Below are 144179 nucleotides of genomic sequence, written 5' to 3' on the forward strand. Positions count from 1 at the left end.
TTCTATGTTGGAAAATAGGCTGATGTCCAAAAGCAGCTGTAGAGCTGTTTTGTTACACTTTTTTTTTTCTTTCAAACTTTCTCTGGACTAACAAGAACTTGTTTGGCTGTGCCTTATGCTGTGGTTATTTCGGCAATGGCACAGCTCTGACAAATACTGCATGCTGGTTGGAAGGAGTATTGTGGTATGGCAGTATATAAGAAGTGCACCTTTGGCAAGCCACAATATAAACCCCATATACACCATGAGAAGGACCATGAGCACCAAGCACAACTCTGTTTAAGCTTGTTTGCTCATGTACATGCAGTTGCCTGATGAAGTCCAACAGATTTCTGTCCTATAGATCATATTTTTCTCCAGTGTATCACTCAAAAATGAACATATTTACTCAGCCTTGTGTTGTTCCAAACCCAAATTTCCCATTGATTTCTGACTGTTTGAAGCTTTTACACTTCGTAAAGGATGCAAAAGCACCATGACAGCATTATAAAAGTCATCTACTGTATACGTCTTCTGAAGTCATGCAATAACTTTTTGTGAGGAATAGACCAAAATTTATGTTTCCTTCCATCGATCTATTCACTGTTGCAAACAGATTGTTGAGTTATTGAAGGTTCAAGAGCCGGAACAGATTCATACTGGTTTTGTGAACTGGATGACCTGATTCTATTAAAATCTGAATCAAGAGAATGATTCATTCAGAAATAAAACATATTTACTTTTTTTAAGTAAATGAGAGTAAATGGCCATTTTTATTTTGGATGATCTGTTTCCTAGATTCTAGTCTATCTAGACCCCTGCAAGTGCAATTCAAACACATGCTGCAGGTTTGAGATGAGACACTCTGTTTATTACTTTGTTGTTTTGGCCAGGATATGTCCTCATCTATGAGGGGGTGTACTGTGGTCTGGGCCCAGAAAGGGAAAGAGATTCTCATTCATGTGGCAGCGCACAGCACAGTCACAGTTTTCCACAGGGAATTCAATGGACACCATCTTCTACCCATCCTGCATCCTCTAAGACTATGTTTGCACTGGTCTAAACCCAATGGCAACCACAGTCTCAGGAAGTGATTCAGTGTGTACCCTTCCTGCAAGTGTAGGAGTACAGACTGCCGGTCAGCACAAATAACGTTTAAAAAAAGTTGAAAAAATACACCGCTGATGGTTGGATTTATGTAGAGGAAATTTTTAAGGCTGGCTTGTAGTTCACAAATCTCCAGTCATCTCTTTTTGGAAATGGCCCTCAAAAAATGTTGTTTTGATGGCGCACAAGCAGGTCAAACAGATTGATTCTGTCAGACATTATTCAATAGACATGAGCTTATGACCTTATGACCTTTTCATCTCATTCAACATGCCTTCCCAGCTAAAAATTGAATTCTCTAAGAATGTTGATCTTATATTCCCATTACGTTATGAAAATGTTATTTCAAATAGTTCTGAGAATGTTCAAAATGTTTTTGTAATGTTTCAGAAACATTTGAACGTTCTGAATAACATTCCATTGGGTTAAACAGGATGGCACAAAATTATATTCTAACAACAGTAAAACAAAATTATTAAATACTAGAACTAATGAAACACTGTAGACAGTAAAGCAAAGTCCCCTTCAACGTTAGTTCACTTGGCATATTTGCAACTCTATTTGTATCTACTTGAATGGGGAAATAATTCAAAAATCTCACAATCTGCTTTCCAAAATCACTTTTAATAACATTTTTCAAGTCAGCAACAAAGCATGAACTGTCACAAAAAATGGAGCTTCATGCGCTCAAATAACGTAAATAAATCATATATTTTCATCATCTGGTCCACCATTATTGTGCAATGGTAAATATTGCTTAATGATAAGTGTGTACCATGTAAGACCTTAGTAGACCCCCTCATCACAGGGCCTGTGGCAAAATTCTCTTGATGACGCCTTGACTCTGTCACACACACACCAATATCATTACATCTGATTTTAAAAGAGCTTCGTATATTACTCAAAATAAGAGCATCCGTTCATTAATCTTTTATTTATTAACTTGAATTTCAACATTGGACATCTGTAATCATTTTTTTTTTTTAAAGTAGGTTAAAGTACAGTTACATCATGCACTGCACTCTTGCTGATACCAGCATGCAGCTGTTTGAATGTAAACACACTAAGATATTTAAAGCATGTACATAAAACGTTTTTAAACAGTTGTAAAAATGTTCACTCATTTAACATGTTATGAGTGAGTGAGACACAATACATGCTGCATTCAGTCTACCAATGAATCATTGGGTGAAAAATTCATGACTCACCCCAAATGTCTGTTGTAGAGTCAAAAACACTGATCACTTCCAACAATAAAGGGGCATAAATAACAAAAACTGATGACGAGATACATTTTGTGTTCCCTCACAAGCATGCAGTTCTTTTTAAGCAACCTTCATATCTGTTTAACTTCTTAGGTTTTCATTGGCTATTGAAGTGAGTGAGTTTATTTCTCTACAGTCACGTGCATCGTTCATCTGAGACTCACCCAGAGAGGGTCCAGGCCACTGAGACTGCAGAGGGTGTCCATCCAGGTTCCTCTCTTCTTCACTTCCTGAAGTAAATCCCTGCTCCCTCAGCTCAGCAGTGTCCCACTCTCCTGTCTAAGTAGTCTCTGTTGGCTGAGTAAATGTGTTTGACAGTAATTGTGCCTGTGTGTTTCAGCCCCTTTTTTTGTAAGCCAGCCTCCTGTCTCCCGACTTGAGTCTCGTCAAAACTACAGTCTGAGACCAGGTTTGTGTAACTGTCCTGTTTATGAGCGCTGGCCTGCCAGGTGGGTGGAAGATTTAGACTCTGTAAAACTATCTTCCCTGCTCTCTTTCGTTGCTCTGGCCCACGTGTGCCGAGGCCACAGTACCACAAACACTCCCCTGCAGGAGAAGAGAGGGCTGCAGACGTGGCCACACCCCGCTCTCCTTCAGGTCTTGCCTCTGTAAACTCCCCCAACCCCACCCTTCCATCCAGGTTTTCGATAGAAAGGGAAATGTTTAATGGCAAGTGTGATTTGTATTTTTCAAGGAAGGTATGTGTGTATGTGCGTGTGTGTGTGCGTGTGTCTGTGTGTGTGTGTGTGTGTTTTAACATGTGGTGCTAATTACATTTTGTGTGGGGTTCAGTGGGGCTACAGGTTTCCCTGAAGGAAAATCTGGGTTCTCGCCTCACAGCAAGAAGGTCCACGGTTTGAGTCCCGGCTGAGCCAGCAGTCCTTTCTGTGCATGTGGAGTTTGCATGTTCTCCCTGTGTCAGCTTGGGTTTCGCCAACACAGTCCAAAGACATTTAAAAATGATTAAATGGAATTTCTTGCTTTTTAGCGATTTTGGAGACATTTTATTAAAGACTTTAAGGGAGTCTACAAATATTGTAGGGAGTCTTTTCAATATTGTTGGCTAAGATAAATTCTGGTTGTTGTTTTTTTATGTATGTGTAGTTTTTTGACTTATGAAGTTCTGTATAGTGAACTTGTGAATTATTTGATCTTGTCCAGCACAGAGTTGAAAATGGCTCAGATGAGGTGAGTGTGACTGGAGGGTTGTTGAAAAAAAGCCCATCCCTGCCTTGGTTTGCAGAAGCAACTTTAACTGGATGAAACTTATAAGGTTTTGGAACAACTGCATGAGGAATGCAACATCTTAGTGTGCTGTACGTGTAGTGTGTGTTTAAGTGTGTGAGTGTGTGCTGTTTTATGTGATTAATGTTAATGTTCTATGCTGACAGAAAATTTGCTATGGTTTTGTTTGGATTTATTTGAATATTTAGGGGTTTTATAGGTGTACAACATTAAACATGTAATAGTCTGAATACCATAAATAACATTTCCCAATCCCATTACCCTATTATTTCCTGTTTTTTCGTTTTGGCAAAAAAAGAAAAAGTATACATTTTTTTTTTAAATAAAATTAAAATAAGGCACAAAATAAGGCATTTTCCTTTCGAGAGACCTATGCTTTAATGAAGGAGCACAAACAACACACACACACACACACACACACACACACACACACACACACACACACACACACACACACACACACACACACACACACACACACACACACACACACACACACACACACACACACACACACACACACACACACACACACACACACACACACACACACACACACACACACACACACACACACACACACACACACACACACACACACACACACACACACACACACACACACACACACACACACACACACACACACACACTGTTCCCTTATTCCTAAACATATGGTGGAATTATGACATAAGCTTCTCTCTTTGTTTTTCATTCAACTCCGACTTGACTGTAGACAGTCATTAAAACAAACACAGGGATGTTAATGGTACGTTCCATGTATCATCCATTACAAATAAGAACAGCGCACTTTTGATTGGTAGTAACATATAATATTCGTCTTACAGTTTTTTTTATTCGCTTTGGTACTATTTTCACAACCAAGGTGTACATTTTCAAAACTCATAGTGCTAATATCACAACAGATCATCAAAAGTGGACTTTTTTCAAACATTTCAGCATATTTTCAAATGTGTTAATACAATACACAAAACCACAAAGTATCCTTTTCACTACACAAAATAAGTGTTTCCTCTTTATAAATGTTTCATTCACAGTAACTGCCTTTCATAAAGCTCTTACAATCAAACTTTTGATTTGCATCTCTTCTCGTTCACTTTAAAACATTTGTCTATTATTTAATCCAACTGATCTTAATGGTTAATCAATGAATCATTTGGTACACCTACAGATTTCTATAGATATTGATTATATAGACATAGTTTCTACTTTGTTTGCAATTTCGGATATGGATAACCATATGTAATGAATTCTTTTTACATTACAAGCGATTTATCTTAGATTATAACTACTTTGTCAAAGTGTGTGTGTGTGTGGGGGGGGCCTGGTAAACTCTACATTATGGGGACAAAATGTCCCCATAAAAATGGCAATATCCTAAATCCTTGTCCTTGCGGGGACATTTTTTTTGTCCCCATGGCCATGAGGAAACGTATAGATACAGAATGTTTTTTTTTTGTTGAAAATGTAAAAATGCAGAAAGTTTTGTGTGATGGGTAGGTTTAGGGGTTAGGGTTAGTGTTAGTGTAAGGGGAGAGAATATACAGTTTGTATAGCTTGTAACCATTATGCCTACGTATACCCAGACAGATTATAAGAGTATAAGGGAGAGGAAATAGTCAATGACGGTGTAACATCAGACTGATCAGAAATCAGAAGAAGGGCGACAGATGGCATCAAATATAACATTTTACATTACAGTATGTATGCCATGTGATACTGTAAACAGATTACCATGGTAGAGTCTGCCACAATACCGTAACTCACCTTTATAAAGCTCAACTTTAGATTCGAGTAATATGGTACAGTGAGAACATTTACTGTATTGGCAGCAAACTCTGTTATAGCACAGAGCATCATGGCTGTGTAATAACTTCATCACACCTTTTGATAACACTGAATAATGCTATTACAAACATTATGGATTCAATGACATAAGTTAGGTAATGTTAGTGTATTTTCTAATGAGGCAAATGTAGCCTCTGTTACAGTAGATAATTCAGCAACGAGGGAGATTTGAAACATGTATCTTATATTGTTTTCTGTTGGATGAACTGATTGTTAAAAGTACTAAACTGAAAGAAGATCACACTGTTGTGTTTCGGTGATTAAACCAAATGTTCTCATTATATATTATAATAATCTTGTGTTTGAAACAATGATTACATGGACTGAAAATATGTGCAACTGAATGAAAGCATGAGATCAGATTTTGAAAGAATGACTAGCTGTGTTACAAGTGTGATCAGTTTGGATTTTTGCACTAAGAGTTTTGAAAATGTACACCTTACTTGTGAAAATAGTACTAAAGCGAATAAAAAAAACTGTAACATGTTGATGTGGAGCAAATAACCACATAAACATTTCATTTTCAGTGGAACTTAAGTGGTTTTACAGTGAGACATTGCTCACTATTTCTGTATTCATTAATGGTTACTGTCCTAGTCTGTTTCCACAATTAATGAATGGTCATTTCAGATGACAGTGGAAATGGTCCTTTTTTGTAAAAAAGAGCTGCAATTATTTTCAGAAAGCAATAGATTTATAAGCTAAAAATAAAAAATGAGTGAATACATTTTTACAGAATGCCCCAAGAATATAAAGATTGTCATGTATATAAATAATACACATGACCAGTCAGTGCCCATTCATATACTGCGTTATGTTTATATTCTGGGATGCATACATTTATAGCCAGCATTCTCCAAAGCTCAAGGAGAGGATTGTGGCCCGCGCTTTTGGGATTGTCCACTGAAAATGAAGATCACAACAGTGACATTTAGCTGAAAAATTGCTCTGTCTTGAAGTAAACTGCAATTTCTCCTGCTAATTTTCATTTCATGGAGAGACTCTTTTACATGTTTACAGGGACAAAAGATTCAGGTCAATAGAGTCAACAACAGGTGAGTCTCTTTTGCTTTTGTCTGGTTTTTCCAGTTTTTCCAGTGCAAACCCTTACATCTGGAATAATTTACATGCATGCCTCTTGTAGCGCCTCTGTCTGATAATGTTGAGAATAGACTGATGCAATGTTGCACAACCTTATTTCTTACCATAAACAGGGCTGGAAAATGTTGTACGGTTGTCAGCTGAATGGCTTAACATGAAGTCTTAGGATACTTGCTTTAAATACCTCGGACATGCATGCCTGCAGGCCAAAGGGCAGTCACTTCACTCAAAGGTCCCGTTTTTCGTGTTTTTTTGAAGCTTTGATTGTGTTTACAGTGTGCAATATAACATGTGTTCATGTTTCATGTGTAAAAAAACAGCGTTTTTCACACATGTACTTATCTGTATACCGCTGTTTTCACTGTCCTCAAAACGGCCTGAGAATTTCCTCGTTCTATGAAGTCCCTCCTTCAGAAATACGTAACGAGTTCTGATTGTGCCAGCAGTTCCCGTGTTGTGATTCGACAGCAGCTTAGGGCACGTTGCCCGGGAAGGTCACGCCTCTAACCATAACGGGGAGATGAACGCGCTCAAACTACAGCCCCTGAAGGCCAAACAAAGGTGATTTGACTCCGGGATGAAAATAACAGCGTCTGAACGACATGGCGACAAACGCAACCGAACCGAACGCAACACTTCCTCTTCTCCACGAGGGAGCAACAAGACCACGCCCCCTTTCTCGCGTATTCTTGTGGGCGGAGGTTAGTCAACAAACTGTTCTACTGACGTAATTAAAGCAGGATATACAGGGATGTAGTCCAAACCGGCCGTTCGCTGTAGGCTTTGAAAGGGAACTTCTGTTAAATAAAATATCTCGCTTGGCATTGAACTTTGAGCTTTATAATTTTACAGGTATTATTTATGCTCTAACAGCAACATTACACACTAACTAAAGTTTGAAAAATGGGATCACGAAGAACAGGACCTTTAAAGCTTGAATATTTAATGCATTATAATTACTCCTCACGCTTTCATAATATCGTATAATGCACCCTAATCTCATTTGCATGTTCTTGTAAATAATAATGTCATGATAACTCTCGGGAGATTGGTAAGGTAATAGAGATTGGCATGGTAATGGATATGGCAATGTTAATGTATTTGGTCTTGGCGGAATAGATCTGCTACACTGCTGCTGTTGCAGGGCAAGTACCGAGACTTGCTACTGCCAATACATTCACAGACATTGCTGTGAGCATGTAAGACATGCTGCTGCACACATAACATGTATGAAAAACCCACATAGAAGATCTATACAGGTGGAGCTGGGGAGGGAGGGTTTCTGAAGGCGCGCTGCAGACTGCTAACAGCAACACTACCGGTATTTGTTTGAATGTTGAGCCGCTGCTCATTAGCCGCTGATGCAACAGCAACCAATCAGCTGTGATATGCAGATAACGATGTTATAGTTAAAGACCTATCAGACTGCGCCATAGAGTTTCATGCCAGAACTAGGTTATTATCGTAAATTATAATTGGCTTCTCCAGATAAATAACCATATGTGAGTAGTTACATCCCTTTTCTGGGATACTTGAACCTAAGTTTCTTAATTTTTGCATTCACTATGGAAAAAAGTAACTTAGATATTCTATAACACAAGTTTTGAATAACATGAATGTTAGTAAATAATCTTCATTCTGTCAGAATCTTTGTTTTCGGGTTGAACTACCTTTTAACACTTATAATGCTGAAGTCTTATTATTGTTATACTTTCCAAACTGTGTATTACTATTTTCACATTTATTCTGGATCATTGCCTTGCCTTTGTAAGTGCAATACTGTAAACATGAGTTTTGTGCATTTTTAGTAGCAACCGACAGCATGCTGTTAATATATAGAGCTTGAATCAGACATTTCTTAAAAAATAAGTTTATAAATGTAGGCCTACTATATATAATACAGGCTTGAAGTAAAGTGTAACTTAATTTGCCCCCACCAGAATGAGCTCCATGAACCTTGTTCTCTGAAGGAACTTAATGCTTGAGCACTTCCCAAACCAAAACAGAAGGATGGAGCAGACAGAGGAAGTGTCAGAAACATACAGACAGCTGCCTCAGAGGCCTCAAACGCGAGCTCCGCTGAGGATAACTTAAGCAGCCTGTTTGCATAAGATGTTGTGGGAGGTGTCTCACTGACCGTGGGGATGCATTGAGGAGATAGGCTGTTTGGATCCCTGCCATCTCCACACTCTCAATTACAGCATTTGGCTGGGCCACTTCTGGCTGGCCGCGAAAAAGCGGTCTCCGCCAGACGGGCTGGGAGCAGCAGCCATGCAGTGGTAAACCAGACGCAGATCACCTACACTTCCTCTGGCTTCTCGCGCAGCAGCAAACACAGTCTAGTCAAAATAATAGCGTACGGTTCTTTTTGAGTTCTCAGACAAAGTGTAAATATACTCACATCAGATGGAGACAGAGACAGAAAGACAAAAAAAGAATTCTTCTCGTGAACAGGAAACCTACTTATGTCAGAAAATATTTAGGTAATTTAGGCCTCCGTACACAGCTGTCATTCCTGATTAAGCAATATTGTACTGCTGTACTGAATGTTAGGCTGCAAGTATTCAGACAACATGTTGATATTCAGACCAACAGCACAATTGCTACAAGTGTGATTTTGATAGTTCATTAAACAAACAAATTGATATTGAGTAAATATCTGACAAAATTGGATCAGCTTGTATATTTTTCTCTGGCCCACTAATGAAAATAGTTTGTGGCCGTTCTCTGTTTTTGTTTTGTTTTGTTTTTTTCATTTATGTGCTGGATTTGTTTGACCATTGCACTGTTTCATTACCTTGCAAATGACACAGTGTTAAAACTTTTTTTTAAATGTGTCGGTAACACTTTACAATAACAGTACATGAATTATCATGTATTAATACATGAATTAATAGTTAATTCAACATGAACTCATGATTAGTGAAGATATGAACTAATCATGAACAAATGAGGAGCTATCATGACCTAAGACAGGAGTCATAAGGATTCATGCATGAATAACAGCAGCATTAATACATGTTAGTACATGTTTGATAATTAATGCATTAATTAACATGTATGGGTAAACTAAATCAAACAGGCTTTCTAAGAATGAATAACAAATATTTTGACTTTGAAATACATCTTAAAATGTATTATTGTCATAATTGAAACCATTTTTATCAGAAGCTTCCTCATAAATATTACTGAAAGCCACAGGAATAGTTTTTCATTACTTTCACTGATCACCCTTATCAAACATTAGAAAATACTAAATCTGCTATATTTTATCTCAAAAGGTCTCAGTCTGTTTTGTGATATTCTCTTTCCCATCAAACTAAACCTACTGTGACTTATAACAGTTCCTGAGAAATCAGTTACCAAAAAAAAAAACAGGAAACATGCAGTAAAGTCAGGAAGTGAGGGATCGTCTGCTGGGATCCGTATAGTTCCCTTTCGTTCAGTCACTACGACGTACGTTAGTGACTAACGAATGGGGGTTTCGCTTAGAAGCCAATCATCTTCATCGTATTCAACAGCGCCCAATGGCAGTGCCAATGCCATGGGCATGCGGAATTTGCATGCGTAACTCCGCCCCACCTCGTGGGTATATAAGGAAGTACGCTGCGAACATCGCATTATGTTTCTGCTTTGGAGCCAAGAGGATCTCTTCACTCCTACAAGCCTGATCTGAGTCATCGACAGCTTTCGAGACGAGCAGCTTTCCAGAGGCGTTGGTGTTACGGCGCGTTCCAGTGATCATCATACTGCCTGCCTGCTGATCTGCGCAGTGGTCCGCTAGACAGCTGGTGTGTGGTCCCTGGGCGCTTCGGCGTTCTCTGCGAGGCTTCCTCTCATAAAAGAGCTTACACGTGACGCGTCCTTTTCAGGATGTCTCGTCCGTGTACTTCTGGGTGTGGTCGGTTGCTTTCCTCTTCTGATGGGCACGAACACTGTCTGTTATGTTTGGGCTTTCAGCATGCTCAGACAGCGTTCGCGGATGAGTCATGTTCTCACTGCGGGAACATGACCATCGCAATGTTGCGGTCAAGACTCCATGACCTTCGTACTGAAGTGAGAGTCCCCTCTACCACACCCCGATCTACTGAGTCCCAGAGGCCCAGTACTTCGGCTGGTGGTCAGGGTGACTTGACGGTTACGGTGTGGAACAAAGCCCCGACGCTCATGCCTCGGGCCACACCCCCGTCTTGCACATTGCAACCCGCGAGTGTTCAGATGCAGATCGCGGGGCCGGCTCCGGCCCCCCCGCGCATCTCATTTGGCGCTCCAGAGGAGGATGCGATGTCGATCACCGCATCACAAGGTGGGCTCGAGTCCTCTGGAGATGACGACTCGGCTGTGCTGCCGCCCTCGGGCGTGCCAGCATTGCCCGAGTCAGATCCAGAGCTGACAGCCATGTTGTCTCGGGCAGCCGCGAGTTTAGGGATCGAGTGGAACCCTCCACCCTGTCCCGAACGCTCAAGGCTCGATGATTGGTTTTTGGGGGCTCGCGCTGACACCCGTCAGTCCTTGCCCTCAATACCTTTCTTTCCCGAGCTGCATGAGGAACTCACGCGGTCCTGGAAGTCCCCGTTGTCTTCCCGTGACCGTTCACTGACTTCCTCCGCCTTCTCCGTCCTCGATGGGGCGGCAGCTAAAGGGTACACTGGGGTCCCTCCAGTTGAACGTTCTGTTGCGATGCAACTGTGTCCTCAGAGCGCTTCAACCTGGCGTGGTGATCCTAAGCACCCCTCCAAAGCCTGTCGATTCACATCAACCTTGGTGTCGAAATCGCACAGAGCCGCGGGGCAGGCTGCCGCTTCGCTGCATGCCATGGCGATCCTCCAGGTCTACCAGGCCAGGATCCTCAAGGACATGCACGAGGGTGGAGTTGATCCGGGGCTCTTAAATGAGCTGCGTGCCGCCACCGACCTCGCTCTCCGGGCGACGAAGGTGACCGCACGCACCCTGGGTCAAGTGATGTCCACAAATGTGGTCCAGGAGCGTCACCTGTGGCTGAACCTGGCCGATATGCGGGACACCGAGCGAACCCGGTTCCTCGATGCCCCCATATCCCAGGCCGGCCTCTTCGGCGGGGCGGTTGAGGACTTCGCCCAACAGTTCTCAATCGCCCAGAAGCAGACTGAGGCTATTAAGCACGTACTGCCCCGGCGGCCAGCTGCTGCCTCCACCCCGCCGCCGGCGCAGTCAACTCAGTCTGCTCCACGCCGAGGACGCCCTCCTAAGGCTCCCGCCCCTCCCACCCGGTCCAAGCAGCAGCCTTCACCCGGGCCGGGTCGCGGAGGAAGCCGTAGGAAGGCGTCCAAGTCCCCTCAGGCCGCCCCGCGCCCCGCTAAACGCCAGGCCAAGCGGCGCTCCTGAGACGGACGGCTCAGGGATGGGAAATTCTTTCAAGGAGATGGTAGCAGGACCACTCCTTCCCCCGGTGGAGGGCCGGGGGAGAATCCTTTGTTCAGCTGCTGGCCCCCGGGTCAGCAGCACCCTATGTTGGTCAAAGAAAGAATTAACACTCCCATCCCTGAGCCCACAGAGTCCGGTGATGACGGTGCGCGCCACCCACGGGTCCCGCCACTCGCATCCCACTCTGTCGCCAGCCTCCTGGCAGAGCAGACCCCAGTGGAACGCTGGTCCTTCCCTGGTCTCCTCTGTCAGGACGCAGCTGTCAACCGTGCCCCCGCACCGGGACGCCCCACAGCCTCCCATGTCCGGGCCGGTGACGCTGCATCGCTGCAAGCCCACACCGGGTACGTCTGTACACCGTATGACCCCGCTGGTGCAGTTTCTGGATGTCTGGCTTCAGCTTCCAGGGCTGTCCCGCTGGGTCGAGCGGACCGTCAGGCGCGGCTATGCGATTCAGTTCGCACGGGTTCCTCCCTGCTTCCAGGGAGTCCGTTCCACCATGATCGGGGCCAACGCCCCCGTCATGCGAGCGGAGATTGCCACCCTACTGGCGAAGGGTGCGATCGAACCTGTCCCTCCAGCCGAGATGAATTGCGGGTTTTACAGCCCGTACTTCATTGTACCCAAAAAGACCGGTGGGCTACGGCCAATCCTGGACCTGCGCATCCTGAACCGTTACCTTCACCGGTTTCCGTTCAAGATGTTGACAGCGAAACGCCTTTTCGAATGCGTTCGTCCACACGATTGGTTTGCAGCGGTCGACCTGAAGGACGCCTACTTCCATGTCTCCATTTTGCCTCGACACAGACCGTTCCTACGGTTTGCTTTCGAGGGGCGGGCATATCAGTACGCAGTTCTACCATTCGGGCTATCTCTGTCCCCTCGCGTCTTTACGAAGATTGCCGAGGCAGCCCTTGCGCCCCTTCGGCAGCACGGGGTCCGCATCCTGAACTACCTCGACGACTGGCTCATACTGGGTCCCTCTCGAGAGCAGGTTTGCGGACACAGAGATCTGGTGCTCCATCACCTAGCCCGTCTGGGCCTTCGGGTCAACTGGGAGAAGAGCAAACTTTGCCCCGCGCAGAGGATCTCTTTTCTCGGTATGGATATCGACTCGGTCGCCATGTGCGCGCAGCTTTCGAGCGAGCGCGCGCAGTCTCTGCTGACTGCCCTTCGACAAGTCGAGGGCCAGAGTGCGGTTCCACTGAAACATTTTCAGAGGCTCCTGGGGCATATGGCATCTGCAGCCGCGGTAATGCCGCTCGGATTGCTTCATATGAGACCGCTTCAGCACTGGCTACGCGATCGAGTCCCGAGATGGGCATGGCGGTCTGGCACGCTCCGGGTACTAGTGACTCGGGCCTGCTTACAGACACTCACCCCGTGGTCGAACCTCAAGTTTCTACGGACCGGAGTGTCCTTAGAACGAGCTTCCAGGCATGTTGTTGTGACAACAGATGCATCATCCACGGGCTGGGGTGCCATGTGCAATGGACAAGCAGCCGCGGGCTCCTGGACAGGACCCCAGCGCCTTCTGCATGTCAATTGCCTCGAGTTACTGGCTGTACGGTTCGCCCTGCACCGCTTCCGAGCGTTGCTGAAGGGTCAACATGTGCTAGTCAGGACAGACAACACGGCCGTAGTAGCGTACATCAACCACCAGGGCGGTCTACGCTCCCACCGTATGTCTCAACTCGCCCGCCATCTCGTTTTGTGGAGTCAGAAGCGCCTGAGGTCCCTTCGTGCTGTCCACATCCCTGGAGACCTGAACTGTGCAGCCGACGAGCTGTCACGGTTTCAGCCTCTCCCCGGAGAGTGGAGACTCCACCCCCAGACGATCCAGCTGATATGGGAACGGTTCGGCGACGCACAGGTAGATCTGTTTGCCTCCCAGGACTCTTCCCATTGCTCCCTGTATTATTCCCTGACCGAGGGCACCCTCGGCACGGATGCACTGGCGCACAGCTGGCCGTCCGGGCTACGCAAGTATGCGTTTCCCCCAGTGAGCCTTCTTGCACGGGTACTGTGCAAGATCAGGGAGGACAAGGAGCAGGTCGTCTTGGTCGCCCCGCTTTGGCACGGCCAGACCTGGTTCCCAGAACTCTTACTCCTTGCGACAGCCCCTCCCTGGCCTATCCCTCTGAGACCAGACCTTCTGACTCAGAGACGGGGCACCTTTTGGCACCCGCGTCCAGCGTTCTGGAAGCTCCACGTGTGGCTTCTGGACGGGACACGGCAGGTTTGAGTAGCCTTCCACCTGCGGTGGTCGCTACCATCACTTCCGCTAGAGCTGAGTCTACACGACGTCTCTACGCGTTGAAGTGGAACCTCTTCGTCACATGGTGCTCTTCCCGCCAAGAAGACCCCTGGAAATGCCCGATCGGGTCCGTGCTATCGTTTCTCCAGGAGGGGGTGGAGCGAAGGCTGTCTCCCTCCACCCTGAAAGTGTACGTGGCCGCAATATCTGCCTACCACGATCTCCTGGGAGACAAAAAGGTAAGTCAGCACGACCTGGTCATCAGGTTCCTGAGGGGAGCGAGGAGACTGAATCCTCCTCGCTCTCCTCTCGTTCCCTCTTGGGACCTCTCAGTAGTCTTAAGTGCTCTGCAGAGGCCTCCCTTTGAGCCTTTGCGGTCGGCCGAGATTAAGTTCTTGTCTATGAAGACGGCTCTGCTGACCGCATTGGCCTCGCTTAAGAGGGTCGGGGACCTGCAAGCATTTTCGGTTGACGAAGCGTGCCTTGAGTTCGGGCCGGCTAACTCTCACATGATCCTGAGACCCCGGCCCGGATATGTGCCCAAGGTTCCTACCACTCCGTTCCGAGATCAGGTGGTGAACCTGCAAGCGCTGCCTTTGGAGGAGGCAGACCCAGCCTTGGCATTGCTCTGTCCAGTACGCGCTCTCCGCGCCTACGTAGACATGACGCAGTGTTTCAGGACCTCAGACCAGCTCTTTGTCTGTTATGGTGGAGAGCGGAAGGGAAGTGCTCTCTCAAAGCAGAGGTTGTCTCACTGGGTGGTGGACACCATTGTTTTGGCTTACCAGCAGCAAGGTCGACCATGTCCCCTTGGTGTGAGGGCACACTCCACCCGGAGTGTGGCCTCCTCTTGGGCTCTAGCGCATGGCGCCTCGCTAACAGACATCTGCAGAGCTGCAGGCTGGGCGACACCCAACACATTCGCCAGATTCTACAATCTCCGAGTGGAGCCAGTGTCCGACTTTGTACTCGCCCCCCCGAGGGGCCGGTAATGGACCACGCTCAGGTGTCTTCGCTTGCTCGCCATTCCACTCCCATGACTGGATACGTGCGATATTTTCCTCAGGTGAGCTCCCCGAGAGCCCTGAGCTCCTCCAGCACTGTCGACGCCGACATCAGTTCAGTCTGCCCTTTCGAGCCCAGACCCTCATGTCCGGCCAGGTGCTCCGTGTGCATGGTTCCCCTCTGGCGACCCCCACACGAGTATTCCCACCGTAAGCCTCCTCAGTGAGCAGGTGTCTTTCCCTTGGCAAGTCCCTGCCACCCCTAGGGTTAAAAATCCACCTTCGGCTGGTACCCTAGAGATCTTCCATATGCAACCCTCAGCGGGTCATATGTGTATTCTCTAAGTCCTCCCTACGGTAGGCACCTTGGCATTCCCTCACTGGGATATGCTTCCCAGTGTACCTTGGTAATCCTGTGATAAGTGGGAGTCCTAGGGCCTTAAGTGGCGGGATCTCACACTTACGCAGGGCACTGGATGACAGCTGAGTGGCGCTGTTTTACAGGTTCCCCCATTCGTTAGTCACTAACGTACGTCGTAGTGACTGAACGAAAGGGAACGTCCGGTTACGTATGTAACCCTCGTTCCCTGAGGAGGGAACGGAGACGTACGTTTCCTTAGCCACGTCAGCTGTGCTGCCTGGAACGCGAGGAGTTCAGTCTTGGCTCCTGCAGCAGTAACATAATGCGATGTTCGCAGCGTACTTCCTTATATACCCACGAGGTGGGGCGGAGTTACGCATGCAAATTCCGCATGCCCATGGCATTGGCACTGCCATTGGGCGCTGTTGAATACGATGAAGATGATTGGCTTCTAAGCGAAACCCCCATTCGTTAGTCACTAACGTACGTCTCCGTTCCCTCCTCAGGGAACGAGGGTTACATACGTAACCGGACGTTCTCTCTCCACCCAGACACAGGCCGTGATGATACTGTACCTCCATTCTCTTAACTGGGCTGAATACTAGTTACATGTGTATTTGATAGTAAGTTTATGATAAATCATGAGCTGAATTTGATAAGTAGTTAACAGTGAATTAATCATGATGTGCCCCCTCAAGTAAAGTCATGACACAATGATGCATTAACAAGCCATGAGTTGATGTTAGTGTATGGTTAGTTAATAATGAATTAATCATGATGTGCCCCCTCAAGTAAAGTCATGACATAGTCATACAGTAACAAGCCATTAGTTGATGTAGTGTATGGTAAGTGAACCATGAGATAGTAATGCCGTGCCCCTGAAGTAAAGTCATGACACAATGATGCACTAACAATTCATTCATTACAAAATGAATAAACATATACACTAAGAATCCTTATTCCTTTACACCCTTGGTACAAAAAAAAAAACAAAGATAAAAAGTATTTGTAGGCTAGTTCTTTTATTTATATTTATATAATTAAACATATATGGACTTAAAAGAAAGCCCAAACATACCTGTAAAGACCCACATATGGCATGTTTACATGTAAAACAGGGCGCATCCACCGGCTAATGCTAATCGAAGCATATAAGTTACATTTAAACAATGAAAAATACAGTTAATAAAGGTACACGCAAATCACAAAGCTGCAGATGGCAGATTATAATAGGCTATTACAGTTTAAATTATGACAGTATTAAATCACATGTTTAATTCAAAGTCAGAGTACTTCTTATTTATTCTTAAGGAGCCTGTTTGATTTAGTTTAACCATACATGTTAATTAATGCATTAATTATCAAACATGTACTAACATGTATTAATGCTGCTGTTATTCATGCATGAATCCTTATGACTCCTGTCTTAGTTCATGATAGCTCCTCATTTGTTCATGGTTAGTTCATATCTTCACTAATCATGAGTTCATGTTTAACAAACTATTAATTCATGTATTAATACATGATTATTCATGTACTGTTATTGTAAAGTGTTACCAATGTGTCTCTAGCCATTTCATGCATGAATTATGATAACCTTATTATTTTTTTTTCTATTGTGTTTTTATTGCTCTTAGGGCATGAAAAACAAGATTTGAAAAAGTATTTTTTTCCCCACAGATTTTTCCAAGAGATTTTCAGATGTCCACTAGAGTGGACAGCATGTGTTTATGGTTTAAACTGAAGATATACTGTATTAACCATAATACAGTAATAACATCGCAACAAACCAATCAATACAATTTTATAAAATCATGTGAAAACTACAAAATATATACAAAAAATATAGATATGATATATTGCAAATGCAATTGAACTTCATACAAGTTAAACTTTGCGTATCTTTGATATCAGAACATGAGGATGTGATTCCATCAAAGATCTCTACAACCTGTCAAAGTACAACTGAGGAAACCTCCAGTGTACCAGAGTATGTCGATTTACCCTTATTAGATATACAAAAGTTTGCCACTTGGTGGTAATGTATAAGATGATGCACAAGGCTCCACTGTAGAGGTTGATGAGCACCTATGCCATCAAAACCCACACATATGCAAGAAAATGCTTTTTGAATAGCTTTCCACTGTAGTGACCTGAAAGGGCCAAACCTTGCTTTCCTTTTTTTTTTTATTCCACTGCCCTGTGTCCACGTTTTCAAATGCAAAAATGCATTCTGTGTGAATGGCCTGATTGAGGACCAATACTAAAAGTCACATAATGTAGGACAAAGCACATGAGATGATGAAATGTAATGTTGCTCAACTTCATGAGTATATCATCATGAATTCAGTGTATTTTATTGTTCCCATTTGTGCTAGCTTACTGTAAGTATTCCAGAGTTCATTTCATTACTCATCCTGTGGTTTTCACTGATTTACCTGTCATGAAGAGGTTCAAAGTGGGGGGGATGTAAAAAAATAAAACAAAACGCTTCAAATGTAAGATGGACTAGAAGGATATTCTAATGTAGGCTACTTCAAAAGATGTACTCTTATATTCTTGGAAATCAGTAGATACGTTTAACTCCCTCAGAGTAGTGGTCGACTGGTATGTTTTTCAAATGTGGGTTCTTGAATTATTGCAATAGTTCCTCCTTAATTTTGTGTTTTGACATTAAATGCTTCTGTTTCACTGTTAGTAATCCAAATATTTCTGTCTCTAAATCTTTATATCATTGCAGTGACATTTTCTGCTTTCTGACAGATTGTTCCACTAACAAAATATGCCTTAAGAGTAAATGTCCCCAGTTCATGCATTTTAAATGAGCTCTGGACACTTAATGTGAACATTATTATCTGGCGAATTACCCCTTATGTAAGACAACCTCATGTTCTCAAAGAATACCAAAAGTGTCTTTCGTTTCCAGAAACTGGTGTGTACGCAGATGATTTACAGGAATTGTGAGCCCAAAGGCAAAAGACTTTAGTCATAATGAGCCCTTGTTCTTTTTAGAGGGTTTCAGAGGTTCTGACTAAATTTCCCTGAGGATTTTAAGACAGTACCAATAACTGACTGTACAACAAAGACAGCTAAGGGTAATATATTTATTTCATATATGCCTATATGCTTTTGGAATGGTGTTTTAACTAAACTTGTGTTTTATAACAGCTGAAATTGTGTTACTGGCGTAGGCCTGTATATGATAAGAGCAGTAGGCAGTTAGGCAGCAATAACAGTTAGCAACTTGCAGAAGAAAAAGAACAATACTTGTATACTGCGGCTAATTTTAGACTAATTTATGTTTATTTAGTAGCATTTTTTTCATCTAAACTTTTCATTCATATGAGCAGACCTTCGCCGTTTTGTGGTCGTAGCCTCTTCTGTTTGTTTTCTTATGCTCTCACGTCACAAGAGTGGGAAGACATATTGTGTAACACCGTGACAATCAACAAACAGTTCCTAGCATGCCATTGGTGAAAGACACACTATGTGGCATCTCTGACCACTGCTGCCATGTCTGAAACCACCACGCCATGGTCATTGTCCAAATGAAATACACTGGCTGACCTCAAACCAGACCACATTTCACACCAGCAGAGCCGACAGCACTCTTGGCCTCTCTATGGGTAATTGCCTGTATCAACAACCGTCTAGTTTGACACAGTGAAAAACACTGAACACTGATGGTCTTTAAGCACCTTGGTCTGGTCTGACATACAGTAGCCAACTTCAGCATTCTTCAGCTTTTTAGTGTCTGAACTCTGATTGTGCATTGCTGACAGACAGTGTAATCCGGTGCTGCAAATAGATTGCTCCTCCCCTTTTTCAATTAGTTATAAAGCCTAGAATTAATAAATATGGCTATAATTGGCTGCATACTTCTGTATGAAAAAAAACTAACAAATCCAATATAGAGCTATAACAAAACACTAAACTAAACAAACCAATTTCTAAAGTGCTGCTGCCATCTATTGGCACAATGGCTACATCCTAAGAATTAAAGAGCCACTCAAAAATCCCAATGATTTTCAATACAATCCTACAACCATATTTCAATTAAAACAACAACAACACTTAGTTCCATGTGTTTCACTAACCTTCATATCTATCAAACCATTTGATATGATGAATGTCATTTAGATATATTGAGGATAATGTTGATGATATATATTATTTACTGTTTTGTTATGTTTTACCTTACTTTAGTTGAATTAATTTGACACAACAACCCTTTTTTGACCTCATGTAGTCCAGTCCCAGGCTAGGGGTCAGCTGAGCCAGCCATGCAGAGGGGTAAGATGAACAATCAGCTCCTTGTTTTCCATATTTCTGTACAATAGAATGTTTCAAATTAAATGGGGATTGAAGATGGAATGGCACAATAAATTCATGCAAAACATTTGTAATACCCATGTTTTCTATTTGTACTTATCTTTACACAAGTTTGATGTGAGTTGGGTCAGCCCAGCAAACAACTGGTTGCTGCATCAGATATCAACAGCCACACAAATGTATGGAGTCACTGTTATATAACTGCAAATTTGGGATGAAGACGCAATGAAGACACACACGCACGCACGCACGCATGCACGCACGCACGCACGCATGCACACACACACACACACACATGTGATAAGTGTCAGGAAATGTATTTTTCAAGATATTGTATCAGTTGAGTTCAGTTTTTTAAGTCTGTTGTTTGATTAAGCAAGTTTCATCTTTTGTTGTAGGAGGTAAAAACGAATTTGCTCTTTAACTTCAGGTTTAAAGTAGAAGACCGGTTCTTAGAAAGCACCTTGGGTTGTTTAATGTTGTATAATCAATAATTCCTGCATCTTAAAGTGGAAAAAAACATGTTTTTGATACTCCATTTCATTGTGTAATATAGTAAGTTGCATTCTTAATGCAGATAATTCACTCTTAAAGATTCCAAAGTTGTTATTTTTCAACAAGTTGCTTAATATTGCCACTATTCCATGTGTTCCTCTTATGGCAAGTCATATAATACATTGAGAAAACAAAAAAATGGAAATATGATCATTTTAGATTCAGTTAAAGCTCAAACATCAAGATTCAACATCACAGTTACACAAAACATCAATATCTCTCCTGTGTCTTTGTCTTCATGTCTTCGTTGTATTTATTTCTCTTTTACAGTTATAGCAGGAGCATGTGCAGTATGCCATGTAAATATCTTGTATAAACAATGTCTTGTTTAAAGTAAATACTTGATCGGTTTCTGTGAACATGTTTCTGTGAATAATTAATATTTTTGATTCCATGTACACAACCAAAGTGATTGTTCAAAACATTGATTGCTTGCATGTATATAATGTATGCAGATTTAGGTGACATTGCAAAAAATACAACAGCACTGACAGCACAACCATGCCGGAGATTCATCACATTCCCTTCATATATTCCTCATAAACCTTTTTAAATTTCATTACATTTCAAATTCTTCTTCATTGTGTCTCTTAACTGCATGTTTTTTGAGTATAGTAGGACTATGCTTTAATTCTCTCTGATGCTCACTTTTTGTTGCATGTCTTGGTTCAAATCAATAGGCTATACAAAATTGTTGAGCTTTGAGTACTAGTTACAGTAAAATAGTATGAATGAACATTCTTAATATCTGTTGAGCTATGAAAGTTTTACAAAGAGCTCCCCAAATCGCGTATTAAAATAATGCATGGACTCCCCAGTTTACATAAGACCCTCAATAATAATAATAATAATAATAATAATACAAATCTGCTAATGCTAAACATACTCTTTTAAGATTGCCTTTCCTTGGTTGTGACCTTGTGCCTTTAATAACCAAGATTGTGAAACAGAAACAAAGAACAGCAGAACATTGCAGCAGTCTGAATGAAATTACTTATTCAAATGAACACTTTTGTCAAGATAACATTTGGACAGTCAGAACAGGATATTGGACATATTAACTTTTGTATTGGATTTGGATAACTCCAATTTATAGGCTGTGACTAAACCACTGGGTGGCAGTAATATCACATAGGCTAACATCTTTCTATGAATTCATTTTGGGAGACGTCTGTGTGAATGAGGAACGAACAAACAAGTTAGGCCTTATTGTCCATAGCCGGTAGGCTATATTCAACTTTTTATAGAAATGTTTATTTTAAGATTAATTCGAATTAAATTTATTTCAACAAACCATAGGCCTTCTGCATAATGTAAATCCCATATGTAAGGAATAAAACGGGTCTGTCAGAAGCTCGTGAGTAGTGCTGTAGCCTATACACTGTAACTGTAAGACCTTAATTGCACAAGTCGCTGGCGAGGGGAGGGTACAGATGTGAATCTGTGTTTTGGATCAGTGCCGGGGATCTGACAGTGAGATCTGGCAGTAATGAAGGCCTGAAGCATCTGGCCGGTTGTGAATGGCTGAATGCTTAAGATGTGAGGTGTGTCCTTTCCCCCGGGACTTGTGAGAGTGACGCCGGATTGGATGAGCTGATGGAGGAGGGCGTGGAGTATGCCTGATCTGAGCCGGAGGAGGACGAGGAGGAGAGCCGAAGAACGAGACAAAGGAGGAGGGTGATTACTCTCGTTCCCACCACACCCTGCCAAGCCGAGTCCCGACAAACACATAATATTTCACAGAAGAGTTTCACTGTGTGTTTCACAGTGGAATATAGTACATCTACCAAACATTGCAAACAGATAGCCTACTGCAGCACATCTTTTATTGCTATTGCGATTTTGTTTTTGGCTGGCCAGGCTTTTACAGCAGTGATTTCATCTTAAATCAGTTGTTTATGTTATGAACAAATACGACCTTGTATTTTTAATTGACTTTAATAGACTTCACTGGAACATGATGTAAGACTATAAACAGCAAACTCACTCATTCCAGCATTTTCCTCTCCAACATTAACCCTTCTGTCTCAAGTGTGAGGGGAATTTCGTGCTTGAATATTTGAGCTCTCTGTCACTGGTAACATGCATTTTCCATATGGAGGCACCTATAGGCTAGGCTATTATTAAAATGGAAAAATACAAAAAGGACACTTTTACTAAAATCACAATGATAGACTCCAGGTAAAACATGTGGTTTAATTATATAAAAACATTTTCAATCAAAGTAAAAGGTGAAGTTTAAAATTATTCACAGGCTCTTAAAGTGGTTTGGTACAGAACACATCTGTAGACATACATGACAGATATGAAAGCATAGATTTTGAACTTGCTGTCCATTACTGAAATAATTATAAAACACAAATCCCATTCATGTGGTCACATTGATATACTTAATTAGGCTATATTGCTAAGCAAATTACAATGGAGTTCTGTAACTGCATTTCCTAACCAGATTGTGAGTGCGAGTGTGAGGCAGAGTAAAATGAACATGGACAATGCATCCATTTTCTGACAACCCCTTCCCTCTCAAATGTTGTTTTTCTTCAGAGTATGTCATTAACTTATATAAATACACAGATATTCAATAAGCTGCCTGGTGAAATGGACGACTTCCATTCGGCTTTGTTTTGTCATGCATTCAGACTGACTCGTTTTTGCTTAATTTCTCAATAATTGTCACAATAAATTTAAAAAGTCATTCTTAATGACTTGCGTCAAAATAGAAATAAAATCACTAAGGCATTATGCTCAGAGCCAGCTAAACAGCTCTTGTCAACAAATTAACAACAACATCTACATTAAAACATGGGTTAAATATTTCATACAGTGCATAAAGTGGACACTCAAATCAGTTTGTGTTCCGTGTTGTGATGTTTTGTACACCTGGTTATGTGCAGTACACCTGATTGCTTCAAATGAACCTTTTTCCATTGCCATTTCACATTTCATTAGATTATGCATTTACATCCTGAAGGCAACAAAACCTATATGTGCAGTTTGGAGATGTGATTGTCATAACAATGCCTTGAATTATCTGAAATGCACATCAGCTGTAGGTTAATGATAAATATACTTTTTTAACCACCAATTATTTAACTGAAGTACAGTAACATTTTCCAGTCAGATGTCACCCCCAGGACAAATGCTCATCCTGCATTCTGGTTTGTTTCAACCTGGAGACGGCCAGGTGCACATTCACTGGGGAGGGCAAAATCTTCTTGCACCTGGGATCTTCTCTAGGACCTCCTGTCTCCATTTTTAGTCTTGAGAACAACTAGGACCACCATAGCAGGGATTAGGCATATGGGGGTCATGACAAGGGCAAGGACGATCTTGGGAGGGGGGTCCCTCAGTGCCTCAGTGGGGCATTCTTGAAAATAGGCGGTGTGGATATCCACAAATACGCTTTCAACAAAATTATTCGGCCAGGGAAGCAGCAGACATTCAGCAATAAACTCAGTACACACAGTGAAATTGTTGTATGCACTGCAGAGAGAGACAGACAAAAAGAAAGCCATCAAATACTATCAAGCACATACAGTATTAAATGGCATTTGATAATGAATCCTTAGAAAGTACCTTTTTACTCTCTCCAGAGAACACCAGTCAGTATTGTTTATAGACTCCATAGCCACATTAAAATGACCTGTACACAAGTCCAACACCAGGACTTCATAGCAGTCTTGAGCTGTCGAATTGTTCACACAAAATGAACAGTATGTGTCACAGATGCTATTGTTAGCACAGCCTGTAATGAAAATGAAAGGAAATAAATAATGATTGATTGGCAATGTGAATAATCCTGTCAAAAGTAGGCTAATGTAGTTTTTTTGTGCATAATGTAGGCAATTTTTTAGGTGTCATAATCAAGTTTTTATGAATAAACAGTAGGCTAATTATCTCTTAAGCTATTTTGGGAAGTAATGTAGGCTACAGTACATACCAAATGTTCTTCCATCTCCATGGCCAGGATCTAAAAAAATATAAGTAAAAAAAAAGTTCATCCTACATCATATTCATCTTATTAGACAATAGTTTGTGACATCTTCATCCTGAAAGCACAGTCTAATTTAGGGTAAATTAAAGCTGAAGTTGTATATTATCGACGCACACAAAACTTACCACAGAGAAAAGACAGAAAGACGCCAAAGAAGCTGAACGATACCCTCATATCAGAGCAAACGAGCGCTGGCGAGATGGTCTCAACCCGCCACTGAATGTGCCTGAACTTTTACACCAAAGAGCGCGAGGCATAACAGGAAACGCGACGGGTGAAAGCGTGATGCGCCGTCTCCACATGTGGAATCGGGGTTACCAGATGTTCAGAAGCTGCTGACCGAGAACGCTTTATTTTTCCCACGTAATAACGCTCCACCTCTCTCTCTCTCTCTCTCTCTCTCTCTCTCTCTCTCTCTCTCTCTCTCTCTCTCTCTCTCTCTCTCTCTCTCTCTCTCTCTCTCTCTCTTTTCACTGACTTTTAGAAGCGCCATAAATACAGTCAATTGGGTCTATTTTTTTTAAACAAAAATAGGTGAAAGAGATTTCATTAATTTTACTCAAATCTTTTTTTATCTTAATCCCGCCCTCCAGGTCATTTTTGACCCGAAGGTCCTGAGTGTGACCAATAAATGAAGAACCCCAGAGGGTTAAATGAACCAAGCTCACACTACAGGACTGTAAGACTACTTGAATTGCTGTGGTGCCCACAATACACAACAAGGTTAGAAATGTTCTTGTTCTGTTTGTTCCCAGAACATTTTCCTAAAAGGTATAACATTCTCTAAAAACATTGTGATAACATTGTTAAAACATTATCCCCTAAATATAAAGTGTTTATAGTGGTAAGTTTCCCAGCGGGCACTGGACGTGGACAACTCCACAAATAGCATTTACGAGTTCACACTTTCAAATAATCAGACAGTAAATAGTATGTGTAATAGTATGCGTATTTGGTGTACTGTGGACAGGTCTCCGAGCTCGGTATTTGGCCTGAACCCAGAGTACTCCCCCCGTATCTCTGGTTAGGAAAGTAGCCAGGTGAGTGTGAGGAAGACGGGGTGGTGGAGGGATGCTGAAAAACTGTCGAAAAACATTGGTGAGTTGACTCGGTAGATTGGGTAGACATGTTGATTACTGATTGCTGACAGCTGGTTGGAATGGCATGATGATTGGATAGATCATTTGAACGTGTTCCTCCCGAACTTTGTTAATAAAACATTAAAACACAAATCATTACGAGCTTCACTTATTACGAACCAGTTTGACTTTATTTCTGTCATACGTGCACAAAAGTTCTTATTGAGAATTAAGGTTTAGATGTTGATGTTTCATTGAAAATGATTGTTTGATTTACTTAATAGTTAGTCACCATTATTGTGATCAGTGTTTGCTTTGGTTGGGCAGTTTGATTCTTGACTTTTTAACATTTTAACATTAGGCCTAGTTGTTTTCTGATGTAACTGTGTTTGTTATCACTGGAACAGAAAGAGAAAATGTGATCAGATGATGTTGGCTTCTTCTTGGTGATAAAGCTATAATTATCATTTAGTGGTCGGATTCTCTGATCTCTTCCAGAAGCTAAGCTTTGATTATATAGATGTTATTAGTTTCACGTGATTGATTATAATAGACCTGCAACAGACGCCCAGCATGAGATCCAACAGTCCTTAACCAGATAATCTGAAAAATTAAAAATAAAACGCTGTGCATTCTAGTTGGGTTGTCATCTCGTTGTTTTGTCATATCAGCGCTCATACTACACAACGCAATGCTGACAAGGTGCACAAACTACAAGACATTTGGTCAAGAGGCAGTCCTTGCCAAGAGCGAAACATTTTTTTTAAACATAAATTTACGTGAGAAATTCTAGCAAGTGATTGCAAGATTTTTCAGTTTATACCATATGCACTGTGATTGGCTGGATTAATTCCACCTTGTCATTGTATAGAGTGGTGCAGGTATGACATCACTTTGTAGGCCAAAATGCAGAAGCGAGTTCCATTGTCCTGAAGTCAACAGGTTTTTTAATGCGGTTTTGGTTAAATGGCTAAAAAAATAAGGTCTTTTGTGAATACAAGCTCAAGACACTTTCACGTTTTATTCTACAACAAAATTCATCAGTTTTACCCCAGGGAAAATGCTTTGAGATAAAAACTGAAAGTCGGAGGCTTAGTGATGGTGACGTTGAAGCCTTGGGACTGTGCTGTAGTTTGTTTATACCCTACCTTTAGCTTTTTATTTCTGGCGACTGCATTTAGGCATCAAAAGTTGTGTTCATCTGTGAAAATTGACTTTATGGACAAAACATGTAAGTATCATAAACCTTTGTTGATCACAGAGCTTGTTTTTTGCAAATAATCCAAAAGCCTATGGAAAAATCCTATTGGGTTTTTTTCTGAGGTAACCAGTGCGTTGCTAACTGCTGATTGGCCTACAAAGTGACGTAATACCTGCACCCCTCTATGCAACAACAAGTTGGACCTAATCCAGCCAATCACAGTGCAGATGGTATAAACAGAAAAACCTTGCAATTAAATGTGTGAATTTCTCGTGTGAATTTATGTGAGAACATGTTTTTTTCCGCTGTGGGTCAGGACTGCCTCTTGACCAAATTTCTTGTAGTTAGAGGACCCTGTAAGTGTTGTGTTGTGTAGCTATGACAAGATGACAAGACAACAGATGACAAGAAACCTTGCTGTGTAGTGTGAGCACCACAGCAATCCAGGTAGTCTTGTCCTGTAGTCCAGCAATCCAGTTCTGTAGTGTGAGCTTGCTCTTAGTAGTTGTGGCGAGTAGTAGAGGAATTACAATGTCCGTTCGAGGTTAACTGAGCTTCAAGAATGTCCTTTCTTGTTTTAATGGAACTGTTTCTGCATAAGAAATGGTTCTCAGTTCTGGTCTCGACTCATGATATTGTAAAGCAGTGTTGTGTTTAAAGGATTGCTGTTTCCCCGAGGCGCGGATCTTTTCTGAGACGAGCACACCCAGACCAGATGCACATCTGCAAACGGGCCTCCCCCTTTAAAAAAAAACACTCCGTTTCTCTCAGGTTGATTCCTCGTCGGCTCAGTGGTTTTGATTTATTTGCATTTTTCGCATCTGTTTCCAAACAGGAAACATGAGTGAACATTTAGGGGCAGAGCAGGGCGGCTTGATGGAACGGACACTTTTAAGAATAACTGGGTCATATTAAACAGATCGAGTTCGGGAAACGATATAATCAGAGTTTGCCATCTGTGCTCGAAGGGCCGCACTTTTGGTTTGAGACCAGCTGTGATTGAAACAAACTCTCAGCTCACTCACTTCAAAGGAAGAGAAAGAGGCGAATCCAGGGCCGAGGGAGGGCTGGAACAGTTTTTATGTAACACTTCTGGGCTTGTGGATCTCATGTTGACCATGTGAGTTTGTCTTCAATTGGTACCAATAGTTTAATTCTAATGGAAACCATTTAGTGTAGTACTGATTTTTTTATAAAGGTTTGATCTTTCAGTTTTTTTTAGCAACCCTCTTACTTTCAAACTCTTGGACGATATATCACCAAAGCCCTATTCGGATAGGATTAGTTTTATATGGAGAGTTAAATTAATTATTACCAGAGTTTCTCAGTGATTTTAGTCCTGTCCAAATGTGCCATCTCAGTAATCATTACAAACAATGTCAGTAAAAATTACGGCAACTTTTACCTTTTGTAAAAAGTTTCAGAAAAATTACCTCAGGTAATGCTAACCCCGTGCGAAAAGACCAGCTGTAAATATGTTCGTAACATGCTGTCATTTCCTACTTAAAAGTAGTTTTCCGTGGTTTTTCAAGTATGGAGGCGATTGAAGTCTTCAGTTGCATTCTAGGCAAGCTCCACTCTAGATCCTATCTAGATCATGTTGTGTGTTTGGCACATGATTTCAGAAAACAACGTAATACACACATGAAGACAAGGAGGTGAAGGCAGCGCATAAATCGAGTTACCCCTCCCACTTCTTGTAGTTTTACTGAGATTTCTTATCCTGTACGAATTGGCCATTAATATTACAGACATCCTGTGGTAAAATGACATTACTCCATCTACCTTGTAAAAACTAATCTTGATTTTCAAAGATAGAAGCGTTTTAGAACTCCAAACGTCCTTTATACAATAACATAATGCCAATTGTCTCTTTTCTATATAGAATCTATTTTAAAAAATATTTTTGCAATAACCACTTGTATTTTTATTTTATATTAGAATTAAGGTCTTATAGTTGACAGGTTTGATTTGCAAGTTTTATTTTATTCATTTGTCAATCATAAAGCTATTCATTGGATAAATAGTTATTTCTAACAAAAGTTTTTCTCATCTTCAAATATTTTTTGTTTCAAACTAAAAGTACGTTAAGATTCACCTTGGATGGTTTGGTTTATATTTAACCTCTTTAGCTATGGGTCAATTTTGGGGGATTTCCACCTGGATTTGGCCTACCCAAATTGAAAAGCTTCCCATACCCACATACGGTGGTCTAGATACACAATTGTGGTGTCATTTTACAGGAAACCCTTTGAAGTTACATAAAACACTGCTATATGTTGAGGTATATGTTGTCTGAGCTGTAATACCCCCCCAAAAAAGAGGCACTTTTTGAAAGTGTATAACTCAGACCCTGTGTGCTCTAGCACCCTGCAGACAGTTTTGGCTGTTTCCACTAGATGGCAGCAAATACTGGAAAAAATTATTTTGTCTGTATCATGTTGTATGCAAGATTTAACCAAATGTACACACAGGGCCTGAGATATACACTTTCAAAAATGAATTTATAACCAAAAAAATCAAAAAGTGCCTATTTTTTTGGGTTCATTACAGCTCAGACAACATATACTTAAATGTTTATCACTTTTAGCAGTGTTTTATGCAACTTCAAAGGATGTCCTGTAAAATGACACCAAAATTGTGTATTTAGACCACTGTATGTGGTTATGCAAGCTTTTAAATTTTGGGTAGGCCAAATCCAGGCGGAAATGGTTCCATTTAGAGTAAATAAGTTACTTTGTGTAAAACAAATGCCAAAGTGATGCATATCTCCAGAAAGTAGACATTCTAATGGTACTACATACGAGGTCAGAGCTCCTCCACAGACATTTCAAATTTAAAATACATACTTGATGACGTCATTCCGGACCCTAATCAGTGTCCTTATTAGTTTAGGGGTTCTTTTTAGGGCTTAACATTTTAAAGTAGAATAAAATATTTATTTCAATAATATAAAAAAAGGTATGAAATTAGCTCTTTTTTTATTTAATGTACACAGATGTTTGGAAGTGAGGAGAAATAGAGGCTTCCCTGTGTTAACGAAAGCAAACAACACAGAAAGACAACATTTTTGGTGTGTGAATATGCTTTATAGTGCCGTATGTGTTGTTAAATGTCATATGCATGCGACACTCACAGAACAATACAGTCTTTGTCTCTGTTTTTGGATCCTAACAACAGGCCAAAAATCTCCCCTGTGCCCATGTGTTTATCCAAATATCAAACTGAAGCAGTTGGTTTATTCTTCGTTCCAGAGGCTCTCCCATGAATATAAATATTAGGGGAGAAAGTCTGATTGAAAGTGTCGACAAAATCTCTCACCGCAGTGTAGAATTGCGACACAATATTCTTTTTTCCATCTTTCTATTCTTTTTTATTATGCTGTTACCTTCCTAAGCACTGATTGTCTGCTATTCTTTGTTAGTGCTTATATAGTAATGCTACATTGCAGCACATCAGCTGCTCAATATGTACTCAATTGAATCAATACACCGAAAACAACCTCACAGTAGGGTTTATTTGGACATACAACTCAGAAAAACAAAAAGTTAGCCAGCATGTCTGTCATATTTATACAGCTGTACCACTCACCTTCTCTGGTGTAGGCAGTGGTTTGTCCTGCTGGCAGTGGGGTTGATGCAGTCTGCCTCTAGAGCACAGAAGAAAAATAAATGTTCATGAGGTCCAGAGCATGGTTTTACAGAAATTTTGTTTGATAGCAAATAGAATTGTTAAATAGAACTAAATATATTTATCAGGAAAAACTGTCAACACATCTCACCACAGCGTGATTCTTTTCATTTGGTACCAGGGTCTGCAGAGTTGAGACCATTAGACACAGACAGACTATCATGAAATAAAAACTTTGTATTACACACATGAATCACACTAAAATTCAGAAACACACTGGCATTTATTTGTCATTATAAGTGAATTCCAGCAGTAAGGAGAATATTGACAAGCATGGAAAAAGTTACAGGAAGGGAGGAGTTGAAGAGGGAGCACAAGTGCACATCCTCCCTTTGTCTCCAGCTGGATCATGACAGTCATTTCCTCAAAAGCGTTCTAATTCCTTATTTATCTATATCTACCAACTTAAAGCATAATTTTGAAGAGGTCAACAGTATAATTTACATGATATTCCTTTAATTTGTATTTATGGTCAGAAAGGCAAAAAGTTATATATATATTGAACTGTATAATAAAACATTTTGAACAATAATTCAGACGTGATCTCTAGTGGAATATATTTCTGCCATTGTCACTGACACACACACACACACACACACACACACACACACACACACACACACACACACACACACACACACACACACACACACACACACACACACACACACACACACACACACACACACACACACACACACACACACACACACACACACACACACACACACACACACACACACACACACACACACACACACACACACACACACACACACACACACACACACACATATATATTTTTTCCATATATATATATATATATATATATATATATATATATATATATATATATATATATATATATATCCCATTAGAAATCACAATTATTGTTCTACATTTTTAATTAAAAACAGTTAATGAAAGTTAATCCAAATAAAATTCTTAAAATATTTTGAAGATAACTACTTCTTCATTCAGTCTTTGCACATTTACAACCTTGGTTTTCTCTTGGAGAATTCCTCTGATTTTAAGTTTTAAGTTTAAGTAAAACAATCTTTTAATCTGAAGGTTCAGATCTTACCCCAAAACAGAAGAGTCCCTTGCGGTTTTGAAGTAGCTCTAGATATGTGCGCCATTATGCTTTATCCTGGGATTGTTCTGTATGTCTGTCCACCTCAGCTTGCACAAATGACATGTATGAACTCTTCAACAGGAAGACTCTATTAAAACAACAGGATGTGCTCATTTCCTTAAAGGGGTGGTGAATTCATACATGGAGAGACATTACAGACAGAGTGGGCTGTCTAATATATCCCAATGTAGCCATAATTTGTTTCTCTGAATTTCCATTGAACTCATATTCTTGTCACAGTCACATTCTCCTGATTTATGCTCAGGAGTTTGGGAAATTGTGTATGGAAATTGTATATTGTGCTTTGCATTGTGTACATGGAACTTTCTAATGATTTATGCCCACCATTTTAATAATTTTCCTTTTTGTGTTTTGATTATTCAAATCATTAATTTGTTTTCTATCTCTACCAAACATTTCTGGCACTGCCAAACATGTCAATTGATGTATATACTCAAGTATGTGGGGCTCATACTACAGATAGTGTGTTTGTCACTGCACACCCTTGTTTAACAGCACCTTTGGTGTTTGTGTACATTCATTTGAGGATGTTGTATATATATATATATATATATAAGTGTATGTATCTTATATTGATGCTTCTGCATGGACAACTACAGGCTACACATATTTATTACATTTTAATTAGGACATTTCTTTCAAATATTACACCAGAACTGGCTTCTGTGGTAGGTCTCACAGTGTTTATTATTGTAGAGTTGAGTAAGCAGCCAAACAGATTGTTTCTTTTAATGTTTCTGGCTGGGATTCGGTTAACCTCATCGGGCTTCACAGGGGGTCTTACCCCAGGTGCTTTGGTGAGTGAAATGTGCTTCAGTGAGGAGGGGAGAGATAAAGACCGATGACAAATCCACCCCCTGAGCATGGGCTCAGAGGAGTGTCTACAGGCGCTATTGACGTACACAGAGCTACAATACTGCCATTGACGCATGTACACTCTGACCACCACTGGCGTGAACTCGGTGCAGCTCAGGAGTGATGCAAGAGGAGAAAGTATCATTCCCTTAGAGTTTATGCACACGCACACACACACTCACAGCACAGATGTACAAGTCAACGTCATCTGGCGATCCTCCCTCTCTCACTCAGCTGGACTTGGTCTGGTGTCTTGTGAAGTTCTAAAGACCTAAATTACTTCCACATTTGATTCACATTAGTAAGGAGAGGCTTGTTTTCCACCCTTAATTGGTTTGCTCTGTTTATAAAGCAGATTAAGTTAGAGGGACAGAAAACATAGGGTTTATTTAACAGTTCAGGACACAAAATTGGAGCTCCAAAAGACAAAATCTGAAGATTCTTCCTGATGTATACTTTAATGAATTCTACTGTATTTTACACATAAGAATATAGCTGATATTAACCATGATCACATGGCACTGACCATGTCACACTGATATTCGAATTCACGCAAATAAAGTTTAAGTCAAAAAGTAAAATCAAAAGACATTTGAAACACATGAAAATTCTCCTCACTGCTCTCTATTGCTGTCTTGCAATGTGATAAGTCAGTTGTTTTAAAAATATGGGTCGCTACCCGTGTCGTCCGATCCATGAAACAAATGACTCTTATTAGTCTGTTATTTTAATGAATCGTTCAAAAAGACTCACAATCTCAGGAGTTTAGTTCCATGTCAGTGACTATGTTTTTAAAAAATGTTGTTGTTCTTAAATTAATGTAGTCTTTGTTTGAGTGTTATTTTCTTTGTTAAAAGTTTAGGTGGGACCTATAGCATGAATCCCTATGGGAACCTCGGTCTTATGTCACTGAAGAGAGAAAATAACTAGAGAAATTAAATGGTAGTAAATGCCACATTACTATAATTTAAAAAAGCTATTAATTTTGTATTCATATATCATTCTCATACAGAAAGCTTGTATGCACTTTTGCATTTACATGCTTCAAAGCCTCCGTATCTGAGTTGTTCAACACCATTTCAAATGTCACAAGCCCCATTATATTATATTTCATTTCATCCTCTAAACTCCGACCTCAGAGCAAAGAGCCCATCCCTCAGTACCTACACCGGCTGATACTAATCTTCATTTGATGAGCCAAAACCAACATCTAGGGTTTACACTGCACATAATTAAAAACTTTCCACAGATAAGACCTCCCTCTCATGTCTATCTTTCTGCCTGTGTTTGCTTCTGTTGTGAGGTCCAAGATAAACACTGGACTGGCCCTAAAAACCCCCGTTAGGATGGGCCCATTACTGGGATAAGAGTGTGAGGAAAAATTGTGTTACCACTCTATCTATCACATATTGAAGAGATGAGCAATTCCACCTCAACCCTACATCGACTGAAGAAGCTAAAACACCTGCATACTGCCAGTCTTTAGCCAAGCCTGCATAAGCCCAAACCGACACACACATCAGTATTAGAAAAAGTTTTAATTGTAAAAGAAAAACTAAATCGTAGAAAGTTGGATACTGTAAACAAAAAATCAGCATAAATAAAGCTAAATGTTCATTACAAATGTTTACACATTTCCGAATCTAGCCTTGTTACTTAAAGAGACAGTTCACCCCAAAACGGAAATGTAGGCTACTCAACTTTATGTAGTTCCAAACCTGTATGACGTTCTTTCTTCTGTTGAACACAAATTAAGTTATTCTAAAGAAACATTTTTGGCATTGACCTCAATTGTATGGATAAAAAACACTGAGACATTTTTCAAAATATCCAAAATTATGTTCCACAGAAGAAAGAATGTTTGGCATAACATAATGGTGAGTAAATGATGAGATAAATGTCTACATCTACACTATGCATTTTCTACATGTATGAGTGTTAAAGCATCATGTGCACTAAGCATGCAGCAAAAAGTGCATGCTTCACTACCGACAATTTAAAAAGACCTTCCCTAAGCTATTAATCTGTGAAACCAAACCAAATATCATATCAGCATGTTCCTGCAACTGGTAGCCTAATATAGGAAGGGAACTAAAACAGTCAATGGGATAGCCCTCGTGTTGTTCCAAACTTGACTTACTTCTGTGAAACACAGTGTGTTCACTTTCATTGCTTCTCCATACAATGAATGGTGAATGAGATCGTCCGACTAGCATCTCATTTTGTGTGTTTTACAAAAGAAAGAAAGCCAAACAGGTTTCGAACAACTTGAACTTGAGTAGCCTAAGACTTTTTATTTTTGGGTAGAGGAAATAGGACCGAGATTTAACAATAAATGGCTATATGGCGACATCTAGCGGAATTATAAACATCACAACATCTGTCGAAAGCAATCTATTCATTCTTTTTATGTAAAGCATTATTATTATAATTATTATTAGTTGCCATTGCTACGCTATCACTATACTATTATTTATTTATTTTTCTATTAAACTGCTTTACTATCTCTCGAGCGCGTCCATTCAAGCGCGTTCTCGTTGGAACACGTGTGATGTGCAGAGAAAGGCAGAGCCTTCTGCGTCGCGCAGCGGGCGGGCATCACGCTGTATGGCAGGCGGAATTGGCATTTAGCTACAACTGGTTTGACTATCCATAATATACTTTAGATAGTAACAATTGTATTTTGACGAGTCAAAATTATAATTAAAGATGTCTGCAATTATAATTGCACTATAGGATTTCTATTCGAGATATATGTAATGAGGTCATAAATATCTTCACTTGACACATCACAAATGCAATGGTAAATACTAGGGGTGGCACGGTTCACAAAACCCACGGTTCGGTTCGTATCACGGTTTTAGGGTCATGGTTTTCGGTTCTGTACGGTTGTTGTTGTTGTTGTTTTTTATCGTTTACACTCCAGAAATGTACTTTAGCATATGATATAGCTTTATCATCCACAATTTAGGATACAGTATTAAAAAAATTGTTATATCAAGCTGTTTCCTAACTGGCTGTCTACCGAGTCCGACACATTGGCGTAAAATTTTTCATGTTAATCATATCAATTTTGATCAGAACAATGCACTGTGGCTTTAATTCAGCTGACCTGATTAACAAATTTCACCATTAAGGTTTTCCGTGTGTTTCACAATCACCATATGACATCCAGCGCTGTAAAAAAATAAAAAAATACACGAAAACACAACACTGCCAGAAGTTTTTGCCCAAACTTCAAAGGCATGTTTAAATGATTAAAACTAGAAACATTATCACGTGAACTACTTATACAACATGTGCATGTGTGTATGAGACAGAGGGGAACACGGTCGCATTTGCAGCAGATACATGCTACCCATCATAAATCAAAGCACGAGACAGACAGGGGTCGGAGGAGAACACCGGAAAATGTGACAGAATGGACAATATTTGTCTGTATTTGCATTACACGAGCCGCGGTTCAGCTGTGCGAGACAAACACTGCCAGTGTGTGCTCTCCATACGCACTGCATCTGCCCTGCCTGCTTTACGTCGCTGGCGCATCCTCCAACTCCGGGCAGCCTTCCTTATCTCTCCCACTTGCATTTCTACACGTGTCGTGACCTGCAGCACTCCAATTTACTGTATGTCCACAAACACACACCTCTTATTTTGTGCGAAAAGGACACCCACTGTCTGAGGTAACATACGGGCATGAGGATACATTGCGCATGCCGTGCGACGCACACACTCCGAACCGAGACAAATTAATCGACCGGTTTGTTTTTTTTCCATGTACCGTGCCACCGCTAGTAAATACAGATAAGTATAGATTATTTTCGAATTATAGATAATTAGAAATTAATATTTCAGATATCAGAATTCTACCTGCTCCTAGTCGAATCTGCTGTTGTTTGATGCAAGGCTGAATTTACTCAGAATTACTTAATGGATTATTAAATAATATCTGAATGCATTCATATGGTAAAAGGTCTCCAGCATGCATAGCACTGTGATTTTAATTGAATCACGTTGCAAAACGGACCAACTGAAGTGCAATGTTCAATAAAGACTGATTTCATTTATTATACACTTTGAAAAGAAAAGAGTGAAGAACAATGGAGAGACACGGAAATCCCCCTGTAACTTTACCTGCTGGTGTCGCTGTTGGACAGTGTTCCTTTCACAATCGCGAAAGTTCATTATTTGCATGCGTTTTACAGCCTTGCCGGTGTCATGAGAAATCCTGTCCCCCTGTGAAATAGTGTCCGCTTAGGACCCCAGAGCGATTCTATTGGCTGAAAGAACTTTTATTGGGTAATCTGTCCAGAGCCTGATTACAAATTTTTGTAACGTCTTGCAAATCTAATGTTTCATGTACTAGTATATAACCGAAGCTATAAGTTGTGAAATCAAGAATATCTCGTTCTTAATGTTTTTTTAGTTAGCGTACGTTCTAGCATAGCATACAGCTACCTGATTAGCTTAGTTTATACACCACGGTTGCACTTACCTTACATCTTAAAAGCCCTAGCCCCGCTTTAATGTTTATACAATAAAAAAAATCCTGTTGTATTTATTTTGTGCACCTGTTCTGTATATTATTGTTTTTTTTTTTATTCTTTATTATTTACATTATAGGTACATTACTATGTTATGACTTTGTATTGGTATTATTACGTAGTTTATCAATTGAAATAATTTACAATATGTTAGGCTTGTTATTGCTATAACAGCTTTTGATCCGGCATTTAAAACAGCTACCAAGTTGGGTCCTAAGCGGACACTATTTCACAGGGGGACAGGATTTCTCATGACACCTGTCAAACATTTCATTCGCGTGCATGCACATGTGCTTTTCAGAGTGCACGCACTAAACGCCTGTCAAACACCTGATTACTGGACTAAGTAGTCTTACTGCGCCAATACTGTCAAATACACACAAGGTTAACATAAACACAGTCGGTTATGTCTAAAGTAAAAGTAAAATTGGCGTGTGTCTATATATTAGATGCACGCAGGTCTTACATTGACATCAGCAGCCTAGTGAACACGCTGTCCTTAAATTGACAGTTCACCTCTAAAATGATGTCATTATTTACTCACTCTAATATTGTTCCAAACCTGTATTCATTTCTCAAAGACAGATTTTTCATTTTTTAGCGAACTATCCCTTTAATGTTAATACAACAACAAAAGACAAAGAAAATCACTCACTGCTCTTGACTGAAAAACTAATACAGTAGCTTTAATAAGAATCAATGTATATTTTATAGTTAAGTCTATGAAGTGTTTTATTTTTACATTTATTCATTCAATTTCATACTTAAATGTTGCTGTTCAGCTCTGAACTGCCCGTGTAAATCTTTATATTTATTTTATATTATACAATACACTAGGAAAGTGTACAAGGTTTTTTTTTTAAGTAAAGTTTTAAGTTTAAATAAGGTATTTCAATTCTTTTAAGTAAAATAAAGAAAGAGTATTGCAGTAAAAACATAGTCTTTTTTTCTCCTTAACCTCTTGCTGTTCCTGTCGCTTAAAAAACGCTAATATTTAGAATAGCAAAAAACTGATGTGACAAGATATAGATATATATTATATATATATATATAAAATAATTTTAACTAGTGGTAATTCAATTGGGAGTGGTGAGTCAATGGGAGAATATGACTATTATAGCATTGTAATAGCAATCAAAATAGCATTGTAGATATCCCAAATGTTTAAGCCTATTATGACTAGTCAAAATAACATTGTAGACAGTGCCAATAGCCTCTTGGGCATGTAGCGCAGTTGCACTTCGGGGATCCAGAGTTCGAGTCCCGGCACGTGGACCTTTCCCGATCCCATCCAACTCTCTCTCTCTCCAACTTTGCTTCCTGTCAACTAACTGTAGATATCTTCAATGCATATTATGACTAGTCAGAATCATGTTGTAGACACACTATATTGCCAAAAGTTTACTGACATCCCACTCTTAATCATTAGGGTTTAATATGGAATTGGCCCACCCTTTGCAGCTATAACAGCTTCAACTCTTATGGGAAGTATTGCCACAAGGTTTAGGAGTGTTATGGGTATTTTTTTACCATTCTTCTAGAAGCCCATTTGTGAGGTCAGGCACTGATGTTGGACGAGAAGGCCTGGCTCGCAGTCTCCGCTCTAATCCATCCCAAAGGTGTTCTATTGGGTCGAGGTCGGGTTTAACTCGCTCATCCATGTCTTTATGGGCCTAGCTTTGTGCACTGGTGCGCAGTCATGTTAGAACAGGAAGGGGCCATCCCCAAACTGTTCCCATAAAGTTGAGAGCATGAAATTGTCCAAAATGTCTTGGTATGCTGAAGCATTAAGAGTTCCAGTCGACCTATTCCTTCACAAATGTTTGGAGAAGCCAAACAATAACTATAACGTCCTTCCCTAATCAGAAACCGTGGGTGGACAGTTCAATCCGCACTGCAGTTAACACGCGCACTATCGCGTACAATGCCGGTCTCCAAACGGGGGATATGAGGGAGTACAAAGCTTCATGTTACGCCCTCCGGCGCGCCGTTAAAGCCGCAAAACTCCGCTATAAAGACCGAGTGGAATCTCATTTCCAACTCAACGACTCCCGGCGGATGTGGCAGGGACTGAGGTCCATCTGTGCTTTTGGAACTAAATCCTCTGCAGAGGTGAGAGCTGATCCGTTGCTGGTGAACGAGTTAAACTCTTTCTATGCTCGCTTTGATGGTAATCGCGGCAGCGCGACTCCGGCGAGTGACGCGTCAGAGAGAGTCCCTCAGAGCAGCAACGGTCACGTGATCTCTGTCTCGGAGGACGAGGTTCGGAGGGCACTCAAACGTGTGGATGTCAGGAAAGCTGCTGGGCCGGATGGTATTTCAGGTCGTGTTCTGCGGTCCTGTGCTGATCAGCTCGCAGGGCTCTTTACATCCATATTTAACGAGTCCCTTGCTACATCTGTTGTCCCCACCTCCTTCAAACGATCCTCCATCATCCCTGTACCTAAGATCAGTAAACCCTCTTGCCTAAATGACTATCGTCCAGTGGCTCTCACATCTTTAGTCATGAAGGTCTTTGAGAGACTCATTAAAAACAACATTTGCTCCTCCATTCCTGACACTTTGGACCCTCTTCAGTTTGCCTATCGTCCCAATAGATCGACTGAAGATGCCATCTCTCACGTCCTTCACTCCTGCCTCACTCACATCGACAGCAAAAGTGGGAACTATGTCAGGCTGCTATTTATTGACTATAGCTCAGCCTTTAACACCATAGTTCCCATTAAGCTAACACACAAACTCCTGGATCTAGGCCTGAATTCTTCTCTCTGCCTCTGGATTGAAGATTTCCTCACTGGCAGACCCCAGGCGGTGAGAATAGGCCAGTTCACCTCCACCTCCATCACCCTGAGTGTTGGAGCTCCACAGGGCTGTGTGCTGAGTCCCCTGCTCTACTCTCTCTACACCCATGACTGTTTGTCCACACACAGCTCCACCTCTATCATCAAGTTTGCTGATGATACTGTTGTCCTGGGTCTCATCTCCAACAACAATGAGACGGCATACTTGGACGAAGTGGAGCAACTGACATCATGGTGCCAGGACAACTGTCTCTCTCTGAATGTTAACAAGACCAAAGAACTGATTGTGGACTTCAGGAAGAGACAGCATCGGTCATACTCCCCTCTCATGATCAGCGGGACACCGGTAGAGAGAGTGAGCAGCTTCAAATACCTGGGTGTGAACATCTCCGAGGATCTGACCTGGACTACACACATCCAGACACAGGTGAAAAAAGCCAGGCAAAGACTGTACCACCTGCGCCAGCTGAGGAAATTCAGGGTTTCACCAGCCATCCTGAAAACTTTCTATCGAGGGGCGATAGAAAGTGTCCTGACTCAGTGCATCACAGCGTGGTACGGGAACAGCACCAGTCACGATTCCAAAGCCCTGCAAAGAGTGGTGCGCTTATCCGAGCGCATCTCAGGCTCAGCTCTCCCGTCTCTGCAGGACATCTACACCAAACGCTGCAGAGGTAGAGCTACTAAAATCATCAGAGACATAAATCACCCTGCAAACTCTCACTTCACCCTGCTGCCATCTGGTAAGCGCTTCCGTAGCCTGATGGCAAAGACTGAAAGACTCAGGAGGAGTTTCTTCCCCCAGGCCATCAGACTCCTGAACTCAGTCACGTGACTTCACTTCACCCCCGCACACACATAAACATCCAGTTTAAACATTAACATCCACATACTGCCATTGCACTGCACTTTACTTTCCTATTGTTACTGCGTAACAACCTGTAATAAACCTTGCACATTATACTTCTTTATATATACATATATATATATTTATGTTAACCACTTATTTCTAAGTCTACAGTTGCTCACTTATCATATCCACATATTTTTTTATATTTTTATATTTTAATTTTTATATTTTTATTTTTATCTTATTTCCTATTTTTATCTTTTACTTGATTTATTTATAATTCTACTTATGTTAATACTTTTTATTCTAATTTTATTCTATTTCTATTTTAATTTCTTGTAACTGTTATTTGCACTGTCCATGGAGCGGACCTGTTTACATTTCACTGCCAGTTGTATATTGTGTATATAACTGTGTATGTGACAAATAAAACTCTTGAATCTTGAATCTTGAGAAGCAGTCTGCATGCCTAGGTGCTTGATTTTATACATCTGTGGACATTGAAGTGTTTGATACACCTGATTTCAATGATTTGGAGGGGTGTCCCAATACTTTTGGCAATAGGCTATAGTGTATCTTAATTCCATTACAAGAAGTCAAAAATGCAGAATAGATATCTGGAAAAATTACGACTAGTAGAGCCAGGGGTATTTAAAGGGATAGTTCACAGAAGAAGATCATTTGAAGAATGTCGGTAACGAAACAGGTGATGGACCCCATTGACTTCCATAGTATGAAGGGGAAAAAGTAGGCTACTATGGAAGTCAAAGGGGCCCATGGTCAACTGTTTCGTTACTGACATTCTTCAAAATATCTTATTTTGTTTTCAGCAGAATAAATAAATTCATACGGGTTTGGGACAACTTGAGGGTGAATAAATTATGACAAAATTTTCATTTTTGGGTGAACTATCCCTTTAATGCTAATACAGCTTGCCATATGCTGCCCTCGCTCGCTCTCTGGAGGAAAACAGCACATGCTATTGCGCTGCGGATCTTAAGGGAGCCGTGCAAAAACAACAAGCATTGGATCCTCAAGCCAAGCCCCTTTGCGCGGAGACTTCTGTCTCTGCATATATTAACATCCACGTGTACATATCACGTCTATACATATGATTAGGTTAGGTATATTGCTATCAAGTAGCCTACATAACTTAGGCTACTTGTTTAGCCGTTTTTATGTCATTTCATATTTAAAATACTTATTTAAAACGTATGTTGTATAAAGCACGCTTTTAGATAATTTATAATAACTACTGCTAATTCTACTACTAATAACAATAATAATAATAATAATAATAATAATAATAATAATAATAATAATAATAATAGACAGATGTAGGCTAATCGTTATTATCATTCAGTTCATTATAATTTTGCCAATTAAATGTCAGAGTTCATGTTTGTATTTAGTCTTTTAAATGTTCATAAAATAAGTTGCATTATTATTTTTTCCAGTGCACTCGTAGCCTGTGGTCCAGCCAAAGAGAGCTGGAGTATGTTCATAATAAAGACGTCACCCTGTGCTTTGACCGTGCCAACCAAGTGCGCAGCTCTTAACTGTACAACTACAATCTCGACATGCTTACGGACGACCGAGGAATCCTCACATCCCCAGCGCTCGTCAACACAAACATTCTGGCACCGACATCTGCAGTGGGTCGGTAGCCAGGACACCGTTTTTCACTACAGGACGTTTTTTGGGCACGCGGACTTCTTTGCTGCGCACTTGAAGCTGAAGCCGATTCGCGAGGATTTAAAGGAAGGAGCAGGGACTCTTAAGGTATTTCAAACTGCGACAGCGATTATGAGTATCGTTATCCAGCATGTGCGAGAGGGAAAGAGCATGTGCGCACGACATGTTTAAATCGTCTCAGCGTGTATCGTTTGATTCACAGCGTCTCTCGTGCAAATATTTCAACGTGTGCATGGCGTTGTTGACGCTTAGCGTCCTTAATTATGAACGCTTTCGTTCGTGGCCCGTGTAGCCATGCGCTATTCCTTTCCAAACCTTTTATATTTCATTTTAGTTTCTCGAAAGTTCGAGAAAACACTATTGGATGGTTTAGAAATGGTGAAAAGTGTACTACGCACTTATCCGCACCGTGGTGATACGAGCTCGCGAGAGAGACACGCCCACTTCCAGTGTGTGTACGCGTGAGGAGCGCGTGTTTTTCCGTGCAGTGTCACTTGGCTGCTATTTGCATAACCATTTTTGTTCTCTGACAGCCAACGCGCTCTTGTCAATTCCATTAAATGATTATCGAGTTTCCTTAATCTTAAACACTAAGCTGAAAGGCAGACCTTTAAATGCTGTATAATGCGGAATGTTAGTTGTGTTTTGTGAACTGCAGGGGGCAGTGAGTCCTATATCGAGTCACTCGCTACTGAATGATAAAGTTTGAGTCATGCGATTTATAGGTCCCTTGAGTGTGTGTTTGTGTGTGTGTGTGTGTGAGAAAGAGAATGAGTCACATCTGACGGGAACCCTTCTGGAAGGTGCTGTTTATCACATCCCAGAGAATATGTTTCACGTGAAGATGAAGCTATAATCATGCTAATACATTTTAACATAGGATGTTATGCACCATTATATAAATTTTTTAAAAATACATTTTTAGACTGAAATGTATTTATATATAATTAAACACACACACACGCACACACGCACACGCACGCACGCACGCCCACACACACACACACACACACACACACACACACACACACACACACACACACACACACACACACACACACACACACACACACACACACACACACACACACACACACACACACACACACACACACACACACACTGTGTGAAGAATGGCTATACAGCTGAATAAAATTATGCTGCATTAATTTCCTGTTTAACACTGTAGAGCTGCTTTGAAACAATCTACATTGTTAAAAGCGCTATATAAATAAAGTTGACTTGACTTGACTTGATGTATTAAATATATGTATTTTTTGCCTGTGAATTTTGGACAGTGATACTATATTTTATGAAATATTTTATATTATATTATCCTAACTTTGCTGTATTTGCTGTTCATTTTATACAATCCTTAAGCATTCTGTTTATTTCCAGCTTCAGAAAATAAATGTCAATGTTTCCTGAATGTGAGCTCAACTATACATATATTTATTCCATACATAAGTATTGCTCCAGTGATGGAGGAGGTGTCAGGTCCCCGGTCCTGCACTGCAAAGCCTCCCCGCAGTCTGCTGGAATGGAAGAAGAGAGTCAAATCCGAGTACATGAGGTTAAGGCAGTTGAAACGCTTCCGCAAAGCTGAGGAGGTCAAGGTAAAAGGTCTTTTGCAGTTGCTTTTTTTTTCCCTTCCACTGTATCTTATTCTGTATTATATGTATATTTTTATAATTTGAAATTAATACTTTTATTCAGCATAGATGCATTACATTAATCAAAAGTGACAGTAAAGTGATCTATAATGTTTTTTTATTTAAAATGCAGTTTTTTAAAAAGTTTTTTAATACAGATGTTTTCAGCATTGAGAATAATAAGACATGCTTCTTGAGCAGCAAATCATCATATTAGAATGATTTCGGATCATGTGACACTGAAGACTGGAGTAATGATGCTGAAAATTCACCCTTGCATTACAGGAATAAATTACATTTTAAAATACATTCAAATAGAAAACAGTTATTTTATATTGTAATAATATTTTACAGTATTACTGTTTTTAATGTTTTTTTTAATTAATGCAGCTTTGGTAAGCATAAGAGACTTCTATCAAGAACATTTGAACTTTTGGTAGTACGTTTCTTTTTGATTTTTTCCCCTGATCATTCTACTGTCTTTGATTTTCTTTTGATTTTCTCTATTTTTCTATGCTGTTCTAATTTCGTAAATTTAGCTTCCAATGCATGTATTTCAGTCTTTGTATCTATTAGGCTGAGTCTTTGTGTGTGTGTTTCTCACAGGGTCTATTCCAGTCGAATCGCCTTAAGATTGAAGGAAGAACTGAGCTGCTGAATGAGGAATGGTCCAAGCTTCGAATCCAGTCTATTCCTCTGTCCACAAGCGGTGGCTCTCTGCCCAACAAAAAGGCAAGAATGACACAGCCGGGGACCTTGACTACCACTAACCGCTGTCAGTCATCCTGCATCTGCTCTATGACACTAGATCGCTTTACTGTGAATTGAACCTGCTGCTAATTCAGCACAAGACTGTCCCCTCTAGCTGATTTATGGGCTGAATCAATAAATAGTCAGCTTTGCCTTGCATTTTCCAATTCTAATTTATTCTAACAAAATGCCAGTAATGACTCAAGATCAGGTGCCACAGTTTGCCTTCTTATTTCCTGCAGTACCCACTTCATCAAATCCTACCTGACAAGCGTTTAGATCAACCTAATGATGTTATTAATGGACTGATTTTAGCACAGTTAACCTCTAATTAATTAGTCCGGGCAAATATTACCAGTAGACTGGTGAAAATGCAGCAAAGTGGGATTTTTTTTCTTCACTTTATAAAATTGCTCAGTTGCCAAAAGTGTATTTGTATGTTTGCCAAGTCAGCGCTCAATATCTAAAACTCCTGTGATATCCACAATAAAAGCAGCCGGCGGGCACAGCAGAGCTTAGTTCTCTGTGGAATACAGAGAGACTGCTCCACATACCAGCACAGCTGGATCCTGCATGCAACAGCACTGCAAAACAATACCATACTTTAAGTTCTTTAGATACACCAAACCACATATTTTTGTATTAGTGGATTAATTTATGATTTTGGTCACAAATGTACATGTATATCCGCGGGCATACATTTGTACAGAGTTTGATCTTATATCTAGTAGTTTCTGTCACTGATTCACCCCCTAAACAAAAAAGGAGACATATTGAATAATATACTGATTGTTTTCCCCTCGCATGCAATTACAATTAATCTGAAGTATTTCAATTTCATAAAGGACACAAGGACATCATAAAAGTATCATAAATGGTCTGTATGATTAGTGCATTATATTCCTTCTGAGGCCATACAAGCTTTGATTGATAAACAGACAAAAATATAAGTCTCTATTCACCCTTGATCTTTGATGACTGATTTGTGAATCTTTTCAATGAATCCGTTAATCTATTACACAAAACTGGTCTAAATACATAGTTCAGTCATGAAACTCTAACCGTGCACTGATTGGTTGGCATTAGCCAACCAGACGTACTTCCTCCTAATCCATGTAATCACATATATTTGCACCCTAGCCTGCGATCTCCCTGCTGCGCCATTATGAAAACTTCTGCTTACCCCTCCTCCTCCCCAGTGCCACCTGTAGAGATCTGCTATGGGGTTTTAATATTTTCTTGCAGTAGCATGTACTTTATGTATATTTTTCAGTGGTGGCTGGTGGGCTTTAAAATAGGCACACAAAAGTTTTTCCTTCCCAAAATCCTTCCCAAGGATTTTTTCTAATTGATTTAAAATGGCTTTTTTGCTCACTTTTAGACAGAACAATTACAGAAAACGACAAATATACAGCAAGACAATATAAATATAATTTCACTAACCTAGCCTATCGTTTGAATCAAAAATCCACCCTTCTGTCCTTTAAATGTCCGTGTTAAAAGAGCACGTACGGCCATTTAGTGAAGCTGATTGCTGTAGCCTATATCTTAGCTTAGCCTATAGGCGTGGGGTCTTCCTTCATTTTTAATTTGTAGCTGTTGTTCAAATGGTAATTTGATTAAAAATTTTGCGATCAAATAATCAATATCTCTACTCTCCATACATAGTTGCGTCTCTTCGATGATTGGTTGATATACCAAGGGAGGCTAGCCAAGGGAGGATTTGCCTCCCCCTCCCCTTCTCTATTCCTTCAGACACTCTCGTTTGGCAGATTCGGTACATTTGAGGATGAGCGTGTGGTTACACTTACAGAGGTGAAATTACAAACAATAAATGCACATTCTGAGACAGATGAATAACTGGGAATTTTATTAACATCAAATCGTCCTTCTCCCATTTTCACCTCAAAATTTTGGCTAGGCTGTGCCTCCCCTGATGAGCCACCATTGGTTATTTTAACTAAACTGAACAAAAACAAATTCTTGTATTTTGTTCAGAAGCATCAGCAGCATAGATCTTGTCTGCCAAAATCAAGCATATGTACATTTCATACCCCATGCCAATAAATGCCGGTGTAATAATTCACTCCGATTAGTTGTCATGATTGAAATGTTTTTGCCACAAATCAGCCTCATCAGTTCAACTTGACTGATTGATTTACAACTATAATATGGCTTCAGAATATTATACAGTGCATGCATCGTACGGACTACTTTAATGAAGCTTGTGCATCCTTGCATCCTTTTTGAAATCCTCAGTCCAATTTACTGCAAAATGCATGGAAAGGAATGACAAGTTTAATTCTTGAACATTTCCTCTTTTGTTTAGAAAGTAATTTTTGTTTGTTTGTTTTATTTCATTTTTAGGTGAAGATTTCCTTTAATAATAGTTCATTATTTATTTTTATCTAGTTATCTGTTTGTAAACTGGGAGCAATGTATTCAAATGCAACTAATGTAAACTAATGTATTTTTTTCCAAATTACTTCGGCTAAATAATATATGTAGGGCTAAAGCATTTTAACGGTTATTTAATAGTTTTGAGTGACACTTTGACTTATCCTGTTTTCCTCTGTTCCTTTTCTTGTCCATCCACAGTTGTGCATGGTAGAGTTTGGCTTTCCGTCCTTTCCAAACCAGGCAGTTGCCATGCGTCCCTTGACAACTGTTGCTGGGATACCATTCATGTACTCCTGGTCCCCTTTGCAGCAGAACTTCATGGTACTGGATGTGGACAATAAACGCACACACATTAACACATAAAAAGCACTCAATCATGATCACCATTAGCAGCCCTGCATCTGCAGAAAAAGAAGGAAAGAGAAAAAGCATCATTTTATGACACTGGTCATTTTGAAAGTAGGTCAGCAGCCCTGCAGCAGCGCATTCACATGTTCTGACAGCCCTAAGCATGTGTTTTTGAAATCATCTCTCAGGTAGAGGAGGATGTGCGTCTTTAAACGCCTACACTCACTTACAGGCACAAATATAGGCATATACAAAAACACCCACCCGCAACACACATTTACAATATCGTTGTGCATTTCTGTCTCATTTAAAAGAACCTTATTAATGCAGTGAAAAATCACAGCCTTCGTCCTACCGTCTTTTTCCCTCTCTTTGTCTCTGAGGTGGAAGATGAGACGTTTCTGCATAATATTCCCTACATGGGAGACGAGGTGTTGGAACAGGATGAGGCTTTCCTGGAAGAGCTTATTGACAATTATGACGGGGTGCATGGTGATCGAGGTGAGCATCACAATATGTATTTACACATATTACCAGATTACCACTAGACCTGGACTGAATCTCTTTAGAAAAACCCTGAAACTTTTAAAGACACGAGTAAAGAAAGTAAAAAAGTTTCAATCAAAATGGGTATAAAATTATTTTAAATATGTTATTAACACTTTTTATTCAACCACTAGTTTGGGCTGCATTTTTCTATGGAAAAATAATAAAAACAGTAATTAGGGTCAGAGCACCGATGGTGTGAGGACCCTTTTGTAATTGCTCAGTCTATAATTATTCTTCTCTGAAATGAATTGCATTTTTGCGGGCCTAAACATGTTCAATCTCATTAAACTTTGCACACGCGTCAGAAGTGGTGAAAATTTACGTCTGATATGGGTTTCAGAATTTGGCGTAGCAAAATGGCTCGATAGCGCCACCTACAAAATTTCAATCAAGCGCTGTTCACACTACGTTTCACGTACAAGTATGAAATTCAGGTACGCCCAATGAAGTCCCTGGGAGCAAAATCTGAAAACCAACAGGAAGTAAGATATTTCGATTTTTCTTTGCAAATTTTTGGGCAGTTTTTGCCATTTCCAAAAGTTGTACTTTAACAAACTCCTCCTAGAGTTTCAATCAGATCAACATCATATTTGCACAGTCTAATCTAAAGGCCTTTGCGATGTTAAATTGCGAAGATCTTGAGTTTTCCCTGGAAGGTGTGTGTCCGTGGCGGCCTGACAAAGTTAAATTTTTCGCCATGAAACAGGAAGTTGTTGTAAATCGGGCATACAAAGGCCCTGTCCCAAATGGGACACTTCATGTGCACTTTGGGTCTTGTGGACTTACAATGGCCGCTGCGTTCGCGTGTCCGTTAAGTCCACGAGACCGCAGTGTCCCATTGGTCATTTTAGGTCTCAGAAGGGTGCTCGCGAGCGCCCCCCTTTGAGGTCGATATGCGCCCTCGATGCGCACTTCTGCCGAGGACTTCTTCCCGGCCATCAAAGCAGCATTACGTTGTGAAAGTGCGGACTCAGAGGAAGGCCGTGAGGGTTTAGGGTGCCATTTGGGACAGGGCCAATGTCCGATCTGCCCCAAACTTCACATGTTTGATAAGAGTCCTGGCCTGAAGATATCTACATGCCAATATTCAGTTAGTCACTGCGCCACCTGCTGTCAACAGGAAGTGTGGTACATCAAAATGACTTTATTTTTCTCCTATATTTATCCGCTTAAATGCATGTCACCCACTATTCACTTTTCCTGAGGCCACCGGGTGGCTGTGCAAGGGCCCTTTCATCTCTGCTTGCAGCTTTAATATTATAAAATATTGTTACTATTTAAATTAATTGTTTTCGAATAAAATACAATTTATTCCTGTGATGTCAAAGCTGAATTTTCAGCATCATTACTCCAGTCTTCAGTGTCACATGATCCTTCAGAAATCATTCTAATGATAATTTGATGCTCAAGAAACATTTCTTAATATTATCACTGACTACGTTTACATGGACAGCAGTAATCTAATTATTGACCTTACTCTGAATAAGGCAATAATCTGATTAAGGTGTTTACATGAGTTGCTTTTAGAATATTACGTTCATGTTCCCGTTTTACATGTTACAGAACATAGTTTGATTAATGGTACGTCATTACGCACTACGCTGTCCGGCGTCCAATCATAGCGCGACTTTCGTGGGTCTGTTCAAATCAATGGGCTCAGGCAACCCACTGTAACTTTACCTGCGGGTGTCGCTGTTGGACAGTGTGACTTTATAAAAACGAGTGATTTTTATACTTTTTTTATGATATTATGATATATATATATATATATATATATATATATATATATAGTTTTATTTTTTGTAATATTAAATATTGTCTTTCAGGTTTTTTTAAGAGACACTGCCCATCTTGCCTCCTTCTTGACAGCCTACATTTCTAATAATAGTTTTGATAAATGATGAAAAGGTTTCAAAATCGTGATTGTTTGGATTGTTTTTTTTCTGCCATCGAGCCACAAGCGTTCACTGAATGGCTCGCGAGCCTAGAGGTTCCCGGCCTGTTGTAAGCAGACAATTATGAATCTGGGATTACAGATACAAAATGATTGTATTTTACTTTTACAATGAGCAGAGTTATTGCAACACAAAGAAAAAAAATATAGAGGAGGCCGTGTCCGAGTGAGCAGAGTTTTTACGGTCTTTAAGCAAGACACGCAGTCACGCCCCATAGCAACACGTCATGGCAACGACATTTCAGACTGAAAGATACGTAAAAGATAAACGGGAATTTAAGCGCATTGTTACTGTTTTGTACGTGCGGTTATATTAATTATAATTCAAATTCTGTTTTATTTGTCACAATATTATTGATGATTGTTTAGAGGGACACTTTATATACTTTTGATACGAGCCCCGAAAGCCCTCCCCTCTGCACTTGCCTGGTGTGTGTGCCTGGTGTGTGTGTGTGTGTGTGTGTGTGTGAGACCTGTCACAAAACGCGGCGGAAACTCCTTCACGACGTTAATAGTTAGATTAAGGTGTGTACATGTCTACAATGCACTTAGATAATGCGACTAAAACAGGCATACTCCACATGTCTTAATTCGATTTTTGTTTAATTCGAGTATGGCTTTAACCGGATTAAGGTAATTAGAAATCGCTGTTTACATGGTAGTTTCTTAATCAGAGTATGGTCTTAATCAGATTAATATCGGAGTATTGTTGTCCATGTAAACGTACTGAATGTTGAAAACAGATGTGCTGCTTCATATTTTTTTCAGGATTCTTTGATGAAAAGAAGTTAAAAAGAACAGCATTTAAAAAAAAAAATAGAAACCTTTTGTAACATTAAGTCTTTTCTGTCACTGTAATATAGATGCTGTTTAAGTTGTGATATCAATATATCATATGTTTGTGAATATTAGACCGGCAGTCTGGTGTACATAAATATCTTGTGCCCTGATAACAGAGGGAGGATTCATAAATGACGAGATCTTTAAGGAGCTTGTAGAGGCATTGAGCCAATACTCAGACCCAGAGGAAGAAGAGGAGGAAGAGCCCACAGAGAAAGCAGAGAATAAGGAGGAGGAGGATGAGAAAGGGATGGAGAAAAGTGCATCAGAAGGACCAGAGGAGTCAAAAGTGGCCTTCTGCGAATTAAAGATGAGGAGCACTGCTGAAGGTGAGTTGGTTTTGAACAGAAACAAAATAATGGAAAAAGTATCATGGTAAAAAAAATACATATAAATGTATATGATATAATACATTTAAAAATAGATTAATTATTTGTTTAAAAATGCAAACACTGAATGCTTTTAAGACGTTAATAAGTTTGATGGCCATATGTTGTCAAATTACCAATTGGGGCTTTTAATAGACAGTTAGCAGTATAGCACTGAACAACCAGAGACACTAGAGTTGAATTTCACTGGTTGAACAACAAATAGACTAGGACTCACATGTGTTGCCCATCAGATCAGCCTCTGTGTGTGTCTGTCTGCGTGCAATTGTTTGCTCTGAGTGTCGCCTCTATTCCCAGTGAGAGCGAGGTAAACCTGTTTGTTCATTCAGTTTGTTTTAGGCCAGTATCCCGTTACAGTACACACTGACCCTTACGCCACAGCAGAGGAAACATGCACACACACATAAGCTCTGGTCTGCTTTTAATTTATAAGTCAAATTCCGGACATTGCTGATTTTACCCTTGCTTTTCCATCACCAGGAAGAGAGCTCTCCACCAATAAGAAGATTCCCCACGACAAGATTTTCACAGCTATTGCGTCCATGTTTCCATACAAAGGCACCATGGAGGAGCTGAAGGACAAGTAGGCCACACTATTGAACAGCTGAACTCTTTTTGATTGTTTCTTTTCTTTTTTTTCTTTTTAAGTTTTAGTTTAAGACTCCCAAATGTGCAACATGTAGAGCGTGTGCGCCGATCCCGTGACATCTGTCAACATCTTTTCTCTTTAATAGCGAAACTTTAGTATACAAATGTGAAATGTGTATTTTATTAACACTTTAAAAAAAAAAAACTTTTCCGAACACTCCCCCCCTCTGCCATTGTTTGGCCAAACAGGTGCGATTGTTTTAGATGGATTTTCAGGTCAGTCCAGTTAAATCCAATTAATTTCAGTTGAACTTGACTTGATTTATTTTTCAAAGTTGCACACCCTGTGCACAATACAGTCCCAAACAAAAACCTTTATTCAACAAGCTTATGCAACCATAATGGCAAACCTAACATGCATGCACATTCTTCACTTGAATAGGAAAGAATATGTCATGCCAATTTAAAGCCGTGGTAAATGAAGGTTCATGGGAAGCTCCTCGGGCTCTGCTGTCAGCTGGCTGTGCAGCCCCCGCAGCAGTGGAAACAAAAACCCGTCACAGTCTGCATTATCATCCAACTGTTTACTGTTTCATGTCATCATTGTTCATTCCACCAGCTGTGCTCATTTTATTTTGCGCTGGATGGGGAAAATCAGTGGGTATTTAATGCCCTGTTATGTTTGTAAAACAAATTGAGTACTTTAAAGGGATAGTTCGTCCAAAACAGAAGATTCTATCATCAATTTATTTACCCCAAAATTGCATGACTTTTCTTTTTTCTTTTTTTTTGGAACAAAAAAATACATAGAATACACACAAAAAATATAAATTACAAACAAAACTACAGGTCATAGTGACCACGGCTGTTAGTAATGGTTTTGGAACAACATGAGGGTCAGTAAATAATGGCAGAAATTCCACTTTACTTAAAAATAGAAGTATTTTTAATACATTATGCCTTGTAATGCACCTTATAATGCATTGTATGGTCTCATGAATAATTGTAACACAGTTATACATACATTATAATACTTATCTATTCATTGTTACAATTTTAGAAAGTATACTGCATTAAAACGCAACAAACTATTTCAGATGTAACAAAGAAGCTGCAAATATTTTAATACATTTTAACTTTGGTTACAATTATTTATGAAAAGTTGGTTCATCAAAGGATCACGGTTTCCACAAAAATGTTTCTTGAGCAGCAAATCACATTAGAATGATTTCTGAATGATCATGTGACTGGAGAAATTATGCTGAAATTTCAGCTTTGCCATCACTATAATAAATTACATTTTAAAATGTATTAAAATAGAAAACGGTTATCTTAAATTGTGATAATATTTCACCATATTACTGTTTTTACTGGATTCTTTTCAAATCAAATAAATGCAGCCTTGAAGAACATGAGACTTCTTTCGACCTCAAACTCTTGAATGGTTGTTTCAGTTTTAGTTTCATTTTTGTTTTGCTGCTATTACACATAATAATGTTACTGTATTTTTCATTCTCTCTTGCAGGTATAAGAATCTCCTGGAGCCGTCCACTCCTGTGAAGTTGCCTCCTCTTTGCACGCCCAGCATGGACGGCCCCTTTGCCAAATCTGTTCAGAGAGAGCAAAGTCTGCACTCTTTTCATACACTGTTCTGTCGCCGCTGCTTTAAATACGACTGCTTCTTGCACCGTAAGACATTATAATGTCCTTCTCTAGTCTGTTTTATATTATATTGTACAGTCTTCATCAGTACATCAAGCATACAGATAGCCTCTGTTTAACCTGCCATTAAAGTTTGTCAACTCTCAAATGATCTGATCACAAGCGGTCAGCCAAGATTTATACTACAAATGTGATGTAGTCTGCCTCCAAATGGGGTTTTGGACCTTGTCTTCCACTGTATTCAGTGCTGGCCACTTGTGATTGAATCTCTCAGAATGTAAATGTAAATGAAAAGCACATGTTGTTTGTGGTCAGCTTTCCATGCATCTCCTAATGTGTATAAGAGGAAGAATAAAGAGATCCGAATGGAGACTGAGCCCTGTGGACTGAACTGCTTCCTGCTGCAGGTACAGCTTTCTAAATACATCACGGTACGGTTTCATGACTTTAGTGTCAATTTATCATTTAATTAGAACCCATTTATTTATTAATAATCTTTATCTTCCTCCCTTCTTTGGTCACAGAAAGGGGCAAAAGAGTTTGCTGATCAAAACATGCAGAGGTCTCAAAGGCCCCGGCGTCGACGCCGTCAGCCCCGCCCCTCAAGTTCATGTGGCCCGACAGGCTCCGGTGAGGAGGGAAAAGAAGGAGACAGCGACCATGAGACCAGTTCCTCAGGTACAAACACCAATGTGCATAAACACAACCATACAAAACAAAATGTGCATATCCACATCTTAATGCACATTCACAGTGGATAAAGGGTTAATAAAGATCAAAATTACACACAGGCAAACCTTAATTTGCTGAAAAAAAATTGCATTGCCATTATAAAAAAATTAATTGTTCCATGGAGGGGAGTTGTTTGACTGTATTTTACCAGAGACTGAAAATAGTTATTGGAACACAAGAACATTATTAGTATTGCCTGCTTACTAAGGCAATATTTATTATTTTTGCCTGTTGGATGATAAAATTAGCAAAATAATTCCACAGACTTACATTTAAGGGAGGGATCCAAGCCATATCTAGAGAGTATAGAGATTTTGGGGGGTTTGACTTCAGTCAGTAAATAAACATCTAAAATCATATCATAGCAACCACCAGGGCACCCTAGTTACCACATAGAAATGCCCTAACAACAACTTCAACCTCATTGCAAACTTTTTTAGGGATGCACGATGTATTGTACCATTCTGGTTATCGGCTGATACTGCATTACGATTTTTGTTGTTGTGGTAATATATCAGTATCAGTTAGCATTGCATATTTAATTGTTCATGATTTAATGCATCCTTGCTGAATAAAAGTATTAATATCTTAAATTAGAATTGAATAGAAAAGTTAGATGTCTATTTTTATTTCAGTAAAGGGTCATTCAACACACTGGTAGACCAACACAATGTTTTGGATAAATACCTGACATTTACCTGTGTGAATGTTTTTGTGTCAGAGAGTAACTCTCGAGGTCCCAGTCCCACCAAACTGAGACCAGGGGAGGAAGGAGCAGAGGAGCCCGAGTCGCCGCCTCAGTGGAGTGGAGCAGAGGAGTCTCTGTTTAGAGTTCTGCACGGCACATATTACAACAACTTCTGCTCTATTGCGCGACTGATTGGCTCCAAGACGTGTAGAGAGGTATGTTCAAAAAGAACAAAGAACAGGATGTTAAATATGTATCTTTTGCTTGTTTGATAATGTACCTTTGTAAGCGAGTTAATTACTGCTGATTTAAAGTGAATGCAATCATATTGAATGTGCAGTAAGTTCTGCAATATTTACTCAAAAGCAAAGACAACAAAAATATGCCTGTTTAAATGTTCGACTGTGTGTCTGTGTGTTTTCCCCAGAAAGACATGTGGTTTGGCTAACTGGAAATGTGATTACCTCAAATCATGTGTTTTTCTTTCATTTAGGGAATGGTCCAAATCTTTTTCTAGAAGAGTGTTGTTTTGATTGTGCGTATGTGTGTGTTAGTGTGTGCAAGCTCATATGGCAAAGATCAACATGATAATGAGCGGTTACGTCTCAGTTGGGTTTCAAAGTACTGACTAACGCCCATTAAGTGCTGCGGCATGTGTGGGGGAATGTACATGTTGCAATGCTCTGTCTGTGTTTATGTCTCTGTGTGTGTGTCAGGTATACGAGTTTGCAGTGAAAGAGGTGCTGATTCACCGTGTTCCACTGGAGGATGGTGGCATCTCACCTCAGAAGAAAAAACGAAAGCACAGGCAAGACGTTCACACACCCTCCACCTTCACCTGCCAATCAGATTCATGCTGTAATACGCTGGATGTTACACAGAGAGCAAAGTATGAACGCTAGAGTCACAACAAAGTGTTTCTGTTTGTTTGATAGATTATGGGCAAAGATACAGCTGAAGAAAGGTAAGACTCTCAACTGAAAAACCATACTGAGATGTGGTTTCAGTGGCTTGGCAGTTTCAGGAATGGACAAACAGAAGGAAAAGTCATGGAGATTTCTAAAGTTCTGGCTGGCGATTAGTAGTCAGACAAATAATTGTAGTTATTAAATTAATGGTCTGTTTTGTTCATGTGCAGTACATTGTAAGCTTATGCAATGTGGAAACAGTTTTTAAGACTTTGTAAATAAATATTGCACAGGGAAGAAGGAAATTAACATAATATTCAAAATATTTCAGTACTTTATATAACATTTAATCACAATTCTTGGCATTTTGTTAAAAATGGCAAAAGGCCTATTATCTATAGTCAAGTAAAAATTGCAGTAACGCTTTACAATTAGGTACATTTTTTAACAGTTAGTTAATGCATTAGGTATTATGAAATGACAATGAAAAACAATTTACAGCATTTATCAATCTCTGTTAATGTTATATAATTGTTGTTTGTTTTTGGCATGGGAACCTTGGTTATTACCCTTATGTATCTTCCTGTTTGTCTTACAGACAACTCATCCAATCAAGTGTACAATTATCAGCCATGTGACCACCCTGAGCACCCATGTGATAGCTCCTGTCCATGTGTGATGACGCAAAACTTTTGTGAGAAGTTCTGCCAGTGCAATCGTGAATGTGAGTTCAACACAAATGAACACGCACACACATGCAAACACAAAGTTCAAATACAAATTCAAGTATTCTGTATTACACTGTTCTGAAATAAAGGGATAAAAATATCCACTTTTTGCTTAAGAACATAAAAACAAAAACATTTATTTTATAAAGAATGAAATTTTAAGAATGAAGTTTTTTTGAAAATGTTAAGGAAAGTTACTGTAGTTCTTATGTACTCTGAAATCTCTTCCTCTTTCGCTCTCTCTTTACCTTATCTTACACTTTAAAAAATATTATATTGTGAATATATATATAATGTCTATAGAATTATGTATTTTTGTCCAGTAGTCAATTATTGCTCCCGTTTCCATTATGAGGAGCCATATCTTTACACCACAAGGGGGCGACAACAAAACAACATCAAACAGACCACTAGTGATGCATTTTGACCTTTGCTCAAATTATGTAATTTTGAACATCCATTTATTTTAGGTATATGAACATCTCAGAGCAAAGCTAGGTCAGAGTGACCTGTGAATGTTTGTGTTCTGGTTCTAGGTCCGAATCGGTTTCCTGGCTGTCGCTGCAAGACTCAATGTAACACCAAGCAGTGTCCGTGTTACCTGGCGGTGCGGGAGTGTGACCCTGACCTCTGCATGACCTGTGGGGCCGCAGACCACTGGGATAGCAAACAGGTCTCCTGCAAGAACTGCAGCATTCAGAGGGGACTCAAGAAGGTATGCATTTTTTTACTCTACTACATTCCATAAAACATATCGTTCCTCATCATTTCAAACTGAAGAAATCGCCCCACCCCCTTTGAGACGCAAGAACGATGTCCAATTCTTTCCAATGAACCTGCTGAATTGGTTCACAAATAACACTTAACAATTCATTTTGTGACCCAATTGCAACTGTTCTTGAGTCAACAACTCATTGATCCTGTTCAAAATTAATATTGACGGAACTTGTGCGTGCAAATGATGCTGCAAAGTTATTTTAGTAGATTATTGTCAATGAAATTATATTTAGGTCATGACTGTCAGTTATTTGTGAACTAAATCTGCTGTAAAAGGGCAAGTATATAAGCCCATTGAATTGCTTAAATGTGCACATTTGTGTTTCACCGTCTGTTTGGGGTAGAGGATTTTAGGTAAATTATCGTGAATTAATGCCAAAACATCCTGCTGTTGTAGAAATTTCAAATGATATAAACTAGTATGTTTGCATAGTGTTCCTTTTAAAATGTTAAAACATTTTGCCCCATGTACAGTGTATTTTATACTATTTGTTGCCTCATATTTACACAAATTTTAGTAATTAAATTAAATTTTCATGTTTTACTGTATTAGTGCTGACTTCTGACTAGTTCTGGCCTAGAATAAATATATGGTTCATTGATCAGCATTTTTTACTTTTAATACTTAAAGGTCCTGTTTTTCCAGTTTTTTTGAAGCTTTGATTGTGTTTACAGTGTGCAATATAATGTGTTCATGTTTCGCGTGTAAAAAAACACAGTATTTTTCACACATGTACTTATCTGTATACCACTGTTTTCACGGTCCTAAAAACGGCTTGAGGATTTCCCTGTTCTATTAAGTCCCTCCTTCAGAAATACGTAACGAGTTCTGATTGTGCCAGCGGTTCCCGTGTTGTGATTCGACAGCAGCTCAGCGCACGTTGCCCGGAAAGGTCACGCCTCTTACCATAACGGGGAGATGCATGTGCTCAAAGTACAGCGTCCCTGAAGGCCAAAGAAAGGTGATTTGACTCCGGGATGAAAATAACAGCGTCTGAACGACATGGCGACAAACACACTACAAACGCAACCGAACGCAACACTTCCTCTTCTCCACGTGGGAGAGCAACAAGACCACGCCCCCTTTTTTGCGTATTCTTCAGGGCGGAGGTTAGTCAACAAACTGTTCTATCGACGTCATTAAAGCAGGAAGTACCAGGATGTAGTCCAAACCGGCCTTTCACTGTAAGCTTTGAAAGGGAACTTCTGTTAAATAAAATATCTCGCTTGGCATTGAACTTTGAGCTTTATCATTTTACAGGTATTATTTATGCTCTAACAGCAACATTACACACTAACTAAAGTTTGAAAAATGGGATCACGAAGAACAGGACCTTTAAGTACATTAAAATGGAGAAATATTTTAATAGGGCATCTATACTTTTACTCAAGTACTTGATTTGTGTACTTCATCCACCACTGCTATCTATCCATCTATGTCGTTTTCATCCAGTATGGTACATGCTGATATTCAAAGGGAATTAAAACATAAAGAATTTTGTTTAACCTGTTTGCCAGCACCTGCTCCTGGCCCCGTCTGATGTTGCAGGGTGGGGTACATTTATCAAAGAGCCAGTCCAGAAGAACGAGTTCATCTCTGAGTACTGTGGAGAGGTGTGTGGAAATCACACGCACCCCTAATGATGAGCATTAGATTCTATGATTCTTGTGTTATATTCTTAGTGATCTGTTTAATGCAGTGTGTGTGTGTGTGTGTGTGTGTGTGTGTGTGTGTGTGTGTGTGTGTGTGTGTGTGTGTGTGTGTGTGTAGCTTATTTCCCAGGATGAAGCAGACCGGAGGGGCAGAATCTATGACAAGTACATGTCCAGTTTTCTGTTCAACTTGAACAATGGTACTGGCTTCATTATTTATTATATTATATTACAGTAATAATGTGAAAATATATTTTATTATATAACAAGTGTTTTTATATCATTCCAGACTTTGTAGTAGATGCCACCCGAAAAGGGAATAAAATACGATTCGCCAACCACTCTGTCAACCCCAACTGTTATGCAAAAGGTACTTTATTTCATCATATAAATATCAAAGTGCAAGGGCAATTCAGCATGTCTGACACTGGTTATTATTGCAGTTGTCATGGTTAACGGTGATCACCGCATCGGAATCTTTGCTAAGCGCTCCATACAACGAGGAGAAGAGCTCTTTTTTGATTACAGGTAGGTTGTGTTCAACACTCATATATGCATTCTAATGAGATTGATGATTTTGTGATGTTATTATTATTATTTTTTCTGCTTCTTAGGTACAGTCAAGCGGATGCATTGAAGTATGTGGGCATTGAGAGGGAAATCGACATTGTGTAGATACGCATCTTGAGCGTGTCCGCATTTTGCTGGTGATATCTTTGCCCACCCACAATGCTTTGCACTTCACCGAGGGTGAGATTTAAGAATTCCCATGGGGCATGATGGGTAATGACATCACAGATAGATCTGATGATGCAGTCAGAAGGTCACTACCTTAACCTGTGGTTTAGCTGAATTGTCTGAACAAGCGTTTTGTTTACTTTTTTTGCGATGGCGTTTGTGAGGATATTGACCAAAAGGTGTCCTCAAATCGACAAATCCACTCCTCCACATTTGCACTATACGGCCAATACCACAGGATATTGATAGATGGCATCATTTTCTCTGTCATGGAAGGAAGAATGCCAGTTCAGACAATTGTCATGAAGTATTTTTTTTTGTTTTTAGTTTTTTAATACATTCAATCTCTCCATTCAAAAGGCTCTGTAAACAGCTTTTGAAATAGCTATAACCTCTATATGCTCAATATATGCTGTAACTGCAAACTGAACGCATCACACCTAGCCGTCGTCGTTGTTTCTGGTCAAAATATTCTGTAGTATAAAACATCAAGCAATATTTCAATGTTACATTTGCACTTATAGTCAGGTCAGTATCTTCTCTTTCTAGAACAAACTTCAGTAAACTTGTCTGCAACCTGGTGTCATTTGATGTTAGCCTGTTACTGTAATGTGCATTGCTCTTGCAGTCCATATCTATCTATCTATCTATCTATCTATCTATCTATCTATCTATCTATCTATCTATCTATCTATCTATCTATCTATCTATCTATCTATCTATCTATCTATCTATCTATCTATCTATCTATCTATCTATCTATCTATCTATCTATCTATCTATCTATCTATCTATCTATCTATCTATCTATCTATCTATCTATCTATCTATCCATTCATCCATCAGCTGTAAGCTGCTTGCTGTATTGCACAAAGCTGGCTCATGTTGTCAGATTACTATTCTTACTAACATAGCACTAAGGCAGTTAATCTTCATCTCTGCTTAAACTGTATGAGGTTAAATATTGTTAATGTTGTGTAGAAATAAACAAAACAAGTTACCATATAAACCGACAGACTGAATGTGAACTGTGAGCTAAAGAGCGAATTAAAGGACATTGTTTAGCAGGCTTTTTTTTAAGACTGAGTGTACAAAATAGGCCTAACAAGGGTTAGGGTTTGGGTTCCATTGTACCATTTTATGTAAAATAAAGAGCTAAACCAAATGTCCATTTTTATTTTTTAACATGCCCTAGATTGTAACAGCACTTCACATGTCCACTAAATGGAAATATGGACAATATGCTGAGAAAATAATTTCTATTGTCTAGTGTAATTTTTATCTGAACCATTTTGTACTTCATATTGATCCCAAAACATTGAAGCCCGCAGAAAAGAGCTTTCTGAAAAAGTCAAGTGCAATTGAATTTATAGATGTGTTTAAAAGCAGGTATACATCATGTAGAAAATGTTGTGTCACGTTTAACTCAGACATGAATTATGCCTTTTTGCAAACGACAAAAACAAGACGTGCATCTGTCTGAAATGATTCATTATAGGAAGAGTCCGTTTCCTTCAGACTTTTTATTAAAGTGTCATTTGGGATGTGTTGTTTCTACAGTCATGGTCATTTACAATGAGGATTACAGTCAAAACCAGAACTAAAGAATGAAGAAAACTCAATATTAACACCTTGTCACACCTGACCACAAAGCTGAAATTACCTCCTTTTAAGACCTTGAGGGATAGCATCCCATGAAACTATTGATCTTTTGCCTTGGGCGTTCTCACAGGAATTATTTCACAGAACCTACAGTTCCCCTGAATCAACCACATGGGCACAGTGGTAATAAAAGATGATTGTGATCACCTCAACATAAGACTGAATCTGCAACCTTTGTGTTAGTAGCTCTAAAGTCTAAGCTAGCATGAATCCTGGAAAGGAAGCATTCATTTACCCTCAGCAGATGCCATTTTTTTCTACTGATCAAAAGTTTGGGGTCTTATGCTCACAAAGACTACATTTATTTGATCCAAAATTCAGTAAAACAGTAATGATGTGACAATTACAAAGCTGAATTTTCACTCTTCAGTCATGTGATCCTCCAGAAATCAGTCAAATATGCCGATTTATTTGCTTCTCAAGAAACATTTCTTATTTGTATCAATGTTGAAAACAGTTGTGCTGCTTAATATGGTTGTACAAACCATGATACATTTTTTTTATTTGATGAATATAAAGTTCAAAAGAACATGATTTATTTGAAATATAAATCTTTTGTAACAGTATAAAAGTCTTTACTGTCATTGATCAATTTAATGGATCCTTGAAAAACAAAATCTTACTGACCCCAAACTTTTGAATGGTAATATACTGAAGAGTAAATAATGGTATTGTTTGCACCAAGTATAGCAAAAAATATAATTAATTCCAATTTGGTCAAACAGGACTTGTAAATAAATATGTAGTGCATTTGTAAAAGGTGATAAAGAAAATATTTCACAGTGAATTAGTGTGTTTACATATACACATGTAAAATGGATCCCTACAAAACAGTATTAAGTGATACATTTCTCCGAATTAAACAAACGGACCTCCACATGCTGATGAGAGATGTGGATTCTTCAAACATTCAGTCAAATGTATGTGAATGAGGTAATGCTCCTATATACGACACACAATACCTCACTTCCTCAAACATACATCACGCAAGCTAGTGCTGAATACCAGCCATTTACACCGTCCGCTCTCTTCTCGTTTCACATGAACATTCATTTGAAAACTACCACTATCTGGTGTAATCATTTATACTCACTTTTTAAAGAAAATGTCAAGTATGAGGAGACTTTGAAAGGTGTTTGTCCCTGCAATTTGAGTTTCATTCATCGTTCAAGACTCTTTTCAAAGTAAAAAATGAATTGAAAGTCTATATTCCACTGGTTTAGACTAGAGGATGGTAGAAGGGAAGAAATAAAAGAAGGAGGGATACATGTACAAAAAAAAAAAAAAGAATAACAGACAAAAGAGGAGGTTTAGAAACCTGGCAGAGGTCATGAGGTTAAAGCTGAACTAATCCATTCAACACTCGTCTATTCAAAATACTCTCACTTGCCAGCCTTTTTATACAAATTAGAATGATAAAAAGAGAAGTACACTTTATTTATACATATACATAAACAGCATAATCTGTGGGTGAATATTACGCAATCTCTTTGATAAAAGCTCTTATGGCTCTGTTAAAGAAACGGACTAAAGAACATGTGCCTGGCACTGGAAGCAGCGGATTCTTCTTTTTCTTATTGCATTTTCGATGAAAAGTGCAGTAGTCATGCAAAATGCATAGCTTCTAAAGATAATATACGTGTTCTATTTTATTTGCTCTTTTTTTGTCTGTTTTAATAGCTCATTTTACATCCTGAAAGATGATTGAAGTGATCTAAGCTCTGGGTAAGACCGCCATCAAAACAGCTAAGAAGCAGCAGCAGCAGCAATAATGGTGTCCTACAGCAAACGCATGAATGAATCGATAAAAAACAAACATGACTATACATGGGAGTCTTCCATCCACAGACTTCAGTCTGTGATGTGTGAAAGCCTCTCGAGCACAATAACCAGACTTGTGCTGAACTTCAGTGTTTCAAGAAAGCTTTCGATTGTGACCTGCTTTATGACTATTTCTGTCCAAAATCTAGATTTGAACTACCTTTAACAACCAGATTGCAATTTATGATATTAGAACATCCACCATAACACATTACGTTTGCAATTCCTCTAAATTCTAAAGATGTAATTTTAGTGTTTCTGACATTCAATTATTGATCCAAAGCTAAAACATGAACAGTCTGTTCACAATTGGTTTCTGATCAATATATAGGCCCTATAGATTGTAGACTCCACAACTACAAGTAAACGCATGCAGCCAGAAGATGCACACTATAAAAGTGCAGTCCGTCTAGAACAGTGGTTCCCAAACTTTTTCGTCTTGTGTACCTGATAGGCACATCAATAAGGCTAAAGTACCCTATTATCATTTTTACTGAAAAAATAATAATAATTTGATTATGAATGCAAAAAATGGACCACATAAATATAAAACTTGCACTTGTTACAAAATGTTTTAATATAAAGCAAGATATTAATAATAAGATATTAATTCTAATAGGTTCTAATCTTTATTTTTTTGGTTGGGAATCACTGGTCTAAAATAATTAGCTAAATCATGAATATGATGTAAACTGAACAGAAATATGACATCATTGTACACTATTATAAAAATCTATAGCAGTTCGCTTTGGCCCATAGGAAGAATTCTATTTAACAGACAGAGGACACAACAGCTTAAACAATCTCTGATCACTGAAAACTTATTCCTGCCTGCATTGGGATTGTAAAATATGAAGTCAAAAGTCAAAATGCCTAGAGAATGGCTTGAAAAGGCTGGTGTGTGTTGCTGTAACAGCAGTGATAATCTATCGAATGCCATCATGATCAGTGTTACCAACCCTGAGACGTACAGTACAACACACCATGTTCATGTCTGATCTGCATGGGAAGATGGTAAGACATCAATTGACCTCACTGGCCTTTAGTCAAGAAACTTCTTTAAAAATCTTTCAGGGATCCAATTTGACAAAAATGTTCTAGGGTGCGTCTCATTCAGTTCCCTAGCTCCCGAGCTCGTGAATCAGTATATTGTGTACACGTATTCGGGCACTGGTAACAGTAAAAGACGATGGCTCACTACACTTTGGGACACTGATTACTCTATTTCAAATAAATAACATCATTGGTATGTATGAACAAAAGCAGAGCTGATATCTTTCTGACATTACTTTAGTAGGCTACATTATGATAAATACTTTGCATATACGTGCAACATTTCAGCCGTAAATAAATTATAAATGTTAGCTAGATTGTGTTCATTACCTGTCTAACGATGTATGTTTATGCTGAAATATAATAAAATAGTTTCTGTTTTTTAAAACATATCGCGTGTCATTATCGGTCACTATGTGTAGTGAGTTGGCTCAAGGGATTTGGCGCTTCAGAACTTCGGTAAAGGGAGCATAGTGAGCATCGATGCACCCTGGAAGGATTCTGCAAATGGAGACAGCCCTTAAAATGCCCTGACTACTGAACTAGGGAGCTGATTGAGACGCAAATATGGCTACTCTCATAAAAACACCTTTCTGCAGTTTTTGATATGCCACATAAATAATATTTCCCCAGACAGATTGTTCAGCACATTAAAGTCATTGTGCTCGCTCTAAAGAAGCTGAAGCCATTCAATGCCATTTGACTCTCCATCTCTTATAAGCGCCACAACCGAATTTAGCCAGTAGTATAACACATATACTTAAATACCATATATCTGAGCAAATTCCTCCAGTAATATGTTAATGAAGTTTCAGTGATGATAAAACAGATATGTGTAAACATATCTACATCTTCAAAACGTTGTACTCTGAAGGTTGTTGTGCATTTTGTGCAGATTCTCTCATTAACACAACAGCATGACTAAACACGTTTAAATCTACAACTACGTTTGCCAGTACACAATAATAAGCCAAAAAGATTTCACCTAGTATAGGCTATACAGGGCTCCCACACCATTTGACGAATGCATTCTCAGTTTTTCAGATTTACAGATTTTTATTGTAGCCTATTATTTATTTTTTTGATGATTTCAAGTTAATTTTTAACCAATAAAATATTTTTGAGATGGACATAGCTAGAAATATTTATGCTGGCTACATAACATAATTTCCATGACACTTCGGGCCAGTTGTGATGTTTTAAAAATAAGAATTTTATCGAGATTACACTCACAAAAAGTGAATTTCTAACCAATAAAACTTTTTGAAATCAGCATAACTATAAAGATTTACTATACCTACATTTTATTTATTTATTTTTTTCATGACTTTTCCAGTCATTCTTGATTTTTAGAAATTATATGGATTTTGTAAAAAATAATATTATCGTGATTGCATGAAAAAAAGGCGGCTTTACTGTTGAGATGCCCATAACTATAAAGAATATTAATTTTCAACTCAAATTTCCATTACTTTTCCATGATTGTATTCATTTCCAAAACGTTTTTTATAGACCTGGAAATCACAATTCTAAAATTCCCTGACATTTCCAGGTCTCTATGACCGTGGGAACCCTGGATCAGTCTTTGAAAGTTTCCTGTAATGTTGCTGAGGCACTTCAGTCGGCCCGCACTGCCAGTGCTCATTGATCAGATGGTAAATTGTCTCTAGCATGCTTTTTTCGAACCCTGCCAAAGCACCAAATATCAGATTACACTGTAAAAATAACGAGACAGAAAAATAAATATACAGTTACATTACCATAAAGGCGAAAGATACATAAAAAAAAATCACATTTGCAACTCATTCCTCAGTCTTCACCATTTTACCTCCCTCATAATCACCAGTACTCCTCTTTTTTCCCCCAGACATCCCTCAGTCTGTAGTTGTGTGTTATTCATTGGGACTTTCCTCCTGTATTTCCGGCATGTTCTTTCTATCCTTGCGCAGAGTATCAGTGAGGGGCCGAGAGGAGCTGGGCGACTCGAGTTGCTTCGGTTCATTAGTGTGGTAACTGCCTTTATACCTGTACAGGTAAATGTAGAGGCCGTACAGGATCAGGAAGAGCAACATCAGAGACACAGTCACGATTACTGTGGAGAAATAGACACACACACATACAGAGAGAGAGAGAGAGAGAGAGAGAGAGAGAGAGAGAGAGAGCAGTCGTTAGCATTAAGCTTAATGCTCTTATGGTGCCCTAGCTGAGCTGTCTGCAAATGATGGCTTAAATATAATTTGTATCATGTCGATGTTGCAGAATTCACAGGAGAGACTGCTGCTGACTGTCAGCCCACATGTATTCATAAGCTTTAAAGGGATAGTTCATGCAAAAATGAAAATTCTGGCATCATTTACTTTCATGTTGTTCCAAATCTAATGCAACTCAATCCATATGCATTACTTTTATGATTACTTTTTTTTCTTCTTCTAGTCACTTTGATATGGTCACTATATATGAATTGTTGTTGTTATGGAAAGAGCTGTATAAAGATTCTTCTATTTCTTCTATTTCTATTTTGCTGTGGGATCTGCAACCACTGGCAAGGAGGATTAAGTGTGTGTGTGTGTGTGTGTGTGTGTGTGTGTGTGTGTGTGTGTGTGTGTGTGTGTGTGTGTGTGTGTGTGTGTGTGTGTGTGTGTGTGTGTGTGTGTGTGAGAGAGAGAGAAACAAGTCTTGTTTATCCTGGAAAAGAGATGACAATCAGACAGCCAGAGAAGAAGAGGATTTGAGTTAAGCAACAAAGGATGATTGGAAAAAAAAATGAACAAGGATCTTTTATGAAAATTGAAGAGTTCAATTTGAAAAATTGTCTTTGTTTTGTTATGATGGGATTGATCTTGTTAGTATTATAAAAATGTACATTTACAACGATAAAATGAATATAACATACTAATGTAACAGTAACATATATAGCATTGTCCAGAATATGGTCATTTGTAAAGTTATCCTTATATGACGTTTTATCACTGATGATAGCAAGTTTCTGTCATGTAAGCTCGGCTTTATGCAGAAGCTTATATTCCCATGAATGTTCCCTAATCCTGTGTTCTGCAAATTAAGAAGATTTGAAAAATAGGTTTTAGATTCACAAACAGAGAAGGTCAGCATAGTTTGCGGTACTGGCTGAAAGGGAATAAAAGAAAAAAAGGAGAACAGAATATAGAATTGTACATTTAACAGAAATAGTTTTTTTTTTGTGTCATTTTTATTGAGAGGATGGTAGAAATGTGATGGGAAGTAACAGGTATAAGAGGTGTTCAGGAAACGGCACTATAGATAATAAACTTAGTGTGACTGTAAACTTACATGTCATCCAAGGTGGGGTGACATCATCATGAATGTAATAAAAGACTACAAAGAAAAAGAAAAAACACATTACTTGAGGGTGAAAAACAACATTCAATCACAGTTCAGTCACCATAACATACTGTAAGAGTAGAAATGTAACAAATTTCACCCTACTTTTATTTACTAACGCTACCATTCAAAGGTTAGGGGTCTAAGATGTGTTGATGTTTTTTAAATAAATCTCGTATGCTCTCCAAGACTGCATTTATTTATTATAAAAACAGTAATAATGTGTAATATTATTACAAATTAAAATAATTTAATATTTTAAAATGTAATTTATTCCTGTGATTTGAATTTTCAGCTTTTATTACTTCTGAAATCATTCTATGATGATTTGATGTTCATTTGTATTATTATTATCATCAGTTTTGAAAACCATGATACATTTCTATCAGGATGACTATTTCATTGAAATGTTTCTAAAATTATTCATCTCTTTATTGTTCCTTTTGATCAATATAATGCATCCTTGCTGACTGAAAGTATTAATTTCTTAAAAACATGAATAGTAGTGTATGTTAGGTATTCATGCGAAAGTTAGGATATGTAGTCTTACACAGGCCAGTGAACCAGGGGTCATCCTCCCAAGGAACATATCCTAAGACGGGGGGAAACGCCCCACAGTTAGACTCCACCACATAGCCTTGAGTCGTCACAGGTGGATTAGTTACATTGGGTCGGAAGTAGGCCTTCAGTGGGGCAAAGATATTATAGCGGACCCCAGAAATACAGCCCATAAAACCTGGACCGTTGTGCCTCTGAATTTCGTAGTCTACACCTCCCACCTCTATGAAAAAAGACCAGAAGACAAATCAATCCAACAACTTTTCATTCACAGGCAACAATTTAAAGGTACACTATGCAAAAATGTTTTGTTTAAAATGAACAAAATATGAATAAGTCAATACATGATCAATCCTTCTTCCAAAATGTGTTCTTGTCTTACCCTGATACACTATAGTAAGCCTATTGTAAGTGTTATGGTTTTTACGGGAAATTTGCGGACATGCGTCACTCGCCAGTGTGTGTCTCATCATATCCATAAACAGAGAAAAGTTGCTCCGGTTACTTTGACGTGTATATGGTGTGGGTTAGTTGTCACAACACCCGTAAAAAATAAATACAAAAAAAACACTGAACAGAGGAGAGTCTGCTGGCAAAAAGAGAATGCGACAGAGTTTGTAATAAAACAAGAATCAACATTGGCTTGGCTTTTTGGATATGGCGAGAACTGAGGGGTTTTAAATGTTGTAAAAGCGACGCGGGAATGGTGTTGTTATTACTCAACAGTTGTTATCATTTACACAGTTTTATTGAACAGATAAATATGCCATATGTAGCTCTCTAACAGAGTTCATTGTAAAGCATTATCTTTTGTGAAGGGTCATTTCATTATGGTTGTTGTAGCGCTGTGCCTGAATCAATTTTTTAAGGAAGTAGCTAGAGCATGTCTATTTATGGGTAAAGCTACAGTAACACATTCAGCTAGTCAGCTTGAGATCCTTTCCATATAAACTGTATATTATATATCTTATACCTAGTAGTGAAGCACAACCAAAACTATTTTCTTCCGCAAAATGCATTCAGTCTTTGACTAGAGGACCAAAAGTCACATAATACCTTTGAGATAAAAATGCTTGTCTTACCCATAACTCTACCCAAGAATATAGACTTTGGTGAGTCAAATCGGGGAATCTCTCCTGGTATTAACTTCTCAATCCACGGATCCATGTAGTCCACCTAGATCCAGATACAAATCCAAATACAAACAGTGTGCCTTTGGTATGCTAATAACAGTAAAAAAAAGTCAGATCTAGTTTGAGATCCTACCTGTGTCCATACTGTGTAGTTGTGTCGGGTGATGTTGACAAAATGAGGAAAGCCATCGGCCATGTTTCTGTCAGTCAACTTAAATTTGTAGCTTATTATCCCAAGCCGATATCTCAGCGACAGAGTACCTGCAAAGGAAGTGACATCAGTGCTAAAGCTAATGTTTTGTATGGTCTGGTGTGATTGTGTTTGTGTATTTACCATCTTTCTTGAGCAGGACAGCGATGTAATCATTGCCGAAGGAGCTGATATATAGGAGCACAGCTGGGGCCTGTAGAGTGCTGAAGCTGAACTCTATGTCATCAGTTGTTGTGTTGTAGCCGAGGGTGAAATTGTGCCAGTGAGGCTCTATCCAGAAGTTTGCCCACCATGCGTCAAAGGAAATAGGCTCTTTGCGGATGTCATACCGCAGCCACGCTCCCACATCAAAGAATGCCCCGATATCTAAAAGAATGTGACACAAGCAGAGATCATACTTTTGTCATACATCATAAGACTTGAATAGCCTCATCATTGGCAATCCATCATATCTAGGACTGTAACAGTTCATAATATTGTATCCAAGAGGTTATTATTCTGACTTCTGAGAGATTTGGTCTTTAAATTGTAATATAAAGACTGTCAAACAATTAAAATAGCAATTAACATAATAATATTTTTGTGTGTGTGTGTGTTTCAGTTACCCACAAAAGTGCTGAGTAGTGTAAGGTAACTACATGGGTTAAGTTAAAGGGTTAGTTCACCCAAAAATGAAAATTCTGTCATTAATTACTTACCCTCATGTCGTTCGACACCCGTCAGACCTCTGTTCATCTTTGGAACAGAAATGAAGATATTTTAGTTGAAATCTGATGGCTCTGAAAGGCCTCCATTGGCTCAATGGCACGGTTCACTCTCAAGACCCTTAAAAGGTACTAAAGACGTCGTTACAAAGTCCATCTCACTACAGTGGTTCTAAAATAACTTTAGGAATCGGCGACAATAGTTTTTGTGCGCAAAAAACCCCTAAATAACGACTTACATAGTGATGACGATTTCAAAACAAGGCATCATGAAGCTTCGAAGCGTTATGAATCAGCGAGTCGAATCAGCGGTTTGAATCGCCAAATTTCAGCAGTTTGATTCACTGATTCATAACGCTTCGAAGCTTCATGAGGCCGTGTTTTGAAATCGTCATCACTATGTAAGTCGTTATTTCGGGTTTTTTTGCGCACAAAAACTATTCTCGCCGATTCATAAAGTTATTTTAGAACCACTGTAGTGAGATGGACTTTGTAACAACGTCTTTAGTACCTTTTAAGGGTCTTGAGAGTGAACCGTGCCATTGAGCCAATGGAGGCCTTTCAGAGCCATCAGATTTCAACTAAAATATCTTCATTTCTGTTCCGAAGATGAACAGAGGTCTGACGGGTGTCGAACGACCCATTTTTGGGTGAACTAACCCTTTAAGGTTTAGGGGTAGGTTCAGGGTTAGTACATAGTGTCATTACTTCAACAAGTACATTACTATAAACAGTATGTTCATGCAAAACTGTAAAATAAAGTGCTACCGGGACTATTTACAAGTTTGACTTGTCAAACTGTTAGTCTGTGCATTAATTGTGGGGATTTTACGGTGCTCCTCTCTGCAGGTTACCATTTGTACGCCAGTAGGTGGCGAAAAAGAAACTGTCTTTATGAGCGAGTCATTTACAGTTTTTCTCAGTCGCTTTGGTACATTTCTCAGATCAGAATTGAAATTCTCAAAGCTACCTGTTCAATCTTCACATCATTGTGTCACTTGTGCACATCAAAAAAGCAGTTTCTCATTTCTTTGAATAAGTTGCAAATGCTTGTGTACATCCATGCAAATGATTATGTACAATTCTCTGCTGTTTCCTACATTATCAGTTTCATATGTCATGTTGATCAAAATGTATTACAGTTTTTCTCAGTCGCTTTGGTACATTTCTCGAATCATGCTCGACATTTGCAAAACAGTAAGTGCATTTCTCAAAACAATTCGTACAAATAGCAAAACACCATGGATTACCTGCAAAAGCCAGTCTCTTGCTCAAAATCCTTAGTTCATCTCTCAAAAGTAAATATCTGTGTCAATGAACATGTCAGTGCCATCAGAATGACAAGTCCTTGTGTCATTGTGTACGGATAAGATGGTCAAATTGCTTAGTCATATTGTCAATATAACCGTGTACAGAGGGATGTTCTGATGTAAATATGGCTAAAGTTTTGATGACAATTATTGTAAATTGTAGGTTACACCTTAGTGTATGTTGGAGTTTGAATGCAAGAGACTGGACAAGATTCACATTTACGCTTTTACTGTTTGTACTGTAATTTGTTGACTGACCATGTCATTGCGATACAGAAAGGAAAAGACAGCACTGCATAGCACAAAGAAGAAAAAAAATGAAAAAAAAGAAATGTGAACGTCTAATGGAAATGTATAGAAATATGCTTGACATATTTGACAACTTGTTCAACCATTTTGCATGTAAAGACTTATGCTATGAACTAATGCCTAATTTTTGTGGGGGGGTGAGGCTATTCAACAGAGACCCATTATAATACATTTTGATCAACATGACGTAAGCAATTGATAATGTATAAAACAGCAGAGAATTGTGCATAATCATTAGCATGGATGTACCAAAGCATTTGCAACTTGTTCAAATAAATGAGAAACTGCTTTTTTGATGTGCACAAGTGACACAATGATGTGAAGATTGAACAGGTAGCTTTGAGAATTTATATTCTGATCTGAGAAATGTACCAAAGCGACTGAGAAAAACTGTAAAATGGGTCTCTGTTGAATAGTCTTACCCCCCACAACATTTAGGCATTAGTTCATAGCACAAGTCTTTACATGCAAAATGGTTGAACAAGTTGTCATAAAATGTCAAGCATATTTCTATACATTTCCGTTAGACGTTCACATTTCTACTTTTGTTTTTCAGTTTTTTTTTCTCTTTGTGCTTTGCAGTGCTGTCTTTTCCTTTCTGTATCGCAATGACATGGTCTGTCAACAAATTACAGTACAAACAGTAAAAGCGTAAATGTGAATCTTGTCCAGTCTCTTGCATTCAAACTCCCACATACACTAAGGTGTAACCTACAATTTACAATAATTGTCATCAAAATTTTAGCCATATTTACATCAGAACATCCCTCCAGAGTACAGTTATATTGACAATATGACTAAGCAATTTGACTGTGTTATCCGTACACAATGACACAAGGACTTGTCATTCTGATGGCACTGACATGTTCATTGACATAGATATTTGAGAGATGAACTAAGGATTTTGATCAAGAGACTGGCTTTTGCAGGTAATCCATGGTGTTTTGCTATTTGTACGAATGGTTTTGAGAAATGCACTTACTGTTTTGCAAATGTCGAGCATGATTCGAGAAATGTACCAAAGCGACTGAGAAAAACTGTAAATGATTCACTCAACTGATTCAAACTCAATTGTTCTTCAGCAATAAGTCATTGAATCATTTACTCATCTGGTTTCATTCATTCATTCGTCCGTTCGTTCGTTCATTCATTCATTCATTCATTCACCAAATAAACATGTGACTGGCTACGACCAAAATCGCATACTCTCTGAGCAGGTACCTATTCTGAATAACTTACTTTGCACCTGTCAAAAAAGTATGACAAACGGATGCTTAATTTCTTAACTGCATACATTAACACAATAAATTTGACAAACCTTAATATATAATAACTAAATATATAATTTATTGTAGGTTCATTCATGCAGTAAGTCATGTATACTAATAAATGACTAATAAATCATAAATCAGCTCATTATGAATCCTGTTGGTGACTATATTAGATAGACAGACAGACAGACAGACAGACACAGATAGATAGATAGATAGATAGATAGATAGATAGATAGATAGATAGATAGATAGATAGATAGATAGATAGATAGATAGATAGATAGATAGATAGATAGATAGATAGATAGATAGATAGATAGATAGATAGATAGATAGATAGATAGATAGATAGATAGATAGATAGATAGATAGATAGATAGATAGATAGATAGATAGATAGATAGATAGATAGATAGATAGATAGATAGATAGTAATTTATTAGTATATAGTATTTATTGTAAAACACAATTCAGCTCTATGCCAACGTTTTAAATATTCCCACACAGATCATCCAAAAAAGCAGTTTAATTCACAGAACAGACAAATCCCCTTTAGCCTAAATCAGCTCTAGATTTAGAGGCTTGAAATGGAAAGTGAAAACTAAAGCCAAAATCTGTCACTCTCTTTTCAGGCAGTGACTCTCTCTTTAACGGGTCCTCAGAGGCACCAGTTTGTTTGTTCCTCCCATTTATTATCCTTCACTTGAATCTGTTTTAATCTTTTAAATTCCCTAAGTCTCATAAAACTAAAATGCGTTTGTAATAATTAGTCTTTCCCCAGCTAAAGATGAAAAGATATCACTTTAAATTTGCATATGCTTATTAGGAAACATCTGTAGTCTGTATTTAGCACCATGTCAATTTGAGGCAGCGTGAGTGTGAGAGATTACATGAATATGCAAATGTACGTTAACTCACCTAAATGACAGTAATAGCCATCAAAGCCTGTGTTATTGCAGTCACAGACGTATGAAGCATACCCATCAATGCACTGGCCTCCATTTCGACACGGTATAGAGGCATTCAGACATGCTCCAGTGCAGTTCCTACGTATCCCAGCTTTCTCGTCAACCTTCCCCTCCAAATCCAAAGGCACCCCATTCATCCTCAGCCCACGCAGACAACCCAGGAAAGGCCTTAAGGTGTGATTGGCCGCACCTGAATACAGATGCATGGTATGTTTTTCCATCAACTGCTTGAAGCAATGTTTTCTTGCTTGAAACTCCAGCTCTATGATTCTTACCTACGAGCAGGGGTTGTGTGAACTTCATTGTGATGTAGGTCTGGCCTGGAAACTTGTGTATGGCCGGAGGCAGGAAATCAACTTTGAGACGAGCCAATTTCACATTGATTTCAGCTTCTACATAGTGCCATTCATTATCGTTGAGAGGTTTAGGAGAGCGCAGGGTCACGTTTCTAATTCCATCACCCACCATGAAAATAAATACCACCTCAGTTGTAGCTGTTAAAATTTAAGGAGAAACTGATGAAGGAGATATCAGAATCATTATATGTGTCATACATTTTTATGATATTCACAGTGCTACTGCCATGGAAACTACACTCACAATTGAGTTCAATTCGTAAGAAATTACGGAGGTGGTCATCTGAGCTCTCCACAAACACTCCGTAAGTGCGGTAGGTCCTGAAGTGGAATGTAATGTCGGCACTGGTGCCTGGCTTGAAGGTGGGGAACTTCAGATAGGTGGGCTTGGTGAAAGCTATGGTGTTCCAGATACTCCCTAAGAGAAGGATTTCTCATGAACAAACAACACTGCTTTATTTGGTAAAAGTAAATATGTGTATTAAAGGGATAGTTCACCCAAAAATGATTTACTCACCCTAAAGTTCCAAACCCATATGAAATTCTTTCTTCTGCCAAACACAAAGAGTATATTTGGAAGAATATGGGTAATCTGCAACCAAACAGTTGATGGGCCCCATTGGCTGCCATATGGGGGAAAAAAATACTATGGAAGTCATTGGGGCTCAACTGTTTGGTTACTGATATTCTTCAAAATATCTACTTTTGTGTTCAGCAGAAGCAATAAATCCATAGAGGGTTGGAACAACTTGAGTGTGAGTAAATGACGACAGAATTTTCATTTTTGTCTGAACTATCCCTTTAAGGGACATAATGTACAGTTAGTCATTAACATAAACCCTTTCAGGGTCATAAAAGGCCACTCTGCTTTGTGTTTATTTTGTTACCATAAACCAAAAGACTGTGCATTCCCATTTACGTATGTCAGGAAGGATCTTCTTATTATATAAGAAAGACTTTTCATCTATTGTATCTGTGTAATGTTCATAACTCACTGTCTCCATGGCAGTACAGCGCCCCAACACTGTAGCGAGCTTCTGAACCGGTGCGGTTGGTGTCCCCTATGACAATCCTCCTGACAGGCAGATGGTCTCGGAACGACAGGTAGCCTTTATCTGAGTGCCTAGTAAATGTAAATGAGTGAAGTGTGAAGTAAGAGTGAAACTAGCCTTTAACAAATCAATGAATATTTAGCTCTCTTTATCCCGTATATAAACTGTACTACCGGTCAAAAGTTTGGGGTCGGTACGATTTTTGTATGCTTTTGAAGTCTCTTATGCTCACCATTGGTCAGGATAATGTGAAATATTAGTACAGTTTAAAATGTTCTATTAATATACTGTATATTATAAAATTTAATTTATCTTGTGACGACAAAGCTGAATTTTCAGCATCATTACTCCACTCTTCAAACTCACATGATCCTTCATAAACCATACTAATATGATGATTTGATGTTCAGAAATAAACATTTCTGATTATCAGTATTCAAAAGAACAGCATTTATTTCAAAAAGTAATCTTTTTTAACATTATAAATGCATTCTCACTGACTAAAGTGTTCATTTCCCTCTTTTAAACAAATCGGACCCCAAACTTTTGAACAGCATTGTATATACAAAGTTTTTTCATATTTAAGTGACTGTTTACTTAGTGTTTATTAAAGATAGAAAACATAAATAAATACAATCACACAGACAAAGTTTATAAGGTATATTTAGATGACATATTCATTCTTTCTCATCTCAGTCTCACCATTGGCGGTAGTCTGCGTCACAGTTGCACCAGTACTTGGAGTCAGTGCAAGTTTGATTGACAGCACATCCACATTTTCCACTTTCAGGGAAAGCTCCTCCCCAGTATTCATGGCTCTCATTATGCCGGCCAATCCAGTAAGAGTAAGGCCGTCCATCTGTTAACAATAATAAGTAAAATCAAAGAAAGACTCAATGGGGAGCAGTGGCTGTACAAGTTCTGGGTCCACAGAGTAGGGGGCCATAATGACTGGGCCTTACTATAGCTATATGCAAACATAATATACTTAGTGGTAAACAGTGACTGAGCAGATTCCTAAAAGTGTTACTCAGCAGAGAAAGGCTGAGAAGGTCAGTGACACTAATTATACTCAAGCTCTGGGCAATTCAGCTCTAGCAGAGTCAGACTCTTCTAGTGTTTTGCTCTGAATCCATAGCTCAGATCAATGCTTCAACAGCCATTTAAAAACTCACAGCTGTGGTTCTTTTACACAAGTTTTTTTCTTCTACTATGCTATACAGTTCAGCTACACGTGATGGCTGCAGATATGCACAATAACAGAACATGTTCAATTATTTAAAGGGATATTATGACTTTCTTTCTTCTGTAAAATTTTGAATAAGGGACATCAAGCAACAAAAATAAGAGAAAAAAAATCATAATGGATAATAAAAGGTTTTTATTCTCTGTCTTCTTAAAGCATAAGTCATTACTAACTCAAATATATACCTCTAGTGAGCTGTTAACTACTGTGACCAAATCTTTGTATCAGTAGTTGAACTTTGAAGAATTTATGAACAAATCATTTAAACACACTGGCTGCATCCGAAATCGCATACTTCCTACTATCTAGTAGGTGAAAAACAGTGACAAAAGAAGTATACCCAAATACACAGTATTCATAAAAGAGAGGGCAACAAGTAGATGGCCTACTTCTTCCAGCGACATTCTGAAGTGTGCATACAATGGACACTTTACTATCCCATGAGGCCACGGGAGAGGATTTAATAATGGCAGTGAAGCAACGCAACTGACGCTGATACATGATAATGACAACATGGCGAATGTAATACGTCCAGATTACATTCACACTACACACATTTCATACTACATAGAACATACTTTTTTAGCAGTCGTGAAGCAATTATCCAAAATTAGTACCTACTCTAGAGAGTATGCTATTTCGGATGCAGCCTAGCCCAACTGAAGCAACCGATTCTTTGCGGATTGCCTCATGTCTTCAAAAATTAACATTTTGAGTTAAAGTCATAGAATCATTCAGGTTTGGAACAACATGAGGGTAAATAAATGCACTCATTCATGCACTAAACAAACAAGATTATTCAACATACTGAATTCCACCCGTCATTGTGAAACCTTACTTACGTGGAGTATTGAGGAGGCGTGACTTGTAGCATGAGATCTCAATCCACTGTTCACAGTATAAGGAGGTGTTTGCTAATGCAGTGACTTCATCCCAGGATGCGTTTACATACTTGACGTCCCCAATATACGGTAGATCCACAGTGGAGCCGCTCACCTTGGTGCTTTTCATGCGATTGTGCTCGATAACGGTCCATGATTTTTGCACTAAAAATGTGATGTGATCAATCTTAACTCACCAAAATCATGTAAAATCCTTCGAAAATGATTTCAACATGTCAATCTTTTCCACTTCATACATACACATATTGCAGTAGACTGTGAAAGGCTTCAGTGGTCCACTCAGATCTGGATCTATGGTGTAGTTGCCTGACCAGTACTTCCCATTCAGTCTGTAGGCCTCACATGACTCCCTGTAGACGGCTGGGATGGAGGGAGAGAGAGACAGAGAGAGACTTAAAATAGAGCGAATTCTTATATTTCACCAACAAAAAGTCAATATAGAGGAATCTCCTCGGTAAAAGACACTCACAGTTATGACAAACCTCCCCCTTGTAGCCAGTGTTGTTACACACACACAAGAAGTCATTCCAGGACTGAATACACCTGCCTTCATGTTCGCATGGGTTTGGAGAGCACCTGAAGAAAATAAGAGAAGGCTGACACTTTAATAATGCACGTCTCAAGGTGCATGTAATAATAATAATGCACGTCTATGACACTGGGCATGTCTTGTTTTTTTCGCAAGGCTTTGTTTCTCCTTTATGAGCTTTATATGATTATATATGTATGTTATATTATTAATATTGATGTTTTTGACAGAAAACAAGACTTAACATCTGAAGTCATTTTGCATAAAGAGTGTTTAAATATTTTTACTGGAGAACAAGACAAAAATACTGCAGTGCATGTTTCTTATGTTTTTGTGCATCCTGATTGCCTAATGCCTATTACGGATTATGACATGATATCCCACTCACGCATGTTAGTTTTTATATCATGGTGGTAATCTTCCATTGACTTCTATTGTTTTTATAGAGCTGAGCTCATCCGTTTTATCTCCTTTCACATTTTCATTTTTATTAAGGCATAATTTTGAGTTTATTAAGCAGTTTTCCTGATGAAGACTATTATTGTGAGGACATGTTCCTCCAGTGTTGCCCTTACAAAAATGAACCATGATTTTTTGGCTAATTGATTACCATTTATATAACCACAGTCTTACCAGAAATACCATGGTTAAACTATGGTTAGAGTAGCAAAACCATGGTTAATTTGTGGTCACTATGGTTTAACTACAATAACCATGGTTTTTTGGTTTTATTTGTAGTAAAACCATGGTTCATTTTCGTAAGGGTGGCGCCAACCCATCCCCCACCCACACACGTTGTGTTTTCATGTTTTATGGGGACCTTTGACAGACATTATGATTTTATACTGTATAAACTGTATATTCTATCCACTACCCCTAAACCTACCCATCACAGAAAACCTTCTTTCATTTTTACATTTGCAAAAAACATAATTTAGTCTGATTTATAAGCTGTTTTCCTCATGGGGACCAAAAAATGGACATTTCGTTCTCATTTCGTAGGGTTTACCTGAGCCACACACACACACACACCTATCAGTGATTCCACAGGTACCCAGCAGGATTTCGGCATATCTGCCCCATTTCCTCTGCAGCATGACATCTATATCCACCGGCTCATCATCTATAAAGATCTGCTGCATGCAGCCGTGGAAACGAGACAGCTTGGTCACACAGCGAGCCGTGTTATTGGTCTTAGGACAACCTGCGGCACAGCAGATATGAAATATTCATCTCATTATCTGCTCTGCAACTATAAGGCACTAAATACATTCTCATTTAGGCAACATTATGGCATTAGATGTGCATATTTATGTATAATAGATAATAGGTAAACAACCTGCATTGTATAGCATTCTTGTTTACATTAACACTGATTTACAGACATCTTTAAGGCAGTTTTAGAGAAGAGTGGTGCTCAGTTTTAACCATGAGGCACTTAATAATAACAGACTACTCCTCCTTATATTCTGTGATCTGTTACTTACCCCCGAAGAAGTAGCGGTCTCCTGTACGAACCATGAAGGGGTTGGTGATCTTCAGTGGTGAGCTCTCATCTTCATCTATAGTGATAGTTAGTAAGTTGTCTTTGGCGGTCAGGTCTACTGTGTGCCAGAAGCCATCATTGAGACGGTACCCTTAAACACACACAAAAAAGTAAAATATTTACTGCATATAATCTTAGACCAGACCAGTTTTGGTCCTGTTAAACTCTTGCCCCCGGTTTCACAGACAGGGCTTAAGTGTAGTCCCATACTAAAATGCATTTTTGAGCTGTTTTAACTGAAACTTAACTTTCTAAGGCATGTTTATAAAAGCTACTTAAATGTCCTAATTGAGTTGCCTAATCCTAGTGTAACCCCTCCTGTTCGAACCACCCACTCCAAGCGGGACTCGAACCCGGTTCCGCTGGCATGAAAGTCGGACACTCTAACAAGGAAGCTGAAGGCTGCAACCCCTAGTGTCAGTCATTAGGGCGTCTCTTGAGATCAGAGGAGTGAGATTTTTTACACGCACAGCAACTACTAGCTGGCCTCCGTTACACTTGCACAGCGACTACTAGCTGGCCTCCGTTACATTTGCACAGCGACTACTAGCTGGCCTCCGTTACACTCGCTTAATCTAGACCCTGTCTGTGAACCCGGGCCTTGGTCTATGGGTGTTCCATTCAGACCTCTCTTACAGAAATAGAGTTCAAAATGTCATAACTAATATTATGGACACAAACCTCAATAATACTGTACCTGCAGCAAAGCGTAATCTCTTGTTTCCAGGCTGCATGAGAGTGACGTTGACCTGTCCTTCACTGAGGCCAAGCTCCAGAGAGCCCAATTCATCTGCAAACCTGGTGAACATCAGTAACCCTGTGTAGTCCCATGAGCGGAACTTAAACTTTACCGCCAGACGGTTCTTCCGGAAGAACCCGGGAAGCTGCAGGTAGTTGTTGGGTCCTGCAAAGGTCATGGGCTTCCAGAGGAGGTCCCGGCAGGTATAATGCATGTTTTTCTGAAGAAGGACAGATGAGAATATGGAAATATACAAATAATGCCTAAAATATTTTGCCATACTATGGACATCCAAATGTGATATCATCATATGTGATTATCATTGTCATATTAATTTACCCCACATGTTTTTGGTTGTGTGAATTTAGGAAAACTCTGCATACCTTTTTAGGAGCTAGTCGAATTTCAGGCTCCTGGTACTGTGTCATGGAGATGACATTGATTCCATTGATAAAGACGTTCTCCATGCAGCCACGGAAATTAACCTTACCAGGCAGGTGGGGTGTTTCTTTCTCAATCACACCGCCAACATAAATCTAAAGAGAAATGGATGATTGAGTTTCGGGCGGGGCTATCTGATTGTCTGACCAATGGTGTTTGTGATACCTGCTTAAAAACAGTAATTATTTTACTCCATTTGGTGATACTAATGGCACAGAAATGACACCCTTCACTTTTAACAGAGGCATTTTTCGTTTTAATTCTTCATTTGTTCTGAACAAATGTGAGTGATATGTAATTTATCAGTGAGTGTGATACAGTGTGCATTTATTGTTCATGCCATTGATCCAACATGTCACCTGTTTGTCCAGATCAAGGTACTGGAACTCTCCGTTGAGGACAGCAGTCTCGGTCTGGCCATCCAGGGTGAAGTTAACCTCTCGCCCGTAACGCTTGATGGTGACGTAGTGCCAGTGCTGGGTGTCCAGCAGGTTTCCCAGCATCATTGTGGTCATCCCATTGGTGTTATGAACTGTGCTGCTCCCTTAAATAGATTATGAATATATGTCCTCATGATGATAGATAGATAGATGCACTCTAAAAAAAAAAGGTTCTATATGGCACTAAAAGTGGTTCTTCGTCGTAATCATATAGGAACCACTTTTGGTGCTATATAGCACCATATCTTAACATGTTCTGTATATGGTAGCGGTGCTATATAGCACCTTAGTCAGTGGTGCTATATAGCACCTTAACAAAAGAACCGCTGAAGAGCCGCTGAAGAACCACTGAAGCACCAAAATTGGTGCTATACAGCACTTAAAAAGATTCCCCTACACTCTTAAAAATAAAGGTTCTTAAATGGTTCTTTGGTGGGGTGTATGGTTCCATGAAGAACCTTTAATATCCAAAGAACCTTTCCATTGCACAAAAGGTTCTTTGTAGCGCAGAAAGGTTCTTTAGACTATAAAATGGTTCGAAAAAAATGGTTCTTTAAAAAACCTTTCACAAAATAGTTCTTCAGGGAATCAAAAAATGGTTCTTCTATGGCATCGCTGTGAAAACATCGCTGTGAGAACTTTTTGGTTCTTCCTGGCACCTTTACTTTTAAGGGTGTATGATTATGAGTGAAGAACCAATTTTAGTGCCATATAGAACCTTTTTTTTAGAGTGTGGATAGATAGAACGATATTTTCATCATTACCCAGACTGATATGAAAGTAGAGGCGTCCAGTCTTTAGTTCCAGAGTGACAGAGTCTCCCTGCAGACCCTCACTGTGCAGGAGAACACCATCCTTCTCCAAGGTCTTAAAATTCAGAGCGTAGTGGTCCTGAAGTGTCCTCATCCTGCCCCGTGGGAATGAATATGCCACCATGTCATCCCCCTCAAACTGCATCACATATGAGTCTGTTAGGGTCAAAGGTCAAGATTATGGAGAGGATTGTTAAAAACTGTATTACAAGATCCTATTTATGCTACAAACCAAACACAAAATAGACAAGCTACTGTGTCTAGCTGTTTTCTCAATGACCTTGGCCTACATTGATGCCCAGATCATCAAGGGCACATTGCTTCTAGCTTTCACAGGTTAGCATAATAGTAATTGAATTTAAGTTATTAAGTTATTAATACATTTTACAGGAAGTATGTGTGTGTGCTTGATGTTGTACATGGAAAAAGTGGTATTTTTTTGCAATACAAAAACATTAACATTTGAATGATACACTTTTATGGCAAACTGCGAAAATACATTATACACAGTCTTTTTCTTTTGATTTTCAGTATTAATATGTTTAAAATCCTCGAAAAACAAGATACAAAGCACTTGAGAAGAAAAAAATGATATATTAAGTCTTGCCGTACGGAAAAAAAAACTGTTCCTTTTTTATTTCTTTGTAAAAGACATAATGCCATTTTCCTTCTCAAGTACCTGTAGGATGCTGAGATATATTTACTGGAAAACAAGACCAAAATACTGATTAAAAAGGATTTTCTGCAGTGCAACTCAAAGGACCAGTTAATATTACAAAGCACTGATGAGATTTTCCCTTTCATGTTATGCTAAAGATCTTGGCTGCTGATAAAACACAAACAGTTGCCAGTGCCTCGGTCCAGACATGTGCCGTTTACCGTAAGGACAGCCGTAGAGCTCCATGCGAAGGCCGATTTTGCCTCCGTTCTCAGTATTCCAGCCCATGGGATAGATGCGCACATGTTTGGCAGTGAACGCATAATGAAAGACGTTTCTCTTCACCTGGTAGTAATTCCAGTTGCCAGGCAACGTCTGAGGGACACAAAATCTGATATTAAAGGCTCTATGAATGTTACACACCATTTACCAAATCAACAACTTCTCTCACCTACAACTAATCCAACATCTAAAATGTATTTATTTTATAAAAGGTCGAATTCTGACTGAATGAGTCATGTTCAAGGTCAAATAAGATAAAAGGTTCCTGTCTTGAACCTCTGCTTTAAACCAAACATCAGGACTTGATCAGCACAAATTACTTTTTGGTGGGCTTTCCAAACAATAATAAAACAGAGATAATTTTTACCATGTTGCCTCCATTCATGACATATGGAGTCCATGTGTCGAATCGATCACTGTACAGCAGCATGTATTTGGTGATCCAGTCATAAGAGTTGAAGGTACCCTGAGTAGCAATGGCCATGATACGATACTTCCTCCCCAAGTCAATCTGCATCCATGGCTGCCTGTCCCGAGGGGACGGAGACCAACCACTGCTTCCTACATATCACACACACATTTGAAAATCAAGCTCATAAAAAAATATGCAGACATTTGATGCTTCAGAGATTTCTTGTCATGGGCTAGTCACTAGTCATACATATTTTAGCCATCTGTAAGATGGCAGAAAAATCCAAATAATCAGCATTGTTAAAATAGAAAATTAAGAGAAATCCTTGAAAGATTTGATATATGTTTTGAAAGAACATGCCTTGTGTGTTTTTCTTTATTTATACATTTTTTTACTTCAAATAGTCAAAAATATATATTTTTTAAATTATTGTAAAATAGCCAGAAAAAGTACAAACAAAATAAAACTAAATAAATAAATAAAACAGTTCTGTTCCAGACTCTTCTGATGGCTATACAATATAATAAATCATTTTGATTATTTAACACTAGAGGACAATTTGCATGATACTGCATGTTTACTTTACAAAAGTGCAGCATTCAATTGCGTTTCAATGGAACAAAGTGATCTTGTGACTTTTACATATTAATTCTCATAATGTTATTGACTTTTTTAATTACAGTCATGTCACATAAAAGTAGTTACATCCACTTTTATTCACAAAATACTTTTTTTGCTTGAAAAGGGCAAACACGTTGGCTAAATCAAAGAAGGGAATAGGAGGTTAATATTGTTTCTCATCACTATTCTCAGCAAGACCTATTCAAAATGTTCCTTGTGGCCTGGTTACTTACCATACAGTTTGGCAAAGTGTGCAGAGTAAAAAAAGTTATATCTGGAAGAAGCATGGAAAGAGGACGCATAGAGAGGAGAAATCAACGGGTCTAAGCATGGCCCTGAACAAAGAGAAAGAAAAAGAGAATTACAGAAAATATTTAATGACATTATCGTAACTTTTACTTTTGACAAGATTTAATTAGCAGTATATTGAAAATAGGATAACCCAATGAAACTGTCAATTCATGGGGAAAGTTATGTCGGCCTACATAAATGATCTGAAATAAATACTTTGAATTACTGTTATTATGTATAATATCTCCAACCAAAATTGCAGCTTTGTCCTTCAAAGGTACACTAAGTATTTGGCGCTCTAGGGGGTAAATAACCAAACTACTAAGTGTCTTGCAGAAGAACATTGTACTGGAGCTACTTCTCTCTGTTTATGTATGACTGGGCTGGAACACTCGGCAGCGGTTGTCGTCCCACCCGAAACAGATCTTTAGTACTCATTTATACTTTGAGTATAACATTACCAAACAAAATCAGGCTCTACAGGCACACTTTGTGTGTTAATATTGTTAGGGTCTCATTTGCACAATGAGCATATGAACGGACCATGTATGAGTTGAGTGGTAAAGTTATATATTATATACAAAAAATGTGTGTTGAAGTGGATATAGGACACAATATAAATCAGGCCCATTTAGCAAGTCTTGTCATGGCATTTCATCAGTACCTCTGTAACACAAATCCCTACTTCAATTAGACCTGGCAACATTTCAGCCTAATCTAAATAGCAGAGTAAGATAAACCCACCTCAATCTCACCCTCTCCACAGAGCTCTAATAAAGCCATCTGCCCAAATGGCATCACATCTCACAGCCCATCCACCTCACCTCTCTAACTACAGCCGACACACAAACCAGGAGGAGAGGAAATGAAAGAGATTGGTGACAACAAGCTATCAAGATGAAAATCAACTAAGAGAATTGGGCTACAAACAACACAAGTCACATACTGTATCCTTCTCTCAAAATATTCCTCTACATTTACATTTATTCATGTATCAGATAGGAGTGTTGTAGTTTATAATAAGGAGACACAATGCAATTCGGTTGATCAGAATCTTCCACAGAGAAGCATGCGCAAATTGTAGACAATAGAATAATATATTATGGGTTATTTCAGAAAAAAATCAATGTGCCTTATCGAAGATGCTTATAAAGAAACTGAAGTGACAACAGCATAGCTATGAGGTTTTTTTTGGGGACTAAATTAATAGAATGGAGTTGGAACAGAGAGTGAAGGATCTGGAAAGTGACTTTGGAAAGTGTGCATTGTTGTGATACCGAAAAAATGCGTCTCTCTCTCTCTAGCAGATCTTATAAAAGATCTATTTTATAAAGAGTGTTTTCAAGCAAGGATTATGGTCCTATGAGGCCTATATGTGTTTAAGAAAACAGTTATTTTGTAACCGTGATATAAAATCACTGAAAGTTTTAAGGTACAAGTGGCCGTCACTGGGGTGGTACCCTTAAGGGTACATTTTTGTAGCTCTAAGTCAGGGGTTAGCTCTCTCAGGTCCTAGAGAGCTGATGTCCTGCAGAGTTTAGCTCCAACCCTGCTAAGCCATCACCAGTGCCGCCGCTCCCATTACGTGCGCATAGGGCATCAAAACGGCCAGCAGCGGTACTGGCCACCACCGTATAAAACTCATGGCTCCCAGCTTGCATTGCAGCATTAAGTATGCCACCATTGTTGAGATTTATATGCTGATTCTTGATATCTGTGTGCGTCTAAACTTTTTTTCTCCCATTCAGAATGTCTGATCTGTGGCAAGAAAGTATTGTTGGTGAATATTATTGATTAATATTTTTAGTCAGTAATGAGTTTAGTCATACATTTTTCTTCATGATAATTTTATGTTTATGGCTTCTTTTGAACAGATTTGAACAGATTATGTGTTATGTTTTGTTAACACTGTAACAAAAACCACAAACTCACAAACAAAAGGCAAGAGTAAAACTGCCCAACTTAAGGAAACACTGATCACCATAACAGTGACCAGACATTTTCAATAAAACATCAACATCTAAACCTCTGTTAATTCTCAATAAGAGCTTCTATAGACGTCTTTCGGGGTTGGAGCCAAACTCTGCAGGACAGCCACTCACTAGGACTGAACTTGTATACCTCTGCTCTAAGTAGAGGAAAACAATGGTATAACCTAAGTGTACCCTATAAAGGACCAATTGTGTACCATTAAAGGTATACAGTTATACGTTTTGTTCCTCTTTTGTATTGTACCTCCACTGTACCTTTATTCTGAGAGTGAATGACAACAACAACATGCTAAAAAATCATTCAAAACCAACATTGAGGATGTTCTCAAAAGGATGGTTTATACTGTAAATAAACTAAATAAAGTCTTCTTTTTGGGGTAAGGTTAATGATTGAGTAAGGTAAATTTGTAGAATTTATAATTAGATTTCTACAACAGAACTCCACTATTATATTCTAACTTAATTGTTTGTATTTCTCAATGAAGCATGTCCTGTAACTTTCAAAAAGAGACTGCAGGGGTCACACTGCTTAACACAACAGAGGTTATTAGTATTCTGACCACTGCAACTGCCAGTGAGGGAACAGAGGGGGGAAAGAAACCGTTTGATGGAGAGAAAGAGAGAGAGAGAGAGAGAGAGAGAGAGAGAGAGAGAGAGAGAGAGAGAGAGAGAGAGAGAGAGAGAGAGAGAGAGAGAGAGAGAGAGAGAGAGAGAGAGAGAGAGAGAGATCAAGGAATGCAATAGAATATTGCATGAGTCATCTTTCATTGTCAGATGATTTAAATTCCCATCTGATTCACAGTCCTCTGCTCAGTCATCTTTCAGCTTCCCAGCAAACATTATGACGTTTAATGACCGTTGAAAAGACGTCCCTCCGACACGTCCCGTCATGGTTGAAAAATAGTTCCAAAATGAAAGTTGAACGGACGTCTTCGACGTCATCTGGCCGTGAATACCACGTCTTTTCTGCGCGCCCCTGGACGTCTAAATGCGTCGTCTTCTGGATGTTTAAATGTGTCGTCTTCTGGATGTTTAAATGTGTTGCTGCATAATTTAAGTGTGTATATAAAATAATCACACACCCATTGTGTAACATCGTAAAATGCAATCAATTATGTCTTGGTTTTCACATTTTGACAGGTTCTAAAAAGGTTCAAAATCGGTCCAGTCAGACCTGAACGTCCATGAAACGTTTTAATCACGTGTACATCACAAACAAGAACACATTTGTGGACATAAGCAAAAAGAAGCATGTTCTGATTTAGCAAAACATTTTATTTTTTTGAACAGCCACAGATTTTCTTCTTTCATTAATGTTTAACATCCATTAACCAAACTAAAATAACAATTACAAAATACTGAATTATCATTATATAAAGGGATAGTTCACCCAAAAATTAAAATTAATTTACTCACCCTCACGTTTCAAACCTATACATTCCACATTTCTATGTTCTGCTGAACACAAAGATGTTTTAAAATTCTTTTGTAACCAAGCAGGTCTCGCCTCCCATTAACTACCATTGTAGGGAAAAATGATTATGGTAGTTAATGGGAGGTGAGAACTACTTGGTTACAAACATTCTTCAAGGGTCTTTTCTGACCCCAATGGACGTTTGCTCAAATAAAAAGTTCCCTTTGTACGGTTGTCAACACTCTCTAAATCTACAAATAAAAACAATTAATTGGATTGATATCTGTTTTTATGTTCGTGTGACAAAAAAAAGTCACACTCAGGCTGCTTAGAACAAATTTCATCCTCAAAAACAACAGAACATGCATACAGAAATGAAGTGGCACACTTCCAACAATGCATAAAACATCCACAATGCAAAATGATCATGCTCAAACACACACATACAGGAATATTTGTTCAATTTGTTATTGCTGTTCAGTTCATAGCATTTTGATGTTCATGTTGTGTATTGTTTACTCAATATGTAATAACTTAATTTCTGTAAATTTTTGTTCTGTTACAGTTAGTAACTGAAGTGTACATTCAATTTGTAGAATTATAAGAAAATCAGATGTTTGAAATAAAATGATAAATTCTAAAGACTCTGGTTTGATTCTAATCATAATGTAACATTGAAAAAAAATTCAGTACAAAAAAAATACTAAACTTTGACTAAATTAATTAATTTTAATTGTTATAATTGTGATTTCATAACATTTAGATATGAATCCAACTGTAAGATACTTGTGAAAAATGTCTTTCAGTCAGTCACATAGTAAGCAAATAGTGGAGCTTTGCAGCCATTTACTGGTAAAATTCTTTTTTTTATTATTATTATTATAAAACTGTATTTTCCAAAGGATGGGCAAAAATCTTACACTAAACAATGTCAAATTATCCATGTTATCCCCACGAATGAAAGTTAGAATTTTGGGTCTTTTATAAAGTGAATTTTACATAAACTGATTTTGTGTTTTAATTTATTTATATAAATTTAACAATTATTATAAATTCTCCAAAAACTGCACAGATGTTGAGTAAAAACATTAATAAACATAGTTTATAAAATTACATTTTGTTGCCTGGGGTCTGTGGAGTCCCTCTTAATTCCCAAATTAAGAGGGTTAAACAAGGGTTAGACATCTTTTTGTTCAGCAGAACATAGAAAGGTATACAGGTTTGAAACACGAGGGTGAGTAAATGACAACAATTTTCATTTTTGGGGGAACTATCCCTTAAACACATTAAAGTAGTTATTTTGTTTGTAATTTTTTGTAACCATCACCAACAGCTCTTCCTGGAGAGTGATTCAGGTGTTCTGCTATTGCTGCATCAATCTCAGAGTCCACCTATTCACAGCATCTGAGGGAAGAGAATATATTTATTTTTAAAATAATAGGAAAAATTTGAGGTAAATGACATGCACTTATTTTCAAAATGTATTGCAAAAATGATCTCACAGCTCAATAAAAAATAAATAAAAACATGCAACAAGATGAATGAATCATGAGTTAAACATAAGAAAAATGTAATCAACATGCATTACATTTTATTTTACTCTATAAAAGATGTTCTGCTCTAAATGGGTGTTAGTGGGGGATGGAAGCATTACTTTCTGAAAGAAACTCTCAAAAGGCTACATTAATAGGTTACAGTAATAACTTGTGCTGTATAATTAAACGTGTTTAAGTTGAAAGTAACGTTTAGCCTACTAGCTAATTAGCCAAAACTCAAGTAATTCTCTGTTGACAACGTGGGCCTCATTTCTTTCGGTTCCTTCATGTTAAACAAGTAAAACTCAAGTAAATTTATCAAATACTACAAAATGTACTTACCCAACAGTAGATTTTTAATAATATATCAAACTCTCTCCGCAAGTCCTCTTCTCCTCGTGGTTGTAATGTAGACAGGAACTGGAGAACGGAACGCTATCTCGCGAGATAATCTATAATATCGCGGGATTTTGAAATATCGCTAGATTTATTAATATCTTTTGTTACTACATCTTGGCAGCACAGTTCAAGTCAGACTTAATGGTTATAGGATATATTACTGTTTTACATATGCATAGGCTACATTCCATAAAAATAATAACAACGAATACATAAAACGGGTTGAAATAATGACTAAAATGCAGTGGGTTCACAATCACTTAACCACACAGAGCACTTTGTGATTTTAAATATATTTAGCCTATATTCAAAATAAATTAAATATAGGCTAAATCTTGTATTTCATAAAGGTTTTTTTTATGGGTCTTGACTGGACGTGTACGGGACGTCAGTGGACGTCTATTCACAACCTCTTAAAAACTACTTGGGGCACTTAAATTAATTATTGCAGTATTAACCATGCAAGGTGTAAGCAGCTTCTGCATATTTCACAATGATTTCATAGAGGGTCATCATGGACTATAAATGCACGTGTAAAAGACGTCACCATAGTGACGTCCTCTTACGACGGATTCACAACAGGGTATATATTGAACTACACATAGCTAAAAGTCAAAGTAACTATTATACATGCAACCGGAGAGAACTGTAGACAGGTACAAATGTATCTGAGTGCATTTTTAAGAATGTTCTGTGTTACATACTTTTACCGATTTATGCCGTCCTACCGCGACTATTTTTGGCCAGGGACACGACGTTGCCGTCGGACCAATGTTTGCTGGGTTTTGACTAGCTGGATTCATCAAGCCATGAACTCCATTATGAAAGTCTTTTAGAAGCCCCTAATCCTTGATTTAAGCCTAAAATTGACATTAACTGAAAACGTATCCCTCAAATCTGATTAGTTGATTGGAATATTGTTCCAGGATCAACAAGGATGTTTATCCAGAGACATGCTCTACTTGGTGAAATCACATTGGATAACACACTGATAAATCACCAGTGGAAATGTCCTGTGAGTATTCCTATATTCCAGCTGATTCCATGTCTATTCAGATATGACTCAGTGAAAGACATATGAACCGAACTTGACCTTGGCTGGTCAAAGAAGTGGTGTGTGTGTGTGTATGCGTTTGTGTTTGTGGAAGATGTCTGGGTTTAGTCAAGATATTTTTGTGGCCATCATGATTGGTAAAGGGAAAACAATCATTCTGCGAATCAGTTCAAGATGACTACAGATTAAAGTTTGTATGATATCTATAGTATTTGGACATTGCCAAAACAACACTGTGATCACCGGCCACTTTATAGGTACACCTTGCTAGTACCTGGTTGAACCCCCTTTTGCCTTCAGAACTGAAAAGGTTCCTTATCATTTTCGCCTCTGGCTTGCTTAGTTGGGGACACTTCGATTCTTATAAATATCTATAGAAATCTGTATATCCTTAATGAGTATTTGAATGGATTTGCTAATTAAGCATCATAATAAAGTATGTAAATATATGAATATGGTACTACAAGCATAAGTGTAAAGATTCATGTAACACAAGGTTCTCTATCAACTAAAGTCCAAAAGGGGTCCTTGGCCTGAAAAGGGTTGAAGACCCTAGTCTAAGATTAGCCTCACTTCCATATTCTCCAGTAAGCAACAACTGCAGTGCAATATTCTGATTCGCATTAGGCAGATAAATGAATCGATTGAATGTGACCCAGCCTCATCTATCTTTGTAAAATATAAGCTGCAGAAATTGTCTGTCCCTCTTCACCAGCTCTGAGATCAATGATTTCTACCCTGTGCTATTCTGTTCCCCTAGCAGCTATGCAGAGCAGAGAGGAGTGCCTGCCCTGCAGGAGAAGCATTACAGTTATTAAAGCACTCAGTGCAGAAGAGCTGCAGGGTAAACTGGGAATAAGCAATGAAATGGTGACGAAGATGTATGTAGAGACTTGCAAACACGCCCGTGCAAAACATGTCCATCTAAATACAAAAGTTCTGTTCCAAAACCTACCAGTGAGCTGTTATGGAAGCTAATAAGTGACAGATTCGGAATTTTCTACACAGACAGCAACTGTAAAATAGCACAGGAGACTCATCTCACAATTGATTTCAATTGTGTTAGATGTTAGCATGTAGCTAAGCTAACAGCACAATCCTTTAATAAGCGACTGCGACTTTACGCAATTCTGACTTTATAACACGTAATTGCATGTTTATATAATGCAATTCTGAGAATTAAAGTCATAATTGTGAGTTTAAATTATTATAACATAAAATGTTGCGATTACCTTTTTTATTTTTTATTCAGTGGCGAAAACAAGCTCCCATACGATTCTGCTTTACAATCTGGTTAATACAAGAGGTACGTCCCAATTCATGTACTTATGCACTATCCTATGCCATTTTATATATAAATTGTGCGAGCAGTGTGTTCACACTGAAAATTCCAAAAAGAAGTGCGTTTCAAAGTGGCCAAATAGTAAGATAAAATTCTGGTAGCATCAATGAGATCTGCATGGCAGCTTACTTACATAAAATGCATGTAAACATCAGTTGTCACTGTATATCTCACAATAATATATATTTTGTAGGATAATATTTAAGTGCTTAGTTTTATGATCAAAGCTTTTTAGTTTTTTTATTGTAGGAGGGAAAAATATGCAATGCAACAATGATGACTGAGCAATGTACAAATAAATGTTCCTCAAACTCATCATATCATATTACTCCCATACACTGAAAAATGCTGGGGGGTTTTCAACCCATGTTTGGGTCAAATATGGACAAACCCAACCATTGCATTTAAAAATGTAAACCAACGTTTGTGTTTGTCCATACACTCAAAAAAATGCTGAGTTAAAAATAACCCAAGGTGGGTTGAAAATGGACTAACCCAGCGATTGGGTTGTTTTAACCCAGCAATTGGGTTGTTTTAAGCAAACATTTAACCCAACCGCTGGGTTAAAACAACCCAGTCGCTGGGTTAGTCCATTTTCAACCCAACTTGGATTATTTTTAACCCAGCATTTTTTAGAGTGTATTTGACCCAAAAATGGGTTGAAACAACCCAGCATTTTTAGAGTGTATGTGTCAGGATTTGCTGGTCAGTAAACAAGATGATGGAGAATTCTATATATATTCTTTATTTAACTGACACTCAGGAGAATACAGGAACAGGAATGATTAACACTAACAAAACTTTAACGCAAGACAAAACACTGGGGAAAACTAAGGGTAAGTGGTAATCAGCTGAACAGTAATAGGTGTGTGGAACTAATTAACAACCATGGAAACTAATAAGCAAAGTGAACAATGAACACAGACAAACCAGAACAGGAAACAGTGTAAACTAAACCAAAACATTCACATTACATTAGTCCCCCCTCCCAGAAGGCCCCACGCCATAACAAGTTCAGTCGAGGAGGCTCTGGAGTGCTCTGGAGGAGGACGAGGGGCTAAAGGAAGGAGACAAACAGGATGAGATGAAGGTGGGAGGAGCCAGGGAGGAGCCAGGCAGGGACCCAGACCCAGACCTACGGAGGGAGGAGCCATGTTGGAAACTTGGCAGACGAAACCAGGGTGACAATAGACAAAGACTGCACCAATGGAGGTGGATACCCAGGCAGAGATGGAGAGCCAATGAGACTGTACGTCCGACATCAGTGGCAATATTCGGCAACATTGTCACAGCGATGAGCTTCTGAAGTGGAGCCAGGGGACTAAAGGCTGATTTACTTCTGCGTCGGACCTACGCCGTATCTTCTACGCCGCAAGTTACGTGTCGGTTTTCATTTATACTTCTGCGTTGTTATCCGCGTCAATTTGCAATTACACATGCAGACCGCTAGTAGGCAGTGTCCACGGGCATGTTGATGGTGTTACCAGGATCAAGGCAAAAGCCAAAGAAGAAGCAACTTGTTGCGAAGCTGTGATGGCAGCAGTTTTCTTGCAGCTTGAGTTGTTGGATCTAATATAAATTAAGCATCTCTAGTTGATTAGTAGAGGTAAATAAGAGGCGATCTGGCGCTGGAATGCGTTTTTGAAATCATGCAGAGTGCGCGTGGCGCTGTTTTCAGTATCGGTGGCTCGTGCACAGACAAGCGCTTCAATCGATTGCTGATGCGGAGACTTTATTCGTTCCGTTGAAATCACAAAATGAAATGCACCCAAATGTGTCCCTGTTCTTGATATACAATCACTGATTAACATCTTTGGTTTTAATGAGAAAATGAATAAACTATACTCAGCGGATCTATGTATTTATTTACTAACATAAAGACTATCTGGACTAAAAAATATATAGCAGATGTAAGGATGAAACTATCATCCCATTTCTAGACACACACACTCCTATCGCAGATTATTTTATTTATTTATTGACCTGAGGGAGATGTTCTGGCAGACCAATCACAGCGCTTGCGGTCCGCGTAGAATTGACGCGTTGTTAAATTTTTGGAGAGGTGCACGTTAGGGTACGTCGTAGGCTACGCGTGCAACACACAGCCTACGACGTAGCTATGGCGTAGATCCGACACAGAAGTATAAATCAGCCTTAAGGCGTAGCCGGAGGGAAGGCAGAGTAGATAGAGCTGAAGGGGTGGAGGGACGAAGTGCAGCTGATGGCCCGGAAGTCCATGGCGCAGGCAGAGCGACGTCTGACCAAGGAGGAGCCGGAATGATGAGGGAGCCCGGTGGAGCTGTAAGGGCGATGACACCAGGTGGAGCCGAGGTAGGGAGAAGCCAAGGTGGAGCCGACTGGTTGCCAAGCCGAGGTAGAGTGATGGTTTCGATATCTGAATGAGGAGTCAAGCGATCCTTGTGCTGAGGCAGAGCTGGAGTCTGGAAGGCCCGAGGCGGATCCACGGAGCAGAGTGGAGTCAGAGGAGGAGCCGAGGAAATGAAAAGAAACAGCGGAGACAGGGCCGAGGAACTGGCTGTTATTGGAAGAGGAGGTGGAAGAGGGATGCTGGGCGGGATCCTAGGAAACACAGGAGACTTGGAGCTGGGCAGGACCAGCTGAGACACCGGATACTTGGAGCTGGGCGGGACTAGCAGAGGTGATTCAGGGACACACCCTCTTCCAATTTATCATAAAAACACAGAAGATAGCTGCAGCTCACCCTTAGGGGTGGGAGTGTGGGCGGGGTCTCATACTCATACCCTCATACTCCACTAGCAATCCCACAGCGATAAATATGTCGCCAGCTCGCACACCTTGTCAGACATTCTGTTGGGCTCAGTCTCTTTTTTTGACGTACTCATCGCGGCAGACTCTGGCTCTCCGGTGTCATGTCCATGTGTGGCGATGGCTGGCTGGGCTCTGGAGTGGGGACGTCCTCCTCAGCTGGGCAAATGTTGAACGCAGACCCACAGTTCACCAGCACCCACTCCACAAAATCTCACTCAATCTTCAATTTCACTCCCTGTGACTTTTTTCTTTCTCTCTTTGTCTTTCTTCTTTTCCCCTCCAATGTCCTTGGCTGCTTTCCACTCACAGATTAGGAAGAACAGTGACACATATAAAGGAGCATCTTGAAGCCCTCCCTCCCCCCTACCCCCATCTCTCTCACACATGTGTTGAATTACAGGCACTCCCCCAGTCTCTGCAGGCTGACACAGCACTTCTGCTCTAGGAGAACTGAGTGCATATCACGTGAGCTATCTTTCATCACTGGAAGGAGGCCGCGGTACACATGGGTCTATAAGACTTTGGATCAATCTCTTTGGGCTGTTTAGGATTTGAACTATCATCTAGGTGGAGAAGCCGTGGTTAGTAAAATGGACGAATGCCGAATAAAGGGTCACATTGGTATAAATTATTCAGAAGAGGACTGGCGGCACAGTAGGTGGCTGTCTTTGAATGAAACAAAGGATAAGCTCAAAAAGGACATCAAAATACTGAGCCAATCCAGCACGTCTGTCTACATCGTCTAAAAATACATATAAACATCATCTCTGAATCTTTCACACCATCCTCAACAGGATCTAATTTTTAACAGACAGGGCATCTTAAATTTTAATAATATGACATTTTTTCGCTATTGACAGAGCACCCATTTTCAGTTTGAATGGTTTCTGCTCCCTCCCAAAGATTTATGCTAAATGAATTCTTACAGCGAGAGTGCTGTGTTCATGCTGTCTCATTTCTCTGCTCAGAGCTGGCTGGATTATCTTCTCTACGCAACACAATACACAAACAACTTTTGCGGACATAAGAAAAACTCAATTGAATATATATATATATATATATATATATATATATATATATATATATATATATATATATATATATATATATATATATATATATATATATATATATATATATATATATATATATATATATATATATATATATTAATGTAATGTGTTGACTGTAACATTTTTGTATTCATTATACTGAATTTGAGACCCACTCACTTCAAAAACAGACGCTGCAAAACTCTAATTTCAAATAAACGGAAGCGGAAAAATATTGGTGAGATAATTATATGGTTTCCCTTAATAGATAAAATTAAGAAAATTGTTAGAAAAAATTATTATCATCATTAGTGGGCATGAAATGTACAGTACCTTAAACTATAGAATGACTCATGCACACATTGTCAGAACGAAATAATTTTAATATTATGGCACACAGATTATTTTAAGATTTAGAATAAAATATTAAGCTTTCTTGCAGCACTGCCCAAATGAGCAGTGTTTTGGGGATATTTAGTAAATCACAGAACAAGAATATCGATTTCGTTAGGATATATTTTCTATCATTTTGATGGTTTGAAGATTGCAATATTGTCTTAAAGGTAACCTTACGTGAGGATTCGCATGCAGTGTTCTACGTCATATGAATTTGGGAGTTCGGTGAGTTAATGCGCCCGCCCTCTGTCTCCGCATAGGGCTGCTCCCAGCTCCCACAAGCAACTTCACGGAATAGGAATTTTTCACCACGCCATTTACGCCAAATACACCGACAATGTCAACTTTTCACCGTTAAGACACTAAAGACACGGCCAAATCTGCAAATAGATGCTTAGAGCGAGCTCTGTTTAACAGCAGGAGAGTGTGTCCTTCCCGCGTGTCCCCTGCGCAAGACGCACCTTTCCATGCAGAAACTTGCTCAAGTGAGCGCGCGGAAGCACTGCAATGCAGAAAGAGCCCGTAGACACGCAGGCAGAGTCGCGAGACCGGACTCAAGACTACATTAGCGCTTTACTTTCAGCCCAAACCCTCTAGACTGAATACTCAAAAGATTAACAAAATATTTAACAATTTCGTACTGATTTAAAACAATGCAAGCTTATAAATAGCCTATAAGCCTATCACATTTTTGAGATCAAAATCATTATGTCATAGATTTACCGATGCACTTGTTCTGAAAAAGAATAACAGTCACATATATGGCAAATAAGAAACATTGTATCTTCATTGCATCTTGCATCTGCAGTTTCACTTACGTGACGAGCACTGCTGAAAGGCGAGAAAGAGTAAAAGGACTGGGGCAAGAATTTTGATATCCATCCTCTCCGGGAGACGGAGTCGCTTTTAGATGAGTAAATCAAATGTTATCCTCTGCTCGTCACCGGACAGAACAGCATCGTTTAGCCGTCCTTTCGGCCAACTTTAACTCTCTCGGCCGGGATGGCGATAGACTCGCTCGCTAGAGGCGCGCGCGCGCGACATAATGGTGCTGATGCTGCGTTTTGGCGGGAGCGCGCATGCTTTCATTAAACGAATTTCCTTTAAACTTGGAAAGTTGTGACAATCTGGTTGAAATAAATACATAAACTCTCTCTTATTTGATATAGAGGGAGAGTGGAGTCGTATGGTTTGGGTAGACTGTGGACAGTCACGACTTTAGTGTCCGGGTTTGCAGTGAGGGAGGGGGCGCAAGAACAGAAAAAAAAGTTTTGGAGTTCGTCATAGTGATGGGAGCTCCGAATCATTTCCGCGAATCGGTTCTTTCGAACCGGTTAAAACGAGTCTTTTACGTATTGACGCGCTCACGTTGTCCCTGACTGACATCCTGGTGTTGAGTAGCAGGCTTATTAGCTTGCTGTTCACTTACTAATAAAACATAATTAGGTTTTATTAATAAGTGTATTTTACTGTCATGTAACCCGGTTCAGTTTGTTGCAGACTTGATACGTCATTTAAAGCTTAAATATAATTTAAATTTTTTATTAAAAATGTATTTTTACCCAATTAGCCAAACCCTCGGTTCACTCTTAATGTTAAAATCAGCTTACTCGTTGGCTATCAAGTAATTGTGTTTAATGAATTGGTGAGTTGTCAACCCTGTGAGTTGAATATATCTGAAAGAATCGATAGTAAAAAGTAGCCTATAATGATATTCAGCAAGTGAGTTATCAACTTGAGAACTTGTCTGTCCAATTCATGTATACAGACATCACTCACTATGAAGTACTGCAACGTGCAATGTTTCATCTACATATTTGTGTCATGCGAGAAATATAATAGTTCAGTCCAATTAGGCCTATCCCTTATCCCAATACAGAAATCTAAAAAATGCTGGGTTAAAAATAACCCAAGTTGGGTTGAAAATGGACTAACCCAGCAATTGGGTTGTTTTAACCCAGCAATTGGGTTGTTTAACCCAGCGGTTGTGTTAAATGTTTGCTTAAAACAACCCAATTTCTGGGTTAAAACGACCCAATCGCTGGGTTAAAACAACCCAATTGCTGGGTTAGTCCATTTTCAACCCAACTTGGGTTATTTTTAATCCAGCATTTTTTAGAGTGTAACATAAAATTCACCGGTCTGCATTTCTGGTGTCAGGTTTGCCCAGAGAGCACAAGTTCATTACTACAATCAATCCAACTGGATACAATCAGATTTGCTTGTGGGGGTCGTTTGTACAATGTGGGTGGAAAAGCCGGATTTATGTTGGAAGAGGCGGTCTGTCCATGATTCTGTGATATAAAAAGGCTTTGGGATTAAGAAGTGGGTTTGTAGGGCAGCCGCAGAGCAGGGTGGGAGAAGGGGCATGTGCAAGGTCAGGGAGGGATTTGCAATGTTTCTAATCAAATCAGATTGAAATCCCTCCCTGGTCTTACAATCATACACACATCAATACACACATCAATACTCATTCCTATGAATATGCGCCGGGAAGAAATCTGCTGTGCAAGGGGTTAAGAAGATGTCTTTTTATTTAAGAAAGATATCCTCATGCACACACAATTCAAGCCACAATCGCTCCACTTTTATTGTTATTCTCTTTATATAGCACAGTTTAATGCAACACATGTTGCCCAAAGTGCTTCACAATCACAAACTAAAAACAACAGAATAAAAAAAAAACATATAAACATGCAAGTCATCTACAGGCAGACACACACAATAGGACTCAGCACCCTGTCATAAAAGCCCACCGTTAGAATTCAACAGATGTGATTTTACCATGGCTTTGAACACAGGTAACGATTTAACAGATCTAATAGAGAGCGGGAGATCGCTCCACAATTTAGGACCAGCTCGAGAAAATGCTCCATCCCCCCTAGATTTGTATTTTGTCCTTGTAATGCAGAGAAGATATTGACTTTCAGATCTCAAGGATCTAGGGGGAGTATAGATTGACACCATACTTGACAGATATAAAGAGGCTAAATTGTGAACAGCCTTGAAAACTAGTACCAGAATCTTATAAGTAATTCTACACCGTACAGGCAACCACTTTAATGAACATAGTAATGGAGTCACGGAGTCATGTTTTTTTTTTGCAGACATGATCAATCTTGCTGCTGCGTTTTGGATTTTCTGAGGAAAATGTACTTTTGAGGAAAGTTTATTAGTAACATGGTTTGTGACTATACATATCTGGTCATCTGAGGGCGGAAGAAAGGTGAAGAGCATTTTAATCATATCAACTCTCTAAAATAGTTTTAGCATGTTAATGAATATTGCAATGCTGGTCTTGGCGGACTAGATCAGCAAGTATGGACTTGACGAAGTACACAAATCAAGTAGCCTACTTGAGTAAAAGTAGATACCATAAAAAATACTCCAGTAAAAGTATTAATAGCCTACTCCTTTTCAATTTTCCTTGAGAAAAAGTACAAAAGTACCTGGCTATTTAATAGACCGAAGTATTACAAATAAAAAAGTTTATATTATTTTTTAGTTTTATACTCCATCTTATTGCTCAAAATATGTGTGTGTGTAATGTAGCCTACTAGACAAACAGAGCTTACATAGATTCCAGCTCAGTCTGACAAAATAATGAATTTTAAGTAATCTTCAATAAGGAAGATTATTCAAAAACGTTTTATTTATTGCCAAATCTTGTCATACACTGATAACGACCCTACTGATAATTATAGGCCTTCTGATAATTCAACTGTGCAAGCAAGAGAAAATAACAAAATATACCATAGTATACACATAAAATGTGTTAACATTTTAAGAAGAATGCTATGCAAACTAGTTTTATATCATTTGAAACTGACTCGAAAAAAGATGCAGTCAGGTTGGTCCAATTCACAAACAAATCGTTCGGTGTGATTTGCGAACTGATTTAACAGGTTAATTGAAAAGAATCAGCACATTCACGAATCTGACGGGTGGCGATTTCTTCAGTTCAAAATAATGTTTTTTTATGTAATGTAGTTGAGTATAAAAAAAATGAAAAATGTACTTAAGTAAAAATATTTTGTTACTCTCAACCATTGCTTGCTACTTCTAATAGACACACAGACACGCTGCTGTGAGCATGTAAGACATGCTGCTGCTGCATAGATAGACATAGGCCTATATAAATCCCTTAGCAGACGCAGGTGGAGCTGGGGTAGGTGGAGGGTTTCAGAGGAACTCTGATAGAGCTGCAAGTCTACCCTACAGCAAACACTGAACAAGACTATAGGTGCATTCCATTCGACCTGCGAAGTGGACTTCACAGGGTATTCCGCCATCTTAAGTGAGATTCCAATCTGAAGGGAGTGAACATGTTCAGTTCGAAGGGTACTGCGAACGGCGTAGGGAATAAGGGAACATCGATACATCACTCCACAGGAAGTGGAGAGCGAAAATCACCCAACTGTCATTGCGCGTCGCATCACCAGTCTGAACTAACGATGGAGCAGAGCCATTGGAAGAGTTTTTAAACAGCTCTGTGATGGAGGAGTTAACGTATGCATTTGAATATTCATAGTTATTATTATACAAAAACTATAGTTTGAATGTTTATGGCAATGACTGCTGTATTCGCATATTCTATTGTATGAATATGTAAACAAATCATACGCGTGGGAAAGAAAGCGCATGAGATGAGACCGCTACAATTATTAAGACCATTGATTAAGAACACATTAATACAAAGTTACCCTCATCAAAATGTTTTTTCATATTGAGCTGTTCATAATCAAAATCATATTGATTTTCATATTCAGCATCAAATCTGTTTATAGTCAATAGCCTACAAGTATATGTAAACTAATAAAACGAAGACTAATACAATGTTTTGATTATATTTTTTAGATACATACTGTGTGTTTTATAAATGTATTTCTATTATATGGTTTTAAATTTGAAAGTAAAGTAAATTAGCCTACAATATTAATTCATGTTGTATCATAATCTGCACGGCCGTCGTTGCCTTTCTTTGATGACGTTGCAGGGAGTTCCAAATGAGCAATTATTGTCAGTGAGGTCCATTTGTGACATACCATGCTCAGGGAGTAAGGAGCAGTGAACACTGCGTAGGGACCCTGTCGAATGGAACGCACCTTATTTAAATGGTGAGCAAACAATCTCGTTAGATGCAGGATAAGCAGAGGCCAACTAGCTTGTGCCATGCAGTAATGATGTGACTGCTTGCAGATTGCATGTAAAGGACCTATCAGCCTGTGCCTTCTAGAGTTTCATGACTGAACTAGATATTTCTTTTACAGCATGGGACATTGTTTTTACAGAACATTAAATGGAATAGATTCAGTAGGTTTAATAAAACCATGCATAAAACCTCTTGCTTTCTTTCCCTGAATTCCACTTATGCACACAGACAACAAATAAGCTATATCTTTATAATACCTATAATCTCATCCCTAAATTAAGTCCACCTAATCACCATCTGTCTCAAGTCCAAAACCATGTTGATTTGTAAAAATGTATTTAATAATTGTCATTGTTGAGAATTCTCATGGGACCACATGACATGGCCAGGTCTCCTCGGGTGCACCAAATGATTGATAAGTTGCCTTTGTTTGGTGTGTTTGTGTGCAACATGCAGCTGAAGCAGACTGTCCTTTTCTTTCTCTCCTAAATGAGAGTTTTCTGTAGTTGGTGCATTCCTGACATTGTAAGTTTGTTCCTTTTAAATTGTTAATAATTGAGGTTATGTTTGTTGATTTATCATTCTTCTTCTAAAACTCTATATCTGATTCCAATTCAACTATGTCTGATGGTTTGAGTACTGGATCCACTGTGTAGCCTAATAATGGACACACCATCCTGGTAGCACATTTCCTTAACCAAATCACTTCCAAACCTTACAGTCAGAGCAAGGTCCTATCACATACAGTACACTATAACAAATTCTGTCATGTAACCTAAAAGGTTGAATGTGATAAAAACATCTAAATGATACGTTTTTAAGTCAAAATATTCTTAAATATTATATTACATCATTAACCTGGATCCTAGATTGACACATTCTTACACCAATAAAATTCATTTTTATGGGTCAGATCAGGTATAGTTCACCAAAACATGAACATTCTGTCATGTAGGCCTACTCACCCTAATGTCATTCCAAATCTGTATGACTTTCTTCCTTTTGTGGAATGTAAAAGAAGATATTTTGAGATAGGCCTGTCTTTTGTCCATATAATGGACAGTCAAGTACCAAGGTTACAAACTTTTTACAAAATATATATTTTTGAAAATAGGTTTTCTATTACCCTAGCTGATTTTGACTTTGTTTACAATCTATGAGTATCTAAAGACAAGTGCTTCAAAGTAAACTAATAAAATGCCTTATGTGAGCACCAGATGGCGCACACAAGTCATAGCGTGAGGTTTCCAATTTCCAAACAAATGCCAGCGTGCAACCTTAAAAGATGTCGAAAGAAGGCACTGGTCAAACATTTGGGATTGGCCATTAGAACAACTTCCCTTTTCAGTTCCAGACTTTTCCCCCAAAAAAAGAGGAAATAATGCTGTTCGTGTGATTCAGTGAGGAACAGAGCTTTTTCTTTGGATCTCTACACGTGAGGGAAGTTTCACGTTGAGACATGCACACAGCTGTTTGGTTTGCTTTGGTCTCAAGGTAGTCATTCGTCAGGTTAAAGCTTAGCTGATCTGGTTTAGTTCTCCTTCTCAGGCTGTGTGAAACCCCCTTGGCTAGAAAGTGAAACCATGAACAAATTGTGCTGCTTTTGCTCAGGTTACAGACTCATGCAAATAATGACAGTAGGAACTACATTCAAACGTAAATGTATGCACTTCTTTACCTCTTCCCCTTTGTCAAGCGTTTCCCTTGTCTCTGTATTGCTCATACACACACATAGGCCTACTCATTAAACATAAAACCACAAATGCCCCTAAACATTTCTCTTCTATTCTGTTTCCTCCATTTAACAGGATTCTTTTGATCTGATGGTTACTTCTCTGTTTATCAGACGATCTGTATACATATAGTGTGTGTGTGTGTGTGTGTCACTACCCTGCAAATGAATTTTCCACAAGGGTATTTGCATTTTTATCTCTTGGTTATTCTCTAAACATTCTCAATATAGTTTTGCTGATGTGGTCTTATCTGTCAACGTTAAGACAGCTACATCAGGAAAAAATGTGCATTATATGACCTCTAAGCTAATTTTGTACGTTAAAACATACAGTTTAGAATGTTAGTTGTCTTGTACTTGTAACAGGAATATGGAACATAAATGACGGGAATTTATGCCTACAAATTCTGCGCTTTATGTAGAGGATTGGGTTAATGACATATAAGAGTGTCCACTATAAAGAAAGGAAGAGGATGGAAAATTTAGTTTTAAATAAATGTAACGTTCATAATTCATAAATATCAAATTTTTGGAGAGTCACACCACATGACAACCTGAACCTATCCTTGCCTTGTCTTGAGGTCAAATCTGATATGTTAAAAGACTTGTTGACCTGGACAAAAGGGCCTTCAGGAGTACTCTCTATGACATAATCTCCTGTTTTATGATTTTGATTTGGCTAACTTTTTCCCCCAAATATGAAGGTGGATGGGAAGCTTTTTTGTAAAAGGTTCCATGGCATGGCATTTTTCTATTATTTTATAATGTTTCCTGAGGTGTACTTATATTGTTAGTATGATTTTTACATCATAAAATGTCATAATTTAGAAATAAAAGGCATTTTTTCTATACTGCTGTTTGCCCTGTGGCTGAATGCCCTGTTTCAAGAGGCGTGTCTGCTGTGAGACTTCAGTAAAAACGCCCACTGTTGTGATTGGCTGACATCTTTGCATTTGAAATGAGCGGAGGGGGCGTGGTTTAACGAGGTCTACGACGCACGAGCTGCTGCCAGAGAGACGGATGGACCTGAGTTCACTTCACATTAGTTCTCAGCACGTCTCAGTTCAGTGAACTGCAGAGCCGGCTCTCCCTATAAGCGAACTAAGCGGCTGCTTAGAGCCCCGCCGCCACTAGGGGGGCCCCCTAACTACAGATTGCACTCGCCAGCGTCACCGTAGTTTATCACGCAAGACGCTCAATTCGCGTCATTCGCACCGCGCGAAAAGCGCCTTCCGCGCCGCAGGACCTCCAGACGCTCGTCAACACGCCTTTCCATTGACTTAACATTGAAATCAAATCACTCGCGCCAGACACTATTTGCGTTTGGTGTGAACGCAGCATAACGTTAGCTGTCCGTCGATTATGCTGAATCAACATTGCTTGCGCTATGGTCCAGCCGTCGGCCCCAGCTCTGGGCTACAGACCGCGTAGAGACAGACCCACCTCCTATGAATGTATTTTCTTTTTAACAGTTAACGTTAGATGACCTACACTAGTTCTGGGAAAGAAAAAAAAGAAAAATCTTTGTCTCAATAGACGCTTATTACAATAAAAAATAGTTTAATTATTGAACATTCGAGAGAAAGAAAGTAAAAAGGAAGAAAAAGAGCAATCATTTGACAGTCAAAATAAAAATGAAGTTTAAAATAAAGCGGTTAAATACAAGCTTTTTCTTATGGTCTTAACTGAATAGGCAATTAAAGATTATTAATAAATATTAATCTATATACTATTATGAAATAGTTTATATATTAAGCTAAATCGCCCAGACCATTTAAACCCAAAGAAAACACAGTGTCCTCTCTGAAACATTATTGAATGATGATCGATACAAGACACCTAAAAGCAAAATGGATTTGTGGTAAATTTTAGTAAAGAACACTGTAAAAAAAAAAGCAGGTCCCCAATTGAAAATTTTCTAGTGAGCGTTCACATCAAAATTTTTCAGTTGGCCAAATTGAATTAATGTGAATTGAGGCAATTTAATTCAATTAAAATTCAAGAAATTAAATTTGGCCAACTGAAAATTTTAGATGTGATCGCTCACTAGAAAATTTTCAATTGGGGACCTGATTTTTTTTTACAGTGAATGTATTACTGTAGGCTATGTAATCATAAAAGGTAAAAAATATCTCAAAATGTCACTTTCTCAGGAGGAGCCATTCTTAAATATTTTGGTGGTCGTGGAGAAACATTTCAGGAGGCTGACACCAGAGATGACACAAGTAAATATTTCCCACCGCCTTTCTTTTGAATAGTTTTGTGCTCAACTTCAACATATAGCTAATTTTCCTCTTGCCAATAAAAAAATTTGTTTTATAATCATAATTCACTATGTTGTCTAATTGTACTTTAATATTAATTTAAAATTAATGTGTTTTATCTACTCTGCATACTGTATTTATTCCATCCATCCATCCATCTTCTTCCGCTTATCCGGGGCCAGGTCGCGGGGGCAGCAGTCTAAGCAGAGATGCCCAGACTTCCCTCTCCCTAGACACTTCCTCTAGCTCTTCTGGGGGGACACCGAGGCGTTCCAAGGCCAGCCGGGAGACATAGTCCCTCCAGCGTGTCCTTGGTCTTCCCCGGGGCCTCCTCCCGGTTGGACATGCCCGAAACACCTTCCCGGGAAGGCGTTCAGGAGGCATCCGGAACAGATGCCCGAGCCACCTCAGCTGTCCCCTCTCGATGTGGAGGAGCAGCGGCTCTACTCCGAGTTCCTCCCGAGTGACTGAGCTCCTCACCCTATCTCTAAGGGAGCGCCCAGCCACCCTGCGGAGAAAGCTCATTTCGGCCGCCTGTATCCGGGATCTTGTCCTTTCGGTCATGACCCAAAGCTCATGACCATAGGTGAGAGTAGGAACGTAGATTGACCGGTAAATCGAGAGCTTCGCCTTACGGCTTAGCTCTTTCTTCACCACGACAGACCGGTACATCGGCCGCATTACTGCAGAAGCTGCACCGATCCGTCTGTCAATCTCCCGTTCCATCCATCCTCCCCTCACTCGTGAACAAGACCCCTAGATACTTGAACTCCTCCACTTGAGGCAGGAACTCTCCACCAACCTGAAGTGGGCAAGCCACCCTTTTCCGACTGAGGACCATGGCCTCGGATTTGGAGGTGCTGATCCCCATCCCAGCCGCTTCACACTCGGCTGCAAACCGTCCCAGTGCATGCTGAAGGTCCTGGTTAGAAGGGGCCAACACGACAACGTCATCCGCAAAGAGCAGAGACGAAACCGTGTGGTCCCCAAACCTGACACCCTCCGGCCCTTGGCTGCGCCTAGAAATTCTGTCCATAAAAATTATGAACAGAACCGGCGACAAAGGGCAGCCCTGCCGGAGTCCAACATGCACCGGGAACAAGTCTGACTTACTGCCGGCAATGCGGACCAAACTCCTGCTTCGGTCATACAGGGACCGGACAGCCCTTAGCAAAGGACCCCGGACCCCATATTCCCCCAGCACCCTCCACAGGACGCCGCGAGGGACACAGTCGAATGCCTTCTCCAAATCCACAAAACAAATGTGGACTGGTTGGGCAAACTCCCATGAACCCTCCAGCACCCTGTAGAGGGTATAGAGCTGGTCCAGTGTTCCACGACCAGAACGAAAACCACACTGTTCCTCCTGAATCCGAGGTTCAATTATCGGCCGAATTCTCCTCTCCAGTACCCTGGCATAGACTTTCCCGGGGAGGCTGAGAAGTGTGATCCCCCTATAGTTGGAACACACCCTCCGGTCCCCCTTTTTAAAAAGAGGAACCACCACCCCGGTCTGCCATCCCAGAGGCACTGTCCCCGACCGCCACGCGATGCTGCAGAGGCGTGTCAGCCAAGACAGCCCCACAACATCCAGAGACTTGAGGTACTCAGGGCGGATCTCATCCACCCCCGGTGCCTTGCCACCGAGGAGTTTCTTGACCACCTCGGTGACTTCAGCTTGGGTGATGGACGAGTCCTCCTCTGAGCCCCTAGCCTCTGCTTCCTCAATGGAAGACGTGACGGCGGGATTGAGGAGATCCTCAAAGTATTCCTTCCACCGTCCGACAACATCCCCAGTTGAGGTCAACAGCCGCCCATCGCCACTGTAAACAGCGTTGGTAGGGCACTGCTTCCCCCTCCTGAGGCGCCGGACGGTTTGCCAGAATCTCTTCGAGGCCAGCCGATAGTACTTTTCCATGGCCTCACCGAACTCCTCCCAGGCCCGAGTTTTTGCCTCCACAACCACCCGGGCTGCAGTCCGTTTAGCCTGCCGGTACCTGTCAGCTGCCTCAGGAATCCCACAAGCCAGCCAGGCCCGATAGGACTCCTTCTTCAGCTTGACGGCATCCCTTACTTCCGGTGTCCACCACCGGGTTCGGGGATTGCCGCCTCGACAGGCACCGGAGACCTTGCGTCCACAGCTCCGAGCAGCCGCTTTGACAATGGAGGTGGAGAACATGGTCCACTCGGACTCAATATCTCCAGCCTCCCTCGGGATCCGGTCGAAGCTCTGCCGGAGGCAGGAGTTGAAGATCTCTCTGACAGGAGACTCTGCCAAACGTTCCCAGCAGACCCTCACAGTACGTTTGGGTCTACCGAGTCTATCCAGCTTCCTCCCCCGCCATCGGATCCAACTCACCACCAGGTGGTGATCAGTTGACAGCTCCGCCCCTCTCTTCACCCGAGTGTCCAAGACATACGGCCGCAGGTCAGATGAAACGACCACGAAGTCGATCATTGACCTACGACCTAGGGTGTCCTGGTGCCATGTGCACTGATGGACACCCTTATGCTTGAACATGGTGTTCGTTATGGACAAACTGTAACTAGCACAGAAGTCCAATAACTGAACACCACTCGGGTTCAGATCAGGGGGGCCGTTCTTCCCAATCACGCCCCTCCAGGTTTCACTGTCATTGCCCACGTGGGCGTTGAAGTCCCCCAGTAGAACGACGGAGTCCCCAGTCGGAGCACTCTCCAGCACCCCTCCCAGGGACACCAAGAAGGTCGGGTACTCTGCACTGCTGTTTGGCCCGTAGGCACACACAACAGTGAGAGACCTATCCCCGAGCCGAAGCCGCAGGGAAACGACCCTCTCGTTCACCGGGGTAAACTCCAACACATGGCGGCAGAGCTGGGGGGCTATAAGCAAACCCACACCAGCCCGCCGCCTCTCAACATGGGCAACTCCAGAGTGGTGAAGAGTCCATCCCCTCTCGAGAAGTGTGGTTCCAGAGCCCAAGCCGTGCGTGGAGGTGATTCCGACTATCTCTAGTCGGAACCTCTCAACCTCACGCACAAGCTCAGGCTCTTTCCCCGCCAGCGAGGTGACATTCCATGTCCCAAGAGCCAGTTTCCGTGTCCAGGGATCGGGTCGTCTAGGCCCCCGCCTTCGACTGCTGCCCGATTCGCTTTGCACCGGCCCCTTACGGTCCCTCCCGTGAGTGGTGGGCCCACGGGAAGGTGTCCCCACGTCGCTCCTTTGGGCTGAGCCCGGCCGGACCCCGTGGGGGAAGGCCCGGCCACCAGGCGCTCACATACGAGCCCCAACCCCAGGCCTGGCTCCAGGGTGGGGCCCCGGCTGCGCCATACCGGGCGACGTCACGGTCCTCCTTTTTTTTGGCATCATAAGGGTTTTTGAACTAATTAAAATTAATGTGTTTTATCTACTCTGCATACTGTATTTATTATTAATTATATTGTAATCTCAACAGCTGGAGGAGGTGACTCTACTGCTGCTTCAGTAGAGCATATTAGCGAGCCGCATACCACTATGGCTAATGTTGTAAGTTAGCTATATATTGTTAATGCTAAATTATTAATATTTATTTGTTTACAACAAATTGACCTTATGTATGAAAGAAATTTGCAAATCTGTGATCTTTACTTTTACTGTTTCAGTGAGTGTACTTTAATAAGCAGTAAAATAATTGTAGGCAATCATGTTAAAAGATATACAGATGAAATGTGTAAGTGTTAGATTGTATACAGTTGCTGGTTTGCGGTGCAATACTCCATTATTCACTGCAAGGCAGGGCCCCAAAATTATCCTGCTTAGGGCCCCCAGATTTACAGAGCCGGCCCTGGTGAACTGTTGTAGTTACTAGAATATACTTCAGGTTATTAGTTTATTTCTAGTCAGAGGGGCTGTCACTCATGTCAGAAAGTTAGTAACTTTAGTAAATTATGGATCAGCGCTGACTCGAGACGCGAACCGTTTAGAACGATTCAGTCCGATTTGGTGAACTGGTTCGGTTCACTAAAAAGAACCGATTCAAAAGAATGATTCGTTCGTGAACCGGACATCACGGAGACGGAGCGATTGCTAACAAACTTATTTATAGTAACTACTGAGTTGTGAGAGCGCTGTCTGTCAGCGTGAGTTTATTGTATTGTTTATTGTATCTGAGAGTTCTGAATAAACACGAGTCCCAGTCACGCCGAGTCCGTCTTCATCATTATTCTACCAACTTTGTAACACATGCAATGTACCATTACAGCGAGATGAACGAGTTAGTAAGTGTTGATTATAGCATTATTTTTAGATACGTTCCTATCATATGAAAAGCGTCAGTGACGCGCATTGAGTACACAGCGCAAACAAAGACACAACAGCAGTAATCGAATGTAATCCAGTTTATTGTGGGGAAAGCTGGCTAGCCTAGCCGGATACGCTCACGCTTACCCCCCTTCTGCTTAATCTCGCGCCGCGTTTGGTGCCTCCGCTGTGGGCCAGATGCAGTACTGGGGGTCGGTGATGTTGAAGGCCGACCGGCCAGTGCAGCCCGAGCTTCAGCGTGCGTGAGGTTTATCTCTAAAGATGTTACTCTGCCGATGTTGAGCAGAAACGACTGTATGCACATTGTAGAACAGATAGACGCGACTAGGACGTATAAAAACACTGACTCACAAGATAGAAAACACGAAAACACCGTTCTGTCGGGAGAGAGAGAAGCTGCAGTGTGTGCACGAATAATAAATAATTAGCTACACATAAGAAATCACTGATCACAGATCAGAAGGAACTGACAAAAGACTTCTGTTTTCATTTGTACATCCCAACAATGAGAAACTGCCAGCATTCACTCATTCACAAGCCATGATCTCTCTCGAGCGCTTGCATGCCAGATTCTCTGGGCGGAGGAAAGGGAGGTAACCGTTCCTGTGTGGACATCAAAACAGGAGACTTCAGGATTGGCTAGTCTGGCCTGTCATTTTCTCAAAGGCAGAGAAAGGTTTACACCGATCAACATTTCTATCCACTTGGGGACAATATTCAGGCTAGGGGAACTCATATTAATGTTGAAATACCTCATAAAATGAAAATTTCATGCCATGGGACCTTTAAAACATTATGAAAGAATACGATAATGCCAAAATACTGAGTAAAGTTTTTTGTATTATTATTATTTATTATGACATCAAGACAGTTTTTTACTTTGTGACACTTTAATTATTTATTTATTTGAAGAACCAAGATTCACATGTTATATGAAAACTGTGATATATGAGGAAGCCTAATTGTAAAAGTGTGATTTCTATCCCTGGGAACATCATGTAAATTAATCAGATATTATAATGGCCATATATATATATGATCTCTGATGTGATGATATGATATGATGGGTCTTTGGAGTAAAAAAGGTTGAGAACCACAAAGAGGTCAGATATGTATGAATTCAATTTTTAATGACCTTAATTTTTTTGGAGTACTTTTAAAGCACATATAGAATTTGTTTCAAAGCAGCATTTCATCAACCAATTTTTGTTTGTGTCAGATCCTCAAACCCTTCAGCTGCTTTGATGCTCTGCAGGGGCAAACAGAGTCTTGGGGGGGGGGGTGTTGGTGGGGGGCACCTGCAGCCTCTCCATGGTTCATCATCCCCTGACAGGACAGCTGCTACAACAAAATGGCTGTGGTGAAGTTTATTGGGCAAATAAACAAATAAATACTCTGACCGCAAGCTTTGGCCAGCTGCCTGACACCATCAACCATGGAAAATAAAGAGAAATCTAAAAATAAAAAAAGACCAATTATTACCTCCTAAATCTGTGAACTCCCTTTATTTTCCCTTAAAGTAATAAACAGCATTAGACAGTTTTGGTCACTGCATGCAGAGGTTAGCATGCTAGCTCTGTCAGCAAGAGTTTCAATAGCAGACGCATTATAGTGTGCAAGCGGTGTAAGCAAGTATTGTATTTTACAGAGCCCAGACTAGTCCTGTCATCAAGATCCACTTTACAGTTTTAAATAACCATGACTGTAGCTCAGCTCACAGGCTAGAATAGTGTTTGCCTTATCAGGGTGTCACTGGCCATCAACCAACACCTTTGAAATGAAATTAGCACCTGTCCATTGTCTCTATGATTTCAGTTCACTGAAGTCACTGCAAGCCTGTAAAGAGGTATTAGTGAATTATGCGGGGAAACAATTGCAAACATTTGCAATAGCAAATGGAAGAATGAAAAATGCTATCTGCACACTTGCAGACTCACAGAGACACAAGCACCCTGAAACACAATCCTGGTAACTGCCGCCAAGTATGATAGTCAGCATAGTGCTGTCAATATCAAACAAACACTTTGGCGTGCAAACAAACGGGCAGACCAAACATGCAAGGCCTGTCAGACGTGTGGGAGGTGAAACTGTGTGTAGCCTACAGTCTATATGTGGCTGTTGCTACTATACTGTATGTGTGTGTGTGCGAGCGAGCAGTGAGAGGAATGTCCTTTGTACATGTTTAAAAAGAATACCAAAACAGGCCCGATTTTATCCAGCTGATGAACTATAAAAACATTGACAGCCAATCAGAATCCATCCTGCAGAAATGAGTTTGAGCATTTAAAGCGGCGGACATGCACGTAGGCCTACTTAGAATAAACAGAGCAATATGGTGTGGACACTATAGTTATCGTCCTTGGTGTGAACGAGTCTTTGCACTTTCTGAAATTTTAAAAACTTGCACGTTTATTTTTGAACTGTCAAAAATTCATTGATAAACGGTATTGTAGTTTAGTCAGTTCAGCCCGTTCCCTTGTACCATCCCTGTACCATGAATAATTAATATGGTTGTGGTGTTTGAGCTTTTACCAGTTTTATTTATGTTAATTTTATTGTCATGCTAAAGGTATAGTTCACCCAAAACCAACATAACCAAACAGTTGATGGGCCCCGCTTGGAGTTCCACAGTATGGGGGAAAAATGCTGTGGAAGTCAATGGGGTCCATCAACTGGTTACCCATATTCTTAAATTCATACAGGTTTGGAACAACTTGAGGGTGATTAAATGATGACAGAATTTTTATTTTTGGATAAACGATCCCTTTAAATAAGCTACTGTCTTGTGTCAGGAGGATGAAATGTTTTAAGATATACAGTGCCCTCCAAAAGTTTGGAAACAAAATAGGTGAGGGGTTTTAGATAATATCAGCATAAATCCTTATGTTTTTGCTTTGATAAGGGACAATGAAAACAAATCTAAATAACATTAAGGAACACAGTAAATTAAAAACACTATCATTATTAAGCATCTCACGTTCTAATTGGTCTGTTGACTAGCAACTGTATTGAAATCATAACTTTAATTGCAAGAAGAGCTTTACAGATGAGTTCACCTAATAATCTTCAAAACATGCAAGTGCTTTAACGTATGTGAGCCAATAAAAGTTGTTAAGGATTTATGCTGACATCGTCCATAAACTCCACTTTGAAACATAGGTTCATGACAACTTGACAACTCTCAAAGTCAAATACATTTATTTAATTTCATGAATGAATTCAACTAAAAAAAACCAATGCCAACTCTTGCCCTTTGTTCTGAAGTTTTAGAAATACCTCATTTTTTCAGTGCATGCTAATTAAATATACGAGAGAATGTGTGTATATGATGTATGTGGTGTGACGTGCTGAGTAAATATTTAAAATAAAAGGGGTCTCAGCTTTAATCCACAATCCCCAGCTACCAGTGCCAGAATTCATTCCAGCTGCTTAAGGCTTTGTAAAAGCGTCAAAATGACAAATGGACTGTATATTGTGTGTGCAGTGTGATTGTCTGTGTGTACGGGAAGCTTTACTGAATTCTCCAAGCGCAAACTGATCCAGCGAGCATGTGGACACCCTGCCAACCCTTTGACCCACAGCCTCTTATTCTTGGCCGTTCTGTCTGTATCTTTACGAAAGACTAGACAGCTATACGCAAGTACGTGAGTTTACAGTATGCCGATTATATGTTTGTGTACGTCTCCTTGTGTGCGTGTCTGCAGGCTTAAGCAGCAAGCTAATGTCTTTCATTAACAGTCATAACTTCTCAGGCTTTTGACCACAATAGCTTGTAAATTTAACACAGTGGTCTGATGGTTAACAGTTTGGGCCCACCTCAATACCGGAATAGGTTTCCTTCAACCATATTTTTTAATGCAAGTAATCGGGGTGAAATTGCAGGTTTCTATGATTGTTCATGGCGATTTCCACCCTACCCTAAAGCAAAGTAAGCCCTGGCTTTTCTGAGGCCTTATGCATAAGAAATCAAAGCACAGTTATACGAGATCTGGGAACATACACAGATTTCCACTCAGTTTAACAGACCATCGGTTATTTACCCTAGATGTTCCAACATTTCTTTCTTTTTTCTTTACCCCTACAGCACACGGATTGAAAATTTTCTTTAACGACTTATACATGTCACATGTATACACACACACACACACACACACACACACAGCGGTTCAGGGATTTTGGCAGCTCTGTACGAGTTCTGAGTACTTTCACACAGTCTGGAGGCTATAAATAGAGCAAGGCCTCTGGATGACTGCCCACCCTTCCTTAACTCTTAATAACCATTGGGTCTACCCTACAGTTACGGGCCGTGCCCTTCTGCTCACATGCAAACCTGTAAGAAAACCTCTTTTAAGAGAGCATATGCCATGAACATGAACGTAAACCAATGCTCATAAATATACTGGATTTTGGGTCCTTTTAGAAACATGGGTAGATTTATTGTTTTGTGAAGCTTGGATACAAAAAAGAAAAAAATAAGCCTGCATTTTCACTCTAGTTCACAAAAAAGTGTATGCTCTATTTAAAACAAATTATAGTATCTCAAAAGCATCCCAGAACACTTGTGTTATTGTTTATTACGTATTGTGGCTAATTTAATTATGTTTTTAGAAGGGAACGCACAATATATTGGTAAAATATTGCTTATCAGCCAGTATTAGAGATTTTTTTTTAATGTATTCCATTAGTCGATGGATACTGTATATCATATTATATACATTTGTGTGAGTGTGTTGAAAGTTACTAAAAGCTACTATGAGACACTTGTTGCACACTGCAGTAAGATCGGTATTAGGCATGAATATGGTACTCGCGGTAAATCAGGAAACGATAAGATAAACCGTGTTGAGCTATATAACAATGATTTGTTTTCTGTCGATGAATGTGTCCAAACAGTTGCCCACCTGTCTAATAAAACACATCATATATTAAAGTATCATTGGTGTTTACATGGTTTCACAAAAAAAGAGACGGTAATGCAGATATGATGTCACTGATAGGCGACGCATGGACACAGGTTTGTGTCCTGGTTAAAATTGCTTATTTCTCTGGATTTAAACATTCTTGGAAACATTTGGGATAATGTAAGTACACAAGTCAACAAAATATATAAGACTGTTCAAGTGTTTTTTTTAGATATTTTAATCAAAAAATCTTACATATTGTGCATTTTAAAAATAAATATTTAGCAGATAAATTGCTAAAAAAAATGTAAAGGTCCCATGGCATGAAATTATCATTTTATGAGGTTTTTAACATAATATGAGTTCCCCTAGACTGTATATGGTCCCCAAGTGGCTAGAAATTTTGATTGGTGTAAACCGAGTTCTGGGTGTCCTGCTCTGCCTTTGAGAAAATGAAAGGAATCTGGAATCTTCCCTGTATGTCGTCATACGGGGAACGGTTACCTCCCCTTCCTCTGCTTTGCCTGCCCAGAGAATTCTGAGAAAATGGATTCAGTTTGTCAATCGCGATGTCAGCACAGCTAATCATTCAATTTCACGCAGACTTTCTTTCTAAATCGTTTAATACTGTCAGTCCCGCCGCTGGCCGTCTTGATGCCCTAAGCGTAATGCATCAGTGAATCAAGCCAGTGACTAAAACGATCAACTTCACATCGTTTCTGTTAGTAGCATGAAACAAATCTGTTATTTCAATTTTGATTAGACTAGATTAGCGATCAAAGAACACTCTCTTTATAATGTTCGGATCTGTCAATCACACGTTGCGAGTGTATCTGCACACTTGCCCAAACTGCCGTTATAATGAATGACGCTGTTATGCTGCACAAAGCTCTTACTCTATTCCTGTAGATGTCGTGTTTGCTGTTAGTTGTGGTCAGACATGGGCAGTATTTCAATTAAATGTCTTTTAAATAAGTATTTAATTACTTTAGTGTATTTTGTAATTTGTATTTTGCAGGTGTGGAAAAAATAAAATGTAGTTTGTAACAAAATATTTGGAGGGAGTGTATTTAGAGTATTTCAGATACTTAAATACTTAAAGGGGCTATATGCGTTTTTCTGAAATTTAAACTCGCAACTGACACCTGTGGCCAAAAAACAGAACTGCTCTCATTTTCTGCTCGCTCTCGCAGCGGTGGTGACGTCACATCCGCAGACAGCGCGGGAAAAGACGACCCGCCAGAAAATAGGAAAAATAGGATACAGGCTTATAGGTGCACCCACTGTGAGCGGACAAGGTGTCAGTATGCTCATCAGGAGATGTTTGAGTCATAAATGGTAAAATAAAAAGGCTATTGTTACGTTTATTTTGGGGAAAAAGTTGCATATAGCCCCTTTAAGAAAAATCACCATTTGCTTATTATCATAGTAAATGATTTTGCCATATTTTCGGTCTGATGTTGGCAATGGCAATGTCCAGGTTAGATGCATGAAAATCACGTGACACCCTTAAAGGGTTAGTTCACCCAAAAATGAAAATTATGTCATTAATTACTCGCCCTCATGTCGTTTGACACCCGTAAGACCTCCGTTCATCTTCGGAACACAAATGAAGATATTTTTGTTGAAAGCTGATGGCTGAGAAAGGCTTCAGATAGGCCTCCATTGGCATTCAGTACATTTACACTCACAAGACCCATAAAAGGCACTAAAAACGTTGTTACAAAGTCCATCTCAGTGGCTCTACAATAATTTTACGATGCGACGACAATAGTTTTTGTGCGCAAAAAAGAAATCAAAATAACACCTTTATCCAACTTGTTCTTGTCTTCCGTGTGTGCCTCCACGACGCATGCGCGAGAATATTACGCAGATCCGGCGTTCGGACACATGACCGGGCTCCCACCAAGAAGTGAACGAGTTTTGAACACAGGAGAAGAAGTGGCGCTGCTCCTCTTAAAAACGGCATTAAGTAAATTTTTCACATCAGAATTTTGTATTTTATTTTGTTACATTTCATGAGCCAATATTTGTAGTTTGTAACAAAATAGTTTTTGATGTATTTGTGCCCACCTCTGGTTGTGGTGAAAGCATTTTGTGAGAGAAAACGCACTGCAATGACGAGATCACTGCATTCACGCGATCAACAGACTGCCTGTGAACTGATCACTGCAGCCTTTCATGTGATGGGAAAAGATCTAAAAATAATGCTATAATCAACACTTTGACGATTCGTTCATCTCGACAGCTGTGATGGTAAAAAAACTTAGTAAAAGTATTCGAGAGGGGTTCCACATGTTACAAAGTTTGAAGAATAAGGAAGAAGACAGGGTTGGCGTAACTGGGTGTTTATTCAGAACTCATACAGACAAAATAAACTTGCGCTCACAACAACTCGGTATAATAAAACTTTCTCAGCTATCTTTCTCCAGCTCTAAGGTCTCTCTGATCCACATGCAGTCCGTCTCTGGCAGCGCTTGTAGACCTCGCTAAAGACCTCGCTTGTAGACCTCGGTCCCCTCCGCCACATAATCTAACACTCATTTCAAATGCAAAGATGTCAGCCAATCACAGCAGTGGGCGTTTTCACTGAAGTCTCACATCAGACATGCCCCTTGAAACAGGGCATTCAAGCCAGAGGGCTAATATCAGTATAGAAAAATAGCTTTTTATTTCTAAATAATGACAGTTTTTGATGTAAAAACCATACTAACAATATAAGTACACCTCAGGAAACATTATAAAATAATACAAAATAATCCATGCCATGGCACCTTTAAAATGTACATTTAAATGTATCCTAAATTCATTAGTTAATTTTTGTTTTAATTTACACAACAAAATCAGTGCCGCGCTCCCATTACGCGCATCATGCGCTGCGCGTAGGGCACCAAGTGCTCAGGGGGGGACCACAAGAAAATGCTTAGGGCTTAATAATTTTAATATCAGTTATCACCCTTAACATGAAAATAATTATTGTGGCTAGAATTTAAAAATCGGTACATCTCTACTTTTAGCTACCAAGGAGTAGATGGAGTGAGATAGTTCCAGTTAATCTTATCTTTCTCCCTCTTTAGTGTGCACATACCTTGCAGTATGAGGGTGTCTGGATGCTGGTTCTCTCTCGCTGCTTGTTTTGCTTTGCAACTGTTTTGTCTTATTCCTCCTGTGCTCCAACCAACCCTTTATGAATTTGTCTGTGTTTGCGTATGCATTCACAGATCTACGCGTTTCTTCCTGGTTATTGTTGTACGACTCCGATGCAAGACATGATAAGGTCTGCTTTTGTTTATGTCCTCCTTTCTCCTTTAATTTTCTAGGCCAGTATACAATGGACAGAAATCAGCTACTATCAGATAACTAAGAAGTGTCTCAGATCCTGTTTTGCCACAATGAGAGAAATATTTTGCAGAAGGAAATACCAGGACATTCACGCTGAATGGCATTAACATGAGTGCGGCATTCGCTTGATATCTGCAGAGTAAAACAACAAGTTCCTGTAAAGGAGCAGCAGAATGTGTCCACAAGGGAGACGGTTATGAGGGACACATATAGTGCACGGAAATTAAATGGGCTTTTGTGCAAGAGGAGAGATGGAAAAGAGGTGAAGGAACCAGGGTTAAAGATAGAGTAATGCAGACCATGAAGGGAGGTGAGAGGGGGATGGGTAGAGGTCAGAGGTTTATGGAAAGAATATTTATTTCTCCTATGTGCCCTCTCCCTGACATCTCTCCTTCGAGAGGTTTGGAAAGGAGAAAAGACACATACACACACACACACACACACACACACACACACACACACACACACACACAAAGAAAGAGTCGTATACAAATACACCGATTCTCCTAAAGCAGACATGAGCAAACTACGCCCCATGGCCCGGATCCAGCCTTCCACACGGCTTAATCAAGCCTACAGGTCATTTATAATGAAAACATTTTTCATTTAACAGCTCCATTATCTTACAGTAGGACCTAACAAGCCTTCATGAGCAACGAGCTCAGTGTTGTCAGATTTCAAAATCCAAACCACCCAATCTAGTAACCATTAACATGCACTCTCTCCTTCCACCTCAGAATAAAATGTATATTGTATAATATTACTGTATATCTCACAATGTGACTTTTTATCTTGCAATTGTGATTCATTTCCCCTGATTGCAGCTTATATCTGAGAGATTGCCTTTATGTCTCATAATGTGACTTTATATCTGGCAATGTTACTGTATATCTCACAATGTGACTTTTTATCTTGCAATTGTGATTCATTAATCCTGATTGCAGCTTTATATCAGAGAGGTTGCCTTTATGTCTCATAATGTGACTTTATATCTGGCAATGTTACTGTATCACAATGTGACTTTATTTTAAACTTCCTCTCACAATAACCTTTTATTACTTTTTACTCTGAGGCGCTTGAAAAAGCTCTCTTGCAAAAAGGCAAAGCACGATATTCTGCACAGAAAAGATTAATATCGTATAATTCATGCGTGTCCAGCTTGCTCTGTTTGGTGCCACTTATGTGAGCAAACCTTCTCAGTGATAACCTTTAAGAAACCAAACACAGATATTGCTTTTTAGTTTTTTTTGTCAACAGTGCACAAAAAAAAATCAACAATCAAGCAATTGCAGTTATATTTCAAAGGGAATTAAATACATTGTGCTATTTAAAGTGCCAAAAAACTATATAGTGTAAAGGCATTACTATATCTAAACACATCTACCATGACACAGCATGGTAAATGTTTGTATGGTGGTCATTTGCGATGTCTAAGACTTGGATTTACAAGGCCTGAGATGACCTCTGACTTCTACAGCTTCTGAGCTATTCAGCCACATTTCAGACAAGCCAGTAAGACGAATAAACAAAGAAAGAAAAAAGTCTGGAGAATAAGGCTGTGTAACAAAACAAGAGAAAAAGTGTACAAGCAGTTCAAGATGGAAGAGCTTTATAGGATGATGTTATGAGTGTGGTGTCTGTCTAATGTCAGGCTGACTGAGAGCTTGACTCCATCCCATTTCTCAAATAGCATTAACACCTTAAACGACCTCACAGACAGGAAATGTCAATCACACCAAGTTGGAACCTGAATGCAAGGCATGAAGGCAGTGAGGAAAAGTAAAGCAGATGGAAAAGAACGTGACTCACGTTCTCATAAACTACACACAACATCATCATGCTTTTATTTTTAATCATGCAAATTAAACATTAATGCTGTTATTTAACCACATAATTCTGCTTATGAGCAATCACAATGAAGTATTACATAAAGCCATTCCTGTTATTATTATTAAAATATTTTCTGAACAGGTTTCTTTACTCATCTGTACATTATAAAGCACATACAAAATAAAGTTGAAACTTTTCAGATATTATTACTATTTAACACTTACAAGCTTATCAGTAATTTGACATACAAATGGTTCCCTCAATCTGAACGATTCAAAACCCAGTGACATTTTTTTATAGTTATGAATCTTAAACTTAGATTTGCCTTGATTTGATGAGTTTGCTTATACAATGATTGTAAAAATCAAGGACATAACTTACACATAAATAAGATCTCATTGTCCTAAAATCCCAAAAGATGTGCATGTTACAACTTCAGGGAAATTAGCGTTATATCTTATATCTAGGACAATATTTGGTCGAGATACAACTATTTGAAAATCTGGAGGGTGTAATAAATGTAAGATAAATAAATGTTTTATAGGAGCAGTTCATTATTAGTTCATGTTAACTATTAACTAAAGAACCTTATTGTAAAGTGTTACTATATTATATAATATATATATATATATATATATATATATATATATATATATATAAAACACACATGCAGCGGGGCAAAAAAGTATTTAGTCAGCCACCATTAAGTCAGTTCTTCCACTTAAAAAGATGAGAGAGGCCTGTCATTTTCATCATAGGTACACTTCAACTATGAGAGACGGGGAAAAAAATCCAGAAAAATCACATTGTCTGATTTGTAAAGAATTTATTTGCAAATTATGGTGGAAAATAAGTATTTGGTCAATAACAAAAGTTCATCTCAATACTTTATATACCCTTTTCTTACCTTTTACTTTATATACCCTTTGTTGGCAATAACAGAGGTCAAACATTTTCTGTAAGTCTCCAAAAGGTTTTTACACACTGTTGCTGGTAGTTTGGCCCATTCCTCCATGCAGATCTCCTCTAGAGCAGTGATGTTTTGGGGCTGTCGCTGGGCAACACAGATTTTCAACTCCCTCCAAAGATTTTCTATGGGGTTGAGATGTGGAGACTGGCTAGGCCCCTCCGGGACCTTGAAAGGCTTCTTACGAAGCCACTCCTTCGTTTGCCGGGCGGTGTGTTTGGGATCATTGTCATGCTGAAAGACCCAGCCACGTTTCATCTTCAATGCCCTTGCTGATGGAAGGAGGTTCTTACTCAAAATCTCACGATACATGGCCCCATTCATTCTTTCCTTTACATGGATCAGTCGTCCTGGTCCCTTTGCAGAAAAACAGCCCCAAAGCATGATGTTTCCACCCCCATCCTTCACAGTAGGTATAGTGTTCTTTGGATGCAACTCGGCATTCTTTCTCCTCCAAACAGGACAAGTTAAGTTTTACCAATTCTCCCAATCCTCTTCTGGATCATCCAAATGCTCTCTAGCAAACTTCAGACGGGCCCGGACATGTACTTGCTTAAGCAGGGGGACACGTCTGGCACTGCAGGATTTGAGTCCCTGGCGGCGTAGTGTGTTACTGATGGTAGCCTTTGTTACTTTGGTCCCAGCTCTCTGCAGTTCATTCACTAGGTCCCCCCGTGTGGTTCTGGGATTTTTGCTCACCGTTCTTGTGATCATTTTGACCCCACGGGGTGAGATCTTGCGTGGAGCCCCAGATCGATGGAGATTATCAGTGGTCTTGTAGGTCTTCCATTTTCTAATAATTGCTCCCACAGTTGATTTCTTCACACCAAGCTGCTTACCTATTGCAGATTCAGTCTTCCCAGCCTGGTGCAGGTCTACAATTTTGTTTCTGGTGTCCATTGACAGCTCTTTGGTCTTGGCCATAGTGGAGTTTGGAGTCTGACTGTTTGAGGTTGTGGACAGGTGTCTTTTATACTGATACCGAGTTCAAACAGGTGCCATTAATACAGGTAACGAGTGGAGGACAGAGGAGCCTCTTAAAGAAGTTACAGGTCTGTGAGAGCCAGAAATCTTGCTTTTTTGTAGGTGACCAAATACTTATTTTCCACCATAATTTGCAAATAAATTCGACAATGTGATTTTCTGGATTTTTTTTCTCATTCTGTCTCTCATAGTTGAAGTGTACCTATGATGAAAATTACAGGCCTCTCTCATCTTGCGCAAGAACTTGCACAATTGGTGGCTGACTAAATACTTTTTTGTCCCACTGTATATATGGTGTGACCATTTGTTGCAGTAATGTCAGTATTACTGTTACAACATTATGAGTGAGACCAACTCAATATAGCAAAAAACAAAAACATTTAAACAGATGAGAGGATGTGGAGGCACAAAGGACTATGGCATCAAGACCAAAAACCGAAAGACGGGCCCCAAAAAGAAGATTTAGGGTTTGTTTTGTGAAAATGAGACAGAAAACTGAAAACATCAGTGTGGTTAAATTCCTCTCACTCCCTTGTCTTCAGAGACAAAAGATGGGTGTGATAATGACAGTCTGTTTTTTCTTGAAAACCTCACTCTCTCACAAGCCATATATAGACACAAGACTCCCTTTTTCTTCTTAGCGTGGGCAGAGAGAGCGAAAAAGAGGGAGAAAGAGAGAGAGAGCACTCTAAAAATAAACCATCTGTTCCAGGAGCAGGTCAGGTGGGAGGCAGGTCTGACGCGGCATGACAAGGAAGATGAGACGAGAGAAAAGCAGAATTATAAGCCGCGAGGAAAATGATACGGTGATCTGTCAGAGAGAGAGAGAGAGAGAGAGAGAGAGAGAGAGAAAGGAACGAGGGAGAGACTGAAAGAGAGAGATGCCAAGAAGGGGGTTTTCACTGGACAGCACTCTATACCCCTGCGCGAGTGTGTGCGTGTGTGTTTGGTAAAGCCACAGGCAGACTTAAAGACAAACACCAGGGCCAGCTTGTGGAATGATGAATGCGTGGAGAGAGAGTCAGCAGAGAGCAGAGCAGAGCAAACGAGAGGAAATGAAGGCATAGAGAGAGAGAAAGAGAGAGAGAGAGAGAGAGCGAAGGGAGCACAGAGGGGCCCTGAAAAATATCATGTGTCATCTGCGTGCTTGTGCTCCAGCAAAAGTGTGTTTGGTGTGCTTTTTGAAAACGTGATTTATGGGTGTATATGAGTGAGTGAGTGAGTGAGTGAGTGAGTGAGTGAGCAGGGTTCTGTGTGAGACTTCAGGAAAAGAAGGATTAGAGTGGAAAGACTGACAATGTGTGTGATGGAAAAATGAAGCTTTAAGACACAATTGGTAAAAAATTATGACTTCATATTGAGGAAATGATCAAATTTCAAAAAGTTATATTTTCTTTCAATTCTGTTTGTCAATTGAGTATTACATTTTGTAATTTTTTTGATGTTAAAATATTTTTGCAAGCCATTCATACGCTACCATTCCAAAGTTTAGGGAAAGTTTAGCATTTTTTTTATGGATAGAAATTAAATTAAATTCAACAAAGATACATTAAATGTATTAGATATTTTCTCACCAAAAAAAAGCTTTTTAATTCATCAAAGGATAAAGAAAAATATGAAGCACTAGAACTGTTTCCAACATTGATGAAGAAATGTTTTTTGGACATCAAATCAGATTAGAAAGATTTCTGAAGGATCATGTGACACTGAAGACTGGAGTAACGAAGCTGAAAGTTCAGCTTTGCATCACAGGAATAAACTAAATGCATTAAATTAGAAAACAGCTGTTTTCAATTGTAATAATATTTCATGGTAATACTGTTTTTACTATATTTCGATCAAATAAATGCAGCCTTGGTGAGCATTAGAGACTTATTTTAACATGTTTTAAACCAGCAACACACAGTTACAATGACACAAGCAATGGCGTGAATTTGGGGCAGGACTATCCATTTGTTTTGCTGATAAAGTTTGCTGGCTTTATATACATTTTTGCCCACTTTTAAGCAATTGAGCCACTGGGAGACGACCTTAGATTAGCTAAGACCAACAAATCACGGTAGTTTGGCAGGGTCAAGAAACCTTTTTATGAACCAATACACAACTCATGTTCACTTTCATTTATAATATTTTAGCTATTTGAATTCAGTTTTCAGGTTGATTCATTGGATTAATGCTAACACTGATCTGACAGTTATTTCCTGGAAGATAGGTAGGCTACAATAAAACTAAATGAATATTAGATGTTTACTGCTGTCCACATGGAGTCATTTGCTTTGCAAGCTATAAAAATGTAATGAATGACAGAAAAAAAAGTAGAAAAAACAGACATTGCACAAGACACTAAAGATGAAGGGAGATCATCAGACCTTTTGGAAGTCTCACAAAAAAAGTCTTTCTGGTGCTCTTACCCTCTCTCCCGTCTTTCTCTGTCTGTCTCCCTCTCTTCAGAGCCTCTCGTGACAGGAGTTTCCTGGAATAAAGGAGTCCATCTGCTTTCCATTCAGGCACATAATGCGTTTCAGGAGACTACATTACACACACACACACACACACACACACACACACACACACACACACACACACACACACACACACACACACACACACACACACACACACACACACACACACACACACACACACACACACACACACACACACACACACACACACACACACACACACACACACACACACACACACACACACACACACACACACACACACACACACACACACACACACAGAGTGCTCATTCACCCCTTTACCCAGAACTTCACACTTACTTGTAAATGCAACTGCAGTCTCCACGTCCCAGCACTAACCAAATAATAGAAGCCGAATTTCACTTTGCCATTCAAAGTAGATAACCCTTCTCTGATTACATCATAGTTTGGACAAGGACAGATTGGGGCAAAAGTAGAAAATAACCCTTATGTATAATAATTACTAAGTAAACAGAGTGCAGACAATTTAGTATAAAGTACAGTTTCCTTGTGCATTGTCTAAATTTGACATGTGTTGCCTTATAATGCGAGTTAGGCCAAACAGTAGGCCTAAAAGTTTCTGATCCCATCACCGAATTGCTTCCATTTCCTGAAATGCTTGCAAGTGCAGCGAGCCAGACGGGGGCGGGGCGTTTTCTGGGCGTGTGCGTGATGAGCCAATCATCTTGCGATTGCGAACGCATGGGGTGACACGCCCCGCCCCTTCACTCATGCTGCTGAAAGAGTCTGCATGCTCATGTCCCGCAGAATCAGAGACGCGGTAGAAGGAGCCGATAAGACGCGATGCTTTATCTACTCTCCTTTTGAAAGCTCCCGTGAGATCCAAGTCTTTTATCAGTCTTTTTCTGAAGTTGGACACGTATTTGGATGTACCCCGTGTGATAAAACGCGGCATTTCTCAGTTGTCCCAGCCGAAATCGAGGAGTTTATTCTCTTGAATCAGCCCGTTTAATGTGACTAGCCATCCTCCATCTGTCCCATCTGCACAACAGCATCGGGACGGTGGACATCATTGGACATTTACGGATAGAGACTGGACGACACGCCGTGATTTGAATGCCTTTGCAGGGACTTTGGTGGCTTGTGTGCTGCAGACAAGGCTTCAGTTTGCTGGCTCGGGATCATGGAGAGAAAGAGGAGGAAGAGTCTTTCGAGTTACGCAATCAGGACGCGCGCACACACACGGGACGGGTATGTAGACAAAACTAACTCTGGGTCGCAAAACCTAGTAAATTGACTACCTAGACAACACTTTTGGCCGTCATGGTTCATTCTTTTAGTTTAAGTTAACTAATGTCTGTATCGATTTTACGCTTACTTTTTTAAAACGTATTTATCCTTTCTAAATGGTCTAGTTACTCCACTAGTCATTACCACAGAAGTAACAAGTAACTTTAATTGTTTCAAAGTAACACACTGCAGTTTCTCGCCATTGAATTCTATGGGGATGTGTGGTTCAGATCTCAATTCACCACTTTCAACTAGTAGACTATTGCTAGTTGCTGCTGGTACCCATTCCAGTTTACTAACAACTTTGTTTTAGTAGGCTACTTTATTAAGTATATAAACTCTTACAATAGTTACTAGTATTTAGTCCTTTACTAGAAGCCTACTTCTTTACTAGATACTTGTACCTATAGTATCTGAATGTAGTTTAGTTATATTTACTCTCATTACTCCCAATTGCTTTTGACATGCCATATAATGAATAGCCTAAGTGTTAGTGTCTATTTAATAAGTACTAGTAAAATTAATGACCAGTAGTAAAATAAATAAGTGTCCATGTAAAGAATAAGTGCCAACGTAATGAATAGTTTTTAATGAAATTGGAAAGGATACCAGAAAAAAGTACTATTAAGATTAATATTATTATTTATTATTGCCATAATCAGAGGCAATTTATACATGTGTTGAAGCTCAAAAGAGCATTTAAAAAAATTGATTCATATATGTGTGAATTATTTATAATATAGACAAATGTTGATATATTTCAAAGCAGCGCTGACATGGACAAATGTATTGACTTCTCAGTTTTTAAGTGGTGGAAATGGAGTGTGATGACACCAAGGTTATTCTAGCAAAACTAGTTTTACTGGTCATATTTTGACGATGAAAGTGAAGCGCTCAAGCTTTGCCTGCTAGATACCAATGCTTCCCATATTGTGTGAGACTTTCATACATATGTTCACTGTGTAGCTTTTTAATCCTGGCAACCCTATTACAGTGAAAAAAAATGAATGACACAATATGTAGTTGATCCTTTGTCTGTAAGAAAACTGTACTTCCAACAAACACACAATAGCTTATTGTTGAGGTGTTTCATGAATAGCCCATGCGAATTAAAAAGGTGCAAATCATAGTGAAGAACTGAGATGAAGGGTTCCTGTGAAATGTAATGAACAGTGAAGGGCATTCAGCTGAGCCAGCACTCAGGTCCCCCATCTATTTTATGCCTCTGTTGAACTGAACACATCCGCATGATCAAATATTTAATAATGGCTCCTCTGTCAGTAAAATCTCTGGTATTGATCCCCACTTGTACACTAAATGAGTTTTTGAACAGCCAGTGTGCCTTTTTCACACTCACACAAAGGCTATTTTGAGCTGTTCTGAATGAAAGCATAAATATTTCCAGTAGACGACCCTATGTTCTTTTTGGGATGGCTAATCGCCTTGGCTACAACCGAAAAGTATTCCAAACTATGACCCAACACCCACATGTAATGCTGACTTACCTAATGTGTACTATCTACAGTTTATATCAGTCCTCCAATAGGCTGGTATGAAGACTTCTTGACATGTCTGGACATACAGTATATACACACACACACTTTATGAAACTCTCAGTGGTTTTCTAATCAGGCCCATATTGTGAAACCATGTTAAACACAATACACTGGGCCAATCAATAAGAAACAGCCTAAGGGACCTTTTGCACCAATCTCTTATGGACTGACCTCTTATCTCTCCCTACTCCCTTTATCCCCACGCCATCCATTCTCAACAGACTAATCACCCTAAAATCAATAATCTCCTTAATATTTCTTGAAGTCTCATGCCATTAACCCATTTATGGCTCTATGAAGGACTTCTATGTGTGTGCGCATGTGTCAGGGTAATGGGGGTAGAAAATAGGAGGTTAATAGGTCAGTGCACCCCCTTTCCCCAGGGTCATCATGCACCAATTTTTTTTTCTTCTAAGGAGGCACTAGTGGCAGTCCTTGGTGCCTATAGACGAGAAAAGACATGGTCAAAAAAAAAAAAAAAACATTTTATAGTGTTAGATAGTATAGACCAAATGTAGACATCTGAATGGGTGGTTTCTGGAGCTTTAGACCAACCCAGTTTAAATTTGATTGCATGATTAAATTTGATGCATTTGATCCATTGAACACAGCCAGACTCCGGTATGTGATGTAACCATTGTTATAGTCAACTCAGTGGCTGCCACATCGTTGAGTATCACATAGAGTAATGAATCAGCTTTAAATACTTGATAATCATCTCTAACTGTTTGAATGGCTATTGTAATACGAGTGACCATTTGCTGAGTCATTGTTTAAGGGCACACGGAGCCTGAACTTTTATTAGCCTTTTCTTGCTGTTGTACTACCATAATTCTCTCTTGCTATTTTCACTGTTGCAACGTGCCGTTATTGATTATTGATAATAAAAGATATTGATATCTAGAGTGCATCTGCAAAGCCTGGCTTCCTCTTCATGCCAGGCAGGATCAATAGTCCGGGCAACAACCTTCAGTTGTCCTTACTAGGAGAAACTGTATGGTTGCTGCTCAGGTTTTGGTGGATGACGTCTATTTTTCTGTTGTTTATAATTAGCACTCTGCCATTTAAGGGTTTTGACTAACAAAGCTGATTCTTTAAGGACTTTGTAACATGTTGGAAAATTAAGCTAAACTGTGTTTTGCAACATGGTTACTGGTTTATAACTAAACTAATCACTGCTTGACCAGCCACCAAAACCAGGTTGACCATCTTAAACTGGTGGGAATCCAAAATGGTCTACCTGCCCATGATCAGTTTGGACCAGCTGACTGGCTTTTACTGTTGTTAAAGGGATAGTTCACTCAAAAATTAAAATTAACCCATAATTTACTCACCCTCAAGTCATCCTAGGTGTATATGACATTCTTCTTTCAGACGAATAAAATCTGAGTTATATTACAAAAGTCCAGACTAATCCAAACATTAGAATTGGATTCATAGTTGCTCTGTTTTTGAAGTCCATAAAAAGTGCATCTGCCCATCAAATAACGTGCTCCACGCGGCTCTGGGATGTTAATAAAGGCCTTCTGAAGCGAATCGATGCGTTTGTCTAAGAAAAATATCCATATTTAAAACTTTATCAAGTAAACTTTCGACCGACCGCCTTCCCTGTTCAATTTATGTAAAAATTGTTGAAAGTTCCCCTGCCTATCGAAAGACTAACGTGACCAGGTACGCTTGTCATGACGTGACGGACGCATCTTGAGTTTCACTTTCAACATTCAACACTTTTCCATGGAATGCGGTCAGTCGAAAGTTTACTTGATAAAGTTTTAAATATGAATATTTTTCTTATACAAACGCGTCGATTCACTTCAGAAGGCCTTTATTAACACCCCGGAGCCGTGTGGAGCACGTTATTTGATGGACAGATGTACTTTTCATGGACTTCAAAAACAGAGCAACTATGAATCAAAAACTAATGCTTGGATTAGCCTGGACTTGAGTAATATAACTTTATTCGTCTGAAAGAAGAATGTCATATACACCTAGGATGACTTGGGGGTGAGTAAATTATGGGTTAATTTTCATTTTTGGGTGAACTATCCCTTTAAGCGAATTTCCGTGTGAGAAATCCAGACATTTCAATAAGAATCCACACAAACAAGAATTTCCCCACACAGGTATGCATAAGGTTGAAGTTGGTCATGCGAATTCACCATATTGATCATCAGAAAGCTGCTTGGTTTGAAAGTGACTTCTGTGTAAACTGTGTTTTATACAACCGCTATACTACTGACAATACACAATGGACCTTTTTGCCCACTAAATTTCGCTAATGTGACCACACCTTTCAACTAGCTAGCTACCATATTCTAAAACATAGCTAACAGCTAGCTGGATTTTCCAGCATGGAATTTTTTCAGCCTAATTCAGTTTAGCTTAATTTATATAAGTTTAATGTCCTTTAAAGAACTGAAAAAGAAAGTTTCATTACACATTTTGGGTGTTTTTTGCTCAATTTGATGAAATATTAGCAAGCTTTTACCCCTAGTCAGACTTAAAACCAGGTACTTAAGGAAGTTGGGCTTTCACTGTCAACTACTGTATTATTGCAAGGAGGAAATGCATGCTTGGAAGACATGGAGGGTACAGAGAGGACTGGTTTGGCTGAAGTCTAGGAAAGCCCGCTCCGGAAACATCCATTGACGTGTTTACACAAAGACCTCCTCCATTGCGCCCAACCCTCTATAGGCCACACACTCAAGCAGGTGGTCAGACCCCACAGACATGTGTGTTTGGATACTTCCTCTCTGCAGTGACTGTTAACGGTCCTTTTTTGTGCCACAGGAGACCGCAGCTGAATGTATCATCTCCACCTTTAACTCAAATGTACATCTGTAGGCCTACTATATATATGCTGAAACAAACCTTACATTTCATCCTACAGTATGTGAAGTTAATATTTTGGCTCATAACCTACAATGCCAAATTAGAGGGTAATAGTTTAACCAAAAATGAAAATTCAGTCATCCTTTATTTATCCTCATGTTGAATGACTTTCTTACTTCTGTGGAACATAAAGTAACATATTTTGAGAAATGTTTTTCTCCATTCAATGAAAGGTCAATGGGGTGCAAGAAACATTCTTCAGAATGTCTTTCTTACACAGAAAGCAGGTTTAGAATTGCATGAAGATGGCAAACGTTCCCTTCAAGGCCATTATAGTCTGTTGGAGGTGTGTAGTGCTGGTTCAGGGATCTGCTCCTCCATGTGTGAGACTCTGACGTCAGCAGTGCTCCCCTAATCAAGCTGGCCAAACAGACAGCGGGCGAGCTGAAAGAGCGCCTCTGTTTGTCCTGCATGCTCTTGCTCTTCCCCCTCTTTCCTATTTTAGAGTGACGAACTACCCTCGCTTCACTCATCTGCGTTTCTCTTAGGAGACACAGAACTTTCTTTTTGTTTTTGACATTGAAAATGTTATGACACCAGGACACCCGCCCACTGCAGCTGTTGAGGTGAGGAGCAGGGCATCCTGGGAAAGAAACACAAACTGGCAGGAGTTTCTGGCACAGACCTGGTGCTGTTAATGTTTAACTGTAGAACCATAGAGCTTTTAGATGGTATTTCCCCCACACCCTCTACAACAAGCCAAAATCTTGCGCTATGCAGGTTTAAATTGAGGTTTAATGTTTTGTTGTTGTTTTTGTTGGAGAGATATGGGCAAAATAAACTGATTTTCCATAACGCTACATTTGTTTTTCCCCTTATGTTTTCACTTTTTAGTCTCGTAGCTTGCCAGCAACACACAGTAACTTAGACAACTTGTTACATAAACATAAAAACAGGTTTGACTGATACCTTGAAATTCAATATAAAAAGATGAAGTGGTGGTCTTTCACATGACCAAAAATGGGGGGGGGGGGTTAATTTAATATTATATTGTGTTTGGCTAGTCCTGCCTGTCCCTAAAAGTCCCTTCAAGTTAGAACCAAAGAAAAAAACAAAAATGCACACAGGCGAACATCTGCTCCAGAGGCCCGTGGTTGGCAGAGCAGTGGCATTTCCGCCCGCTTACTCAACCCTGTCTCTTGGGACACAAGAACGGAAGTAGCCACGGAACAAACCCATCACGGCATCTCCTGCCTGGATGATTCATCCTGCTCCTCATCCCAGAAAGCTCTTGCCAGAGTTCCTGCTCACACGCCATACCTTTCCCAGCCTAAACCCTGATCAAGCTCTACTTGGATATAGAGTGCTGCAGGGATGTCATATTTTGTAGGCCAAAAGCCAGTAACCAGTTCGCATTTTAGCACTTACCTTTCCGTCGTCCTGAAGTCAACGTTTTTTTGAACGGGTTATTGGCTAAATGCCTGAAATAGTCTGTGGTTTTGAACACTAGCGCAATATATTTTCCTGTTTTATTCTACCACGTAAAATACATCAGTAATACACCCTTATTGTTTTGAAAAGGCGGTTGCTAACAAGTGGCTAAATGGGACTACAGAGGTTATCAGGGACATTAAATGTCATCACTCTGAACAGGAAACCTAATCTACTCACTTGCCCGCTTCTTACAGTCTCATTGTGTTTATAATTGTGGTCTTGCAATGCAAACTATTTAGTCTCAAACCTGCTGGGAAAAGGTTTTTAAATAAAGACTGAAAGAGCTGTCGGAAGCTTAGAGATGGTGATGGTGATGCCGAAGGTATTTGACCATGGTGTAGTCTTTTTATTGCCTATGTATAGCTATCTGGCAATTTGTATTTAGGCTTCAAAATTCACCAGTGTTGTGTTCATTTGAGAAGATTATCATGATGAATCAATGGTCACAGAACTATTTTTCTGCAATAATCCAAAAGCCAATGGAAAAGTCAGATGGTGTGTGAATCAGGGACCTAGACTGACAAGCCAGATCCACATCAAGATGTTGGGTCTGGAAATTCACCATTGACAGGGCTCAATCCGAGGGGCGGGACAAACGGTTGTCTTTCAAATTCCCTCTGCACGCAATTGGATAGCGCCATGAGCGCCACAACCAACCAGAGCGAAGAAGAAGGTGAAGCCGAGCTAACGTTAGTTGATAGACTTTCGCCGTATCGGGTAGGCAAAACTCCGAACATATCTTCTTTTCTTAAGAATGACTTCAGTGCCGTTCTTTGTTCTTTTCTCAAAGAAAAGCTTAACTCCAAGTCTTCCAGAGTCACGGCCAAAGCCGATTCAAAAGACCGCTGTTCGTCAGCTTCTTTGTTTACGAGTAGCACCGGAGTTTGATTTTTCCAGCTCTCAGGTCTACCGAGAGTTGCTAGACTACACTCGCGGCAAAATACATTTTCTGCCGCTAGTGTGCGTCTAGATTTCTAGGCTATCAGGGACCTGGATTGGCCAACAAAATTATGTAATCACTCTATCGTGTGAAAAGAACTAACTTTGACAATTGTAAACTCTTGATATGTCTTGGGAAGTGGCTCGCTGTAGAAGATATGCTACCAAAGAAGAATTTGTGTGTCCTTTCCTGAAATTCATCAGAATTCTGATGTGCGTTTGTTCTTAAAGCACTACAAATTAAAAGAAAAGCGTGTGCCACTCAGAAGAACGGTATGGTGAAGAGAGAGCAAGAGAGCGAGGTTTAATGACACCTCTCAGTCTCTCCTGCCGAGCCTGTCCAACGTTTATGGTGCCTCTCCACCCTGGTTAAACATTAAGCGAGTCTCATTATACACACCCCTTTTTCTCTGTAACACACTTTTACCTCCTTTCTCTCCTCCATTCTGCTCTTTTATTTCCACTCTTCCTCTGGCAGAGACCACAGCCCTCCATCTTACTAGGCCATTATAATATTTTTAAATGTTTTTCTTGCAGCAGTGATTGTTACATTCAGATAGTGTTAAATGATAGAGTTGGCTGCATTTGATAATATTTGAACCAGTTTTTTTGCATACACTTTTTTCAGTTTACCCTCTGTATACATATGTTCTTGCTGCTGAAAATTCAGCTTTGCCTTTACAGGAATACATTACATTTGAAAATGTATTCAAATAGAAAAGTTATTTTAAATTGCAATAACAATACAAAATATTACAATCTTTTTTTTTTAAATAAAAAATGCATCCTTGGGCACTCTAAGAAACATTATGAAATCTAATTTATAGAAACAAAATGAAAAATTGTATTTACTTTTCATTGAAATGTTTGGTGTTCGGAAAAGATCGGAAAAGATTTGTGATATTTTGGCTGTTTAGCCCCATGACCCCCAGGAGCCCCCAGTGCGGCACGGAACGTTCCTCCGAGGCTGTGCCAAATCCCTGAAACATGATGCCACAGAGTGGCACAGACTTAGACACACACTCACACACACACACACACACACACATAGAAGTGCGTGTCTGTGAAAGAGGTCAAGGTGAGGGGGGGGCTAGAGTTACAGCTGATGTGGAGAGTCAGACTACAGCCGGGATCGATTTTGATAAACCTTTTGATAAAGTCACTGGACCAAAGGGCAGAATCAGAGCCAACACATACCGGCTGTTAACGGGAACCAGCAGATGAGCTGAGCGTGGCATTGCAGCCTGGGGCTGCCAGTGAGTGGGTGGTTGACAGGGGTCAGATGGTCATTTCAGTGGGTAGAAATACATGGTTGTATAAATGGGTCTCCTTGTAATTTTCCTGGAAATCAACTTTAACTAGAATCCGCTCATAAACAGTATTTATTGCAAATTGCGGGCTGCTCGCTGCCTGTATGGTGAAACACTGCTGTTATTGACTACAGCACCATTCACAAGAAAATTGCTGGCAAAACGGTTGGAGCAAACTAATCCTTCAGGACACTTTTGTACACGTTTATTTGTAGCCATCACCTCCCAGAAGGTATCGGAGGCTTCGCTCTGTGTGTTTTAGGTTAATAGTGTTGACAGAGGCAACATAGTTCAAAGTTGGAAATGTTTCCCTCTATGTTTTCTTTTTCTTTTTGTCCCTTCCTATCGCATGCCATTAAAGGTATAATTCACCCAATAATGAAAATTCTACCATAATTTATTTACCCTCATGTTGCTCCAAAAATGTATGACTTTTTTTGTTTTGTCTGTGAAACACACAAGATATTTTCAGAAATATATTTTGCTAGAAACTTTCTTAAAAATATATTTTCCGTGTTCTTCCACAGAAGAAAAAAATTCATAGAGTTTTGGAACAGCATGAGGGTGAGTAAATGATGACAGAATGTTCATTTTGGGGTGAACTTTCCCTCTAGGATTTAGGTTTACATGCATGTCAAGTAGCACAGAGAGGAAACTAAAGCTGACATCAGATCCGTTTGCAGGGAAGGACAGTGTGTATTTACTGTCCACTGGGTGTGAAGGGTCTGAGGGCTGGCTCCGGGACAGAGTTGGTCCAGAGGGGCTGGGTGGGGCAGAACTGGGTTGGTATTGCGTGTAGACGGATTGAACACAAAAGCTCTCTGTGAAAGTTCTGAGAAAGGCCTCGTTTTGAATGTTATGATCTGCCTGCAGCAGTTGAGTGCCTGGGACTGCTCTCTCTCTTTCTCTCTGTGTGTGTGTGTGCGTGTGTGTGTGTGCTTGAATCCACTGCCAATTACTACAGAAGAGGTGCACTTGTTCAAAGAGGTGTGTGTGTGTGTGTGTGTGTGACTAGATTTCTGAAGAATGTTAGCCAAATAGAAAAAGCTCAAAAGCAAAAAGATTTTAAAAGAAACTAACAGTTATATTTTTTTAATGTAATGTTACAAAATGTTAAAGTGTCAATACTAGCTGGCTTTCCATCCAAAAGTGAAGCGAATCTTTTCAAAGTTTGCAAAAAAAGGAAATCACAAACAAATGTGAATTAGGTGCATTTCCATCGAGTTGTTTGAGTGGATGACGTTGGTATTGGTAACCTAGTAACAACAGTAAATAAAACACCACCGAGAGTAAAAGCTTTTTTTCAGTGTGATGGAAACATAATTAATGAAACAGAACTAGTGACAGATATGTTCCCTATTATGACAGTTTTTATGCAGTTAATTGTAAGAGAGGGTTTAAAGATCAAATTGACCGGCATATGCCGCCTGAGAGAAGTCTGCCATTTCACCAGAAGATCCAGTTATAAACTTTTGATTTAGAGGTCAAAAAGAAATTTAAAAATGAAACATGCGTGGATGAATCATTCACAATAAGATCAATGACACTCATTTAGAAAATAGATATGGTGATGTGGTGATTTTTTTTCATTTTATCCATTCATCAATTCTTCAAACCGATTATTGCGACTGCCTTTTATTTAAAAGTTTTATGTCAGCGTTTAGGAATTGGTTTAGAGAATTGGTGTTTTTTCTTAGCATGTTTCCTATGCAGTACCTAGGGTGTCCTGGGTTGTTTTTAGTGCATTTTGATACAGTTGTTAAGATGTTCTGAGTTTCTAGATTGTTCTGCTATGTGGTGGCTAGGGTGTTATGACTGATTTTAGTGCATTGCTGTGCAGTTACTAGAGTGTTTTGGGTAGTTTCAGCATGTGGCTTTGCTGTTGCTAGGGTGTTCTGACTCTGACTGCATTGTTGTTACCAGGGGAAAGACCACTTGGAAATGAAATTGCACACATCTCCTCTAAAAGCTGCTTGATTTGACATATCAAATAGTGCAAGACTAGTTTAGTACCTATGGTTTGTTCAAATACCCAACCTTAGGCGTGAGTAGTAATAGTGATGCTTGTCTTGTCTAGCTTAATTTAAGAACAATAGAGGTCAATGGGAAGTCCAAATTTAGACTGCTAGCTAGGTGATTTTGTGTGTGTGGTCGTTTCAGAAAGTTACACTGTATCATGTAGCAAAGAGGAAGTGTGGTCAGTTTTGTACCAGTCAGCTTTATATCCGCAGAGCCTTGGCGGTTTTCTCTAACCAAGGGAGACTTTTTGAGTCCAGGAAATGACCTTATGACTCACAGCACTAGACTAGGCATTGGTACCATTGTTTGATAATTACCGTACAAATCGCATGACTAAATTCATCATTAATTCATAATTCAATTTCTGACTGATGAAACAGCCAGCTGACTGCCAAAACGACCGATTGCTACATTTTCTTTTGGTTAGCTGCGTTGAGCCACATCAAAGGGTTTCCAGGTCATTCAGGTTGACCTTTCCTGGACCCCTGCTGCAGTCCAGAGCTCTTTTCTGGTTCCGTTTTCCCCTCTTTAATATGAGCTCTGAGATTGCGAAGGGGAAGCCAGACTGGAGGAATGCACTAAAGAATCCGGACTTCCCTTCAAATCTTAGTCCGCCACGATGTCAATCATCTGCGCAGGCGGCAACAGCCAAAACATCTCCGATAGATCGTTTTTGAGTCCACTGCTCTTTTTAGCATATTGTGAATGGTTTGTGCAACCAGTTTAGACAACATTGAACTCAATAAGCTTTTTTCCATTTAGTGTTTATAGACGGGGAGCTTTTCACAACTTGGAACTATTTATTGATTTAATGTTAACATACCTGCCTAAATCTGCTTTTTAACGTAAACTATACTGATAAGGACCATAGTACAGGTATAGTTCATCATAAGTGGCCTATTCATAAAAAATGGCCAATACTCATATACTCGTATAGATGGTGCATAGGGTCAAACTAGCAACTAGACAAAACACCATTAGGGTAACACGGCACACTTTAATAATACAATAAACAGTAACTAAACAAACAGGTAATGGAACAAAACACTGTGATGGACATTAATGACACAAATGGGAAGAAATTAATTTAGTGTTTGTATTTACTACTGAAATTTGGTTCCATGACAACCCAAAACTGAAGTAGCATATCAAACCATGTGATGTTTGTTGAACACATCAAAAGAGGGGAAGTGTGGAAAAAGAGAGTGAATGTTCTCTACACATCCTTCGAGAATATGTAGCTGAGTTTACGGGAAGTGTGAGATCAATACCTGCCAGATGCCCATGTATTCTGTCCTTTCTCCTTTACAGGCACAACTAGAGGTCACTCTGTCTCAGCCCACTCGCACAGCCAACGGCACACCCTGGTGAGTTCAGACATTAATGATGTTTAATAGGAGTGTGCGTGTGTGTGTGTGTGTGTGCGCGTGCATATGTGTCTGTCTTACTGTACATGTCCTTCACCAACCTGGACTGAGAGAGATGTGAATACAAATAGATTTGTCTGTCCGTACAGCACACCTTACAAAAAAAGCCTTGTGGCGCTGCTGTGAGAGTGGTATCAGATTGTAATACCACGGTATTTTGATATTATAGTACATAAAGTATCTCTTATGCTCACCATGGCTGCGTTTATTTGATCATAAATTCAGCAAATATTGTGTATATATTTTGTTTGTGCTATTTAAATATAATTTAAAAAGTGTAATTCATTTCAAAGCTGAATTTTCAGCATCATTACTCCAGTCTTCAGTGTCACATTATCCATCAGAAATGATTCATGATGATTTGCTGCGCAAGAAACATTTCTTATTATTATCAGTGTTGAAAACAGCTGTACTGTTTAATATTTTTTTGATGAATAGAAGGTTGAAAAGAACAGCGTTTTTTAAAATATACACACCAGGTTGTACAACCACTTGTAAGATAATGGTATGTGGGTCAGCCTGACTGTGTCATATAGATGTGGGTGTGTCACAGCACAAAGAATCAAACACACAGAAAACATTTACTGTACATTTAATCACTACAAATGAGCAGTTATTTTATAGTATTATCAAGATTGTGAAGCCTTGAATCTAGAGGGTGTGGGTGGGTGGTTCAGGTAAACCCAACATTATGTGAACAAAATGTCCCCACAAAGATGGCAACATCCAAAATCCTTGTCCTTGGGGGACATTTTTGGTCCTCATGAGGCTTCTAAATCATACTAAGTTTAAAAAAAAAGAAGAAGCAAAAATGCAGAAAGATTTCTGTGATGGGTAGATTTAGGGGTAGGGTTAGTTTAGGGGGATAGTATAAACAGTTTGTACAGTATAACAATCATTATGTCTATAGAAAGTCCCCATAGAACACGAAAACCCAACATGTATGTTTAACAGGTTGAGATTTGCATGAAACCTTCAGCCAGACGGTGACTCAGTCTCTTTTATCGCGTGTAGAGGTCGCTCAGTCTCATCACGGATTAGACACATACGTCCTGTCATCCTGAGTGCTTTCTGTCTCGCTCAGCCGGCTGGATGTGGAATGTCTTGGGAATATTCTTGAGTAAACCGTATTATTTTTAGCAGAGGTCAGAAAGACTCACTCCATCATACTGTCCTCAATCAGCATATCTGAAAGAATGTATTGTCTTTTTTATCTCAAACAAAAGAACATTTTGTTCATGTTTGGCTGTAGGTTTTAGGTCTTTCTCCTCTTGGCCAGCTGTTCTGAACTGTCAGTCCATTTAAGGGGTCAACCCGACAGGTCAAAGCTTGGTGTTAATGTGTTTCCCACGTTTCAACAGCTGAGCTGGACTTTCATGTTTTCTATATTGAAATCTGTGTTATATTTGTGAATGTTATGATCTGCCTGCAGCAGTTGAGTGAAATATATGTATATATTTAACTTTTTAAAAATGTTAACCTCTAGGATTTTTTATACACTCTGTGTGGTGCTTGTTGAGCACATTTTCACATATTCTCACATACACACACGCGCAAACTTACACACACACACACACACACACACACACACACACACACACACACACACACACACACACACACACACACACACACACACACACACACACACACACACACACACACACACACACGCATGTTTACTTAGCTGTCTAAAATGTAGCATATCATAGACTTCTATTGTTTTCATATAAAGCTAATTATAATTACTAGAAACTAACCCAAATGTGTAAATATATAACTATTAAGAACTCTAAAAGAAATATTTTAAGAATGAAAAAAAATAAATAATAATAATATATATATTCCTTATTTTTTGATTAACTATGACTATTATTATTTTTCCAAATGAGGACGTTCCTGAATGTCACCCATTTTCTTTCCTTTTATGGCCAATTTTGCCTTCAAACATGGCAGTATACACACACACTGTATATACATACACATGTGTGCAAGCCTTCCAGCAAGGGCATAGATTACTTGGTTACTAAATAAGCAGCACTGCATTTGAATTGGATTCAAATCAATAATTTATTGACTACAGTTCAACACGCCACATGAGTGCACTATAGAGAATAGTGTGTTATAGAGATTGTTTCACACTCTGAAGTGTACTACAGAGAGATGTATAAAAAAATAAAAGTATAAACGAGGAGTGAAGAACCTACTTAGTTCTTTGTTTATTTGTCATGCCATGCTAATGTCAGCTATGACAGTGGGAGTTTGCAGTTATAACAGTGACTGACCATTGATTTATTTAAACTTGTAAAATGAGTATCTGGGTTATAATAGCTTTTATCATTATTGTGTTAACCATTGATTAATCAACCTACTGATGTCTGTTACTGTAAGTCACATGGAGTTGGCAGTAAAAGTGTTATACACACCACACACACACACACACACACACACACACACACACAAAAGAAATCCCCTTGATTCAGTGGACGTTAATGGAGGGGTGCATACAATCTGTTTCCCTTCTTTCTACCTTTCCATGCCTCCATTTCTTTTATCAGTTTCCTGTCAGTGTGGGCCACACAGATGGTTTAGGTTAGTGAGCCTAGGCCACAGAGAGCGTCAGAGAGGGAGGGATACACACACAGTGCTACGTTGCCTTCATATTAACCGTTTTGCCTGGCAGTATTACCAACCCCAGAGTTTCCAGTTCCATGATGCTATTCCACTGAAAACATACAAAACATTTGAGTTCACGTCTTCCACCACAAAAACTTGAAAACTTCTACACAAACTTGAACTCGGATTGCCTGAAGCACTGTTGCGTTGGCCACAAAGCATGATTCTGACATAAAATTATTTACAAATATTAAATCAGCATTAATTCATTATTTAATTAATTAAAAAATTAATAAACTAAAAAATGTTCTCGCAATTGCGAGTTTACACAATTGTGATATAAAGTCAGAATTGTGAGATATAAACTCTTTCATAAGCTAAAAAATTTCAGAATAGCGAGATAAAAAGTCACAATTACCTTTTTTAAACAAGCTTCCTTAGTCATAATGTATAATTAATAGCTCACATAAAAAACTGTACGCCTTTTTAAAGACTTAAAGATGATCCCTGTGTTTTATTCCCGTCGTAGTAAAATTTAAATGTCCTGGAAAATGATGGCTGAAAAAGACTGGGAACCCTGCCAAGGCTGCATTTATTAGATCAAAAATACAGACTTAAAAACTTCTTTCTGACCTCGAAATATTAAAATAATTAATATATAACAATTTTAACTGTGCTTATAAAAGTACTTCAACTACTCAATTTGGCCCCCAATTGGGGGACAATTTCCTGTCACTTCCGTAAACAAGCACGATTTACTTATTTTCCTTTCTTCCCCTCATCAAATCAGTGCTCTGGGTGTTTCATTTTACATCTTTCAGCAAGCAGCAGCTACATTCTCAACAGCACTTCCCACTTTCCCTTACAAATAATCCTTCCTGTTCTTACTTTGCTCTCTCTCAATTTCTTTAACCCATTTTATAATGAGTTGAATTGACGTCTGTCTCTATCCCTCATCCATGTGTCAGTAAAGGCAACATCCCACATGATTGACAGTTCAGTTTGATATTTTGTCTAGGCCCCTTTATCTAATATTTCCATTTATTTGTATTTCTCTCTCTCTCTTCTCTCCGTGTCTAGATTTGGAGAAAGGCTCACTCACTTTCCTCTCCTCCTTCTATTATTCCTGCCGTTTAATCCTGTGTGACAAATTGCTTCCTGTTCTGCTCTCCCTCTTACAGGAAGTCGACTCGTAGGCCCCTCTTGGGGTCCACTGTTGTGGACTCTGGGAAAAGAGTGGGCCGTGGTGGGTATGTTTGGGATGGGTTTGATTGGACAGCTGTGGAAACCTTGGAGACCCCCAGCCCCTCCAACACACACACACACCACACACACACACACACACACACACACACACACACACACACACACACACACACACACACACACACACACACACACACACACACACACACACACACACACACACGCACACCCCCCTCACCCCCCTACAGATCCTCTACAGCAGTCCAAACCTGCATTCCAGCTGTGACTATTGAATAAGCCTCTACTTTACAGTTTCCAGACTTAAACTTCAAACGCCTCCAACATCTAACACATACTCACTCACACAATCACACAGCAGTGACAGCACAAATCTGCCAATGAATTTCAATCTTCAGTCTCCAATTGGAAAGAAAATGACAACTGAGACCTTTTAAATGTCTCTTTTAATTCTTCTACACAGCAACAAGTTTAAATAGAGAGCAAATGGAGAATTTTTCTCAGGAATAGCTATATTTTAAAGGGGTGGTAAAACACATTCTTTTGAAGGCTTGGCTGTGTTTGTGGGGTGCACTGTAACATGTGTTCATGCTTCGTTTTAAAAAAAATTGCCTTATTTGTCATATATTTGACCTTTATTCTACACTGCTCTGTCCCTCCTTGTAAAACGGTCTGATGCTTTCCGGGTTGTATGAAGCCAGTCCCTCAAAAATACGCAGTGGGCTCTGATTGGTTAGCTGGCCCAGTGTGTTGTGATTCGCTAACCGCCTAGTGTACGTTTGTCGGAAACGTCACGCCCCTTACCGGAGGCTGTGCTTTGGTCATAGAAACAACGGCATCAATAAAACCATACCAATCTGAGCCCGAATCAGACCCAGAACATTTGAGTGAAGATGATCGAGCAGAACCTGTTCAGTCCTCAAGAGTAAAGACTGCGGATCTATAATGATTGCTACTGAATGGCACTTTAACTTTTGTATTTTTAGAACGATTATAGCCAAATATCTGTCGCAAGAACTAACCCAAAACAAACACTAAGCACTGGCTTTAACTAGTAAGTTAGCCAAATCACACACAGAACCATGTTTAGCATGCCTGTAGATAAACAATACATAAAAGCTCTAATCAAAGAATCATTTACACTAATGCCAGGTTCGCTGTTGAGATTTTAACGTTAGTGTTTGTAACGTTAGGTGTTCGTCGGATAACGTTAAGTATGAATGAGCATTTAACAGACTGGTTTGCAGAACAGCGTTGTCATCTGTTTACTTCCTTGCTACAACATATTACAGGAAAACACATCGATGAAAAATAAATCAGACTTACAGGTTGTGGCCCGTAAACAGCTTCTGTTTGTAAATCCAGCTTTCAGGACAAGCCGTGGTGCATATCCTGTATTGAACTCGCGAAGTTTGTGGAAGTTTGTGTTGTCCTCCGTGAAATGTGCAGCGCGCGCGTCGTGCATCCACGCACCGGCAGTGTTTTTTTCACGCAGCTGACGTTGTGCAAATCTGGCATTGAAATCGCGAAGACGGTGGATGTTTTCCTCTGTTAGATGTGCTTAGATGTTAGATCTCCTCTGCAGGGAGCCCTGCGCGCGCCTGATTCCCCGCTGACTCAAACACACGTGCATATAACATGCTGTATGTTAAACGCTCTGCAACGCACCCCCGTCCCAAGGAAGGCTGAACAGATCAAGTACCCCAGACCTGCAATCCGGATGAAAATAACAGCGTTTCCTCGGCATCGCGGCAACAACACTCCAGCCTACTATACCACAACAGCGCCGCGATACAAAATGGCCTCACCCCCCCTTATTTAATATTCTCGGAGGAGGGGTTTATGTAAATATTGAGCCTGTTGATGTCACCAACCCTGGAGGAATGTGTGTAGTCGCCTACTGGCCGTTTGCTGTAGTTCTTAGAAACTGATTTCTTTAAAAGCAAATATCTCCCTTTGCTTTAAACTTTGCACGTTGTAACTTTGCAGATGTTGTTTATGCTCAAGCAGCAACATTACACGCTAGCTAAAGTTAGAATAGTGAAATCGTGGTTTACCACCCCTTTAAAGTTGAGAGTTTAACTTAATAAAAAAAATGTGTTAAACAGTTCTGAGGAAATTGGCACAGTAATAAGAATAGTAGTGGTGTTTTTTTTATTAAATGTAATAAATTAATTATAGTTTAGGGCACGGCAAGCGCTTTTTTAGGCTTTGCCAAATTTAATCTGTGATCAGAGGTAAATACTTTGTTAGGGAGCTGTAGGGGCCAAACATTTTGAAAATTGACGATGTGAATTGTTCAGTTACATGACATGAATGTATTTGGTAAGAGAGAGAGTATTTCATCATAGTTCATGCATATGTCTTCTTACCAAATAATTTTTTTTTTATCCACCTCAAGTTAGCATATCCTTTTCCCCCGCCGTGCATTATGAATTTTATTCACATCTTCATAATTTCCGTATGAATTAAAATCCTTCCCATACTGAATTATCTGAGCTATGCTAGTCACATACATTTTTATAGTTCTATAAAATAACATTTTTATTTCTCCTAATGAATTTTAGGAGAAACATCTGGGGTAAAGTGAATATGAAACACAAATAAGTCTCTATAAAGTCTCTTGAGAAATCAAAACAATAAAATATTAATTTGGAAACACATCCACACAATCTGTAAACGTACAGGATGATCTCATCATTCATTTCTACATTCCTCTTTGTATACAGGAAATATAACTTTCTTCTTCCTCATTTAAGTGACAGGATGGCCGAGTCAGAGCGCATAGGTTTGGCCTAGGGCCATGCTGATGTCACTGTGCGCCACTCTTATCCTTTATAATGGATCAAACAGTCACACCACGCCAAACCCTGTGCTTTATCAGTGCCTTCGCGTGTAGGTGTGGCATTTCAAGTTCAGACACACAATACAGTAACTGCACAGACACGTGTGTGTATGTTCTACTACGCATGTGTACATGTATAAGCTACTTTGAGAGGTTTGAACGAGACATGACCTGCTTCGTGTTGATCGGGAGCTGGTATTGTTAGGTAATCAACGACATGTAATTGTGTTGTGTGTTATCTGGCTCCAAGGTGCTCAGATTGATCTAGAGTGGCTCATTCACTCAGAAGGGCACCACTGTTGTTTAGACAGCCAAAGCCCAACTGAATCCCTTACTTCCTGCCTTTCTTGCTCACTAAATT

The 144179-nt window shown here is 39.5% G+C and overlaps 4 protein-coding genes and 1 long non-coding RNA gene across 6 annotated transcripts in view; 2 read left to right on the top strand and 3 right to left on the bottom strand.

Moving 5' to 3' along the window:
• Positions 1-22654: 22654 nt before the first annotated feature.
• Positions 22655-31785, bottom strand: ramp2 (receptor (G protein-coupled) activity modifying protein 2). The gene is made up of 6 exons (XM_079822831.1): positions 31530-31785; positions 30537-30601; positions 30347-30404; positions 24422-24451; positions 24058-24226; positions 22655-23964 (listed from the first exon to the last, which is right to left on the bottom strand). The coding sequence occupies exons 1-6, from the start codon at positions 31582-31584 to the stop codon at positions 23715-23717; spliced, it is 627 nt and encodes a 208-aa protein (XP_079678957.1). The 5' UTR covers positions 31585-31785; the 3' UTR covers positions 22655-23714.
• Positions 31786-42106: 10321 nt separating this feature from the next.
• On the top strand, positions 42107-61245 carry ezh1 (enhancer of zeste 1 polycomb repressive complex 2 subunit). 2 transcript variants are annotated; one of them, XM_079835378.1, is made up of 20 exons: positions 42107-42433; positions 43815-43962; positions 44605-44730; positions 47347-47469; positions 47880-47997; positions 50956-51168; positions 51709-51811; positions 53342-53505; positions 53794-53909; positions 54003-54156; positions 54932-55113; positions 55615-55706; positions 55834-55862; positions 56405-56530; positions 57071-57249; positions 58830-58925; positions 59083-59164; positions 59254-59334; positions 59408-59492; positions 59579-61245. In XM_079835378.1, exons 2-20 carry the CDS (start codon positions 43828-43830, stop codon positions 59637-59639), a joined length of 2265 nt encoding a protein of 754 aa, XP_079691504.1. In that variant the 5' UTR covers positions 42107-42433; positions 43815-43827; the 3' UTR covers positions 59640-61245. The 2 variants fall into 2 exon arrangements, with proteins under 2 accessions (XP_079691504.1, XP_079691505.1); XM_079835379.1 differs by having other exon boundaries at positions 53794-53885.
• A 2579-nt stretch (positions 61246-63824) lies between these two features.
• Positions 63825-97591, bottom strand: cntnap1 (contactin associated protein 1). The gene is made up of 24 exons (XM_079835367.1): positions 97184-97591; positions 84335-84436; positions 83436-83629; positions 83008-83161; positions 82081-82284; positions 81236-81420; positions 80819-80971; positions 80394-80655; positions 79638-79787; positions 79183-79354; positions 78091-78197; positions 77862-77981; positions 77562-77765; positions 76176-76332; positions 75417-75544; positions 74666-74839; positions 74341-74559; positions 74016-74255; positions 69624-69866; positions 69423-69550; positions 69239-69332; positions 68149-68379; positions 67548-67592; positions 63825-66330 (listed from the first exon to the last, which is right to left on the bottom strand). The coding sequence occupies exons 1-24, from the start codon at positions 97245-97247 to the stop codon at positions 66131-66133; spliced, it is 3930 nt and encodes a 1309-aa protein (XP_079691493.1). The 5' UTR covers positions 97248-97591; the 3' UTR covers positions 63825-66130.
• Positions 87638-89776, bottom strand: LOC307127396. The gene is made up of 2 exons (XR_013816636.1): positions 89675-89776; positions 87638-89201 (listed from the first exon to the last, which is right to left on the bottom strand). It is a non-coding gene; the product is annotated as an uncharacterized lncRNA (long non-coding RNA).
• Positions 97592-125071: 27480 nt separating the features above from the next.
• Positions 125072-144179, top strand: part of plekhh3 (pleckstrin homology, MyTH4 and FERM domain containing H3) — a 43719-nt gene continuing 24611 nt past the window's right edge. Inside the window, exons 1-2 of the mRNA XM_079826831.1 lie at positions 125072-125517; positions 137018-137073. Of these exons, the coding sequence (XP_079682957.1) occupies positions 125383-125517; positions 137018-137073 (191 nt within the window). The 5' untranslated portion in view covers positions 125072-125382. The remainder of the gene's footprint in view (positions 125518-137017; positions 137074-144179) is intronic.

Source organism: Gobio gobio, assembly GCF_949357685.1.
Source record: "Gobio gobio genome assembly, chromosome: 1".
Lineage (NCBI taxonomy): Eukaryota > Metazoa > Chordata > Actinopteri > Cypriniformes > Gobionidae > Gobio > Gobio gobio.

What these genes read in the sequence shown, in the direction of transcription:
- ramp2 (XM_079822831.1), bottom strand. Translation starts at nt 31,584, where the DNA reads ATGGCGCACATATCTAGAGCTACTTCAAAACCGCAAGGGACTCTTCTG. An exon ending in ATGAAAAGAATCACGCTGTG is followed by an intron (nt 30,405 to 30,536) that starts GTGAGATGTGTT and finishes TCTGTGCTCTAG; the next exon opens with AGGCAGACTGCATCAACCCC. An exon ending in CACTGCCTACACCAGAGAAG is followed by an intron (nt 24,452 to 30,346) that starts GTGAGTGGTACA and finishes ATATTTTTTTAG; the next exon opens with ATCCTGGCCATGGAGATGGA.
- ezh1 (XM_079835378.1), top strand. Translation starts at nt 43,828, where the DNA reads ATGGAGGAGGTGTCAGGTCCCCGGTCCTGCACTGCAAAGCCTCCCCGC. An exon ending in TCTGTTCAACTTGAACAATG is followed by an intron (nt 59,165 to 59,253) that starts GTACTGGCTTCA and finishes ATATCATTCCAG; the next exon opens with ACTTTGTAGTAGATGCCACC. An exon ending in GAGCTCTTTTTTGATTACAG is followed by an intron (nt 59,493 to 59,578) that starts GTAGGTTGTGTT and finishes TCTGCTTCTTAG; the next exon opens with GTACAGTCAAGCGGATGCAT.
- cntnap1 (XM_079835367.1), bottom strand. Translation starts at nt 97,247, where the DNA reads ATGGATATCAAAATTCTTGCCCCAGTCCTTTTACTCTTTCTCGCCTTT. An exon ending in TTCGACTAGCTCCTAAAAAG is followed by an intron (nt 80,656 to 80,818) that starts GTATGCAGAGTT and finishes GTCCTTCTTCAG; the next exon opens with AAAAACATGCATTATACCTG. An exon ending in GCTGTACTGCCATGGAGACA is followed by an intron (nt 74,840 to 75,416) that starts GTGAGTTATGAA and finishes TCCTTCTCTTAG; the next exon opens with GGAGTATCTGGAACACCATA.